The sequence below is a fragment of the Coptis chinensis genome, chromosome 7 (genome assembly GCF_015680905.1).
Source record: "Coptis chinensis isolate HL-2020 chromosome 7, ASM1568090v1, whole genome shotgun sequence".
Classification (NCBI taxonomy): domain Eukaryota; kingdom Viridiplantae; phylum Streptophyta; class Magnoliopsida; order Ranunculales; family Ranunculaceae; genus Coptis; species Coptis chinensis.
This window is the reverse complement of record NC_141462.1, coordinates 4,892,199-5,035,223: the sequence shown is the minus strand read 5'-3', so window position 1 is coordinate 5,035,223 and position 143,025 is coordinate 4,892,199. Positions and strand designations below refer to the sequence as shown.

Here is a 143,025-nt window from a genome sequence, read left to right as displayed (position 1 = left end):
GACAACCTGAGTTGAGGATGACCTGGGCTGATCTGAGGGTGAGCTGGCTTGAGGACGAGCTGTCTTGAGGATGAGCTGATCTTTAGCTAATTGGAGTAAGTTTGTATGTGTTTTGGTATTTTGGCCATAACTTTGGCTACAGTTGTCAGAATCACGTGTGTGAGCCCAATTCGGAAAGATCTCGGCAGCACGCACGCTGTCACTGGATCTAATAGACGACCTGGCTGAGGATGACCTAGAGATGGACGACTTGGCGGAGGATGACTTGGCTGGATACGTTTTGGTATTTTGGCCATAACTTTGGCTACAGTTGTCAGAATCACGCGTGCGACCCCAATTCGGAAAGATCTCAGTGACGTGCACGCTGTCACTGGATCTGATGGATGACCTAAATGAGGACGACCTAGAGGAGGAGGACCTAGCGGAGGGCAACTTGGCTGGATGCATTTTGGTATTTTTGCTATAACTTTGGCTACAGTTGTCAGAATCATGTGTGCGACCCCAATTCAGAAAGACCTCGGCGGCGCACACGCTCTTAGGTGGTACTTGATGGACGACCTGTCAGAGAACGACCTGGAAGAGGACGACCTGGCTAAAAACGACTTGGAAGAGGACGACATGACTGATGACAACCTACTGATGACGACCTGGCTGATGGACGACCTGGCGGAGGTCTTTGCATGAGATCTGGCTGAGGTTTTGATATAACTCTGTGATGAGTTGTGCTGGTTCCTTATTGATATAGGTCCATAGATTAGCGTGCTTTGAAATTTCTGTTTGAGATTGGTTGAACCAACACCTTAGTTGACCTGGTAAGGAGAGACCTGTAAACTGGATTCCTGGATCTGTGTTGTCACTGATTCAAACTAAAGGAAATGAACCAGCCAAATGTCACGTGAATTCATAAGTGAACCATATGTAGTGATCTTGAGCAGAAATAACTCGTCTGAACATTTATTTGATGCAGCTTGTTGGCAACATAATTATTTTGTTGGACCAGAAACAAATGATTTCAAAGTTAGCAGTAATGGAGTTTGGAAATGAGTACTTATCTAATTGGAACGTGGAGACCTGGTTGTTAGATTTAAATTGCCATTCATCGATTCTGCGGATTGTTTCTATCCAATTGTCACTTGCAAATCTATGATTTTGGTAGCTTTTCCCTTTGATTACCACATTTCATGAGCTTGAAAATTTTAGAGAGTTTGATAGAGTTGAGTGGATGAATTTTCAAGTATTTCGATCCACAGACAACGCCAATGTTTAGGTATAGAACAATTTTGAAGCTTGGTTGAGAGCTCGGATTTGCAGAATAATCGTCCGTTGATTACTGTGTGTCTAGAGGCTCGAAATTGTATTGCACGAGCATTCTTTGTTTCTGATGGGGGTTCGCCATATAAGATGAACTTGAGAAATGGGCCTATCCAAGACTGACTGATCTCTTCTGCGAACGAGGGTTGGAAATCAGTGAGGTTGTTGACATTTTCTTTCTGGTAAGCGGGTCTTTCCAGGATGTCAATGTAGACTGTGGTGGGGCAGACCTCTTGTGTCTTTGAAGCTAAGAAACCTAGACTGTCTGCATGTCTGTTATCTTCCCTGGGAATGTGCTCCAATGAGAACGTTTTGAACGATCTGATGAGGTCATTCACGACCTGAGTGTACTTTGCCAGGTTTGCTCAATTTGTGACATATTCTTTGGTGATCTGCTTGACGATTAGCTGGGAGTCGCTATAAGCCTTAAGCTTTGGGACTTGTAGCTACTGTGCCATGCGGAGTCCTGTGATCAATGTTTCGTATTCCGCTTCGTTATTGGACATTGCGAAATCGATCTTAATTGATTTTTGTAGCTGGCTTCCTTCTGGTGAAGTTAACATAGCCCCCAGTCCACTTCCATTGTTGTTGCATGCTCCGTCTACGTAGAGGTGCCATGTGTCTGGGGTGGCTTGTTTATGGAGTGAAGTGACTAGCTCGGGCTCCCAGTTGATATCTTCGACGGGGAAATCTGCCAAGAAATCAGCAACGACCTAACCTTTTCGAGATGTTCTAGGAACGAACTCGATGTGATGCTCTCCGAGTTCTTCAGCCCATTTGGCCATGCAGGCTGTTTTATTGTTGGAACTCAATACCTGTTTGATGGGTGTATCTGTGATGACCTTGATGCTGTGAAATTGGAAGTAAGGTAGGAACTTTCGAGCTGAGTAGAGTAATGAAAGCATTGTTTTCTCCATTAAAGAGTAGTGCTTTTCTGAATCTGCCAGCGTCTTGCTGGTAAAGTAGACCGGCTTTTCGACTCCATTATGTTAACAAAAGAGAACTGAGCTGATTGCGAAGTTGGTAGTTGCAAGGTACATCCCCAGTGTTTCTCCTTCTTTTGGCTTGGCCGGGTGGAGTTGATAAATAAGCTTTCAGGTCGTTGAAGGCTTTATGGCACTCGTCTGTCCAAGTGAAAGTTGCTCCCTTTTTGAGTATTTGCAAAAATGGTCTGCACTTGTCAGATGCTCTTGAGATGAACCTGTTGAGGGCTGAAACCATGCGAGATAACTTGTGGATTTGTTGCTTTGTAGTTGGGTCTGGCATTTCAAGGAGAGCTCGTATCTATTCTGAGTTTGCTTCAATGCGTCTTTGGGAAATAAGGTAACCTAAGAATTTCCCTGATGCTACTCTGAATACGCATTTGGCTGGGTTGAGCTTCATCTTGTTGTGGCGAAGTCGTTCAAAGGCTTCTTGTAGGTGGGAGATGTGATCGCCCACCTTTTCGCTTTTGACCACCATGACGTCTATGTAGACTTCCATTGTGTCTCCTAGCAAGTTTTTGAACATTTGGTGACCAGTCTTTGGTTGGTCGCACCTGCGTTCTTCAAGCCGAATGGTAGGACGTTGTAGCATAATATACATTGTCGGTTATGAAGGATGTCTTTTCCTGATCTTCTTCTGCAAGCGGTATTTGGTTGTACCCATTGTATGCGTCCATAAATGACAAAAACTCGTGGCCGCAAGTTTGATATACCAGTATGTCGATCCTTGGTAGGGGGAAGCTGTCCTTTGGGCTGTGCTTGTTGACGTTAGTGAAGTCTATGCAAAGTCGTACCTTACCGTTCTTCTTTGGAACGGCTACTATGTTGGCTAGCTAGGTTGGGTACTCGACTTCTCTGGTGAATCCAACATTTTTGAGCTTTTCTATCTCTTCATTGATGGCATTTTGAAACTTGAGTACTAATTTCCTAGGTCGTTGTTTGATAGGCTTGATAGTTGGATTTATATTTAACTTGTGGCAAGCGACCTGAGGGTCGATTCCTGGCATATCGATATACGATCAAGCAAAAACATCTTTATTGAGAGATAGAAACTTGACAAGTTGCTCCTTGAGCTTGGGGTCTAAATCAGGCCTTACATAGACAAATTTTGGGTCGTCAGTTGTGCCCAAATTGACTTTTTCTCTTGGTTCTATTTGAGTTTGTTTTCCTTTGAGCTTGTCTGATGCAGTTGCTGGAGGGCTGGATGTTTGAGGATCTTGCCTCTTTGGGACGTCTTTGGCTTCAACGACCTGAGGCATGGGTAAGGTCGATGTGCTGACCTGATTGCATTGGTGAGCTTCAAGTTGGTTGTTTCTGAGCTCCATAATGCCTCTGGGACCGGGAAATCGCAGGACTTGGTGTAGGGTTGATGGAATAACTTGGATCTTGTGAATCCAACGGCGTCCTAGAATGGCGGTGTAGGTCGACCTGACATCAATCACACTGAACCGTGTTGAAGTTTTGACCATGTCTTCCTTCTCTCCAATAGAGACTGGCAGGATGACATCTCCAATGGCGTCTGTGCGATCTCCATTGAACCCGTAGAGCGGTGCGTTTGATTCTATCATCACCGAGTCTGACAGGTGCATGTCCTTGTAAGTTTGATAGAAAAGTATATCGCATCGCGAAATGCCCCGGATTGATGAGGACTCTTTTCGACCGCCCCACCCATTGATTTTACGCACTATCAATGCATCATTGTGGGGTAGGCACACCTTGTCTAGGTCTTCTTCAAAATGAAATTGCTACCGTTGTTTGTGGATTGGTGGGGTTGATCATCTCGACTTTGTGAGAAGTGGTAGATCTCTTGAAGCTCCTACTCTTTCCTCTTCTCCGACCGAGATTTCGTCGTTTGAGGTGTCTGTAATCATGTTGATTACTTTGTCCTCATCGTGGTCGGAGGAGTGCTGTCTCCTATTATGCCTCGACCGACCTGGAGATTTAGATCGTCGGGTTGATCTGCTCCTGCTTCTATTTCTGTTGCTTGTAGGTCGTTCGTTGCTACGGCTCCTACTTCTGTGGTGTTTGGCATCCAGCTTGTGCCTCAGGTCGCTTTCTGGCAGGAACTCTTTTAATTTGCCTTCCTCCACTAAGTCTTGGAGATAGTGCTTCAGGTTCCAACAATCATTGGTGTCGTGGTGGTGGAGTTTGTGGAAATGCCAGTATGGACGTTCTGGTATGGCGATTACCTTGTTGATATTGGGTTTGAAGTATGTTGTTGTATATATCTTCTTCAGGATCTGACTCAGCGTCTTAGAGAAGTTGGAGAATTCCTTCTTCGTGTAAGAAGGCTTGCTGGAGCTGGATCTCTTGCTATTGTTATTGTTGTTGTTGTTGTTGTTGTTGTTGGTTGAATATTGCTTGCTTCCCTTGGGGTCTTGCTCGTTGCTAACTGCGAGGACCTCTTTGCCTTTACGCTAGGCCATCTATTTTTCATACTTGATATACTTGTCAACTCTGTGATACAGGTCGGCTGAGGTTTCTGGTTTGTTGCGCATGAGGGACCCTGCTAGGTCAGAGTCGTCTAATAGGGCGTTTGTTAACGCAGAAATTGCAAAGCCATCACTAAGTCTTGATTCCAGGGAAAGGAGGTCCTTCTTAAAACGTCCTAGGAAGACGCAAATCGTTTCGTCATGAGCTTGCTTGAGTTGGAACAAAGAGTCTAGGTCGGCTCGCTTCTTTCTGTTGTGGACAAATTATTCCGCGAACGTCTCTGCCAGTTTGTCGAAGTTGCTGATCGAATCGGGAGGGAGTGTGTAAAACCAGTCTATTGCTCCGTCCTTCAAACTAGTCGGAAAAAGTTTGCACTTCAGGTAGTCGTAGTCTGGATGGCTGTAGAGTGCAAGGATTTGGTGAAGCGAAGCGAAGCTACGTGCTCGCCTCGGGAGGGTATCTTGTCATATAACGAATTTTTAGGGCCGGATGAACTCTGAAGGAGGCTGCTTGTCTCTGATTTTTGTGGTGAATGGTGATGCCTTGTACGTTTCTAGCATCTTCTGAGCGATCTGGATTGCGCTGGCTCTTTTGTTTGACTTATCTAATTTTTGGGCAAAGTCTTCTAAGCGTTGATTGGTGGTGTTGGTGAGGGCTGCAACGCGTTGTGGCTCCATCGCTTCGCGATGCCGTTGTTGGCGTTGAGGTGGCCCCGGTCACGCGATCGCCCCGATTCTCTTGTTGTAAAGTGACGAAAGCATCTTGTAACGTCTTTATTTGTTCTGCCAACATTTGAAGAGAAGTATCCATGGTGGTTTTTACCAGCTTCGTGGGCTTGAGAAAAGAGTAAGTGTGTTTTTCTTAAGGAAACAAACTGGCAGATGGCGCAAATGTTTAGATATGAAACTATATCTTCAACCTGAGATCGGGTTTGATGGCGAAGTGGCTGCACTCTTCCTTTGGAGAAGAGTTGCCTACGTATCGAGTCTTTTGCTAGACTCGAATTAAGCCAATCGTAATTCCTTAGAGATTGAAGATTGAGCCCCTTGTGGAGAAGATGGAGCTTCCTTTTTATAGGCGTCAAGCTGCTCCCTTTCTAGATGTGTCTGTTATGAAATAAAGACCTGGAGACCGTTACAGAGTAAAGTTTCTTATTAATGCTGTTGTTGACTGTAGCACACAGCGGTTACATTTCTTAAAGCGTAGTGCTTGTATGTCGTGGGCGGACTGTGATTGGAATCTAGACACGTAGTCTGCCACGAGTGGTTGAGAGTGGAAATTTGTCACAGCCCGATTTTCTAAACAATTAAAAATAATGAATATTTGAAATATAAATATCTCAAACATCACTATATTCAATTGTCTAAAAACCCAGGCTATGACGGGGTGGATACTACACATGTCAAAACCTAAAACCCACATCATAAATAATCTTAACAACAAAAAAATCTCCAAAATGTCTCTCTTCCATTCAAAAATCATCAATATAAAAATTCTAAGAATAACAGGTCCTCAACATCGTATTCTCATTCCATATGATTATGAAATTACGCTATTACATACTTCCAAAAGAACAGACCTAATAGAATAAACTCCCAGACTGCTCCAGGCGAGAATCCCAATCACACGCCGCAGTTCCACTGCCTTCCACCTATGTTCCCAAGAACACACCCACGTTGCCAAAACAAAGCAAACATGGGTCAGCAAATTGAATTTGCTGGTATGAGTAGACTAACCACATATAAACATTATCATACTTTAATTATCCAAACAATCACTTTATATTTTCCCATAACTTAATCATTTTACGACTTGGAAGACAAGTAGTTCCGTCATTTCAACCGCATAGCTTCTTCCCAAGCAAGACTTCCATTTATTTTCACTCATTCAAATCACTCGCTTTTAATATCTAAATCATTAAATTAAAACTTACCGATATCCACACAGTATAAGGGTAGGACCGCCCCCTCGCACAAAATGTTATTACGTCCTACCCTCCCCAAAAGAAAAAGTTAGCAATTTTATATACTATATGTAGATATCCTATAGGTATTCCAATGCAAGCCCAAATACACTCGCATAATCAAATCAATTTCTCTTATCAAATAATCATTTACTTTTCTTATACACATATTTCACAACCTATGTACCTTAGGTCATTCCTGCCACATTCAAGGAATACCCAACCCTACATTCCCGTACACTCAAGGAATACAACTAACCCGCAAGGCGAATACCTTAGTTCCTCTCTAGGGTAGTCCAAACAATCTGGTCATTCATAGCACATTCAATGAATACCCGGGTCATTCATGGCACATTCAATGAATACCCCTATATAACGCTAACGGGCCATTTATGACACATTCAATAAATGCCCACCTAACATATGACATCAACAGTCATAAAACTCAATTATAAAATTTTAGGCGTGGAGAGTTCTAAAAGAGGGGTAATTTTGTTTACGCATTATAGAACTTTATTTCGTGTATTATTTTCGAGAACAAAGGAGTATCTTGTTTCCTGTATATTTTATTTACGCGTTATTAATTTCAGGGATGTCTTAGTGTCATAACGTTGCATATCATAAAATACTGCAAAATCACATAGTAGTTAATACACATACACACGTATATATAGAGGTCTTAGCCTAAAGTCAAGTATGCTAATAGTCCTAGACCTATCTTAATAGCCCAAATCATAATCCGGGTTAAAAGTTAAATTGGGTCAAGTGGTCAAAGTCAAAGTCAACTCTGGTCAACAGTCAATCTAACCAAAAACCCAAAGACTAAGGCCCAAAACCCTTGGCCTTTCCCAAGCCCAATCTAAACTTAAACCCATGAGTGAATATCCAAAAATCACTCAAACCCACTTGCCCTGATTCGCCCAAGCCCAATCTAAACTTATTGTTCATAAATTATAACCCCCCATTTGAATTTATAAAACCAACCCACAAAATATTAAACCATGGAACAGGAAAAAATATATACTCCTATAACCCTCAAGTAATTTCATTTATTCTCACATTTAATTATTCAATAGTATTTTATACTACCCGTAGCTATCGGTATATATATCCATCAAATAGTACCAAGTGTATCTAATATCATTAGCAAAAGAAGAGTACCAGCAGCTATAACCCGAACCTTACCAGAAAGCTTAAGCTTAATTATACTTGTCGACATCTCAAAAGCAGGCCACACCAACCCAAAGACCAACAGTTATTTCTACCACACTCACCCATATAAAACAAAAGTATAGTCAACAATCAAATTAATCAAAATAGTGGTCAATGAGTTTATTCCAAACATTCTAATATGATCTGACAACATCAACCGGGCCCCCATCTTGTTTTATTACCTTAACAAGAAACAATAACTTTAGATAGCCACCCGAAACCATTCACCAAAAATAAAAATGAATACCCTCAAGATATTACCCGTAGCTATCTAATGTGTAGTAAGTTCGACACGCCCGGTTTCTAAAGCACTTCTAATGAATGACCAACAGTTAGCATCCACATATATATACCACACGAAATATATAGGTATATAGACAATAAGGATAATTTCGCAATAGCAGTAACACAGTATGATCGATCAAACTAACGATACTTGGTTTCATCTTAACGTTCCAATAAATCAAAGAACTAAAATTACTAGTAGAACACATATATAATTAAATCACATAGTTTTCTTAACAGAAAGAAAGATTAGCCTACTCACCTTAACTAACAGCTCGACGAATTTTTCTAGCCCGAATCGTCGTGCTCCACCTCTCCAGCAAACCAGTTTCTTTCTCTGCCTCCATTTTTTATATTTTATTTTTCTCTGAACCCTATTTTCCAGAACAGTGTGTTTATATACTTGGGTCCGAAACCCAAGCCCAACACCGACTCGGGCCCAAAACCAAGCCCACGTATCCCGAGTCCAATCAATCAATTTTAAAATAAACAATTATTTAATTAATTAAATAGAAAAATACGTATAAAAAAACACGGGGTGTTATAATATACACACCTTAAAAGGATCTCGTCCCGAGATTCAAGGTAGAGTGTAGATTAACCAAACAAACAGTACGTCAACCAATAAATCTTTACAGAGTATACAGTTAACAACTTATATCCCAACAACTAAACTTTAAGTAATAAGGTATAACATATCAACAGGGAGATTAAATTTAACACATCATTTACAGCTTGCACCCAATAATCATAGTACACCCAATAAAATGAGACATACGTGTATACGCAAGTATACACACCTTAAAAGGAATACACATATACAATATCATATAGATAGGCATACTACTATGCAAATCACATACTTTAAAAGCGTGTCTATAGGTATAGAACCCAAGAAATATGTTTATACGCTAGCATACACAACTCAAACGAATAAACGTAATTAGTTTTCTTCAATTGCCAACACTTAATTAAAATCATTATTTCTCAATTTAGCAAAACCCATATTCTTCAAGTTAAATCATACTAAGAAGGCAATGTAGTTCCTTTCACACCGAGGCAGTTAGTTCCACTCTTAGTATTTCCCAACTAATCCAAGGCGTTTAAAAATAAATATATATATATAATAATTTTCTTTTCAACGATCTTCCTTGTCAAAACTTTTCGTTTAAAAACTCATAGGTTTCATCCACCATCTTGGTGTTTACACATATATCAACATTTCTCTCAGTGTCTCACAAACACCACATGTTCGAAAATAAAAAATAAAAGCGATAGACTGATTCATATTATCAACGGCCTACACTATGTCCACCATCACATAGGATCAAACACCTACAATGTGATGCATGCATACTGGCTCACACACCAACGATATGCAAGTATACACTGGTTCACACACCAACGATGCATACTAACTCTCTACCATCACATAGGATCAAACACCAACGATGTGTGGTATGCATACTGGCTCACACACCAACGATATGCAAGTATACACTGGTTCACACACCAACGATGCATACTAAGAGATGTTATGTATATTGGATCACACACCAACGATATATACATAACTTGGACAATATCAAATATTTCAAATCCAACCTTTATCAAAAGGGTTTCCTTATTCCTTGATAATTCCAATTTACTCAAATATGAAATTTTAAAATACCAATTTCTTATTTAACCAATACTTACTTAAAATCGAAACTCATTATGAAAACAACACTATAACATCTTTGAACAATTTCAATTATAAATTTCATAAGAAACTAACTATTAAAACAACCAAAGATTTTATTTTCATAATCATACGATACTTGCTTATATGCTAAGTACCAATAAAGGAAACTAGCAAACAACAAATTCAAACATACCTAACATTAACCGGTCTTAGTTCTTCCCATAGTGTCCCAACCGTCCCACATTTATAACACTTGCCTACTAGTTCATTTGGTTTAGAACATCTTGAATAGTATGTCCAACCTCCCGCTAGCTCAAACAATTACCATCAAATCTCTTTTAGCGAAGCACTCAAGGTCCTTATCCACATGCTTACTTGTTTGCCTATTATATGGGTGATGCTGACTTTTTCTCTGCCCTTGACGTGGCTGACTAGAAATAAGGTGTAAGCTGGCTTGTTTTGGGGCATTCTCTTTAATCTTCTCATTTCCGGGTCTATTGTCCAATTGTTCATATCTTAATGCCAAATCTAACACACGATCGAAAGTTTCTGAATCAAAGGGTATCAAATAACTCGATAGATATGGCTCTAGTCCACGGATGAACTTCTGGTTCTTCTTTACTTGGGTATCCACTAGATAGGGAGCATACCTCGATAGTTCATTGAACTTAGTCACATACTGAATGCTTTTCCTCCTTGGGTCGATGAAAGAATTCCTCAATTAATTGCTCTTTAATAGCATTAGGAACAAACCTTCCCTCAAATCTTACTTGGAAATCCTCCCAAGTCATATTTCTCGCGACATCCACATTATCCTTGATAGACCTCCACCAAAATAAAGTCAACCCTCCAACCGGTGAGAAGCCAACTCCCCTTACGCACCTCAGTGAGTTGCATCTTAGCAAACACGGACTCACACATAGTAACCCATTTCTCAGCATCAATGGCCCCTTTCTCTCCCTTGAACTTCTGGCCTCCTAAAGTAACAAAATCCTTGTTTCTCCTAGCAAAAGGATCTCCTAGATTAGCATGTTGACCCCTCTGAATAGTTTGCACCAACTGAGTTAATATTGATCCCAAATTAGCAGATATGGTATTACTTCCAGTACCAGTAACGTCATTGTCATCTCCAGCCATCACCTAACAAAACTAACTTCTATTAGTACTTCAAACATCTTAAACTCAAACACACCCAATCACCACATTCCGAGGATCACCTAGACCTTCCAAATCTAGGCTAACCTAAGCTCTGATACCAAAATGTCACAGCCCGATTTTCTAAACAATTAAAAATAATGAATATTTGAAATATAAATATCTCAAACATCACTATATTCAATTGTCTAAAAACCCAGGCTATGACGGGGTGGATACTACACATGTCAAAACCTAAAACCCACATCATAAATAATCTTAACAACAAAAAAATCTCCAAAATGTCTCTCTTCCATTCAAAAATCACCAATATAAAAATTCTAAGAATAACAGGTCCTCAACATCGTATTCTCATTCCATATGATTATGAAATTACGCTATTACATACTTCCAAAAGAACAGACCTAATAGAATAAACTCCCAGACTGCTCCAGGCGAGAATCCCAATCACACGCCGCAGTTCCACTGCCTTCCACCTATGTTCCCAAGAACACACCCACGTTGCCAAAACAAAGCAAACATGGTTCAGCAAATTGAATTTGCTGGTATGAGTAGACTAACCACATATAAACATTATCATACTTTAATTATCCAAACAATCACTTTATATTTTCCCATAACTTAATCATTTACAGCTTGGAAGACAAGTAGTTCCGTCATTTCAACCGGCATAGCTTCTTCCCAAGCAAGACTTCCATTTATTTTCACTCATTCAAATCACTCGTTTTAATATCTAAATCATTAAATTAAAACTTACCGATATCCACTGCTGTATAAGGGTAGGACCGCGTCCCTGCACAAAATGTTATTACGTCCTACCCTCCTGCAAAAGAAAGTTAGCAATTTTATATACTATATGTAGATATCCTATAGGTATTCCAATGCAAGCCCAAATACACTCGCATAATCAAATCAATTTCTCTTATCAAATAATCATTTACTTTTCTTATACACATATTTCACAACCTATGTACCTTAGGTCATTCCTGCCACATTCAAGGAATACCCAACCCTACATTCCCGTACACTCAAGGAATACAACTAACCCGCAAGGCGAATACCTTAGTTCCTCTCTAGGGTAGTCCAAACAATCTGGTCATTCATAGCACATTCAATGAATACCCGGGTCATTCATGGCACATTCAATGAATACCCCTATATAACGCTAACGGGCCATTTATGACACATTCAATAAATGCCCACCTAACATATGGCATCAACAGTCATAAAACTCAATTATAAAATTTTAGGCGTGGAGAGTTCTAAAAGAGGGGTAATTTTGTTTACGCATTATAGAACTTTATTTCGTGTATTATTTTCGAGAACAAAGGAGTATCTTGTTTCCTGTATATTTTATTTACGCGTTATTAATTTCAGGGATGTCTTAGTGTCATAACGTTGCATATCATAAAATACTGCAAAATCACATAGTAGTTAATACACATACACACGTATATATAGAGGTCTTAGCCTAAAGTCAAGTATGCTAATAGTCCTAGACCTATCTTAATAGCCCAAATCATAATCCGGGTTAAAAGTTAAATTGGGTCAAGTGGTCAAAGTCAAAGTCAACTCTGGTCAACAAATCATCTAACCAAAACCCAAAGACTAAGGCCCAAAACCCTTGGCCTTCCCAAGCCCAATCTAAACTTAAACCCCATGAGTGAATATCCAAAAATCACTCAAACCCACTTGCCCTGATTCGCCACAAGCCCAATCTAAACTTATTGTTCATAAATTATAACCTGACCCATTTGAATTTATAAAACCAACCCACAAAATATTAAACCATGGAACAGGAAAAAATATATACTCCTATAACCCTCAAGTAATTTCATTTATTCTCACATTTAATTATTCGAATAGTATTTTATACTACCCGTAGCTATCGGTATATATATCCATCAAATAGTACCAAGTGTATCTAATATCATTAGCAAAAGAAGAGTACCCGCAGCTATAACCCGAACCTTACCAGGAAAAGCTTAAGCTTAATTATCTTGTCGACATCTCAAAAGCAGGCCACACCAACCCAAAGACCAACGGTTATTTCTACCACACTCACCCATATAAAACAAAGTATAGTCAACAATCAAATTAATCAAAATAGTGGTCAAAAGTTTATTCCAAACATTCTAATATGATCTGACAACATCAACCGGGCCCCCCATCTTGTTTTATTACCTTAACAGTAAACAATAACTTTAGATAGCCACCCGGAAACCATTCACCAAAAATAAAAATGAATACCCGAAGATATTACCCGTAGCTATCTAATGTGTAGTAAGTTCGACCGTCACGGGTTTCTAAAGCACTTCTAATGAATGACCAACAGTTAGCATCCACATATATATACCACACGAAATATATAGGTATATAGACAATAAGGATAATTTCGCAATAGCAGTAACACAGTATGATCGATCAAACTAACGATACTTGGTTTCATCTTAACGTTCCAATAAATCAAAGAACTAAAATTACTAGTAGAACACATATATAATTAAATCACATAGTTTTCTTAACAGAAAGAAAGATTAGCCTACTCACCTTAACTAACAGCTCGACGAATTTTTCTAGCCCGAATCGTCGTGCTCCACCTCTCCAGCAAACCAGTTTCTTTCTCTGCCTCCATTTTTATATTTTTATTTTTCTCACGAACCCTATTTTCCGTAGCGATTATTGTGTTTATATACTTGGGTCCGAAACCCAAGCCCAACACCGACTCGGGCCCAAAACCAAGCCCACGTATCCCGAGTCCAATCTGACGAATTTTTAAAATAAACAATTATTTAATTAATTAAATAGAAAAATACGAAAAAAACACGGGTGTTATAATATACACACCTTAAAAGGATCTCGTCCCAGATTCAAGGTAGAGTGTAGATTAACCAAACAAACAGCGATCGTCAACCAATAAATCTTTACAGAGTATCTGAGTTAACAACTTATATCCCAACAACTAAACTTTAAGTAATAAGGTATAACATATCAACGGGGAGATTAAATTTAACACATCATTTACAGCTTGCACCCAATAATCATAGTACACCCAATAAAATGAGACATAATGTGTATACGCAAAGTATACACACCTTAAAAAGGAATACACATATACAATATCATATAGATAGGCATACTACTATGCAAATCACATACTTTAAAAAGCGTGTCTATAGGTATAGAACCCAAGAAATATGTTTATCGCTTAGCATACACAACTCAAACGAATAAACGTAATTAGTTTTCTTCAATTGCCAACACTTAATTAAAATCATTATTTCTCAATTTAGCAAAACCCATATTCTTCAAGTTAAATCATACTAAGAAGGCAATGTAGTTCCTTTCACACCGAGGGCAGTTAGTTCCACTCTTAGTATTTCCTAACTAATCCAAGGCGTTTAAAATAAATATATATATATAATAATTTTTCTTTTCAACGATCTTCCTTGTCAAAACTTTTAGTTTAAAAACTCATAGGTTTCATCCACCATCTTGGTGTTTACACATATATCAACATTTCTCTCGTGTCTCACAAACACCACATGTTCAAAATAAAAAAAAATAAAGCGTTATAGGTGATTCATATTATCAACGGCCTACACTATGTCCACCATCACATAGGATCAAACACCTACAATGTGATGCATGCATACTGGCTCACACACCAACGATATGCAAGTATACACTGGTTCACACACCAACGATGCATACTAACTCTCTACCATCACATAGGATCAAACACCAACGATGTGTGTATGCATCTTGGCTCACACACCAACGATATGCAAGTATACACCGGTTCACACACCAACGATGCATACTAAGAGATGTTATGTATATTGGATCACACACCAACGATATACATAACTTGGACAATATCAAATATTTCAAATCCAACCTTTATCAAAAGGGTTTCCTTATTCCTTGGATAATTCCAATTTACTCAAATATGAAATTTTAAAATACCAATTTCTTATTTAACCAATACTTACTTAAAATCGAAACTCTGTTATGAAAACAACACTATAACATCTTTGAACAATTTCAATTATAAATTTCATAAGAAACTAACTATTAAAACAACCAAAGATTTTATTTTCATAATCATACGATACTTGCTTATATGCTAAGTACCCAATAAAGGAAACTAGCAAACAACAAATTCAAACATACCTAACATTAACCGGTCGCGGTTCTTCCCATAGTGTCCCAACCGTCCCACATTTATAACACTTGCCTACTAGTTCATTTGGTTTAGAACATCTTGAATAGTATGTCCAACCTCCCCGCCAGCTCAAACAATTACCATCAAATCTCTTTAGCGAAGCACTCGCCCTTATCCACATGCTTACTTGTTTGCCTATTATATGGGTGATCTTGACTTTTTCTGCCCTTTGCGTGGTGACTAGAAATAAGGTGTAAGTTCGGCTTGTTTTGGGGCATTCTCTTTAATCTTCTCATTTCCGGGTCTATTGTCCAATTGTTCATATCTTAATGCCAAATCTAACACACGATCGAAAGTTTCTGAATCAAAGGGTATCAAATAACTCGATAGATATGGCTCTAGTCCACGGATGAACTTCTGGTTCTTCTTTACTTGGGTATCCACTAGATAGGGAGCATACCTCGATAGTTCATTGAACTTAGTCACATACTCTGTAACAGTTTTCCCTCCTTGGGTCAGATGAAAGAATTCCTCAATTAATTGCTCTTTAATAGCATTAGGAACAAACCTTCCCTCAAATCTTACTTGGAAATCCTCCCAAGTCATATTTCTCATCCATCCACATTATCCTTGATAGACCTCCACCAAAATAAAGTGAACCCTCCAACCGGTGAGAAGCCAACTCCTCATACTCAGACACCTCGGTGAGTTGCATCTTAGCAAACACGGACTCACACATAGTAACCCATTTCTCAAAGATCAATGGCCCCTTTCTCTCCCTTGAACTTCTGGCCTCCTAAAGTAACAAAAAATCCTTGTTTCTCCTAGCAAAGGATCTCCTAGATTAGCATGTTGACCCTCCGAATAGTTTGCACCAAACCGAAGTTAATATTGATCCCAAATTAGCGATATGGTATTACTTCCAATTACCGATGCGTCATTGTCATCTCCACCATCACCTAACAAAACTAACTTCTATTAGTACTTCAAACATCTTAAACTCAAACACACCCAATCACCACATTCAGGATCACCTAGACCTTCCAAATCTAGGCTAACCTAAGCTCGATACCAAAATGTCATACCGATTTTTCTAAACAATTAAAATAATGAATATTTGAAATATAAATATCTCAAACATCACTATATTCAATTGTCTAAAAACCCAAAGCTATGGCCGAGGGTGGATACTACACATGTCAAAACCTAAAACCCACATCATAAATAATCTTAACAACAAAAAAATCTCCAAAATGTCTCTCTTCCATTCAAAAATCACCAATATAAAAATTCTAAGAATAACAGGTCCTCAACATCGTATTCTCATTCCATATGATTATGAAATTACGCTATTACATACTTCCAAAAGAACAGACCTAATAGAATAAACTCCCCGGACGCTCGGTGAGTGAGAATCCCAATCACACGCCAAGCGGTTCCACAGCTTTCCACCTATGTTCCCAAGAACACACCCACGTTGCCAAAACAAAGCAAACATGGTTCAGCAAATTGAATTTGCTGGTATGAGTAGACTAACCACATATAAACATTATCATACTTTAATTATCCAAACAATCACTTTATATTTTCCCATAACTTAATCATTTACAGCTTGGAAGACAAGTAGTTCCGTCATTTCAACCGGCATAGCTTCTTCCCAAGCAAGACTTCCATTTATTTTCACTCATTCAAATCACTCGTTTTAATATCTAAATCATTAAATTAAAACTTACCGATATCCATCTTTGTATAAAGGGTAGGACCGGCGTCCACAAGACAAAATGTTATTACGTCCTACCCTCCTGCAAAAGAAAGTTAGCAATTTTATATACTATATGTAGATATCCTATAGGTATTCCAATGCAAGCCCAAATACACTCGCATAATCAAATCAATTTCTCTTATCAAATAATCATTTACTTTTCTTATACACATATTTCACAACCTATGTACCTTAGGTCATTCCTGCCACATTCAAGGAATACCCAACCCTACATTCCCGTACACTCAAGGAATACAACTAACCCCAAGGGCTTAATACCTTAGTTCCTCTCTAGGGTAGTCCAAACAATCACGGTCATTCATAGCACATTCAATGAATACCCGGGTCATTCATGGCACATTCAATGAATACCCCTATATAACGCTAACGGGCCATTTATGACACATTCAATAAATGCCCACCTAACATATGGCATCAACAGTCATAAAACTCAATTATAAAATTTTAGGCGTGGAGAGTTCTAAAAGAGGGGTAATTTTGTTTTTGCGTTATAGAACTTTATTTAGGTGTATTATTTTTCGAGAACAAAGGAGTATCTTGTTTCCTGTATATTTTATTTACGCGTTATTAATTTCAGGGATGTCTTAGTGTCATAACGTTGCATATCATAAAATACTGCAAAATCACATAGTAGTTAATACACATACACACGTATATATAGAGGTCTTAGCCTAAAGTCAAGTATGCTAATAGTCCTAGACCTATCTTAATAGCCCAAATCATAATCCGGGTTAAAAGTTAAATTGGGTCAAGTGGTCAAAGTCAAAGTCAACTCTGGTCAACAGTCAATCTAACCAAAAACCCAAAGACTAAGGCCCAAAACCCTTGGCCTTTCCCAAGCCCAATCTAAACTTAAACCCATGAGTGAATATCCAAAATCACTCAAACCCACTTGCCTCGATTCGCCCAAGCCCAATCTAAACTTATTGTTCATAAATTATAACCCCAACCCATTTGAATTTATAAAACCAACCCACAAAATATTAAACCATGGAACAGGAAAAATATATACTCCTATAACCCTCAAGTAATTTCATTTATTCTCACATTTAATTATTCAATAGTATTTTATACTACCCGTAGCTATCGGTATATATATCCATCAAATAGTACCAAGTGTATCTAATATCATTAGCAAAAGAAGAGTACCAAAGAGCTATAACCTAACCTTACCAGAAAAAGCTTAAGCTTAATTATCTTGTCGACATCTCAAAAGCAGGCCACACCAACCCAAAGACCAACAGTTATTTCTACCACACTCACCCATATAAAACAAAGTATAGTCAACAATCAAATTAATCAAAATAGTGGTCAGCGAGTTTATTCCAAACATTCTAATATGATCGACAACATCAACCGGGCCCCATCTTGTTTTATTACCTTAACAAGAAACAATAACTTTAGATAGCCACCCGAAACCATTCACCAAAAATAAAAATGAATACCGAAGATATTACCCGTAGCTATCTAATGTGTAGTAAGTTCTCGACACGCGTCACGGGTTTCTAAAGCACTTCTAATGAATGACCAACAGTTAGCATCCACATATATATACCACCACCTAAATATATAGGTATATAGACAATAAGGATAATTTCAAAAATAGCAAGTAACACAAAGATGATCGATCAAACTAACGATACTTGGTTTCATCTTAACGTTCCAATAAATCAAAGAACTAAAATTACTAGTAGAACACATATATAATTAAATCACATAGTTTTCTTAACAGAAAGAAAGATTAGCCTACTCACCTTAACTAACAGCTCGACGAATTTTTCTAGCCCGAATCGTCGTGCTCCACCTCTCCAGCAAACCAGTTTCTTTCTCTGCCTCCATTTTTTATATTTTATTTTTCTCTGAACCCTATTTTCCAGAACAGTGTGTTTATATACTTGGGTCCGAAACCCAAGCCCAACACCGACTCGGGCCCAAAACCAAGCCCACGTATCCCGAGTCCAATCTGACGAATTTTTAAAATAAACAATTATTTAATTAATTAAATAGAAAAATACGTATAAAAAAACACGGGGTGTTATAATATACACACCTTAAAAGGATCTCGTCCCGAGATTCAAGGTAGAGTGTAGATTAACCAAACAAACAGTACGTCAACCAATAAATCTTTACAGAGTATACAGTTAACAACTTATATCCCAACAACTAAACTTTAAGTAATAAGGTATAACATATCAACAGGGAGATTAAATTTAACACATCATTTACAGCTTGCACCCAATAATCATAGTACACCCAATAAAATGAGACATATGCGTATATGCTAAGTATACACACCTTTAAAAGGAATACACATATACAATATCATATAGATAGGCATACTACTATGCAAATCACATACTTTAAAAGCGTGTCTATAGGTATAGAACCCAAGAAATATGTTTATACGCTAGCATACACAACTCAAACGAATAAACGTAATTAGTTTTCTTCAATTGCCAACACTTAATTAAAATCATTATTTCTCAATTTAGCAAAACCCATATTCTTCAAGTTAAATCATACTAAGAAGGCAATGTAGTTCCTTTCACACCGAGGCAGTTAGTTCCACTCTTAGTATTTCCCAACTAATCCAAGGCGTTTAAAAATAAATATATATATAATAATTTTCTTTTCAACGATCTTCCTTGTCAAAACTTTTCGTTTAAAAACTCATAGGTTTCATCCACCATCTTGGTGTTTACACATATATCAACATTTCTCTCAGTGTCTCACAAACACCACATGTTCGAAAATAAAAAAATAAAACGTATAGACTGATTCATATTATCAACGGCCTACACTATGTCCACCATCACATAGGATCAAACACCTACAATGTGATGCATGCATACTGGCTCACACACCAACGATATGCAAGTATACACTGGTTCACACACCAACGATGCATACTAACTCTCTACCATCACATAGGATCAAACACCAACGATGTGTGGTATGCATACTGGCTCACACACCAACGATATGCAAGTATACACTGGTTCACACACCAACGATGCATACTAAGAGATGTTATGTATATTGGATCACACACCAACGATATACATAACTTGGACAATATCAAATATTTCAAATCCAACCTTTATCAAAAGGGTTTCCTTATTCCTTGGATAATTCCAATTTACTCAAATATGAAATTTTAAAATACCAATTTCTTATTTAACCAATACTTACTTAAAATCAAAACTCTGTTATGAAAACAACACTATAACATCTTTGAACAATTTCAATTATAAATTTCATAAGAAACTAACTATTAAAACAACCAAAGATTTTATTTTCATAATCATACGATACTTGCTTATATGCTAAGTACCAATAAAGGAAACTAGCAAACAACAAATTCAAACATACCTAACATTAACCCGGTCTGGTGCTTCTTCCCATAGTGTCCCAAACCGGCCCACATTTATAACACTTGCCTACTAGTTCATTTGGTTTTAGAACATCTTCGAATAGTATGTCCAACCTCCCCAAGCAGTTCAAACAATTACCATCAAATCTCTTTTTTAGTAAGCACTTTCAGCGTCCTTATCCACATGCTTACTTGTTTGCCTATTATATGGGTGATGTTTGACTTTTTTCTCCGCCCTTTGACGTGGTGACTAGAAATAAGGTGTAAAAGGGCTTGTTTTGGGGCATTCTCTTTAATCTTCTCATTTCGGGTCTATTGTCCAATTGTTCATATCTTAATGCCAAATCTAACACACGATCGAAAGTTTCTCAATCAAAGGGTATCAAATAACTTCGATAGATATGGCTCTAGTCCACGGATGAACTTCGGTTCTTCTTTACTTGGGTATCCACTAGATAGGAGCATACCTCGATAGTTCATTGAACTTAGTCACATACTCTAATGCTTTTTTTCCTCCTTGGGTCGATGAAAAGAATTCCTCAATTAATTGCTCTTTAATAGCATTAGGAACAAACCTTCCCTCAAATCTTACTTGGAAATCCTCCCAAGTCATATTTCTCGCACATCCACATTATCCTTGATAGACCTCCACCAAAATAAAGTCGACCCTCCAACCGGTGAGAAGCCAACTCCTCGCTTCACCTCGGTGAGTTGCATCTTAGCAAACACGGACTCACACATAGTAACCCATTTCTCAAAGATCAATGGCCCCTTTCTCTCCCCTTGAACTTCGGCCTCCTAAAGTAACAAAATCCTTGTTTCTCCTAGCAAAAGGATCTCCTAGATTAGCATGTTGACCCCCTCTCAATAGTTTGCACCAACCGAAAGTTAATATTGATCCCAAATTAGCGGATATGGTATTACTTCCAAGCATCCGAACGCGCCATTGTCATCTCCGGCCATCACCTAACAAAACTAACTTCTATTAGTACTTCAAACATCTTAAACTCAAACACACCCAATCACCACATTCCGGATCACCTAGACCTTCCAAATCTAGGCTAACCTAAGCTCGATATCCCACGTACCGATTTTTCTAAACAATTAAAATAATGAATATTTGAAATATAAATATCTCAAACATCACTATATTCAATTGTCTAAAACCCAAAGCTATGACGCCAAATGGATACTACACATGTCAAAACCTAAAACCCACATCATAAATAATCTTAACAACAAAAAATCTCCAAAATGTCTCTCTTCCATTCAAAAATCACCAATATAAAAATTCTAAGAATAACAGTCCCTCAACATCGTTATTCTCATTCCATATGATTATGAAATTACGCTTATTACATACTTCCAAAAGAACGGACCTAATAGAATAAACTCCCCGGACCGCTCCAAAGAGAATCCCATCACACGCCCTTCGTTCCACCGCCTTTCCACCTATGTTCCCAAGAACAACACACCCACGCTACCAAAACAAAGCAAACATGGTTCAAAGAATTGAATTTGCTGGTATGAGTAGACTAACCACATATAAACATTATCATACTTTAATTATCCAAACAATCACTTTATATTTTCCCATAACTTAATCATTTACAGCTTGAAGACAAGTAGTTCCGTCATTTCAACCGGCATAGCTTCTTCCCCAAGCAAGACTTCCATTTATTTTCACTCATTCAAATCACTTTCGTTTTAATATCTAAATCATTAAATTAAAACTTACCGATATCCATCATCCAGATAAGGGTAGGACCGCCCCTCACAAAATGTTATTACGCCCTACCCTCCCCAAAAAGAAAGTTAGCAATTTTATATACTATATGTAGATATCCTATAGGTATTCCAATGCAAGCCCAAATACACTCGCATAATCAAATCAATTTCTCTTATCAAATAATCATTTACTTTTCTTATACACATATTTCACAACCTATGTACCTTAGGTCATTCCTCGCCACATTCAAGGAATACCCAACCCTACATTCCCCGCATACACTCAAGGAATACAACTAACCCATGCTAGGCTTAATACCTTAGTTCCTCTCTGGGTAGTCCAAACAATCTGGTCATTCATAGCACATTCAATGAATACCCGGGTCATTCATGGCACATTCAATGAATACCCCTATATAACGCTAACGGGCCATTTATGACACATTCAATAAATGCCCACCTAACATATGGCATCAACAGTCATAAAACTCAATTATAAAATTTTAGGCGTGGAGAGTTCTAAAAGAGGGGTAATTTTGTTTACGCATTATAGAACTTTATTTCGTGTATTATTTTCGAGAACAAAGGAGTATCTTGTTTCCTGTATATTTTATTTACGCGTTATTAATTTCAGGGATGTCTTAGTGTCATAACGTTGCATATCATAAAATACTGCAAAATCACATAGTAGTTAATACACATACACACGTATATATAGAGGTCTTAGCCTAAAGTCAAGTATGCTAATAGTCCTAGACCTATCTTAATAGCCCAAATCATAATCCGGGTTAAAAGTTAAATTGGGTCAAGTGGTCAAAGTCAAAGTCAACTCTGGTCAACAGTCAATCTAACCAAAAACCCAAAGACTAAGGCCCAAAACCCTTGGCCTTTCCCAAGCCCAATCTAAACTTAAACCCATGAGTGAATATCCAAAAATCACTCAAACCCACTTGCCTGATTCGGCCCAAGCCCAATCTAAACTTATTGTTCATAAATTATAACCTGACCCATTTGAATTTATAAAACCAACCCACAAAATATTAAACCATGGAACAGGAAAAAATATATACTCCTATAACCCTCAAGTAATTTCATTTATTCTCACATTTAATTATTCGAATAGTATTTTATACTACCCGTAGCTATCAGGTATATATATCCATCAAATAGTACCAAGTGTATCTAATATCATTAGCAAAAGAAGAGTACCAGCAGCTATAACCGAACCTTACCAGGAAAAGCTTAAGCTTAATTATACTGTCTGACATCTCAAAAGCAGGCCACACCAACCCAAAGACCAACAGTTATTTCTACCACACTCACCCATATAAAACAAAGTATAGTCAACAATCAAATTAATCAAAATAGTGGTCAGCGAGTTTATTCCAAACATTCTAATATGATCTGACAACATCAACCGGGCCCCCCATCTTGTTTTATTACCTTAACAGTAAACAATAACTTTAGATAGCCACCCGGAAACCATTCACCAAAAATAAAAATGAATACCCGAAGATATTACCCGTAGCTATCTAATGTGTAGTAAGTTCTGACACGTCTGGGTTTCTAAAGCACTTCTAATGAATGACCAACAGTTAGCATCCACATATATATACCACACGAAATATATAGGTATATAGACAATAAGGATAATTTCGCAATAGCAGTAACACAGTATGATCGATCAAACTAACGATACTTGGTTTCATCTTAACGTTCCAATAAATCAAAGAACTAAAATTACTAGTAGAACACATATATAATTAAATCACATAGTTTTCTTAACAGAAAGAAAGATTAGCCTACTCACCTTAACTAATTTCGGACGAATTTTTCTAGCCCGAATCGGTCGTTCTACCTCTCAAGAAACCGGTTTAACTTCTCATTTTTATTTTTTATATTTTATTTTTCTCGAACAACCCTATTTTCCGAATCGGTGTGTTTATATACTTGGTCCCAAACCCAAGCCCAACAACACCGACGGCCAAAACCAAGCCCTCCATCGTATCCCGAAATTCAATCCGGCCAATTTTTAAAATAAACAATTATTTAATTAATTAAATAGAAAAATACGTATAAAAAAACACGGGGTGTTATAAAATTACTGTCATAGAATGAGAGTGGAAGGTAATGTCAGAGAACAAGGAAAAGAGAAAAAGTAAAAAAGAGAAAAGTGAAGCCAGAAAAGCGAAGAAGAGAGAGAAAATAATAATTAAAGCGTTTCTTGCTACTTTACTTCCTTTTTTATTTTATTTTCCGTACGATTTTTTTTTGCAGCCAATATCCTAAGTTCCTAACATAGCATCCGTTTATAAAAGAGCTCTCTCGGCAAATATGTGTATCTCATCAAGCAAACAACTAATAAGCTCTTCCTTTCCAAACATCTTCCATTTCATCATTTTGTAGTTTTTAATCACACCAGATAACTACAATGGAGGCCGGCAGTGCCGTTGCTGGAGGAGTAACCGCGCCTGTTATTACTCATGGTGAACGTGAGCTTAATTATATTATCCGTTTCGAAAGAAATATCAAAAACCTCGGTGACAATATTGATACACTAGAAGCAAATAGAAGAGATGTTCGGTCCTGGGTCGATGCAGCTCGGAATAATAACCATTTAATAAGGAAGACTGTCGAGACATGGCTGCGACAGGCAGATCGATTATTTGAAGAAGCAACACAGCTAAAAAGCGAAGCAGGAGATATTAATAGCTGGTGGAAAGGGTGGGTTACTTGCTCTCGTTTCAGTCTTGGTAGAAAAGCAGCAAAGAAAAATGTTGATATACAGAAACACTTGGGAGAGGGGTCTAAGTTTGACGAAAATAATGTGTCCGACCCTATGCCTGCTCAAAGCTATGGACCCGAGCCTATTGTTGGTTTTGAAAATTTTGCATCAAGGGAGGCGACTAAATCGAAAGTCATTGAGGCATTGAAAAATGATAAAATCAGTTTAGTTGGGATATTCGGGATGGCGGGAGTTGGCAAGACCATGTTGATGCAAGCAATAATGGCACAAGTGAAAAAGGAGAAACTCTTTGATGAGTTTGCGAGTGTTGTCGTGTCTCAGACGCCCGACTTGGAAAAGATTCAAGATGCTATTGCAGAGAAATTGGACCTGAAATTTACAGGAAATCTCAGGTCTACAAGAGCAGCACAACTGTGGCAGAGACTTAATCAAGGAAGAAAGACTCTTTTGTGCTTAGATGATGTATGGGAGCCGATGGATTTAGTTAAAGTAGGCATTCCTTATAAAAATGCGGGAAATCGCTGCAAGGTCATTTTCACAACAAGGATCCAACAAGTGTGTGAAAGTATGGAAATGGACGAAAAGATTGAAGTTGAAGTCTTATCGGAAGTAGACTCATGGAATCTATTTCGAAGTAAAGCTGGTGGTGTTGTCGATCTTTTCAAAACGGTTGCTGGAAACATTGTAAAGGAATGTAGAGGTTTGCCCTTGGCAATCGTTACCTTGGGTTTGGCTTTGAGAAACAAGGACAAAATTGCTGTTTGGGATGATACACTAGCACGACTAAAGAAGTCAATCTCTGAAAAGATGAAGCCTGTCAATGCTTCCATAAGATTGAGCTATAACTTTATGCAAGATGAGACCACCAAAATGTGCTTCTTATTTTGTTGCATGTTTCGAGAAGACTTTGAGATCGCAACTGATGTGCTGTTTGATTACATGATGGGAGAAAAGCTGATTAGAGATGTAGACACTTTCGAGGAGGCAAGGAACAGATTGCATGCTACAATTGAGAAGCTTACATCTGCAGGTTTGTTGTTGAAAAACTACTATGGACGCATTATGATGCATGATGTCGTCCGCGATGTGGCAGTATCAATTGCATGTGAAGAAAGAAATGAATTCATTGTTAAAGCTAAAATGAGTTTTGACGAGTGGCCAGATATGGAGTTGGAAAAATGCAAGCGATTGTCATTGATGGATACAAAAATTAGGTATCATCCTTTCCCCTCTCAGATTAAAGCTCCAAACCTCTTAACCTTATCTTTTAATTGCTTCAATGATTTAGATGAAATTCCTTCCAATTTTTTTCAAGAAATGACAAACCTTTTGACTCTAGATCTAAGTAACACCAATATTAGATCACTTCCAGCATCACTCTCAAGCCTTACAAACCTCCGTACGCTTCGTATGAATTGGTGTTATAAGCTGACGAATATATCCCCAGTTGTAGAACTTAACCGCCTTGAAATACTTTATCTTAATGAATCTGGAATTGAAAATTTTCCAGAAGAGATGGGTAGGCTAACTAGTCTGAAGTCGTTGAACTTTTTAAGAACAACCACGCCTTATACAACCATCTCACCGAAAGTTATATCAAGGTTGTTTCGGTTACAAGAATTCTCTGGAAATTATATAGAAAATCTCCAATTCTCTTCAGAAAACGATGCTAGTCCATTTAAAATTTCGCTGGGAAAACACGATATTTCATACTTCAGGTACCACATGGAAAGGACGGAATTCCGGAGAAATTTGTTCCTTACACTCTCATCAATTTCAATTTCACATTTGATCCAGGTGTTGTTACCGAAAACAATCTTCTTGTATTTACAATGTGAGGGGATTGAGAATGTGCTACAGCTTGATAAAATTGAGGTATCATTCCCTAATTTAAGGGTGTTAGCCGTAGAAAAGTGCGGCAAATTAGTCACTCTTATACCTTGTCGTGATTTTGTACCGGAAAGTGTCGATCAATATGAGGGAGATGGCGTGGAGCAGGGGTCGTCTTCGACCCGACTCTGTTACTTGCCACCTTCTCCAATTTTCCATAATTTAACACATTTGACTATTGGAAATTGCATGAAGTTGAAGCACCTCTTCCCATTGAGAGTATTTCAACATCTTTCCAAATTGGAAAGGATGTATGTGGAAAGTTGCTCCGCTTTGGAGATACTGTTTCCAGATGACAGTGATATGGAGAGTGGAGATGTAGAGAAAGACAAGGCCAGTCACCCTCTTCTGAATTATTTCGGTCTTTTAGATTTACCAAAACTGTTAAGTTTCAGTGGAAGCGATTCACTTGTTGTTGATTGGCCCTCCGCAAAATATATACATGTGGGTCACTGCTCGAATTTGAAGAGACTACCCCTGGGTACTCACAGTGTACCCAAACTTGAAGAATTTACTATTACGGACCAAGAGTGGTTCAATAAGCTGGAGTGGGACGACCAAAGAATCAAGGCCGAATTGCAAACCCTTTTGAAGGTGAAGTGCTAAACCTTGTTCCACTTTCTTTATTTATGTTTCATCCACCTCAATTTTATTTTTGGCACAAAATATTCTTCTTTTCAACTCATACAAGATGACTTTATATAGGTAATGGAAGATTCCGATGAAGCAGCAGATGCAAAAATAATGGAGGCAATCTCTCGTGCAGATGAAGATTCCGATGAAGATTCCACCTGACCTCAAGAAATTTAATCATCTACTTCATGCAAGTTTGATTTACTTTTTTTGGACTTATGGGAAATGTTTGCCCAACTCAAACTTGAAATATTGTCCTGGTCGTGTTCTGCCTATGGCCAAATGGCAAAGAATTTACAGAACAACTTAATGAAAAGAAGAGGATGATGTCTTGGTCACTTGGTGGAATAATTATAATCTTCTTTATTTCAGATAATTTATCCGAACGTCCGGAGGTCTCTTGGGGCGGGGGAAAAAAATTTCTGACTTGGTTTTCCACTGAAATAAATTCAAATCTTCCTCTTCTCAGCTAAAATCTTCATATTACGAACTCCAATTTCATCTTCCCATTCAAATTTCATCTTCTCTGTCCTTCCTTCTTCCAGGTTTTGGCTGCTTCGGGTCTTCTTTCTCAGCATTCCCGTCGCTAGCAGTATGCCAGTATTCTAGTAGTACTGATTGGAGTGGCTCAAAAGTTTGTCTAAGGTGAATAATTGGATATATATTCTTCTGTATTGTTTCGGTCAATAAAACAAAATGGTAATTGGGTTTGTTTGTGATTCTATTCTATTTAATGAAATTCATTGTAGTAATACTAGTAATAAGTGTTATGTCCATAGCATTTACAATTCAAATATTTTTGGTCGACACCATAGCAAACAAAAAGTGGCTTTAAAATATTTTTGAGAAATGAAAAGAACAAGAAACCAAAGAAAGGTTTGCTGGCGATGCTTTTCTAAGGGTAAATTTGATATCCAAGTAGTAGATTCTTGCATTCTGATTTTCTTAGTCAAGAATAGCTGAGCATGAAGCATGACGTTACCAAAATTCAAGTTTGTTTTTTTTGGTGAACAAGTTAACAACCTGAAATTTAAGTTCGATAACTCAAGTTTGAATAAAACATTTTGGTGGTTCTGCTACTACTTGAGATTTAAGTATTAATTACTTTTAATTACAGTCTCAAATAAGTGATTTTTCTTTTCTTTTTTAAATAATGACTTTGTGATTTGCTCTTACCGCAAGTGTTAACAACAGGGCCAGATCTTAGATGATTTGGTACTGCTAATACTCTGAAATGTTCAGAGCATTGCAGTAAAACAAGAAAAGAAACAGTCTGGTGAAGGCACTTTGAACTTTTGAAGGCAATGTATTTGGGATAATTATAATGAAAACACAATATTCCCTAACACTAATATAACATTCCTAATATAACATCTATAATAATATTATAACATCTATAATAATATAACACAATAATATAACGTCATGTACCACTGCTGGTACATGACTTTGAGATGTCCCAACTTTTACCTTAAAAGCGCATTAGAGTATAGATTTCAGACGAGTTTCTTTAGTTCGTAGCTATCCTATTTCAGCTTTTAAAAGAAAAAATCACAGTAATAATCTAAGGCAAATGGCAATATATGTGTGAAATATATCCTACATATAACAGTGTATCCATTAATTCAACACAGGTCCAACATAAATTCCAAAGTAACATAACATTTTTTTTTTCCGATAATGGAAGTAACATAGCATATTGGTACGAAAAAAAGTAATATTATTGCTTATCATAATGTCTCTTCCATGAGAATCAGAACATATTCACTGATACATCATACATCCGTTTCATCAAGGGCTCTGAATCCAAACTCAACTTATTGCATTATTTGTGTAGTTGTGTACATATATCAAGCATCAATGTGCGATCCAAATTAAAAAATCACCGCCAAATTTTTGGCTTTTGGAGTCTTCTTTGGCAGGAACCAGATTTACATTAAGTTATATTTTAGAGGCATCTGATGTGATTCTGCTTAAAGCAACGGCTGCCTTTGAGCCAGATGCACGTCCCAAATGCTTGCAGATGAATTCCCCAGCCGTCATGAGCTTGCCAAGGTCTACATTGGTTTTCACGCCAAGCCCATTGAGCATGTACACCACATCCTCTGTCGCAACATTCCCAGAAGGACCTTTAGCATACGGGCAACCTCCAAGGCCCGCAACAGATGAATCGACAATACTGATTCCCATCTGTGAAGAAAAAAAACTTTTAGCAGTAAGGAACAGTTCAATGTATGAATTTTCCAATACACTGAAGCTACAATCGAGCCGTAAGGAACTGTTTCACAAAAAATTTAGGAACATAAGCTTTCTGATGCATAGGAGGACCATGTCCTACCAACTGAAACAGTGTTCCGTCTTAATAACCAAATTGCATAGACATTTTGAGTATGTACAGATTTCCCAATCCATTGATTACCATTTACCAATTCTACTTCAGAATCATTCATGATTTAGCATGCACTTTGATTCATTTGCCGAATATAGATGATATAGAGTGGGGGTTGCCCTCAAGTCCTCAACAGCCTCATTCCTGTTTTCTCTCTTCTCATCCATCTTTTACACAAATCTTAAAATGTTTCCACTGGTCCAACCACTTTACCTGAGACTTTACTGAGTTCGTTATATTTTTGTGAAATTTAGTAAACCCTCGTGCTTTAGTCAATAGGGGTGCAAATTAGAAGACATAGCATGCGAGCTTGTGGAGGAGAAACTTTTTATTTGAACCTTCTAAGGTTTCTTTTTAACCTCTATTTCTATTTTGGCAATCAAAGGAGTGAGAAATTATACCCCTATTAGAAAGAGGGTGAACTAGTGTTACCCCCTACTTGATGAGCCAATTAGGATTTCCCCTCATTGGGAAATTAGGGTCTCCCTCCAAATACACAAAAAAAAAATTCGGTTAATCCAGTTTGACTTTTTTTTTTGTGTATTTAAGGAGAGACCCTAATTTCCCATTTAGTGGGGGGAAAATCTTAATTGACTCATCTAGTGGGGGGTAATATTGGTTAATCCTTAGAAAGATACAATCAACTTAACAAAACAGCTCGGTTTCCTAACTCGCAGCTGAGATTCAATCTAAGGGTGGATAAGTCAAGGGTTGGGACGGCGTGGGTAGGATTGGCATATTAATCGGAAAAACTGACGAAACCTTCGTTATACATTTGTTCTCTCTCCCCCGACCTTTCGGAAATTAAAAAATTAATTGGGACTTAATGGTGAAAACCTCTTGGGTTCTCTTTCCCTCCAGCGTGAATTTTTTTTATCTATCCAGCTTTGGGTTCAATCTAATTTTACAGGTATTAAATCCTATGTCTTCTTCTTATTCCAAATAACAAGAGTCTATTTTTTTTTTTTTAGTTAATAACTATTTAGTACGACGAACTTTCAGTTTGTTTCAATTTAGTACGTCAAGATATTTTCCATCCAATTTCACTAACGGCGTTAGCACTATTCACATGAACAATGTTTTTTCACTATTCACGTGAACAATATTTTTTCATTATTCATGTGAACAGTGTGTTTTTTTTTTTTTTTTTGTAATAATCTTTAATCAATCTTAAAAATTAATTCTTTAATAAAAAAATAAAAAAACACTGTTTATGTGAATAGTTTTTTTAATAAATAATTAATTTTTAAGATTGATTAAAGATTATTACAAAAAAAAACACACACACACATGCGCGCGGACATGAACAATGTTTTTTCACTATTCATGTGAACAATGTTTTTTTGTAATAATTTTAAAATTAATTCTTTAATAAAAAATAAAAAATATTGTTCACATGAATAGTATTTTTTAATAAAGAATTAATTTTTAAGATTGATTAAAGATTATTACAAAAAAAACACACACACACACATACACACACTAACACGAACAATGTTTTTTCACTATTCACGTGAACAATGTTTTCCTGTAATAATTTTAAAATTAATTATTTAATAAAAAAATAAAAACACTGTTCACACGAATAGTGTTTTTTAATAAAGAATTATTTTTTAAGATTGATTAAAGATTATTAAAAAAAAAAGTTAACGTAAATAGTGAAAAAACACTGTTCACGTTAATAGTTTTTTTGTTTTTTAAGATTGATTTAAAAAACACTGTTCACATGAATAGTGAAAAACAATGTTAACATGAATAGCGCTAACGTGAATAGTGCTAAACGCTGTTAGTGAAATCGGACGAAATTGGATGGAAAATGTCTTGAGGTACTAAATTGAAACAAATTGAAAGTTCATTGTACGAATATGCGAGAAACAAAGTTCAGGTACCATTTAGAAAAAAAAAAATGAAAGTACATGGTACTAAATATTCATAAACTAATTTTTTTTTTCCCACCGCTACATCCACTCCTCTCTGGGTTTTACACCAATCTTCTTCCACTTCGATTTTGTTTAATCCACCTATTTATTATTAATAACCTTAATAGATTACTAACATTCAAAAGATTGAAAAAAAGTTAAAAGATTTCTTACATTTTACTGATCAATGGATGGAGTGCAATCAAGGTAATGTACTTTATTTTCATTGTTTAAGAAATGGGGTTGTATCAAACTTTGATTTTTATTCGTCTTTTGTGTAGTTGGTTTGAAGACGAAAGAATGTGTTGTGCTGGCTGTCGAAAAACGCATTACTTCGTCATTACTGGTAGAGGTAAGTTTACTACTGGTAAATTCATAGTAGAAATGGTGTACACATGCAGTTATGTAAAATGTCAAATTTTGAGAGTCTTTCGTTGATGAGTTGAACAATTTGTTTTTCATGGTATATATATTGAGTTGCATTCAATATATATTGAAAGTGGTGTTAAGAAAGTTGTGTTTTAGGCTTAATTTGGGCTCGCTTAAACGCATCCCTTGAATTCCTTAAATTTTACATTGTATCCACTACTTAAGTCGTACTACTTAATGGAGATGTTTGTCCTTGAGCGCATTTTTTTTTACACGTTACTTTAGTAGTCTTTTGAACACCACTGCATTAGTATGATTAGATTGCTCCAAAACTTCCTTGGAAATTATTTCACTTAGCAATCCTCGAGGACTTCTTTTTTATGGTATTATATTTTCTTGGGGTTGATCCAAAAACTTTATTTCTTTTGGTAGGGTATCATAATTTGTCAATGAATGATTTGGTGACCCTTAAGATAATATATTGGTAGGGTATCATATTGATTTATAGTCTTCTTCAGATCATTGGTGTTGAATATATTGTGTTTTATCCCAAGCGTTGGCATAAGTTGATTTATATTCTTCTTTATATCATTGGTATTGAATATATTGTACGTGTTGATTATATTGAGTTTTATCCCAAGTGATTTATGTCATTGAATGTTTTCTTTTCTACCTTTTCAGTGAGCTTCAGAGTGATGTATTGAGAGAATGTGTCACCCAGATCATGACTGCCTCAAAGGAAAAAAAGAAATAAAATTTGTGGAAACAGTTGAACTTCAGATTAGGCTGAAGAACTATGACCCACAGAAAGACAAGCGTTTCAGTGGTTTTGTAAGCTTCCCCATATCCCTTGGCCTAAAAAGAAGGTTTGTATGTTTGGTGATGCTCAACATGTTGAAGAAGTAAGTATTGGTGTACTTTAACATATAATTTTTGATACAGAAGTAAATTTCTCATGTGTGTGTTATGACTTATGACAAATTATTTGAGATGCGGTTCCATTAATTATATGTTCAAGACAAATTTTATTTTTTTTCCTTTTTTTTTTGAAGGACAACTGCTCTAAGGTGAAATTTTTGTGTACCACTAGAATTGTGCCAATATATGTTCTATGGATATATGCTCTGCACACATTTCTATTATATAAATCACCTTTGTTGTAGTTTTGGTTTGGGAATGACAGTACTGGATTAGGTATGTTAAAGAGGATGTGAAGTCTCCTTTTATTTTTGTGATTGAGGTTAAACTAAATAAGTCGTGTGAGGCTCACATGTAGTATGCAGAAAATTTAGAATTTTGTTCAAGTTATTTGACTTGGGGCCACATATACTTTTGATTCACAAAATGGGTTGGATACCAAGTTGGAGAAGTCAGGAACACAATTGAAGGAGAGGAAGAATAGGGCTAAGAAGATCCGTGGAGTTACTGTAATTTCAAATATGTGGTTGTACAAGACTCCCTGTTTCACCTTTGGCATAATTCTTATGTCTTTTCCTGTTTTGCAGACCAAGGCCGGGGATGATGCCAAGGCTGGAAAGAAGAAGTTAAGTGGATGATCAAGATGTGTCTATGGCTCCTGTTTTTGTTGCATTTGGTTTCATTTTCTTTATGAGTAGGAAAGACATGAAATTATTGTTTTGGTAGTAGAGCCCATCTGTTAATTCTTAATTTTAAGGTCTTGCGTAACCATACCATCTCCACTAGTTTTTGAACCCGTCCTACGAACGGGTATCATTTAATAATATTATTTTAGAATATAAATTAGAAGTCTTTCATCCTTTAAGATTAATTTGAACTACTACACACGACAGTGCACATTTACAATTTTTGCATACTTATGGCGCATTAATCCTGCTTATTGTCATAATCGTCTATCTATTAGTACTTTCAGACTTTTTAGAGAGAGAGAGTGAGTGAGTTTGGATTATTTGTTCTCTTGAGTAAGTAAAACTATCTATGTTGGACTTTTGGTAATGAATCCCGTTTGAAATTCCATCTTCATATTTTTTTAGAGACATCTGCCATTAGAAGAAAGTCATGATACAATTGGAATTTGTGCTAGTTATAATTAGCACCTCATGGGTGTACAATTCAAACAATAATGTTCTTCAAGAAACATGGTAAAATCATGAGAAAACAAATGCATTAGTGGTTTAGTTTGCTCCAAAACTTCAAATGAACAATGTGTATGAAAAAGACTTGATATTTTGTTGCATTGGGCCTTCTTGGTTGGTTGGATAGAATAAGCTCGAACCTTAGACATTGTAAATACTATTCAAGCTTCTGATTTTCTCGTCTGGTTGGTGCTTTGGGATTGATCCAATTTTTCCGTCTCGTGAGTGTTTTGCATCAAGCTTCTGATTTCCCGTCTCATGGTTATTTGAAATTGATCCAATTCTTTTTCATCAAACTTCTGATTTCCCGTCTTGTGTGTGTTTTGAAATTGATTCAATTCTTTAACATCAAGCTTCTACTTTCCCGTTGATTAATCAAGCTCCTGATTTCCCGTTGATTAATCAAGGTGATCTATAATAGCCAACTGTGTACATAGATCCTCCCGCAGTGTCTCTGCAAAAAATAGCAATAAAAATCAAATTCACAAATGCTTCTATTAGTTATCAAATTATAATATTATAGTTATATATGATTTTAACTATTTGGGATTATCGAAAACTTATAAAAATACCTTGAAATGACATGTGATGAGTCATTTTAATAGTCTGATCTGATCCACTAAAACCATCACATAAACCAAAAAAAAACTTCTAATCACCAACAAAATAAAACTATAGATAGGCAACTGTGCTAGATGTCCTAATAGTCGTTAGTCCACTTTGATTATCACTAATACGCACCAGTCCACCAATTCCAGATTTATCCACACTGTAAAACTGGTCTGTGTCTAAATTTGAGATCGAGTGTTTTGAGAGAAGCTAGTAGACCGGTGTCTTAATTCATGGGTGGTTGAAAAAACTTACACAGGATACTGGATATAACCATCAGCATGTTAAATATCCTTTCTTATCTAATAAACCCCTAATGATACAGATAAATCAATCAATGAAACTTATAATGTCAAATTGACAATTTAATCTAATATTATAACACGCAAAGCTCAATCAAAATAGATGTAGAAAACATGTCATTTATCATAGCAATGGTGCACTTATATTTACCTCAAGCAAAAGAAAATGTTTTAGCTAATCCCAAACACTCCAATACTCTTTTGATCTCCAATGCTTCAACAAAACCATCATTGTCTTTATAAAAAAAAAAATAGCAAAACGGTTTGTAGCAACTTGGCGCGCCTCATTTCCTCAGAATTACCAAGAAACTCCAAGCCATTTTTTCATCGTTGCCACCAATTCTATGATTTATAAATACTTGAAGTTAGAAATTGCAACAAATAGTTTAAATAAAAAAAATAAAAAACTTCAAAGTTATTTATTGTACAACGTGTTATGCAAAATTGATATAATCTCATTATGTAAAATCTGCAGCTTTGAGACATTCTAAGAGTATTTACTTAAGTTTCAATATTTTATATATTTTTCTGTCCAAATTTAAGAAGTTAGAATATTCCATATCATTGGTCATAAATTGTATGGAAAATTGATATATATCATTCTTTGGCAGAGAAAGCTAGCTACCCAAAGAATAAAGTTAGGTTAGGTAGGCCCAATTGAATTAAATGAAATCTTTTAAGCATAATCCTATAATCTAACTATCTACAATGCAAAATCATAAAAGTTGAAAATGCAACACCATACCAAGAACGTACTTGAGATTAACATTGTATAAATTTTTTGGATAAGATAACTTTGTGATAACGGTTAATATTCTATAAGATTTAAAGTTTAAAGCGTATTTCACAGGGAACAATATACACGTGATGAACCAACAATACACGTTATCATGTCCAAAGACTTACTTGCTGTGGTGCTTGGTTTAGGACTTCTTCACCACTTCATCCTCTTAGACTTCTTATAAGCACAATCATTATTCTAACGCAGAACCTTACAAAAAACTTCCACTGAAAAAATATCATCCAAAGAAACAAAAAAATTATATTAATAAACAACAATGATTATAAATATCCGCATTAGATCAAAATTATTTTGATATTGAGGTTTTATTATACATTAATTTTCGGTAATATCGTAACAGTCATAAAATTGTAGACCCACCAACCAAATCATAAGCCTTCTGGCCAATGCAATAGTACAGTAATTCAAATCGCTAAAGTACAATCATAGTTGGCAGAATAGTTAACGCCATTTGTTGTTGGCTTAAAGACTATCAGAGCTTATCTCTAATTTGCCAAGCCCGTATGTCAAGTGGAACCCAAACTTTGATAGATGACTGTCACACCCCGAATTTCGACAGAATTCGGAAAAACATTATTTGTTCCCGACTCTTCGATCTCTGAGGTGTGACGCACTCTCCACTTCCAAAAACCCATAAACAGTTTAAATGTGCGGATAATTAAAAACCAATAAGAATTTTAAACTTAAACAAAAGTCCTCTTCATTACAAAAATTTACAAATGAAAAATGCAAATAAATTTATCTCAACTGAAAATCTATATCACCTCAAAGGAAAACAAAACCTATCTCGAAATGCGACGCTAACGCAAACCACGAGCAGCAACCAATCTTCTTCAACACTAAACCTGTCAAGACTTATCAACTGTGTTCATTTAATGAACACACCCGATAAGCAAACATGCAAATCGGGTCAGCATTATAAAAATGCTGGTGTGAGTAGCTCTAAAATATAACATATAATTATACATATATATACACCATCCATACGGTAGTTAGTTCCTCTACCGAGGCGCCTTAACTTTCAACGACTAATACGACATTCTTAACTACAATAAATAAGGCAGGTAGTTCCTCCACGATGCGCCTTAACTTTCAACGACTAATACGACATACCATACGCATAATAAAAAGGCATTTAGTTCCTCCACGAGGCGCCTTAGGTTCTAACTAAACTACTAACCAGCCAAAACATATACAATCATCTATCTAAAGAAATATCATTTACCAACATATTACCATAATTATATTAATTAAGGCTTTCTTTGTGTGTCCCTAAAATCACGTTGTATCTATGTCTTACCTAGTTTCCCTGGCTACCACAATCGCTACCCAACGTCGAACATGTACATCCACATGCCTCCCCTTACATAATGTACCACTCCGTGCGTAACTACCCTGAGCGGGATGCCGCACACCAGGTAATTAACCCTCACACGGAAGCCATTATATGTAAAGTCGCCCACTATTCGCATAAAATATCGCTAGCGTCTCTTCTATTTTGCGAACGGAATAATCAAGCCACTATTCGGCTATGCCGTAAGGGCCATTCAGATTCAATCAAACGCCCGGAAGGGCCAATCACATTACTACGCCCGAAGGCCATTCAGATTCAATCAAAACGCCCGGAAGGCCAAATCACATGAGTTGTGGTAGCTAGGTTCTAGGATTTTCGTTACGTAATTTATTCAAGTGTCATCTATTTATATCTCAGAATAATTCTCATTCTATCACATGCCAGTATACTTAATCGTACTGAAGCTCAACATTTCTCGTTATAATACAATCCACATTATCACTATATCACGTGCATGTCAAATACATTATTGCACTAAGCCAAATATATGTAGAATTATTTCAATACATCTCATAATAGCTTTCATTCTTTCACGTGCCAATATATTATTGCACTACGCCACACTCCCATGGGAAAATATTCATCAATACTATACTACCTCATAGTAGCATCTCACATATATAATAATAGAGTGTTTATATAAATCTATGACTCCAAAACTATTGCATTCAATATATATATCCCACATATTACATAGTGTCACAATTGCTTCAAACGTATCGCATACATTTTTATAGCATTTTAGGAATATTATATCTCCTAAAATTTCTATCTCGTCACGTGTCAAAATATACACAGCATCAACGTCAAATCTTTCCTAGATACTGACAACCAAATTTATACAAGCTTCCACAGCATTTTAGCATTTGATTTGTCCATAAAATTTACAACATAAAATGCAGCACAATTAAACAGTCCACAGTTCACAATCAAAGCCCAATATATATATGTTTTACACACTACTCACGTCAAATCTTAATTAGATAAAGACAAACAAAATTACATAATATTCGACAATATTTTATTACTATATTTGTCCATATTCTTAAATATGAGAAAAACTGGAAAAAGTCAACATTCCACAGTCAACGTTCAAAGTCAACGGTCAAAGTCAACGCATCATGGTCGAAGTCAAACTGTCGTTCCTATATTCAACAGGTGCGTGGTCATAGCCATGGTTCATGGCTAAGGGCAATGTGCATGGCTCATGGGCTCATGACCAAGGTAATGGTTTGGACCCAACTGGCCAAGCCCAAAACTTAGAACCCAAAAGTCTAAAACCAACTCATTTATTCCACCTGACCCAAATGGGGACATAACACATAAGGACCAGCCCACATAAATTAGAAACCGGCCCAAAGAAAACTAATTAAACTGGTCCAAAACACAAATGGGTTCAGCCCAACGAATTGAACTGAAACCGACCCAATCAAAACAAAATAGAATCGGGCCCAACAACAAATGAAACTGGCCCATAGACTAAGGCAAATTGGTATGGCCCAAACAAAACAAGCTAGGGCCCAAGAACTGAAACCGACCCAGGCCCAAGCCCAACCCGTCATCTTCTCCAACTGCCACCACCGGATCGACCACCGTCGACCTCTACTCGACCACCCATTCCAAGCCCACGGTTTTGATCCCCACGACAACCCCTACCACTTTACTAAAAGCTAAAACCCCAACTCTTAAACCCACCATCTTCTCCAAAACTAGATCTGGAAATCTTTGGCCGCCATTAATGGCTTCTCCAAGCTCCCAACCACACCCCCGACAGCACTCCAACCCCCAACAACCAACATTCAACGATCAATTTTTAATATAACCAAAACAACTACCCTATAAATTTGATCGACCCTTCCTCCACAGCGCTGCCATTAGCACCTGTCGAAGCTTCAAGCTTCGACAGAACCCGTTCGCTAGCACCAAATCATCCCCAGTACAAATAACCGTTCAACCTATCAACACCACCACCGTACAGTATCGCAGGGTCGTCCCTGGATCCGACCGCCATTCTCGCGTCCTTGAAGTTTCAATCAACGCCCAAACTCCCCACTACCACCGACAATTCAACCACCCATCGAAAACACCACTAACCAATCCCACAATACACAATAACAGCTTCAACAAAAAGTAATGACACCCCCCACAGTATCACAGTATTACAGAGGAGAAGGTTCGCGCCTCCATTAACGCTCCTCGAAGCTACGACAGTTCAAATAAAAATAGCCCCCACCACAGTATTACATATCGACAGTTCCATTTAAATATCTGATCTTCACTAGAGTTTTAACAACCCGACGAACACGACGCCGAATAAAACAAGATAAAGAGCAGTATAAAAAAAACATAAACCTATACACCAATATACGAAAATTATAAATTCGGTGAAATAGCAAAAATAGCTACTCACCTGTATAAAAAGCACCACGAATCTCTCGTAGTCCGAACCATCGCGCTCCCCCCTCCAGCAAATGAGTTTCTAGCTCTGCCTCCATTTTTACTATTTTTTTATTCTCTAAAAACCTTATTCTCTAGAACAATGTGATTATATACTTGGGTCTGAAACCCAAGCCCAACATAGACTCGGGCCCAGAAACCAGGCCCACATATCTCAAATCCAATCCAACGAATTTTAAATAAATAAATAAATAAATAATTAATTAATTAATAAATATGTATTTTAAATACGGGTGTTACAATAACCATCCATTAGAGAAGCATATAGCACAAAGGTAAGAACCCAGTATTAGCCTATCAAGTGTATACTAATCCAGTTATGCCCCTAAAGAAGAAAAGTTGAACAGCTTAAAAAAGCCATAGTGCCATATTTTTTTTCGTTTTTTGTGCATGAGGTGCCTTTAACTATTAGGGCCTGAGGCAGCCTTGTCTAGTCTAAAGTGACTTGAAGAACAACACATACGTCTACATGAGATAAGACACACAGAGTATTAAAGAGACGAAGATGCTTCCATTAATTTTGCAATCACAAAGAAAATGAGTGTGTATAGATTGATGTCAAGCACTTAATAATAATAGAAAAATACCTCGAGATGTTGAAAGGTTTCCGTGGTTAAACCAACAAATGCAGCAAACTAGCCCTGTTAAATCCTCCTCAGAAATAAAATAAGGAGGTGGAGAGTAATATATTACTCATCCAAATTACGATAGAGAAAACCTTAATAGTTGGAATTCAAAGAGAGAAAACATAGCAAAGAGAGAGAACCACAAATCAAATTAGATTAATCTTCACGGAGGGGAAGGAAGGGAAAATGACAGGTCTTGGAAAGAGGTAATGATGGTTTATTAGATAGTGTTTTGTTTTATGTAAATTAGTAATATTCCTTTTTTTCTCATGATTTTTCACAAAAATGGGAATCTTTTTTTCTCCTACATTGTCATGAGTAAAATTTGACGGGACCTTCGAGAGCTCAAAAGGGGCTTGCTATTATATGTATATATATTAAAAAGACTACATGTTTTAGGTTCAAGAGATAGGCGCCTATTTGAAAACGAATTACACATAAAAAAGATATCGCAATTAAGTTGCCCAAACTATTACAAACCTAAACAATATTTATCATCCCGAAATAATGGTCAGGAGGACGTTTCTTGTTTTGTGAACAAAACATCAAAATGCAAAAACTAAAATGACATTTTCTCATAGAGTTATGGTTAATTTCCTCAGTCTTAACAACCCAACCATTAACAAAGAAGCTAGGTCAACAACAACAAAAAATTTAATAAGAAAAACTTGTAACCAGAGAAAGTAGAAAATTTTCTTGTGCACACTATTGAGCTAAGACACCCTTGTCAGTGTATATGAACCTTATAATTAAAATTGATAAAAGTCTTCAATCTACAATACACACTTTAAGATACCCATTTCAGTTTATTAAGTAAAATAATAATGAAATTTACAATAAATGAACCTACATATTGTACAAAAAAAAAAGTAAATTATGTGATATCCAATAAAAAATAATCAAAATAATATTATCTCATTCAATTGAAAACAATAGCAGGCAAAGTAACTAACTCTATGAGAAAATTAAATATAGCATGTCTTGCAAATGCAACGCTTATAAAACTCAAAACAACAAACCTGTTGTTCTTCTTTAGAGTAGTCTTAACTCATAAAGCTTTAAGCACTAAAGAGTAGTGGTAACTCACCTGGATGTGCAAAAAAACAACAAAGCAAGAAATATATGGAGATTAATCAAACTCATCTTGGATTTTCTGGAATTAATTATTCCAATAGGATATTGAGGAAGAAGAGAACAGAAGATGTGCTACACATAGTGTCAGCAAGAGTATGAGATATAGAAATCATTCATATGTTAAAGTTTCGATCAACATTCTAAAGAAGAGTTCAAATTTTAGATGTGGGAATAATTGATTTTTCAGTTTTCAGCCGCGAGTTTTTTGTTGGCAGTTTAGAGAAAGCAGAAAGAACTGGTTTTTTGTTGGGGACTCAGGGTTTAGCGTTTCTCATAATATTTCTTTTCCTTTTTTTTGGCCTGATTTATCGGCTCATTAGTCAAAATGCACATTTTTTTTTTCTCCTGATTAATTACTATATGCATTTATATACATACTTACATACATACACAAATATATTTGAATATAAATTTAAGAAACTTATTGAAGGTTACCACGAAAGCATAGTCTTTACAATGAAAGAGTTTGGAGAGAGTTTGACTTATATCCAATGGTCATCTTTAGTCTTAACTTCCAACCCCTGAACTTGATTATGAGACAGTATTGTCATTAAGTTTATGTCCGTGTGAGCCTTCACGCCAACCTTAGTTTCATTAGGATGACCAGGTACAAAGTACTTCTGAACACGGAACCGGTAGTTGCCAGATTCAATGTGGCCATCATAGTACTTTTCAACACCCAAACTCTCAAAGACCATCCTCCTCAACATTTTATCCAACTCTACTACTTATTTTGCATAAGAATGTATTGCTTTGCTGATCAACAAAAAGAAACATATTAGAGTACTGGAAAATTAAATTAGGCTACAATAATGGCCGCCCTACACCCCAATGGAAGTTGGCGCTTACTTTGGACTGTTTCTGATCATCATCTGGCGAATTAATCTTCACGGGATGAAATGGGATTGGAAGGGAGAGGAAGATTAAGTGTTGTTTGGGTTTTGGAAAGAGGTGTGGTGGGTTTTAGATAATATTTTGTTTCCCATGAATTCTCTGTAGATTACTGTCGGAAAAAACAAAGGATTCTCTGTTAGATTTTGTTTCTCTGCAGTAGTGATTATAACAATTTAAGCAATAAACACAGGCTTACCAATAATAAAAAAAAAACATTGAAGCCTATTGCAATGCTGCAATCACAGTTTACATGGCTAACGTTTTCAAATTTCATGAGTTTACCTAACTACCCAAGTAATAAATGCAACCCTATAACACATGCAGTGAATATTTCTCATTGTAATTACATGAGCAAAATAAGCAAGTACATCCATTTGATAAATTAAAAAGTCGCCGCAAAGGATACCCCATGTTCAATCATTAACATTTTATATAAACCATTGCAAGGATGGTGGTTCAGATATGAAAGTTGTGTCACCTGCATCAACGGAACTAAAGACATCACCTATCAATCTAAAATAAAATTCTCTAATTATTGAGCTAAATCGTAGCTTTCACAATTCCAAACTCTTCAGAGACATTCAAAAAGATTAAGAAAGAATAGGCATCACGATATCAATGAAGTTGAACAAGATTTGCTCCAAGAAGAATAAATTCAGCTGCGTCGCTACCAATCTCCACTCCACTCCACTCCACCAATACCAGAAAGATAATAATGCTTGTCGTCACATTCAGATTTCATCATTTGTGCAATGTTCATCACTTTTGCAAGTGCAATAGGATGGACAGCCTTGCAGGAATAGCCTCCAGGTGTGGAGTAGCTGTACACAATAGCAGCAAAACTTTAGAAACTTGGTAATTGGTTTACGCCGAGAATTGGATCTATAATTTCTTCATGATATTGGGTCTTAAGGATTAAATTTTCTAGCACTAAAAATTGTTTAGTTGAACTAACATTAAAGTAGAATTTTTCGACATTGATGAAAAACACTATAAATGGCAGCAAAGAAGGAAAAATTGTTAAGAAGTAAGCAACCCAATCTGATCTTAAAGGCTACTGCCTTGATGCTTATTAAATAATCAAATGGTGAAAAGTAACCAAGGAACAAACTAAACCTTTTATTGTCTGAGTTTTCTCAAATGGTGAACTGAGGACCAAAAGAAGGAGAAGAAGATGGTGATATTTAGATCCGTCCCTATCATACACATTTGTCTTCTATCTCCACTATTCACCAATCTCGTCCTGGCAAAAGCTTTAATTACTAATAAACCCAAACTTTGGTCCGCATCTCCATTAACCAAGCATTACCGGTTACTTATTTTTGGCATGTAGGCAGACAAACTGGGGTTTCAATTTGAGGTCAGCAACTCTCTTTGCGAATCCAAACCTAACAATTGGAGCTCTAGTCATTGCATCTCTCAACAACACGCCGTTGCTCCACCGGACACATGAATCGCTTTTACACCCCCGCTTTGTCTTTGGCCACCAAACAGCCTTCTGTGGTAGCCATTGGGACGTAATACTCGCTCCATCGAAAGCAACAAAGGCCCAAAGAATCCCTACCGAATTTGAACATAACCAACAGGTATTTCATAGCACTGCCCCAAAATGGATTCGTAATCGAACCCATCTAATGGCAATCCAAGAAGAGATTTCCCGATCCACGACTCTTTCTCAGAGCTACCCCATCCTACTCGCTTATGGTCCCGAGCTTTGATTCAAGCGAAAGTAAGACGGGTAGTGCCTGAAACCACTGAATCAATAATTCCCTCGACGGGCGAGCATTCTCGGATGAATGAGTGAATGTTTTGGAGGAGGAATCAACGATGGGTGATAGATAGAGTATAGGCTCACAGAGTTTGCACTTTGCGGTGTGTATGAAGCGATGCTTAGTGTCTTGCCATTGAGTTTCCTAATGATTTATCCTTTTTGATTTCAAGTATTGACTTCTACCTTCTCGTTGGGACACGCTGAAAGTAAGAATATTGTATCGTGGGAGGGAACTCTGCTCCCCTTTACACTTCTTGACGCCATATTGCTCCAAATTTTCACCTTTTTGTTTCATTAGTCTACAGATGGAGTAATTATATTGTAGAATGGTGCTAAAGAATTAAGGCCCTAAGGAGGAGTGAAACAACGTCCGTAGGGATTATGAAGGCAAAGTATCTGTGTTCTTTTATTGAAGAAGGGAAAAGATAGAAGCATAATAGGGAAGACACAACCTCCAGTAAAATCCTGAATCCTTCCCTCTGTAATTTTACCCACTAAGAAATAGTATTGAGGTATTCCTAGTATGATTAAAAACATATGAATTTTGTCAAGCCTAGTTGTTGAACTTGTATAGATACGATTCGGACTCTTCTTGATGGGGTATATTGCTGCCTTAGCAATCCCACATAGACCATACTTAGTGTCAGCCACATTACGTTCCATCCTGATGTATCCATCTTCTCCCCAATCAGCTCCCATGAATTTTTCACAATCCAATATTTTATACCATTATCTACTCCATACCCAACAATAGTCATAGAATGGATTGAGTCCGATCCACATGGTCTAGTGAAAATACCTGATTTATAGAACGTAAGAGCACCACGTTTGATGTAAATGCTAAGAGCAACAGGTTGTTTTGCCACCACGGCCTGCAATGCCTTTTCATCGTCAATACTTTCGTAGTCATCAATGGTCACAACTTCTTCAAGCGAGTACTGTCTTCTTCTTCTTATTCGATGGGGCAAAGAGGGATTAAGGACTGGACGAAATCGATGCCGAAGAAGCCGAGGAGATAGATGAAGGAAGCGATGAGAGAAAAGATGGCGGTGATTTCAGAGAAAGTGAGGACGTGGAGAGGAGTTGAAGTACATATCTTGAATGAGTGAGCTGAGAAGAAAGAGGGTACGTATGGGGTTTTCGTTTTAATTTGGTGCGATGTCGCGACTCTTCTTAGTTTTCGCAAATTTTTCCTCCTAATTTATCGTAATTAGTATGGACACGTGGACACTCTAGCTACACTTCCTCAATTTAGAAGGGGAGAGCTATAATATATATATAAATTTATCGTAATTAGTATGGACACGTGGACACTCTAGCTACGCTTCCTCAATTTAGAAGAGGAGAGCTATAATATATATATAAAGATATTTCCATGTAAGTTTACTCTTCGAAATTCCATTTTGAATCACATTATTTTTTAACTTCAATAAAAATTCAATTATATTTGTTTCAATTCACATGGTTTGATTGATTAAAATTTGTACCTAATTGATTGGAGATGAGGTTTTGTTTGAATGTGTAGTAGAGATCGTGTACAATGAATACAAGTAAGTGAAATGCTCATGGAAGCTTCATTTGAAAACCCCATTACATATTAGTATATTACTTTAATGTTTCCAATTGTTGTCAGGTTTGAAACTGAATTGAGGTGTCAGTTTCCTTTTGTTGTCAGGTTTCATCTTATTGCAACTCTTGAGTTATCGTCTAATCTCTATTAGTAAAGTACATCATAATTAACCTGGCCTTTTAAATTAGACCAGCCTTTTTACTACCACCAAATACCCCTAATGAAATATAAATAAAAATTATTCAATGTCTTTAAAAAGGACTATTTCGTCATTTACATTTTTATTTCTATTTATACCCTTCAGTTACAACACACTCACAAAGGAGTTTTATGTAAATTCAGGTCGAAAACCAAATCCACGCCTATATTGCTATATTGAATTGTACGCGGGTTGTCTTACCATTAATACCCACTTAAATGCCATTAATACCGGGTCTTAAAAACAATCCAAAAAATTTTGTTCTTTCAACTTCCCCTCCTTTCTTCATGAACTCATTCAAAGTATCTCTGTAATGTAACTGGACGTGGAAATTGCGCACAACTCTTTAAGCAACCTAACCAACTCTTCTTCCAATGTTTGGTTTTTCAGATCTTGAGAAAGACTCATTTGTATGTACAAAGATGACACAGTAAGGTACCATTTTTTTTCCCACTCCTCATTTCTCGACCCCAAACACTCTTCTCTCAAATTCCCACAACGAATCACTCTCCTCAAAACTTCATTTCACATCAACACACCAACTCATTAATTACTCACCTTTAACTTTTCTCCTCTCACTCTCCACGACACATTTGAAAGGAAAAGAAACATTCTTTTCATGGAACCAAGCACCAGTAACAGTCAATAATGGAAATGTAGCTGTTTTTAAGGAAAAGAGGAGTGTATTGGCGGTGGTGATGTTGGGTTGGTTAGGAGAGCGATCAAAAAGTCATATGAAGTCGTGAATAGCTTGATCGATTTTTTGTTTTATGCTTCCAATTCTGTTAGATCGAAACGTAACTAAATAACGACTTCACAAATCTCGCCAAGCATGCGTCTTTGGTTTCTAAGCGTGGTCGCCGACATGGGAGGAAGGAACCCATCAAAACTATATAGGAGCTGAACCAGTAATTGGAGTCGTTGCCACTTTGTACCACCCCCAGGTTTGGTTCCATTATTGTTTTTTCGGACTTTTTGTCTTTGAATTATATAATGAAATATTTTTCAAGTTTTCTATTTGATTTGGCCATTCACTTCTTATTTCTTACTTGTAAATTATTTTTTCTGGCGATGGAATATGATTGTTGTTGTCTGTGTTCTTGATTTTTGCCCCATACATGCAAAGTCAATTGCTAATCTGCAATGATTATGCTCGCTAAGCAAGAGGTGTTTTGGTCCTAGCCTCTAGACATTAGGCCGGTTCCAAAGACCCGGTTCGCCACCTTCGTAGCATTGCGGGTGCAAGCAAAAAATCATGTTGCGCCTATGCCCTATCCAACTCCTCCATAAACAATTAGTTGAAGTCTTTATTGTTGTACAAAGATGACACAGTAAGGTATGCTGATAAATTTCCAGTACTGATTTTTGTTTTATGCTTCCAATTCCTTTTAGATCGAACAGAACTAAAGAACGACTTCTGTCAAATTTCGCCGTTATTATGATCGCCCATCTTGCGGCTAGATATGATAAATTAATATTAAATTATGTTTGAGCGTCATACCTTCTTTTAGTCATTAGTCATTCACTAATTCACTTTCTTTTGGTTGCTAGGTGTTGTTTAACAATGCAAGTCTTATAATTCAGAGCGGAGAGAAAATCACTATCATTGGCCCAAATGGATGTGGAAAAAGTACTTTACTTAAACTGATTATGGGTTTAGAGAAGCCTAGAGGAGGTGAAGTGTTGATTGGGGAGCACAATGTTCTCCCAACTATTTTTGAACGAGCTAGGTTTGCTACTACTTGAGGTGTTCTTACATTTCTTTGAGGTTGCCCTCGTTTGTCTTAGCTATGTAGTACGCCATCGATATTATCATGTGCTTAGGTATCCGGGGTTTTGTTGGCCCTGAATAATAAAAAGTCCTGCTTCAATTCTTAGGTTGGTGCCCATTGTTTTGGTGAAGAAATGTCCAAAAAATGACGCTGCCTATAAGTTGCCCCGGGTCTATGTTTACGTTTCTATTATTTATTTGATAAAGTTGTCTTCATCCATAAGAAGAATTTGCCACCGGGTTCTCGCATGTAAACTCATTATTAATGAGATCAATCTGGTTATGTTTCAAAGGAGGCCCTTGATTTAGATAAATTTGTACTTGAGACACTTTTGTGCTCATGTATTAACTATATCCAACTGTACTGGATTCAAGACTAATTCATCTTCCTATCTTATGTCAGAGAAATGCACAAATATGCAGGTGCAAGCTGGGATATCGTTGTGGATGAAGCAACATACTATGAGTAAGATCACTTCCTACTTAATATTTGTGGATTCTGCGAATACAGAGTTCATGTATAACATATGTATGTAAGCCAACAAGGCTATCCGATAAGATATCTAAGTGAACTCGGGGCATTAATCTAAGTGCCTCTATCTTTATCAAATTAATCTACTTAACAAGTAGAGTCTCGTTAAGTGGGTTATATATAACGGCTATTTGGTAAATTTGATTATGGGAGCTTAGTGAATTTGATTTCGGAAAGAAACTCTCCAACTCAGTATTTTTTATTTTTTTTTCCAGTTTATCAATCAAGGTGTGCTTCAATTGGGTGGGAAACTAAATTGGATGGTTTACTAAACGAATGGCCGGTGTCAGCATATTGGTATCGTGGTTGTAGAGAACGATTGCTTTGTAATTTTGATAGTGGAAACTTGGTGAGTTTAATTGCGGTAAGAAATTCTCCAACTCAGAGATTCTTTTTTCGATAATTTCCTTCATTTACTTTCTTGGATCCCTATTGTTTCAGCAAGATTTGCCAAAACACACCAGTTGAGGGTTGTGAGATGAGACTGGACTTCGGTTTTGAAGTTGCCTACGTACCCAAAGATATTGCTTGGGATCAAGTCTCGATTAAGTGGAGTTCGAAAAAATGACGAAGGTTGGATTTTATAGGTAGCATTGGTGATAGTTACTTCCTCGTTCTCCAATATTCCAATCGTGGGAAGAAGTTGTAGAACTGGCGGAAGAACTGTCCAATCATGGGATGAAGTTGGAGAGCTGGCGGGCAACCGTCACTCGATGGATGAAGTTGAGAACCGGCGGGACATATGTCACCGTGAAATGAAGTTGGAGAACTGGCGGAGAATTGTCACCGTGGGATGAAGTTGGAGAGAACCGGGACATCCGTCACCGTGGGATGAAGTTGAGAACTGGCGGAGAACTGCCCAATCATGGGATGAAGTTGGAGAGGCGGGGCAACCGTCACCGTGGGATGAAGTTGAGATCTTGGCGACATATGTCACCGTGGAATGAAGTTGAGAACCGGGGGAGAATCGGGCATTTCGTGGGATGAAGTTGGAGAAATGGCGGGAGAACTGTCAGCGTGGGATGAAGTTGGAGAACTGGCGGGACATCTGTCAACTCGTGGAATGTAGGCTTTCAGCATGGGCTTTTTCATAGATAAGCTCTGAGCATGGGCTCTGAGCGTGGGCTTGTTTATAGTTGGGCTCTGAGTGTGGGCTTGTTTATAGTTAAGCTCTGAGCATGGGCTCTGAGCGTGGGCTTCTTTATAGTTGGGCTCTGAGCATGGGCTCTGAGCGTGGGCTTGTTTATAGTTGGGCTCTGAGCATGGGCTCTGAGCGTGGGCTTGTTTATAGTTGGGCTCTGAGCGTGGGCTTGTTTATAATTGGGCTCTGAGCATGGGCTTGTATTGAATTGGGCTTTTATTGGGCCACATTTGTGGGGGCCGGAACATCGCCCTCTCTTTGTTACATGGGCAAGGCCTGTGTGGCAAAGAAGTAATAATTTTTAATGGTACCTAGTAGGTTAGTAAATCGGTAAAAATAAAAATGATGGGAGTTGAAAGCAAATAGAAATTTCTTTCTTGATATAATTTATATAGAGTTCGGTATAAATTTGGATTTTGATATTGTTGAATTTATTGTATAATGGTGAAAATATGTAATGGCAGTTTGGTAAATATACTTAAAATGGTTAAAGATGAAAGGTTATAGACTTATAGCCCATGGGCTTTTTGATAGGTGTTATGGGGATCAAGCTTAAACTAGATATGGGTTGATTTTGAAGGGGTTGATAGAATGGGCTTTATCTAGGCTTTTAGAAAGAAGGGGTTGTTCTGTATGTCGTAGGCTTGGAACCTTAAATATACTAAGGAAGAAATATGTCTTGTATGCAGCCCAAAAGAATATAACTGTCATGATTGCCCGGTAACTTCCAAGAACTATAGCAGTTGCAAAAATCTCCTCAAGCTTCCAGCTGTCTGGGAGAGGGGACGACTTCACTCGATCTTTCGAAATTGTCATTATAGTACCATCATTTAGGATGGGCACCATAAATGGTAGAAAGTCAAATTTCCATATAAGAGTTAGCATCATGAAACCAAGCAGCGACAATTCAATTCAATGACAAATCAAGCAGCGGCAAACTTTCTTCCTAAATATCATTTGGATCAGCGGCATTCCAGAAAACACACATCATTTTGGCGTAAAACATAATAAGAGAATAATAAGAGAAGGATTGGTATTTATGGGATCAGCAATGCGAGCGGCATTATAGGATCGGCAATGCAAGTGGATTTTTGGGATTGGCAATGCGAGCAGCATTTTTGGATTGGCAATGCGAGCGGCATTTATGGGCTCGGCAATGCGAGCGGCATTTTTGGGATTGGCAATGCGAGCGGCATTTATGGGCTCGACAATGTGAGCGGCATTTATAGGCTCGGCAATGCGAGCGATTCGGGACAAAGACATTAAATTTTTTGTCTTTGAACTTGTATTCTTAACAGTGCCCAGAATCCAGATTTTGTTAGGCTGAGAACATTCTATGCTTTTGGGTTGATGAAGGCTTTAAAGCACTCCTTGCTGCTACCACCTTGCTGACTAACAACCTCCACTTTGTCTTGTCCTTTTTGCTTTGCTGTTGCATTTTATCTTTGAAATGCCTACTCAATGGAACTATGCAAGTAGCGGCTCATTGCACATCCTGGAATGTAGCTTAAGAAGTTGCCACATGTGCTTGCAGTGAGAGCATCCTTCTGGGACTCGAACCTTGCAAATGGAGAAGTGACGAACCAGTGTTTCAAAACCTTTGCAATACCCTCAACCTTTGCAAGCAGGGAAGCTGCATGTGATTTGACTACCATTTCATAATTATAGTCAACTCCCATAGAAACTCTTGAACTGGTCTTAATGAAGCAGGCGGGCTTAGTTAGTATGAGTGCTTCAAGCCTCAGTGGATATGTCGTCGGGTTCAAGCATAAGGTGTCAAGCGCCGGTGTTCATACTCGAGTTGTTAAAATAGAATATATAATAAAGTAGGAGTCGATTTCGAGGCCGAGCTAGAGAAAGCATCTTACTCTTCACCGAGTAGAGCTCAACAACTCGAGTGGAATGAATAGGTTCAGGCGTCAGGACTCAAGTGGGGAAGCTCCATTTCTTTATGCCTATCCTTCCTTGAAAAGTCTGTCCCATGCATCCTTGAAATCTCTTGAAACATAACTGGTAACCAAGAACCTCTTGTGATAATTAGATCTGGAACTGATTTTAGGTGGAAGAGGAGTTTGCTTGGGCCTGTTGTCGTTGCACCCCAGAAAAGTCGAAACTCCCAGTACAGGTCTAACATCGGCATGATTGGGTTCACCCATCCGTAGGTTAGAGCATTCCTCGATGACTCTGCATTCCTTAATTCGACAAATATGATAAGAGAACGGCATTTAACAGATCGGCAACTCATTCAAATGGGCATAGAGCGGTATTCTCAAAGGATCGGCAACCTCAAGCAAAAACCAAAAGGTTTCTACCTATCAACTTTATCGGCACTTCTTCGAGCAGCTATAAATTGATTGACTAACCCATTTTTTTATCAATCGGGTGACTTGGTAATTTGGATAAGGTTGAAAACGATTCCCCGATCACTTAAGAACCGGCCGCCATAAATGTAGTAGGAGGATAAACTGTCGACCCATATGAATTCACCAACGGCAAACACCACACTTGTTGCATTTGATTCTGCCAGAGGCTTCAGAAAAATATCCACCATCGTGGTGTTGGGAACCGTTATTTCATCAAAGATACCAACTCAATCTGCGAATGTTGTTTTGAGCATAGAGACCGGGTTTGAAGTTTAAAACTAGCCACCGCCTCGCGTGAGCTTGAATCAACGACTTGAGCCTCCGGATCTGATCTATGTTTATACCTTGAGGAAAGCGGCGGCAACAAGAATATAGCGAGAGAACAACACACGCTAGTCCAAACATCAAAACAAGTATACATCTAAACCAAAGAAATTTTGAACAACAAATAGAAATACCATTCTCGACTTGAGTTTGAAAACCGTGATAGTATTTAGTAATGATGAGTAGTGGATTTGAAGAGTTGTTGAATGGAGTTCATATTTTGGAGTAACCATCGAAACTATAATTCAAATTGAAGAAGGATCGACATATCCTTTGAGCGGCAAGATTGTATTATAGACCGACCCAATAAATTTTTTGTTTGTGAAACAAACCTATTGGTTTACGCTTTTTATGAGTCCTTGGATATAAAAAACGCAAGTCAAGTCTCATCACCATAAAACTAATAGAAAAAAAAAAAAAAAAAAAAAAAAAAAAACAAAGTTCTTATATTATAGTTATTTCTCGCTCGCAATTCATGTTTACTATAGCCACCGCAAATTCAACAAGCGGCAAAATCAAGCAAAGATCAATTCATTTAGCTCAAACCGTATGATGGGAGGTCGGGATGAAGACCGGTAACTTGATAGATCGGCAAATTGGATTTCGAATTGATAATTGATTATCGGACTTTTGTAGAGAAACTAGTGTTGACGGACTAAACTTTAGGAGATCGCCCAAGTTTCAAGTTTCGAAGGTGATCGGTTAAGGATTGCTTGGTTTTTTTTTGTAGTTTTTTTTGAATTAAGGGAAGGAAAATCTATGAACCCCTTTTATTTTGTAGCTCGAAATGGTTTCTTGTTCTTTTATTGTATGAATAGGGTCGGCAAAATATTAGTGGGTTACTAATGGGCTAATTATATATCAGGGCTTTCTTTCACCGATAGGATCGGCAAAATAAAAAAGAATGTCCCATGGGCGGCAAAACATAGATCGGCAAGGAGTGCTTGGCTAGATCAGTTCATTCAATTGCTATATAGTAGGTCGGCAAACAAGTTACTTGGTTTACCAAAATATTTAGAAATTGGGTATTAGACAATAGTGATTGAGCGGCAAATAATTGGATTGGCAAAGGATAGAGATCGTCAAGTTCAAAAGGATAATTGCTTGCCCTTGACTGATCAATTTGGGACGAAATTTGGGGTGGTAAACAATTTGACTGATCAAGTTCAAAATTTGGGGTGTCGCAGCCCCCAGTGTAATGATAATGTAAAGAAATGTGGGGTGTCGCCGCCCCCAGTGTAATGATAACGTAAAGAAATGTGGGGTGTCGCCGCCCCCAGTGTAATGATAACGTAATAAAATTTGGGGTGTCGCCGCTCCCATAGTGTAATGAAAACATAATGAAATTTGGGGTATTGTCGCCCCCAAAGTGTAATGATAACGTAATGAAATTTGGGGTGTCGCCGCCCCCATAGTTTAATGATAACATAATGAAAATTGGGGTGTCGACGCCCCCATAGTGCAATGATAACGTAATGAAATTTTGGGGGTAGCCGCCCCCAAGATAATGTAATGAAATTTGGGGTAGCCGCCCCCAAGATAATGTAATGAAATTTGGGGGGTAGCCGCCCCCAAGATAATGTAATGAAATTTGGGGTATCGCCGCCCCTATAGTGTAATGATAACGTAATGAAATTTGGAGGGTCGCCGCCCCCAAGATAACGTAATGAAATTTGGGGTGTCGCCACTCCCATAGTGTAATGATAACGTAATGAAATCTGAGGTGTCGCCGCCCCCATAGTGTAATGATAACGTAATGAAATCTGGAGTGTCGCCGCCCCCATAGTTTAATGATAACATAATAAAATTTGGGGTGTCGACGCCCCCATAGTGCAATGATAACGTAATGAAATTTTGGGGGTAGCCGCCCCAAGATAATGTAATGAAATTTAGGGTATCGCCGCCCCTATAGTGTAATGATAACGTAATGAAATTTGGAGGGTCGCCGCCCCCAAGATAACGTAATGAAATTTGGGGTGTTGCTACACCCATATAGTGTAATGATAACGTAATGAAATTTGGGGTGTTGTTACACCCATATAGTGTAATGATAACGTAATGAAATCTGGAGTGTCGCCGCCCTATAGTGTAATGATAACGTAATGAAATCTGGGGTGTCGACGCCCCCATAGTGCAATGATAACGTAATGAAATTTTGGGGGTAGCCGCCCCCAAGATAATGTAATGAAATTTGGGGGGTAGCCGCCCCCAAGATAATGTAATGAAATTTGGGGTATCGCCGCCCCTATAGTGTAATGATAACGTAATGAAATTTGGAGGGTCGCCGCCCCCAAGATAACGTAATAAAATTTGAGGTGTTGCTACACTCATATAGTGTAATGATAACGTAATGAAATCTGGGGTGTCGCCGCCCCCATAGTGTAATGATAACGTAATGAAATCTGGAGTGTCGCCGCCCCCATAGTTTAATGATAACATAATGAAATTTGGAGTGTCGACGCCCCCATAGTGCAATGATAACGTAATGAAATTTTGGGGATAGCCGCCCCCAAGATAATGTAATGAAATTTGGGGGGTAGCCGCCCCCAAGATAATGTAATGAAATTTGGGGTATCGCCACCCCTATAGTGTAATGATAACGTAATGAAATTTGGAGGGTCGCCGCCCCCAAGATAACGTAATGAAATTTGGGGTGTTGTTACACCCATATAGTGTAATGATAACGTAATGAAATCTGGGGTGTCGCCGCCCCCATAGTGTAATGATAACGTAATGAAATCTGGAGTGTCGCCGCCCCTATAGTGTAATGATAACGTAATGAAATTTGGAGTATTGCTGCCCCCAAAGTGTAATGATAACGTAATGAAATTTGGGGTATCGCCGCCCCCAAAGTGTAATGATAATATAATGATTTAATTTAATGGTTAAAATGTATGAATATAATGAAATGTTATGAATGCTAATTTAAATGTATGCATGTATGTATGAATGACAAATGAATTATAAATGTAAAAGATATTTAAGACGCCCCATGTATGAATGGAAGGTCTTTTATTTGATGACAAAGTGATACTTGTTATTGCAAGATTTTTTTTTTTTTTTTTTTTTTATTTTTTTTTTTTATTTTTATTGGTAGTGAATCAATATGACTTTGAGGCAGAATGATTGTAAGTATCAGCAATTGGTAAAGCGATTCTTGTCGTATGGTTGATCCATTCTTCAGGGAGACCACAAATAGAAAGTTATCGACATCATCATATGGACATATCAGCATGTCGATGAGCCCTAAGGTTTGGGCTACTATCAACTTTGTGAGTTCCATTATAAGGTCAAACACTCTTTGTTATATGTCGATCCCTTCTTTAGTGAGGCAACAAATAGAAAGTTATCGACATCATCATATGGACATATCAGCATGTCGATCAGTCCTGTGCGAGTTCCATTATGAGGTCAAACACTCCTTGTTATATGTTGATCCCTTCTTTAGTGAGGCAACAAATAGAAAGTTATCGACATTATCATATGGACATATCAACATGTCGATCAGCCCTAAGGTTTGGGCTACTATCGACTGTGCGAGTTCCATGACAAGTCAACCACTCCTTGTTATATGTCGATCCATTCTTCAGTGAGGCAACAACTAGAAGGATTATCGACCATCATATGGACAGCACTACACCATTTGGGTGAATTTGCAACAATTGGGTTTTTTCATTAGTAACACTTATACAGCCGTTAGGAAATTAGTCACATATATTATCCGTTGGCAATGCAATCAACCGTTGCTTAAATAGTTGAATTATTTTGTAACATTTTTTTAGATATTTAGCAACGTTTACTCATCCGTTAGAAACTAAGAAAAAAAAAACAAGAAAAAGAATATTACATCGGAAAAAAAAAAGAAGATAAACTGAAGCGGGAGTATTTCACTTCTGGCGCTCATCGAAAAAAAACAATAGAAGAAAAAAAAGGAACGCCTTCTTCACTAAAGCTTCGACGAAAGTGGTGCTTTGCCACTCGCTGCCGTGAAACGCCTTCTTCACTTTCGGTGAGTTGCTCTATCCTCGTCTTCCTTCTCGCTCGTCTTCTCTTCTTCCTCGCCCTACAAATTATTTAAGGTTTTGGTTTTGTATGTCTAGGGTTTCGAGATTTTCATTTTTTCGATCTCATCAAGAAAAGATTCTCATTAACCGAGGTGAGTAGTTGATGTTTAGGGTTTTTTATTATTTGTCTGAACATATTTAATTTGATGTTTAGGATTTTCATTTTCATTTGTTGATTGTTGTTTATTATGTTGATTTTCAATGGATCAAGACAAGATTGTTTTTAATATGTAAAAGAGTGGATTTTGATGGTTCTAATTTAGATATCAAGTTTAGCTAAAGAATGATTTATGAGTTTTCTAATTAACAAGTTTATCTCTATTTCTAATGGTTCTAATTCAGATATCAATCAAACCGAGAGCTTTATGATTTCTCTGCTCATAAAGTATTGATTACCTTTTTTGGTCAAGTATTTTATGATTTTTTAATAGTTTGGTTTGAACCAATGGTTTACTTTTAATCTCTTCTACAATGAGTAGTCAGTATAAATTAAACTTGACCTAATCAGGTTTGTAAGCTAACGCTACCAAAGCACCAAGCCCTAGTTCTATGTTCAACATTTCAACTATTATATATATAGCAATGATAAACAATACATACCGCTCCGATATGATGCTTAGTTGGAGATGAGCCACCAGTTTCCTCAAGCCCAAGCCAAGCTATCGGATCAATCTCCAAATACCTAAAAACCAATAAATCCTAAAACTCAGATATTTCGATATCAACAAAATTTGTGTGTGTGTGAAAGAGAGAGGACCTAAAAACGGGGCGAAGCAAGCCAGAAGATTCATGAACCCAAAGCTGAGGATCTTCTGAAACTGAGAGAAGAAACAAAATTGAAACCAAACATATAAAAAATTCCACTTTGGCAAATAAAAAATTTGTTTTTTAATTAAAGGATCAATTTTTTTTTGTTTTCGTTAATGTAATGATCAAACTCTCACCTTTAAAGCTCCTCCTTTGTTTTTGTTTCTACGAGAGATTTACTTTATTTCTTTTTTGTTATTATTATATATACCTTCGTTGGTTGTTTCATACGTGTTCCAACTTAACGTCCCGGTCTTCCCACGTGTAAAAAAAGGATTGCGTTTGTAGGATTTATCGACAAATAATTCTGAAAAAAACGCAATTGAACTGGGAACCATTTAGTAAAAATGATAGCCAAAGACTTACAAACGCAATCTTATTTTTTTTGTATAGCGTTTTTTTACATAAGCGCGCTATTAAACAAAAGCTATCTATGTGCATTTTTCTAGTAGTGATGGTAGTTGATAGTACATATGAGTGTTTAAGTGTTACCTGTACGTTTGCATATAATCGGAAGATTGGAACTTATTTGCTTATTTTGTCTTAAATTCCTTAACTATATATAAACATGTTTTATTGTAGAATGAGTGAGCAAATTCAGAAAGTTTGGATGGATGAAAAAAACAAGAGGTCCATACTTTATGAAGACGGGGTTAGGGATTTTGTTTCATTTGCCAAAAAAAAAAGTTGGTCCTGCTTGTCCTTGCCCATGTAAAAACTGTAGGAATAGGTTCCGACTAGAATATGATGTGGTCGAAGATCATTTGAACCTAAACGGTATAGATCTTTCATACCGTGTATGGGTTTTACATGGTGAAAGACGCTTTGCAAACTTCGATGGAGCATCCGTGGTGGTGGGAAACATGGAAGAAATAAACACCGAGGAAGAAGGGGCTTGGAATAGGGAACTTTGTTGATGCTTATATGGGCCATGGTATTGAAATAGGAGGTAATGAACCACCGTTTGTTCCCCGAACCAGACTTGGGTAAGAGGTATCTTGACTACAAAAAAAAGCAAAAAGAAAAATTGTATCCTTCTTGTGAGGGACCCGAGACAACACTTTCAAAGAATTGTTGAACTTCACAATTTGAAGAAACAGATTTGGGTGGTCCAGGGAATAGTGTGACAAAGATTGTTGTCCATGTTGAGGAGATGGTTACCCAAAGAGAACACATTGCCAGTGAAATATCCTATAATGAAGCAAATGTTGAAAGACCTAGGGATGAAAGCCAAGTGCATTCATGTGTGCGAAAATAATTGTATGCTATACTGGAAACTTGACGAAAATTTGGAGGAATGTCGTCATTGTAAAAAACCTAGATATAAAGTCATAGCGGGCAAAGGAGGGAAGGTTTCAAAAGAGCCTAACAAAGTGTTGAGACACTTTCCTCTCATTCCGAGACTCAAGAGGTTGTATACAATACCATGGATAGCACGTGACATGACTTGGCATGCTAGATCAAAATCTTCATGGGATTATATGAGGCATCCAGCTGATTCTGGCCAATGGAAAGTATGTAAAGAGAAGTATGAAGAATTTGCAGAGGAGGAGCGCAATGTTTGGCTTGCTATTGCAACGGATGGATTTAATCCACGTGGAGTTCAGTCTACTGGTTACAGTTGTTGGCCTGTCATCACGGTGCCTTATAATCTCCCACCATCCTTGTGTATGAAAGCAGAATTCCAAATGTTGTCTCTGTTAATTCCTGGGCCGAAGGCACCGAGTCAAGACATTGATGTTTTTCTCGAGCCACTGTATGAAGAGTTGAAGCAGTTGTGGGATCATGGAGTGCCCGCTTATGACATGTATAAAAAGGAATATTTCACGTTGAGAGCTATGTTGATGTGGGGGATTCACGACTTCCCGGCTTTTGGGAACTTATCCGGTTGTGTAACCCATGGATATAAAGCTTGTCCAAGGTGTGGTGACAATACTCCATCTCTTCATCTACCTATTAGCAAGAAAATTGTTTACACAAACTATAGGCAGTTTCTTAGTAGTGATCACCCTTTTAGAGATGGGAAGTACTTGGGGCTCAAGACAGTGGAAGATAGTCTACCTCCAGAACCACTAAGAGGGGAAGAACTTCTAAAACATCTAGATCGTATCGACTTTGTAACTTGGAAAGATAGCGAGGGCAAGCGAAAAAGAGCCGAGGTAAATGTTGATGATAATGATGATGGTGGTGAACTTACTGGGGCATGGTATAAGAAGTCAATCTTTTTTGGTATGGAGTACTGGATAGACCATGAAGTCCGCCATGTTGTTGATGTGATGCATACCGAGAAGAATGTTGCAGAACATTTACTAAACACGATCCTTTGCTTGAGTAAAACAAAAGATACTGTAAATGCACGAGAGGATATGAGGCTTCTTGGCATACACAGTGGGCAGTGGATGCAAATTGATTCAAACACGGGGAAAACAGTTAAGCCACATGCTTCTTTTGTTTTGGATAAGAATGAGAAAATGGATTTCTTAAAAACTTTGAAGTACTTAAAGCTCCCTTCAGGTTTTTCTTCTAACTTGAGCAACATTGTTAGTCTCAATCCACCTGGTTTGCTAACAATGAAGTCGCATGACTATCATGTCATCATGGAGTACTTATTGCCCTGTTTTACTTCAACATGCCTTTCGAAACATCGGACTTACGGAAAGCTATTCACCGATAAGCTTATTCTTTAATTTATTGTGTTCGAAGGTCTTGATCAGAAAAGACATTCAAGAAGCCAAGTTGATGGTTGTTGAGGCATTGTGTGTGTTAGAGAAACACTTTCCGCCATCCTTTTTTGATATAAGCATCCACCTTGTAGTGCATTTGGCGATGATGAGGCTTTTATGCGTGTGGACCTACCCAAGATCGGTGGATGTATCCGTTCGAACGGTAATTCACTTTTATTTCAATTGTTTGACTTCATTTGACGTGTTTTTGAACTTAAAATTTACATATGTAAGTTTGGAATATTTGATTCCAATAGGTCGATGAAAGAGTGTAAAGATATTCCTAGCAACAAACGATATGTTGAAGGTTCTATTGCAGAATCCTATCTTGTTCTTTGAATCACGTTAGGTATGCCATGGAGTACATGTCTAATCCACGAGCCGGTAATCACAAATATAGTCAAGAAGTCTTTTTAGATGAAAATGGTGAGTACAGTGATGAAGGGCCTATCCTAGATGGTAAGGATGTGTTATTATCCCCTCATCAATTTGTACAGATACGTCGATGGGTGCTGTTTCGACTTGAAGTCGAAGAGCGTGATACATTCTACAGGTCTAAATTCTTTAATCCTTCACTATGTAGGCCTGGAACATGTTTTGTTATTATGTAGATAGTTCTATTAAAGCATGAATGAATAAAATGCAGTGAGTATTGTGAGTCATTGCAATCCGGTTCACGCATAAAGGAAAAGGGATTGCAAAAACAGAGGTAGAGATACAGACAAATTTCATTGACTGGTTATATAAGAAGGTATTAATTCTTACAAAAACAATATAATTTAAAAATACTAAGATAGTTCTCTTACTAGTCATGTTTTTAAATTGTTTTCTTGTGTATTGTTATAGTTGTTGGAGGACGATGCCACGAAATTCTATGTTGTGGCGCTTAGTCAAAGGGCCAACTAAAGCTAAGACATACAAGAAGTACCGCGTCAATGGTTTTGTCTTCTCTCCCAAGTCTCATGATGATACTGTTACCACCCAAGATAGTGGTGTTTTCATGAGGGCTGTTACTTCTTTTACTGCAAGTAGGAAAGACAAGAATCCCATTGATGCGACAACGATGTGGTATGGGGTCATTAAACAGATAATCGAGGTAGACTATACCGACTTTCAAGAGGTGGTCTTTTATTGTGATTGGGTGAGGGTGGAAGACAAGACTAATGGCTGTAAAATCTGTCCAGACTCAAGCTTGGTGATGGTCAACCTCAACAAACTGAAAAGTTCAAGTAACTTTTTGGATGAGCCAGCCATTCTTGCTAGAGAGGCATATCAAGTGTTTTATTCACAAGATTTGAAACATCCTGATTGGTCAGTGGTTATACATTCTCCAAAGCGGTTGACTTGTCGAGTGGATGAGCTAGATGTACCAACTGACTTCCAATCTACTCTTGAAGACCAGCCCAATTTGAGACCCTTGCTAGAAAGACGACGTTAATTAATTGTCTAATATGTTAATATAACTTTTTGCTATCGATGTATCCATTTGTGTTTAGTTTTATATTGGGTGAGTCATGATTTTGTGCTGCAAGTTTGATGATTGTACACTGAAATTTATTTGATGGTTGTGCCTCAAAGTTGAATGTGATTTATTTTACGTTTTGAAGTGTAGTGATTTCACTTAAAGATTAACATATGCAGTACCCAATATATGCATCCATTATAATTGTCACTATTTGCAGGATATTTTAATGGAATCAAGTGGTCAATCATCAGGTCCTAGTGCCTTGCAGCCACCCCCATCAGGTCAAGCAACACCCCCAGCAAGTCAAGCAACACCCCCAGTAACATCTGAATCATCTGGAGCACCTTCATCAGTTAAGGCTAAGATGCTTGTCTTGGTGTCTAGTAAGGGCACTGCTGTTGGTCCTTATGGGGCAAAATGGGCAACCCGCTTGGGGCATTTTATTCGAGTAACCATCCCATTGAATTACAAGGATTGGAGGCTTGTGAAACAATCCTTTAAGGATGCAGTGTGGGAAGCTTTGGCGGTAACATTCAATTCTTGTTAATAATGTTATCATTTTAACTTCACCAAAAATGAATTTCTAACTATTAAAATTCTTGATAGGGTGAGTTTGAATATGATGTGCCCATGGCTTTGGCTTACAAACAACTTCAGAGGGAGTTTTCCTCTAAATTGAGGGACTGCAAAAAGCAACTATCGAAAAGAGATCATAAAGAAAGCCTTAAGCAAGGAAGCTGCTATTGCCGCTTGTCCGGATGGTATGAATCCAACAATTTGGGCCGAGTTTGTGACCCGTGAATTCAGACCTGAAGTCGTACAAAGGAATGCAAAGAATGCATCAAATAGGAAAATGAACACTATTGGTCATACTCTTAAAAAAATATGCCCAAATACGTTACAAGAAGGTACCGTCCTATCTCAATGTCTTTATTATTAGAAGTGGTATGTAGTATCATTTTATATATTTTTGTGTAGAAACAAAAGAACCCTAATGTCAAAGTACGTCGAGAGGACGATTGGCTAACCGGTCACGAACGTCGTGATGGATCTGTTTTGGAGAGTGCTCGTGTAGCATATGTAAGTATTTATCTTTTCTACATTTAAATGTGTTGAGCTTGTTGTTATGTAAGTATATATACATGAGTGTCCTTATTTGGTTGTGCTTGTTGTTTCAGGAACAAGTGAAGTCTGTTAAAGAAAGGAAAGCTATTGAAGCAAGTGCTAGGGGAGAGGAAGATACTGACGAGGTCATAGACCTTGAAGGTGATGTACTAGTTGAAGTCTTTGGGAAGGACAAAAAAGGGCGTACTCGTGGTGTTGGCTCTCAAATCTCACCTGCACAAGTTGAACATGCTGCGGTTGGTGAGTACTTACTTGAAAAAGCATTGTCATCATCTGCTAGTGCTAGTCCCAACGTCGAGAAAGAGTTGGCTGAGGTTAAAGCTTCCATTACCAGTTTGACTAACTTATTGTTGGTGAGTTTGTAACTTCCACAATTAGGCATACATATAACTTGTATTTTTTCCTTACATGTGTTTTCTATTATCACAGGCTCACATTGCACCGGGAATTGTCCCCCCACAGTCTGCGATGAATACACCTCATGGTTCAAACTCACCGCATCATCCATCTCCAATGTCTCCTCAAAATTTAGCTTCTCATTTTGATTCGACAAGTGCTCGTGTAGGATTGTCTGACCAGCCTAGAGTTACCCTATTGGATAGAGAAGGCAATGAAGTAGCTAAGGGGTTAGTGGTGACCGATCCCATGCACAAAGATGTTTGTCATGGCAGAAGAGTGCTTAGAGGTGAAAAAAAGATCAATATTGAGGAAGTGTTTATGGGTGATGCGTTACTCTATGATGGTCCCCAAGATGGAAATAAAACCCTTCATGGTTATGTTGCTGGAGGGTGGTTGATTTGGGCTGATGGGCGGTTGAAATATGATTAAGAATGGTTGATTAGTGCTAATCTTTTTGGACATATTGTTTAGCAAATCTTTTTGGACATATGGGCTGACAAAAACATTAAGTATGGTTAATGTTCTAGTTATAATTTAACAATCCTTTTGGACATATGGGCTGACAAAAGAATTTAGTATGGTTAATGTTCTAGTTGTAATTATGTAATCTTTTTGGACATATTGGATAAGGGTTCTAGTTGCAACTTGTTGAGCCTTTTTTGGATATATGTATATAATTTTCATTATTGTTGATTGTATTATATGTATGCTTGTTTGTTTTGCAGGTTTGTGAGTTTTCTAACCCCTTTTTAACTCCGCCAATGCAAACTTATGAAATTAAGTTTTTGCATTGCCGGTTCCCAGCCCGAATAAAGGAGGAGGAAGAAAGGGGTATCTTGGAAGTCTAGGGTTGGTGATCCATTTCAAAGGTAAACATGTCGTCTGGTTTTATTGGTATTTGTTCAGTATATAGACTGATCTTATATGGGAGATGACAATGTGTTCAGTTCTGATCTTAGTGATGACCAACTGAGAACAAGACTTGGGCACATGTCAAGCACGCCTTGTCAGGTATGTGAATTTGCACGTTCTCCTCTTCCTTGTGTTTGTGCCTGTGTATTCGTGTTATGAGAATGCAATTTGGCTCTAATTAAGTTTATTTCCTTCATTTTTGCTGGGTGAATAATTCTAAACTCTACTATTGTGTGCTAACTGCAGGTTATATTTTCCATGGCTGATGAGTATGTGCCTGAATACGTTGATAAGAAAGCCTAAGTTGAAAGGTAGGGACGCTTTTAGCTGATCATGTTTATCCAAACAGAAGAGCTAGAAAATTTAGTTTATGTACTATACTCGATGTCTCCACCAAATGTTATCCGGACCTCAGTAGACACTAGACTGTGAATACACGCACAGGAAAACAACAAAAGTATTTTTAGTCATAACTGCAAATTCATGATGCTTGTATGTCCTCTCCTCCATGTGTATCTCGACAAGTAATGATTAGTTTGATTGTTGGTCATTTGTAGATTGTGTAGAGCTCTGGGAGGAGCAGAGAAAGTTGAGATCGAGTGGGGAAATCATTCTCTATCTAATAGAGTTGAAGAAGCAGTGAAGGTCATAGTAAACTTCATTAAAACTGAGGGACCAAAAGGTTGGGATGATCCCTGGAGCTAACTCGATGTGCCGTTTTATTCTTTTGTCATGTGTAGGGTTTAAAGGTTTTTGATACTTCTGTGGAAAACATTGCATCAGGAGCATGGAAAGCATTAGGCAATGCCTGGAAAGGGGGCTCAAACTGCAGGAGCTTAAACCCTCAACACTTCTTTAATTTTCTTTGTTTCATATAGTGATAACCTTGCTTCAAACTGCAGGAGCTTAAAGGTAGCATTCGCGTCTTCTGCAGAGTGCGACCCATGTTGCGTGATGATGGTGCTAGTGTAGAAGCCTCAGTTATTTGTTATCCTACATCAACAGAGTCTTTGGGTCGGGGCATAGACTTGTTACAAAATGGTAATTTAGGTATAGACAAATCTGGTCTTACTGCAGTTCAACTACACTGTATGTTTATTGAATGGGGTCTTATTGTGATTGAAACTTTGTATGAACATGTCATATTTTATTGTCTGCAGGGCAAAAACACCAGTTTACTTTTGATAAAGTCTTTACACACGAGTCTTCACAGCAAGATGTTTTTGTAGAAATCTCACAGCTTGTTCAGAGTGCCCTGGATGGTTATAAGGCGAGTACATGCTTTGTTACTTGGTCTTATCTATGTTAACAATGATTACTTTACGTACGCTTTACACCTTGTTTGGATTCATTCTTTGATGTCAAAGAGTGTTCTGAGCTTATATAAATGCTCATTTTGAGGTGATTAACATTTGTCTAATTTTTTTTCAGATATTTCAATGTAGTCAATCTCTTGAATCCTAGGGTTGGAAGTATAAAATGCAGGTTACATTTCCACTCTTCAAGTTTAAAGTCTTACTGTGTATTACTCTTTTAACTAATCTAAATGTCTTGCCTAAATTTTCTTAGGCCTCAATGTTGGAAATATATAATGAAACAATTCGTGATTTGTTATCAACAAATCGAGCTGGTAGTGTGGACAATAGCACAGCCGGTAGGCAATATACAATCAAACGTGACGTGAATTGAAATACACGTGTCTTATCTGACCGTGGTAGATGTCTGCAGTTTGAAAGAGGTTTCCTCTCTTCTCCACCAAGCTGCACAAAGCAGGTATTTTCTTGCATTTTATGATAGATGAAAATTTCTTTCCTCTCAACCTCCTCCTTCACACAAAACGCTTTTCTTCTTCTTTCTTTCTTTCGATCCAGCCACCACAACCATGTCCTCAAATCAATCATCCGACGTGGATTCCATCGCTGATGATCCCATGGACGCGGTTCCAACAAAGGGTTTGACTGAAACCTGCTCACCAACTTTACTCACAACAGGTAATCCATGTCTCGATTTCTTTTTCCATATACTTCCTGATACACCATCACAAGATTTAATCCAACGTCTAGAATTAGCATGGACTCATAATCCTTTAACAGCATTAAAACTCGTTTCCCACTTATGTGGCGTTAGAGGTACTGGTAAGTCAGATAAACAAGGGTTTTATGCAGCTGCATTGTGGTTACATGAACACCACCCTAAGACACTAGCTCTTAATGTTAGATGGTTTGCTGAATCCGGGTATTTGAAAGGTTTGCTTGAGATTTTGTATAGGATACTTGAAAGGTTAGATGTTCGAAAGGTGGCGAAAGAGTAGAGGAAAGATCATGTGGTGTATTGGAAGAGAGGGAAAAGGATTGAGAGAACAGAGGAAGTTACTATTTGGAAGAAAGGTGAAAGAGTTAAGGTGAATAAGAAAATTTGTAAGAATAGAAGTTTGAGTGGTACTATAAAGAAAGGTTCAGAACCATTGTTGAAAGATTGGGTTAATGAGAATATGAAGAATCTTACTATTGAAGAGAAGAAGTAGAAAGGTGATAAGGATCGGGAGAAGTTGACTCCGAAAGTGCTTAGAAAGAAAAAGACTACTGCTATGGCGGAAAAAGCTCTTGCAAGGTATACTAATGATCCCAATTATCAGTTCTTGCATGATCAGATTTCTGCTCTGTTTGCTGAGTTGTTGAGTTCGGATATTAAGTGTTTGAAATCTGAAAAGTATGGTAAGGTTAGTTTGGCTGCGAAATGGTGTCCATCTCTTGATTCTTCCTATGATCAGTCGACTCTTATATGTGAGAGCATTGCGAAAAAAGTTTTTCCAAGAGACTCTGATCCGGAGTATGAAGGGATTGTAGAAAGTCACTATGCTTTTAAAGTCCGTGTCGTCTGAGAAAACAAGTTCTCGTCCCTCTTAAGTCAAGCTCTAGAACTTCCTGAGATTTACATGGCTGCAAACAAGTGGAACTGTCTTCCTTACAAAAGGGTGGCCTCTGTTGTTATGAAAATTTACAAGGGACTCTTCATGGAACATGACGAATCGCGATTCACTGAGTACCTTGAAGATGTGAAGAAGGGAAAAGCGAAAAAAACAAATTTTGGCATACATTGCTTAGAATTCTAATTTTATACAATGCTAAGAATTCTATAAGTTGGTACTTTACTAATTTTGTATATTTTGTATAGGTGCTGGAATTGCTCATAGCTGGAAGGAAGAGTGCACACATATGCTTGTTGATGAGTCCATGCCCGTTAAAGAAGATTTGTTTGATGCTATTGTGGCCCAAAACCTGTTGTTCTTAAAAGCTGGCTAAAGGTATCTAACACACACACACACACATACACGTATCTGATAGCTTAGTTTTATTTTCGCGACTTAGTAACCCCTCAAAGTTGAGGGTACTACCTTTCTATAAACTCAGGTGATTGCAGAGAAACAAATTCGGACTGAAATTCCAGGCTGTGACATGTAAAGCTTACTTGTATACCCCTCTGTTGCTTTACAACTATTCAGGTTTATGAAAAATTGATAACTGAGGTATGTTTCCACAGCTATGTTCCAACCTTGATACTGGAAGGATTACCAGTCAAAATTGTGGACCCCAAATTACGGGGAAAGCTGTGTTGCTGGTTACACGTTTGTATTGGGATCTTTGGAGTTGGTAGAACTTCTTCACTCTTCAGTTTCTTGACGTTTTTTTATCTATCGTTTTACCTAATCACTGGGCATCCAGAATTAACATTTCTGGTTCCAGATAATATATGGGATATGAATGTTTGAGTAAAGCCATTATTTATTGCTGTGGTCTGTTGCAACCTGGCAAATTAATTTTTGTCAGCTATGCGCCTATGACCTATCTTATTTTATGGTCCGTCATTGTTTGTCTTGATGTTGTGGGATTTAATTTTGAGGTTCTAATATCAGTCTTCATCAAATGAAGTATAAATTTAGGGATAAGTTGCAGCAATTATTGAGTATTGGTGGCGCAAAGGTTCTCTCCGTCAGCGAATCTTCTTCTAGTGAAGTAAGTTATTCATTCTACATTTCTACTGCTTTATACAATAGGCTCTAGTGTGACGAAATATTTGAACAGCCTTGCTTTGGGTCAACTTACAAGATAACTCTTTAGGAATATTATTTCCCGTTGCATCGATACTAGCTGAGGGGTATCCTTTGCAGTACTTAATTACTATATCTTGTGCAGTCAGGAGTGATGGTTTTGATGTATTACTGCAGAAATATCATCACTTAAACACTGCAGTTTGGAACTCGTTAATTGTTGATCCTAGTTTAGTGATAGAGAATGCACAGTTTTGTTGCAAGTGCAGAAAACTTTTTCTTAAATAACATGTTGCAGGAGGTCTAGGGTGATCATTTTTTTTGTTGGAACTGTGTACATCCTGGTTTGTGTAACTACTAAAGTTTCAGTCTCAATATTCACTTTAGATTTCAAAAGATGGAGCAAATAATCGTGTGGTATTAGTCAACCCTCCAGGATCAGCGAATCATATATGCATCGTTCTGATTTTTTTCTTATGTTGGTTTGAACTGTTGATTTTTGTTCCATGACCAGGAGTCAGCACTCAGTAAGACCCACTTGAACTTGGGTTCTACCTTTTGTTACCACCTAGTGTTGTTTGGGGAAACCTCGTGCTCTTCCCCTGGCAGACCTTTGGAAATCATGCAACGTTAACTCATGATTCTTCCAGCAAAAAAGAAAACTCGTGATTCTTGTTCTGATAAAACTGGATTTGCCTAAAAACCTTTCAGAGAATACTAATGCTCTTGGTGATCGTCGTCGGTGTACTTGACTATTTAACCATTGTTTTTTTAACTTCACGTTTGTCTTTTGCTAGCTAGCTTACAGGTTTTTCTCCCCCTCCCCCCCCCGCCCTGCCCCATTTACTAAAAAAGTCAGACACCCTTAATGTTATTGCTTTAAATTTCTAGAGCTAATTATGCAGTTTCCAACATAATCGATATAGTCATTGAGTACTCATAGTTATTCTTGCCCAAATGAAGAAGTATAATAAAGGATTTTTTTTATTAATGACATAACAGTTGAAAATTTCATATTTTTTTTCAATCTTATGTGATAGATTAAGATTAAGCGTTACGAAAAAATAAGTATAAAAGGTTTTAAAATTTGGATCCAGTATTCCAGTATGGATTTCGTTTTTAATGCTTTGTGTATTTTGCTTTATTGCATTGACTTTTGTCATTTTCTTCGAGATATTTATGTGGCAACAAAAAGCATGCTTTTTTTTTGTTGGACTCATTTGAATTCGTAGGAGACACATAAGCTTACGTACCCCAGATTTTGTCATCATAAAGCCAAAAGTCCAAACCCACTTGGCGACAGTTTAGAAACATGAGACTGGGAGAATTACCATGAGATCCATTAATGGTCTTTGTAGTGCATGCACAAGCATTTAGTAAACTGTTTGAAAATGTTGTGCACGCCACTAGCATCTACTGATTCTCACATAACGCATGCGTCTCGTATTCGGTATTTCCAGCTGCTAAATGACCTGAATGGATTATTTTAATTAATTTCTTAATCTTATTAGGTGTTAAGTTGTCTGAAAGTGCGAACAACAACGATGAGAATTCCACTTGTACTGTGCGTGAGCAGGATCGTTTCTTGCCAATAGCCAATGTGATCCGAATCATGCGAAGGATCCTCCCCTCTCATGCAAAGATCTCTGATGATGCCAAGGAAACTATCCAGGAATGTGTATCTGAGTACATCAGTTTCATAACGAGTGAGGCAAATGAACGATGCCAATGTGAGCAGCGCAAGACCATCACTGCCGAGGATGTACTTTGGGCCATGGGCAAGCTTGGTTTCGATGAGTACATTGCACCTCTGACTCTGTTTCTCCATCGCTATCGTGAATTTGAAGGTGACCGTGGTTCGATAAGGGGTGACCCTTTGGCGAAGAGAACTATGGAGATGGCCCCTTGGTTGCTGCAGCATATGGACCACCTTTTCATGTGGCTCCTCACCAGGGAATTTTAACACCACCAATGGCCAATGGGTTTGTCAAGGATGGGGTTAATATGAACTCAGCTCATCAGCCTTCAATGGCTTGCTTTGATCCTTATGGTTTTAGATAAATGTCCTTCTATCCTAGCAAAGGACATATAGACTCAGTTTCTGGAGAGATGGGTTTACATGGTTGATAGGTGATGAGTATTGTAAGTGAAGAATGAAGAAGACATGGATGGTTGTGTGTTTTGTTAGTGTTTATCTTGGTTTAGTTTTCACTCTGTCTATTCTACTTATCAGTGGTTCTCAGTCTTCTAGTGTATCAGTGTATTCCTTTCTGCCGCAGTGGGCATGTGAGGAAACTATTCTCTGGTGAATGAAAGGAGTAAAGCGTTTGTTTGCTTGTTCTATATACCATAGTTTCCGATAAACATAATTAGCCTTCGCACCTTAAATGGTTTTGAAGAATACTTCAATACTACATACTAACTATCGGCATCATCTGTTTATCGTTTTTAATGCTTTGTGTATTTTGCTTTATTGCATTGACTTTTGTCATTTTCTTCACAAATAATCATATGGGTATCGAATGGAGTTGTTGGCTCTCCAAATACGTTTGCAGCGTTTGATCAAGGTACTATTACTTTGTTATACACGGAGAATTAGTTTTCGACTTGGCCAATTATTAAGATCAATGCACACTCACGGCTTAACCATACCAATGTTATAACTTTCAGAAGATGTTGGTCCCACATATAGGTAACACAAATTCTCTAAATTCCAATTCAGGATGTGGAGAGATACCATTTAAGGGGAGATTCATTGATAGTGAACAATGGCCTTTATATGCATGGATAATGCCGGGGAGGTGTATAGCTAGGACCATCACTCACGGGTTATGATAAATCTTATCTTCATTATGTTTTTCCGCCAAGAGCCTCCACGAGTCCTAGATACTTTAGCCAACATCGGTCTTTTCTTGTTTCTCTTCCTAGTCGGCATAGAATTAGACCCAAAGTCCTTACGTCAAACCGGAAAGAAAGCCCTTGCCATTGCTATTGCGGGGATCGGTGCATTCATTTGCTTTAGGAATTGCGATTCTTTTTGCTCTCCATAAAATTATTTCCAATGGTGTGGACCATGCTTCATTTCTACCGTCTTCATTGGCGTAGCTCTTTATATTCTGACCTTCCTGTTTTAGCTCGTATACCAACAACAAAGTGCTCTTTTCATTGGATACCATATTGCGGTTTCATCTCATATACTACACTCTCATCACTTAATGAAAATTTTGACAAAAGCCATGAACTCATTGAACCCATGCGGTAGCGCCATTTCCCAAGGACTTGGATTCGACTTCCGGACTTGGTGTTGCAAACTGTGATGGAGTTGGGTGTTATGTTGTGTGATGGAGTTGGGTGTTCTGTTGTGTGAAATGATGGAGCTTGGTGTTGCGGACTTGCATAAACAAATTGGTATACATTGATAAGGTGTTGGGTAGGGGGGGAGGATATATATCAAGTCGTTAGAGGTTAGTTTGAGGTTTATTTGCTTGGCTAAAGTGTTGGACTGTTTGGTTGTCTTTTAATCGATGTTGACAACTTCCTATGCTAATGAATTTTTATAGTAGCTACCATACAATACTTTGTTTTGGTGTTGTTACTTACGTATATGTTTGGACGCGATGAAATAACTCTTTTTGTAAAGGTGGCTCATATATAAAAGGGCCGAGAAACCAATTTTTTTTTTATACAATGAAAATTAGTTAGTAACGGATAACCAACCGTTAGCAATAAATTTTTTTATACAAAGAAAATTAATTAGTAACGGATAGTAAACCGTTAGCAATAAATTTTTTATACAAAGAAAATTCATTAGTAACGGATAAAGCGCATCGTTAGAAACAAAAATAAAGTGTCATTTATATCCGTTCTTGACAAAGAATAAACAAATTTGGTAACCGTTACTAATAATTTCTAACGGATAGGTATCCGTTACTGAAATTAATTTTAGTGACACTTTATAACCGTTAGTAAATTTTGTAACGGATAATAAAAGCGTTCTGGAGATATCCGTTAGTAATATTTGTCACGCTTTTGTGTCAACGCAATATAACCGTTACTAATAATATTTTTTGTAACGGATGAGTATCCGTTACAAATAGGCTATTATGGTGTAGTGCAGATCAGCATGTTGATAAGCCCTAAGGTTTGGGCTACTATCAACTGTGCGAGTTCCATGACAAGTCAACCAATCCATTCTTCAGTGAGGCAACAAATAGAAGGGTTATTGACCATCATATGGATGGTCGGCATGTTGATGAGCCCCTAAGGTTTGGGCTACTATCAACTGTCTTGAGTTCCATGACAAGTGAACCAATCCATTCTTCAGTGAGGCAACAAATAGAAGGGTTATTGACCATCATATGGACGGTCGACATGTTGATGAGCCCTAAGGTTTGGGCTACTATCAATTGTGCGAGTTCCATGACAAGTCAACCACTCCTTGTTATATGCCGATCCATTCTTTAGTGAGGCTACAATTAGAATGCTATTGACATCATCATATGGAACAGGTCGACCACGCCGATGAGCCCTAAGGTTTGGGCTACTATCAACTGTCGCGAAGTTCCATGACGAGGTCAACTACATCCTTGTTGTATACCAATTTCTCGTAGTTATATCTTGATGATCGAGCTAAATATGAATTGATGGCAAAACGTCGAATTGTTGAACTAGTGTCTCGGGTCATCAAATTGAATCTTTTTGCTTGATGCCCAAATTGAAAGAGCTTTTAGAAATAAAATTCTTGGAGCGCCAAAATTGAAAAAAAAAATGATAGATTTTTTTTTTTTTTTTTTTTTTTTTTTCTTTCTTCTTACCGATCATTTGGATCAGCAAAATATTCTCTGAAACATTTGGTCGGCAAGTTTTTTTTTTTTTTTTTTTTTATTTTTTTAAGGTAGGTAAAATTAGATATTGCAAATTGGCAATGGAAAAGACCGAGCCAATTATGAAGATTGGTTCTTTCTTCGCCTAGGGTGAACATTTGGAGTATATGGACGGAAGGTTGGGATCCAATCACTCTTTTTGTAGTCCTCTGTAAGTGAGTCACCATCTATAGAACTACTACCGTCAACCCATGTATGTAATGTGAAACATGCATCGTTGGTCGACAATGAACCGTGAAACATGCATTGGTCGATAATGAGCTCGAGGGTTGGGACCACGACTTGGAGAGGGACCTTTCAAAGAGGTTGGACTACTAAAGCATGGTAAGTGATACATACGAGATAATTTCTTCTAGGAAAGAGTAGATCTCTTATAGCGCTTTTGCTAGGATTGGCTACACTAACATTTTTTTTTTTCATATCTTCGATTAGTTGTCTACCCCTCCATGAGTGGTCGACATTAAAGTTAGCGAAAGAGTTTTTGAACTTCACTCATCACGCATCACACTTTGAAACTATCGTCTTCATATTGTAGTTTTGTTTGCTTCCTTTAATCGCATACGATTCTTTTTGGTGCATGAGGAAGTGCTTTGATCTGTGGTTACTTCACCGAACAACTATACATGTATATGTTTCTTGATTTTGGAGGCGACGGTTAGACTTGAGTTATTAGATGCGCAATATGAATACTTTTTCTCCCGCGGATGGTGAGAACCATCGGACTTGGAAGAATTCTCATTCGAAGTTAAGTGTTGAACTTATAATATGCATATCTCATAGCTCTACATAAAACATGTGGATAACGGTTACACAACCTAACCGAGAAGACAAAGAACCATCCACATAAAAAAAAAAAAAAATTAAGTAAAACCAATATAATATGTATACCTCATAGCTCTACAACTCCACATAGTTAGTATAATTTTCATAATAATTTAATATAACGGCACCTCGCTCATAGAACGGGTTCAAGAGATGCCCATAAATTAACCCCCATGGCCTTTGTCCAAAGTTCATATATACAAATGATTCCATCCTTCGAAAATTCTTAAAAATCAAAGAATGCATCAAACAAATAGACTCATAATAAACCCAAAATGAAATTCAAAAATCACCAATGAATTATCTAAATTGGTAAAGATAGATTGAACAAAACCAATAGTATTAAAATTAATAGAACAAAGAAAGACAACTCAAGTTAGACTTTGATAGGCCTTCAAAATCAAATAAATGGAAAAATGTATACACCGAATGCTCATTAAAGGACCGAACACGGTGGATTTTGTTCAACCCAAAACCAACAATATGTATCTAAAACCCAAACTCATCAAAATGCCTTAAAATTAAACAGAAAAATATCCAAAGAAAACCGATTAAAATAAATGATTATTATAAAGATGCAATAAAACCTCATAACACCGACCTCGATAAAACCATTTAAAACGCAGACCAGTAATAATTCTAGACACCGAAAATCCCAAAACACATCTACTTACCACTTGTACAATGGATATATATAGGGCCAATGTAACTCATGTGAACTTTGATTCGCTATCTTAGTCATGTTTCTCTCCTACCTTTCTAGGAACTCAATGTGGCAATGTTATTATTCTCTAAGTTATTAGGGTGAAGCGGTTAAAAAGGTTTCTAAACTAACCCATTCGATATTTAGACGACTTTTGATAACAATATGCAACTATTTTCACAAAACATTGCCGCCTTTGCAGCACAGGGCTTTTACCGCCTTGGACAACCTTTAAAAACATAGTCTATCCTAGCGAAAGGTTTCCCAAAATCCCTCCAATCTCCAAAGGATCTCTTTGTGGGGAAAAAAGCGAGATAACCAAAAAATTCCATCCCGCTTACCTTCACTTTGTCGCTATTTTATCTTCTCCTAAAACTATTTTTCTTCTAAACCAGCCCCTATATTTGGTCCCCATCTGAACCAATGTATTTAAAACTTGGATTATCAAAGTTGCTTCATCTACTTTGAATTCCACCAAAAAATTCCATGGTCTTCCTTTCTTGACTATTCCAAAGGATGTAGTATTTAGAGTTGTCTAAAACTCAAATCTAAAGAAAAATTATATAACGATTTCATACCAGCTCCCATTTCTCCTGGAGAACTTAACTATTGTTAATCCCTCTCACACACACAAACACATAATACATGGTAGACATTTAAGATCAAAAAAATGTATGCCTCTAGATATCTCCTGCTTTAAGGCCCATAGAATCACGCAATCATATTTGAACACCAAATGAAAGTTTGTAATATAAATATTTGCAAAACCAAAAGGGTCGGCTTGGAGATATATTTGCAAAAACCAAAAGGGTTGGCTTGGAGATATTTACCATGGGAAGCCCATATCCACTCCTTAAGATCCTTCTCCTCCAAACCTTCAATTTAGCCATGTCAATCTGTAAAAAGTAACAACAACAAAATTTATATTCTGAGGAACACACCTAGAACAATGAAAACCCACCCACATGCATTTCATAATTATACATACAAAATATTTCCAAAAAATATGTCCTCAAATAGAGCTTCAACGGTAGAATAACACATTCAAATAGTAGAATAACACAACATAGGCACTTGTAAAAATATTGGATTATGGCGTGTATAACACCCTCGTTTTATTCTTTATTTTTCCTAATAATAATAATAATGGATAATAGATAAAATAAAATAGGATAAGTGTTAGTGGAAATAGGAGACGTGGGTTTATGGGATAAACCTTCTTCCCTATTTCGGGGGTTTTTTTTAAAACAGAAAAGAAACAAAATTGGGTTGGTCAAAAAGAGAGAGTTTTACACAGAAAAAATAAGAGACGGAAGGGAGAGTAACACCCGTTAGTGGATTGCTGTTGGATAGTAAAAAGAAAAGGGTTTTTTCATACGGTCGACTTCCGCTTTCGGTTTTTCGCTTTCGGAAAGCTGTTCGGTTTATAAACTGTGAGTAGTCGGACGAGGTTTTTAAAATTTTGTTTTCTCCTAATCATATCCGTAATACTATTTTTTTTTTATTACCTTGTAAACTCTGTTAATGGTGTCGGCTGTTAGATACCATTTTGAACTACTACTGATAAATAAAAAACTATGACGAATGTGAGCATTGAACTATCGGCCTTGACACCGTTGTTAATGGCGTATGCCATCAACACCAAATCGCCCTATTATTTGTTCCTCGCTTTGAATTATGTGTTTTATTTGATTTTTGTGGTGATGTTAAACTGTTAGGGTTATAATTGGTGATATTTGGTTGTTGTGGTGAAGTGTTGGGTTTTGAAGTGGTGTTTGGTTTGATTGGGTGTTGGAGAGTGTGAGGGGAAGCTTTTATAGAGCATTAATGGCGTAGGTTCGAAGTTTTTTCAAAGATAATGGAATCACGCGATTGGTTGGTATAGGTATGTAGGGGTTTTCTTAAGGAACCCAACCGCTGGGTTCAATGGTGGTGGCGAGTGATGGCCGGTGGTGGCTGTGGTGGTGGAGGCGCTGTGAGGGGAAAAAGATGACCACGATTTCTTTTTTCGTTGGGCTTTAAATGAACCATTCCTATTGTGGTTTAGGTAGAACCAACTCATCTTGTTGAATGGCCGGTGGTGGAGGAGAGGTGCTTTGAAGAAGAAAGGTGAACAAAGGAACGTGGGTGGGCTTATGTGTTTTAAATTTTAGATTTTTTTTTTTTTTTTTTGGTTTAAGTTTTAGGATCGGGCCTTTGACTTTGGGCTTTTTGGGTTGAGGAGTTTGGGGATGGTTGATGTTGTTGACTGGCCGGTTAACTGCGTCGTTAACTTTTGGCAAGTTGACTTTGACTATTGACCAAGGTTGACTTTGACCAATTGACCCAATTTGACTTTTAACTCGGATTATGATTCAGTCTATTAGGATAGGTCTAGAGCTATTAGCATGCTTGGCTTTAGGCTAAGACCTTTCTATATATAATATTAATGCGCTGTATTAACTACTATGTGATATTGCAAAGATTTTATGACATGCAATGTTATGTTATTACACTTAGACATTCATATAATTAATAACGCGTAAACCAAAAATACATGAAACAAGATACTCTACGCTCTCTCAAATAATTTATGCAATAAAGTTCAATAATCGTAAAACAAATTTACGCGACCCTTTTTAGATCTCTCCACGCCTCAAGTTTTGGAAAGGAGTCTTATGACCAAGATGTCATGTGATAGGTGGGCATTTATTGAACGCGGCCATAAATGGCCCAAGAAAGCGTTATAATTGGGTATTCATTGATATTACCATGAATGACCCGGGATATTCATTGAACGTGTCATGAATAAACTGCATTGTTTAAAACTGCCCTAGAGAGGAACTAAGGTATTAAGCCTTTGGGTTAGTTGTATTGATTTGATTGTGCGAGTGGGCTTGGACTTGCATTTGAATACCTATAGGATATCTACATATGTTATATAAAATTTCTAACTTTCTTTTGCAGGAGGGTAGGACTTAATAATATTTTGTGCAGGAACGCGGTCCTACCCTTATATAGCAATGGATATCGGTAAGTTTTAATTCAATTACTTAGTTATTAAAACAAGTTATTATAACGAGTTAATAAGATGAGAATCTTGCTTGGGAAGAAACTATGCCGATTGAAATGACGGAACTACTTGTCTTCCAAGCTGAGAATGATTAAATTATGATATATTTAAAGTGTTAGTTGGATAAGTAAATATTGGAAAAGGTTTATATGTGGTTAGTCTACTCATACCAAAGAAATTCCATTTTGTCAACCCATGTTTGTTTTGTTTTGGCAACGTGGGTGTGTTCTTGGGAACATATGTGGAAGGCAAAGGAACCAAGGGCGTGATTTGGATTCTTGCCCGAGCATCCGTTAGTTCTTTTATTAGGTCTGATTCTTATTGAAAGAATGTAATAACGTAGTTTAAATTTTTAGCATGACATGAGAATAAGATATTGAAGACTTTTATTCTTAGAATGTTATATTGATGATTTTTGGGATGGAAGTTAGTCTTTAATAAAGTGATGGTTGAGAAAGTTTGGAAATTATTGTTGTTAAGTTGATTCTTTATGATGTGGTATTTTCGGTTTTGGCTTGTGTTGTATCAACCCCGTCATAGCCTGGGTTTTTAGACAATTGAACATAGTGATGTTTGAGATATTTATATTTCAAATATTTACTTTGTAATTGTTTAGAAATTCGGGCTGTGACAGGAGGGAAAAGTAAACCACACTATAAGCAAACATCCAGTAGAAGCATTAAGATAGATGCTCACTTTCTGTCATTTACAAATTGTAATCCATGTTAATCACAATTGCATATTGTTGCAACTAAAGAAAGGGCTAATGTGGACTACAAATAAGAATCGGTCGGATGGGGAGACAACCAAAAGAAAACCTAAGAAATGACCAAAATAAAACGTACCTGAGATCATGATGAAGAAGATGATGATCGATCAAAATGGAGAGGGAGAGTGTTTGGTGTTCTATGGATTCTAGAAGGTGAAAAGGAAGTGAGGTGGAATAAGAGAGAGAGTCTTATATGGAAGTTCGAGGGGTTTTATTAATGAAAATGAAACCGAAAAATTTATAGTCCCACATCGTCTGCTAGCGCTGATTTGCTCATTGGGCTTTCCTATATTGATACCAATTCCTCAAAGCTTTTAGGCTCAAAAACTTTTAAGCCTTTGCACAACCAATAGTTTCTCCTCGAGCCTTAAGCAACGAGAATATGAAGGTTAAAAGGGAGATAATTGTTCACGGGCTAAGCAGTCTAATAGGAATTACCGAGCGACATTTGGAGATTCCACCCCAAGGATTGACCGCACTGTCCATGATGCAACTGTCACCCATACCTGGGTTTAAAGAGTTATATTAAATTTTCTACATGCATCATATTGCTTTATAATAATTCTAACAGCTGGGTTTGTTGGTCATGGAGAGTCTTAGGATTAAGCCCACTTTTAAAGTTCAACTATTTAAAACAGAAATTAATATAGGGGGGCCATTAATGCGGTTGGGATCGTTTTGAATGAATTAAATGTTATAGATTAAATGGTTTCTTTATTTTCACACTTAATGATTTGAGAGGTTTCATTTGAGACAATTACATTTTATTATTATTATTATGAGGCATTTTTTTTTTCTTTGTGCAAAAAAATGTGTAAACATTTATGGCGTTTTGAAACCTCAAAGTTTTTTCTCAAGTTTATGTTTATGTGGGCTTGGGATTTGGATAAGTTTAGAAATGAAAGGACCCATCCTAGAGTCATGCTAAGTGCTAACTGTTAGTGAAGATTAATAAGTAGTATGTCTGGTTTAAAGTATTAAACCTTCTAAAACATCCTTTAATTCACAATTGAAAGGAAAGAAACGTCTTTCACTTCCCACAACTCCTCTCTCCCAAATCCCATTTTTTTTTTTCCGATAATATCCTAAATCCCAATTTCTAATTTCACCATTAACAACATGGAGTACTCTCTCTCTCCAATTTCCAATTTCACCATTAACAACATGGAGTACTCTCTCTCTCTCTCTCTCTCTCTCTCTCTCTCTCTCTCTCTCTCTCTCTCTCTCTCTCTCTCTATCTCTCTCTGAATTCTCTCTCTTTCTCTCTCTCTTCATTTTTTCTCTCTCTCTCTCTCTCAGAAATTACTCGATTTCTGAAGGAAGAGGGAGACTCCATCTTCTTCCGTTATGTCTTCCGCTTTTATTTAGGGTTCTAAGAATATTGTATAGTTACTAATCTCTTAAATACTCCATAAGAATACTCCCTCATGATATATTTTCTCCTCAAATTTGCTTCACGGACAATTCTTCTTTGGATTTGCATCGTTGCCAATTGGTTCAAAAAATTCAGGTTACCTACACTGTTATAAGCTCTCTTACATTTCCATTACATTGAAAATCTTATACGATTAATAAGAAATTATGTGTGATCAAACATTGAACTGAATTAGATGGTTGGTATTATAGTTTCTAATACAATTTTTTTTTTCTCAAGAGGTTTTTTTTATGTTATGTTATTTAAACGGATGGTAATCCTGTGAAGAGCTCTTTCTTTGAATGATAAGAAAAAAGGCTTATTCTTTGCATTTGAGAATCCGACAATTTCAGGAGTGTTATGGTATATATAGTTTTTCAATTTAAAATAGTTTTTTTTTTTTTTTTTTTTTGTTATTCATAGTGGAATCTTACTTTTGGATCAAGTAGTTTCATATTCCATTAGATTTTTCTAGCATTATTATGTAGATTTAATATTGTTTCCCCCTTTTAATGGATTTTTGGTGGTCTTTGGTGTTTGTCCAAGTTCAATCAGTGTTTGCACCTTCGATGGGCATGGCAATTGCTTTGCTTGATAAGCGTCATTTGATTTATATATTTAATAATTTTTGTTTTTGGGTGTTCTATCTTTTCACGGACAAAACCATGTTAGGAATTATTTTCTATTTTTCTAGCATTATTATGTAGATTTAATATTGTTTCCCCCTTTTAATGGATTTTTGGTGGTTTTTGGTGCTATCCAAGTCCGTCAGTGTTTGCCGCCTTCCAGTGGCATGGCACTGCCTTTGCGTGATAGCGTCATTTGATTTATATATTTAATAATTTTGTTTTTGGGTTTTCTATCTTTTCACGGACAAAACCATGTTAGGGATTCTTTTCTATTTTGATTCTTGTTAGATAATTTCTTTCGTAAGTATTCTATAATAGCTATTGTTTCTTGCATCGAGATGATTGGTCGAGTATTGGGGTTCTTATAAATTTCAAGGTACAAAGTTATCAATTTAAGCATCAAGTTTCAGGTACGAATTTGAAACCCCTCATTTATCAATCATGAATTTATTTTTTCTATTAATTCTATATTTGAAATATCATATGGATGAGAATTTAAGCTATTATTGGAATGTGGTTGTGTCCCTTTTGGATATTGGATTGTATGTAAATCTTGAAATTTTGTTGGTTATACACATTAATTAAACAAATGTTGGTGTTATTAAGTGCCTTAAGTATGATCAGAATAAGGGATTGTAATATTTTTATTTACTATTTTGGGTTGTAATAAGCATTGTATATATTATTGGCTTAACATGGCAAGCTGCAATATCTTATTGTCGATTATGGTTAGAGAATGGGTGGCTAAACTTTCAGCAAGATATTGAATTTTTCAGTGGAACTTTTTAAAATGGTTGTTGTTGGAAATTTATAGAGAATGGCTACTATTGTCAATGTCAGTTTGAGCTCCAGTAAGGTTTTAAACTTTTTGAGTTTAATAGACTGACATAAAAGTATAAAACCTCTTTGAAAACCATTTCCTGATATGGCAATGACATCATCTAGCTTTTAACTTTAGAATGCCATCTCATGCCTTGGTTGGGATATCACCAAATTGACAACATCAACTGACCAATGATTGTGTTGCTAGGCTATGCTAAATCTCCCTCACTTCTATTTTATTTTTCCTTTATATATTCTGTGAAGAGTTTGCCAAGGATAGATTTGTTTACTGCAAATGTGTGTCACTATTAGACGTACTAATTTATATGAAATACGACACGAAGATTTCTTTTCAGGGAATAGTTTCTAATCAAATTGGATTTTGAGGCTTTCAACCTCCGCGAAGCATGTCTTAATTATTACAACCTTTGAATTCTAGCGGTGATAGATAATTAAACTCTATTAGTAGTCGAGTGTCTTCTTAATTCAACTATTTTTTTTTTCTTTGTGCTTTTGGTGTTTGAACTTTTCGATATACAAGGTCACGATGTATCAAGGAAATTGCCTTTTGTAGTTTCATGTTTTCATTTATTCTTTAGAAGCCTATTAAGTCTTACCTAACTATCAAATCCTTTTTTTTTTAATCTCTTATCATTCATATTGAGACGTGATATTTGCTTTGACCGATTCAAAGTAGTATTTGATTACATTCAAACACATGAAAGCGGCGTCGCGGCATTGATCTTGGCATGAAAAGGTGGCTGATAATAAATATATTCATCTCGAGGTGGTTCTTGGTTGTAGAAATGGGTTGTAAAGATCTTTGGCCGGGGGACCCGACTTTATGAATGAACATGAAAGAAGAGGCACTAATACATTGTGAGGGGATAACACAAACATGAAACATTTTAGGTAGTTACAATTATTTCTAGAATGGTATCACTTTGAAATGCATAAATCAAACAAAGTGTTAGAAGGCAAGAAACTGGAGGCAAGTTTTTTCTCTTGAAAAGGATTATTTATTTATTTTTTTTTAGAAGGAGCAAAAGGAATTCAAAAAAGTAAGTGAATATATAATTTTTTTTGCTAGCTCTCAAGGGTTGTATGTTTAACATTGTAGTTGACACTATGACATTAAGAAGTGGGGTTGTTGGACATGGTCTTTGAAGTCGAGGTCAAGGAGATTAAATGGGAACTACGACCAATCCATGTAAACAAGGGTCATCAAATGACATTCTAGCATAGCAGGTTTTGGGGTGATATATACTGATTGTGAGACTGCCATACTTCAGCTATGCATGAATATTAGTATTAACACAAGCTTTGTTGTTGAGTGTTTGGCGATTTTGAAGTATATCGAGGAGGAAGTCATCAAAGGGTTGAGGAGACTATGGATGGAATAAGACTATATGGCTCTTTGTGAGGGCATATGGATCTTTGGAGCTACTTGTAGTTAGGGAAGCCCTAAATGGTTAAAGTGTTGAAGATGGTTAAAGTGTTGAAGATGGCTAGAATTCTCTTTTTACATCAAGTACTTGGCCTAAAACAAACTTTTCACGGCTATCACACTTGGCCAACAAAATCATGAGATTCTGTTAGGTAAACCCACTTGGCTTACTAGGTGGGAAAGGCCATATACAACATACTTGAAATTTGTAAAAGCAATTAGAGAGGGTATACAACTCTCTAATTAAAACTTTGTAATTAATTTTTGTACTTATTTAAAAACAATGCATAGTGTTTGTATTTTAAGTACTCTTGGTGTAATTGTTTGATTAGTCTTTTTTTTTTTCTTTAACTTATACTTTTTTTTTAATAAGAGAAAAAAAAATACCCATCTTAAATTCTCTGCATCTCTCCTCTTCACTCTTTATTTCTGTATTCTTCACCATTTTTTTTTTTAGAATTTCGATTCCTCAAACCAAACATAGCCTAAAGTAATTTGAATAAATTCATCTGGACTTTTATTGTTTGATAATGACTTGAGATTTGCTACAATATTTTCAATGTTTATTCCCATTTTATGAAGCGGTCGAGTTAATGGAATACAAGACTTGCAAATATATTCCATGTCGAAGATTGTATAATATTTTGCTTCAGATTTTGTGATAGTGGTGCAACTAGTGGTTATTGGACAGTGCTTTAATTTGAGAATAAAATTATTAGACAATGCTTTAATTTAGGAATAAAATTACTATCTGAAATTAGAATGACAACAGAATCGTGTGTAAAATTGAACATTAATACAGTCTGGAGTCTGGATTGATATTTGTCTCCTATATATTATTTAAAAGTTGTTCTTCTTTCTTGAGAGTAAACTTGCATGCTAAAGTATTTGAATAAAAATGTGCCAACCACAAGAACTTAGAGTAATATAATTAAAAATTATTCAATTACAAAAGAAACTGCATACTAAAATTGATGTGTCTTACAAATATATATTTTTTCCATAAACACTAAACAAATGATATTGAGTGAATTCTTGAATTATATTAACTTTATTTTTCTCGACCATAATGTGCATCAAGAAAAATCTAAAGACAATCGTCTTCGAGGCACGGGTTATACCTAGTGTATATATATAAAGCCGCGAAATGTTGTTTTTTTTTTTATACCAAGCATTTTTTTTTATATCAATTTTTTTTTTCTTCGATAATAGCATTTCATTTCCATTAAGTTTCAAAATAGAAAAGATTACATCTTAAGAACAATGGTGGAGGCTCGATCTATACCATTAAAAGTAGATGCCCATTTGGCTAATGCATGAACCTCCCCATTACCAGTTCTGTTAATCCAACAATGTTTTACGAGAAAAAAGGAAGTTATTACAAATACTTATAATATTTCCTAAGATAGAATTACTAATCTATTATTGAGAATTTGAACCGGTCTTCTTGAGGAGAGTTGATAAGCCCGACTAGTTGTCTCCCAAAGTAATATTGTATGTCATGGAGATTTTTTCGCATTAGTTTGCAAGCCATTTCTGCTGCAAGGAAAAGCAGGAAATGTTTTAGAAATGTTTATGTTATATATTATTGTCTCTTTTTGCGGGCTTTTATTTTTCGAAATGAGGCCTAAACTCAAGTGCACCAAGCCCACAATTTCGAAAAAATTTTTGCAATGTTTGAAAATATTTCCCGAAAAATGTTCAGAAGCACCCTCGAGCATTGTTGCCAAATTTATTCGGGTTTAAAATCGTTTAAAATCCGAGATATTGCCAAAGGTTCATTCATTTTCCAGTTTTTTAAACCCGGTTTTCAACAAAATAACGTTTTTAACGTTTTAAACCCTTTTTAATCTGTTTAAAACCGATGATATGAAAAAACTCCCATTTAAAACTTTTTTTTTTCAAAAGCCAAATTCAATAGAAAGAATTTATGTTTGGAGTTTACCTTTTGAAGAGTGGAAGTTAGATTGACATTATTTAGACCGTTCTATTTTGCTTTAGACTATTAATAATTAATTGAAAATTTTAAAGTTATTAACTTATTTGTAGTATGCAATTATTGCATTATGGTTGGTAATTAGTAGTATCTTATTTTGAATAGTGTTTTGGCTTGTTTGAATCTAAAATGAGTATTTGGATGAAACAATGATAATTTGATACTTGGTGCATTGGTGTTTTGAAGTTTTCTCTTTCATTTGTATTATAAATATTTTTTTGATTTTATGTTCCTATTTTTTATTCCCACTTTTATAGAAAATCAAACTCCTTATCTATTATATTAAAAATCATCGGTTTTACTAGCATATTAGATTATACGTTTAAAACCCGTTTTATATATTCCCACACTATTTCGCTTTTTGTTTTTTTCCGAGGCGTTCGTCCGTTAAAACCCACAGTAAAAGAAAGTTTTTTTTGCAATATACCGTTTTCCCGTAATGTTCAGAAGACAATGCCCTCGAGACATCATTGGACTAACACAGACCGACTCCGAGTTATATAAATATGCGATGGAGTTGAGCCTTTTCATAATAATTGTGTTTAGAGTTGTTTTCGATCTGCAAGAGAAGAAAGAAGAAGAAGAAGGGCAATGGTTCATCTCTGGAGACATGTTCCTGCGGCAACAAAGGGTGATGGAGTTTCCAGTAGGGCAAGAACATTACGAGCTATACGAAGAAATAGGAAAGGGTGGTGCTGCAACAGTGTACCGTGCGTTGTGCAAACCTTTGAAGGAGACGGTTGCCATAAAGATTCTTGATTTTGATCATGAAGACCCCGACAAGGTTGCAAAAGAAGTTCGCCTTATGAAACTTGTCGACCACGTTAATGTTTTAAAAGCACACTGTGCTTTTGTTATCGGCAATGATTTATGGGTTGTGATGCCGTTTATGGAAGCAGGATCGTTTCAACACATACTTAAGACAGCTTATAAAGACGGGTTGCGAGACGAGGCGGTTATTCGTACTGTTCTATATGAGGCGTTGAAGGGTTTGGAGTATCTTCACGGGCAAGGGTGTATACATCGAGATGTCAAGGCTGGAAACATCTTAGTCGACTCGCATGGAGCAATTAAGCTCGGTGATCTTGGTGTGTCTGCTTCTCTTTTTTGATTCTGGTGATAGGCGACCCAAAAAAAGAAATACAATAACAGGGACACCTTGCTGGATGGCGCCAGAGATCCTGGATATGGAAGAAGGGCATGGATACGACTTTAAAGCAGATATATGGTCCTTCGGCATCACAGCCATAGAGCTTGCCCACGGTCATGCTCCTTTCTCAGAGTATCCTCCTGTGAAACTGTTTCTTACAATCCTGACAGAAGATCCACCGCGTTTAGATGATATAAAAGACCAGAAGTTCTCAAAGCAATTTAAACAGATGATTGCTAAGTGCTTAGTAAAAGATCCATCAAAAAGACCTTCAGCAACAGCGCTTTTGAGGGATCGATTCTTTAAGAATCACAAGTCTAGTTGCGTACGAGCACTTGTGGAGAAGATTCCTTCTATTGTTGGGAAGATCCCAAAAACAGTGAAGGTGAACGTAGAACATATGCAAGCACCTAGTAATATTCAGGATGTGCAAAAGGAGGAGATATCGCATAATCAGTACGAAAGGGGAGTAAGCAATTGGAATTTTGATATAGAAGAACTGAAGGCACAGGCAGCCCTTATTGAGGACGAGGAGGAAAAAATTTCTGCTGAAGCATTTTCAGAAAATGGCGACCAGGGAGACAAAGATATTAATGGCCGAAATCTCCAGCAAAATGGGCGATCGATCAACGTAATATCAAAAAACGCTGACTTAGACAAGCTACTCGGTTTTCATACCTGGTGTAGCAAAGGAGTTGCAGTGATGAGCTGCTAGAGGAAGCGACCACAAATCAGGATTTCAGAGCCTATTCTCTCATACTAGAAGTGAATCCTCTTGCTTGTAATTGAAAAAAGAACTACGTGTTAGCTTGATCCTGTCAGTGGGGTAAGGCTTTATGTCCCCCTCCATGGTACGTAGGCAGCCCAGAAGTAACTTGGGTTCAGCAGCAAATATAAAATAAAAATAAAAAGTTCAATTCTGTGCAAATTTGTGAACATGTATAATTTCAGATCCTTTTTACCCTTCTCTTTTTTACACTAACATATACAAATATTTTTTGTGTGTGGACTGCAAGTGATTCACATGAAGGTGTTCCTTGACAGAAAGGGTTTGTAATGTGAATTAGTATAAATATAAAAAACACTATTGATAATCATAACTGAGAAACTGACGTTGGGACCTTTGGATGAAAATCTTAAGAAACAGTACCTCATTACAACTAAACAAGAACTTTTCAAACTAAGCTGCAAATACTTTTGGCTACATGCCTACATTCTCACAAGTCTGAGGATCTTTAGAACAACACACTGCAACAGGTAACATAAACAAAAACAAAGGCCATCCTCAAGCAGTGCAACCCTATAACAGTTTTGTCCATTTCAGATATTCATCATCCTTCCGTCCATTTTTATGGCATCTGAAGCCAGGATCAAGAAATGTGCATTCTTCCGTGTATGAGTGATGAAGATTACTCTCGTCTCGAACCCATCTTCCTTTGGTATAATCACAAGTCCTTTAAGACGAAGTTGGATTGTTTTGTCGAAAATCTGATAAGATACTAGATGGAATCCTGTTACTCAATAAAATTTTTTTGTGGCAACTACTACCTGTGGTCTGTGGAAACTGCTACACCGCATGTGGGTAACAACAATGAAATCTCATCTTCAATTCTCTTCTCTTATGTGTTTGAATATCCTTCCAAGTTCAGACTTATAGGTGCACTTCTATTTAGATGTTGGCAGGCTTCAAGACTAGGCCTGCCTTGTTTCTCTGTGTATCAGGTATGGTGAAACGAATTTAAATGGCATCTCAAACGAATAATCAATGCTGTTTTTACATATCTATTAGGAAAGTCCACGCTACAAGCCTTACCAAATGGAATTGGATGTATGACATGATCTACTAGTGGTTTTTAGTGTATACTACGGTTTTTCTGGACTTTTCCTATTACTGGGAGAGCTCAAGTTCTAAAAGAGCTGAGCATGTATCCCTCTAGCCCAAACTGAAGCAGAAAAGTTCTTCAAAGATGATAACATCTGTGACAAATTCAATCGAATACACATATCTTTACCCCAAAAAAAAAATCCAATACACGGAAAATGTAATACTGTATAATGGTAAATCCTGATGCATAAATTTATACAGGAGAAGTTATAGCTCTCGCCAAAAATTGGTAATACTGTATAAGGTACATATAGAAAATGTCACAAAGTTAACCTTTACAAGCTAGCTACCTTCTACATATGTTCACGGATGTAAGAAGACCCATGAGAGTTCAATCACCAATAACGGCAATAAGTATGCTAAGAACGCCCTCTGCTCCTTTCCGAGATGGTGTAGACATAGGCGCGAAACAACTGCTCCCAAAATCATTCTAAATCCAACTTGACATTCTGCCCATCCAGATAGATTTTCTTGGTAAATTGCCACCCGTTTGCATTTATACTGTTTGGATCATTAAGTATAGGGTCATCATTATTATACTTGTTGTATAAAGAACTCTCCTTCGGAAGGATTTTGTATCCAATGTACTTGAGCCCAAACTTCCTCGAGGGCACACCGTAGTAAGTTTCTGCAGCCCAGTCTGTGCCAAGGGGTATAATTTGGATTAAAACAGAACTGGGTCTCATGAAGAGGAAATGCGTCATGGCTGCACCATGGACTCCAACCATGGCATCAGTAGAATTGAGAACCTGATATATCTTGGCCAGCTCAGTTGTTCTATCTGGCTTCAACACCTTCACTTTGAATCCAATTTTCTCTGCTAAATGCACTAACAAATGTTGATCAATTATTGCTCTTGATCCACCTCGGGATAAGATGACCAGTTTCGGCTTCTTATTCTCTTTGTATTTTGCTAGTTCAGTTTCTTCATCTTCTTCCAGTGCAGATAATGTTGGTGATGAAGACAATAGCACCTTTTTTTTTCTCCTTTCGAATCCATCCTTGTATTCTATGCCAATATGCTTTGTCTAGAACGTTGTGGAAATCACTAATACTCTTGTTTCCTTGAACTAACGAAGAATCAATGGCAAGCTCGTCAATCGTCATGGATTTTGAGACCAACAATTACCTCAGGGAAGCAATGTGTTCTTTTGTCATTACTGAAGTCGATCACATGGTAATTGGATAGGCGGGATAAGACATCACCGTACCTACTCATCCACCATTGATGGTACTCGAGTACTACAAACACCACATTCTTCTTCATATGTTCGGAAGTGATGTACAGTGGTATAAGCCCATCATTAAAGTCATGGTAAACATTGCCAGTATAGCCTCCGGTTGAAAACACAATAGCTGGAACAGAGTGTTTAACTTCACACAGATGGCAAACCTTAGAACCTTTTTTTTTCACAACAAGGTCTAACTCCATAATGGTATCCATGATGCCAGTCTCCCATTTCCTCGTATAGGGTCTAATCTTTTCATGTGCTAAATCTTCAAGCAATTCCTTCAAGGTGGAACCACTGGAGCCATTTGTTCAAAAACTCAGTGCAAGTTGAATGGAACATGGAGAGAACACAAAAATCTTGTCTTTAGCCATTTGACGACATGCAATTCTCTCACGATGAGGAAATCTCGTCGTCTCCTCTAACAGGTTCTCATCTCTTCTTGTATATAATTTTCTAATAATAATTAAAAGTAAGAGTGGGGTTATGTGTTTCATCAAATTTCATTGTGTCACAACTCACTTGGAAGTTTAACATCACCCCATTTCAAAATTTGATATGTTTAGGGTTAGGGATTATCCAATTTGTTGACTTTTTAGTTTGTTTGGAGAGGTGAATTTGTCTCAGTTTGGAATTGACCCAAGTAAATGTAAGTAACGAGCAATCTTTGGTCTTTCGAGTCAGGAGTATTGACTGCAATTAGATTTTATTGTGGATATCAGTTATTTTTCATTTCGCAATTCTTTTGTCGGGTCTGTTTCTTGCACAGTTTTGGACCAAATTTTCAAGTTTTTTTTTTTTTTTTTTTTTTTTTTTTTCCTGTTAGAACCAATTTTTAAATGTTTTCGATAGCTCTGACACCTGCATTGCCTTGGGTCTTTTGAACTGTTTATTAAGCGCGATGCTGATATAACTTTTTTATTTGGCTGCAGACAAGCTAAGTGTACTATCCTTCCTTGAGGCTCTAGACGATTCTGTTGCAAAAGTATCTGATTCTGACGATACGGAGCTGCCATCTCAAATGCCTAGTGGTAGTGATGCTATGGAAGCTGGGGGGAAAGGTAAAACATATTTGGCTAATGATTCTGTTTTTCATTTGTTAATAGATTAGTGAAAAATTAAATCTAATATACTTGTATACTGATTAAAATGATTTGTGAGCTCGTCATATTAAATCATATTGTGAATGTTAGTTCATAGTTCATAGTTATTTGATTATGGACGGTGATCTCTGTTTCCTTTAAATATTGCAAAATGAGTTTTGAAATGCACTAGTGTTTACTAGTACACTTTGTTGATCGATTCATGATTGTATTCAGCTCATTGTTTGGTTATTTAGTTTTGTTGAATGCTACGTTGAAAGAGATAAGTTATTGGGTTGTTGATCGAGTTCACTGTTCTTTGAGTGTAAAATGAATTATACATACAGATCTAAAATGAATTCTAAATTGCACAAATATTTGCTTGGACACTGCATAAAGTGATTATTGTTGTGAGGATTTTTGGAACACTAGCAATATTACTTATGTATAAACTCAGCAGTTGTCACATGTTCTGTTTCTTAGCGGATTGCTTGAATGACTCTTTGTTCTGTTTAGTTTCTCGATTTATATATATTTGTTTGATTCTTCTGAGAATCCTTTCAAGGGAATCTTGACCAGTTTTCCCAAAAGTGGAGGTAGTGAGTTCGGAAAGTACTACAGTCTACCAATTAAGCAACAAATAATTTGTATACTTTCTTTAAAAATCATCCCTTACCAAGGTGCAAGGTGCATATAAGTATAGAATGGATGAGAGGTGTTGTTTCAGGGCTTTGGGCATTCATCTGGAGGAGCCACGCTGGTATAGCAGGTTGGTTATATAAGGATAGAATGGATGAGAGGTGTTGTTTCAGGGCTTTGGGCATTCATCTGGAGGAGCCACGCTGGTATAGCAGGTTGGTTGATGTGTATGTTTCTTGTGGATATTCTTCTTGATTATAAGAGAGAGAAGAGAATTGTAAGGTCTTCAATTATTATTTGATAAAAAGAATATTTAAAAGGGCCACGCTGCTTCAATTCTACCCTTTTTGTATAGAAAAGTGGACATACTAAATTTCTAATATTTAAAAAGTTTTTTTTTTGCAATTTAAGCAGTATGTTTTTTTCTTGTATTTATTGTACATTCATTTATTCACCGTACCCACAAGTATCCAATACTCCCTTGCTGCAGGAATTTATGTTGATGATGATAAAGTTGTCCATTTCACCAGAGGAAGAGGCCAAGAAGTGGGCACTGGTACAGTGTTGGATGTTCTTCTTGTCAGCTCAGGACTCAGGACCTGCTCAATCTCTAGTTCCTTGCACTGTCTACACATAGCTAGAAGAAGGTAATGGCGTTGTGTCATCTTGCCTTAATTGCTTCCTTTCTGGTGGAATTCTGTACCGTTTTGAGTATGAAGTCGGCCCTGCTCTCTTTCTAGCAAAAGCACGAGGTGGAACCTGCACTCTAGCAGTGTCAGACCCAGATAACGTTGTATGTTCACCGAGCCACCTATTTACTTACAAATGGATTTGGGTGCTACAATGTATTCACAAAAAATTGTGAGGACTTTGCTATCTACTGCAAGACGGGTCTGCTTGTTGTTGAACAAGGAATATTAGGCCAGAGCGGGCAGGTGGTGTCGATTGTAGGTGGACCTCTTGCAGCTGTTTTATCGACGCCATTACGCCTTGTTACCGCTAATGTGTATGGGATGGTGGCAATGGGTGTAGGGGTCTACAGCCTACTGTGCTAGTTGATATGCTGCTGACATTGGCAAGAGGAACGATGTGGTTAAAGTTGAGGCAGAGGATCTGGTAACAAGGCTGGCAACAGGTAGGCTCCAAGTTGCTGAGACAATGGCCATTGTGCCTGCGGTTCAAGTACGGTAGTGATCCGGAACATGTGTATACTTGATGTGAGAGGGTTAATAATCTGTTGGAAGTTGCATGTTGGTGATTTGGTTTGTGAACTGTGTCATCATTATTTGGTGTAGCTGTTGTTCTTTGGGTATGTCGTTTGGGCTTTCTGTCCTTGGTGTAGTTGTTTTTCTTTTATTTGCTAGCCTGTAATCATGTATTATGGTGCCTGTCTCAGACGATTCTGTGTCGAAAGCCCTTGGTGTAGTTGGTTTTCTTTTATTTGTTTGCCTGTAATATCCAGACTACTATCTTGGGCCTTATATTACTGGTTCTGCAATTTCTGCACAATAAGATAGTTGGCAACATCCAAAGTATAAGTGAAGTACTGTTGATTTAAATTTTTGTTTAAGTATTCATTTAGATTTTATATGATCGGATTCTGAGTGTTGGAAATTACAGAGACAGTAAGCAACATTTTCCTTGCTTCAGAATAAATGATGAAATTTGTATAAAGATTGGAGTTTTCTCTTGTCTGTTTATAGTTGAAACAAGACTGAGGTTGATCTGAATGGCCTCCTTGTTTTTTAAATGGTTAAGATAGTAGTTATGTTACGGCATTTGTTTAGTCTATTTCATATTAACTCCTCAGTCCTCACTGTTGAGTACGTTTTAGTTCTCAGGCATCATAGTTTGGGCGAGGTGGAATGTTACCTAACCTTCTTGAATTTCACTAGGAAATGTCTTGAATTTCTGGTTCAAGAAAATTGTTAAGAACGATTTTGATTGAGAGAGAGAGAGACTCTACCAGAATTGAGAGAGGGAGAGAGTGTTGAGGCGGGCTAACCTTGAGAGAGAGAGAGAGAGTGAGAGAGAGAATCGAATGATCAAAACTAGGGTTAAAATTGATCAGAAAATTGCGAAATTGCCAAAAATTGTTATTTGCTGAATTTGCCGGCAAAAAATTGTGTTATCAAGCACCACCAAATGACATTTGCCACATTTGCCTGTTGACAAAACAAACAACGGCAAAACTCTATTTTCCCTGCTAGGTAGTTTGCCGACAAATTTTTAAGTGGGAAAATGTTTTCCCATTACATATTTGCCTCTTAAGTGGGAATATTTATAAAAGCACACCCCACCGCTGATAAATTTTCCCACTTTGTCGGCAAATAAATAATGAAAAAATAATTTCCCACTTAAAATTTGCCGGAAATAAATACTAGTGGGAAAATTTTGTTTTTCCGTTGCTTGTTTACACAATTTGCATCAACTGGCAAATGCTGGCAAATGTCATTTGCCAATTTTGCCGGTGCTTGATAACACAAAATTTTCCACTGGAAAATAAATTTTAAAATTTATTATTTTGTATTTTGTATTTAAAATGGTTCATACATTTTAAAAAGATAAAACACATAACAACTTTTCATACAATTTTCCCTGAATATTTTTACATTGACTTGTGATATCATGAAGGAAAATTACATTTCTTACTTTGCACCCATATTTGTTTTGTTGATTAAAAAGATAGATAAAAACACTTCACAGTGTTGGGTCCAAGAGTGCAGCTAATACAAAATACAAGCATGAACAAAACAAAGTCACCTAGTTGCAGTTTATACTCGAACAATTTCTCAGGAGCTTTGTGAAACTTTTTACATTTCTCAGGAGCACCACTCACTCACTACCTGCAACACCTTAGCACCACCCACCAACACCTGCACCACTCACCAGCACCTGGCAGCATAGCAGCAGCATCATTTGTCAGCAGCAGCAACAACACTTGTCAGCAGCAGCACCCACACACCTGCACAACACACACACTCCACTCCACCTGCAAAATTTAACTTGGAACATAACAACACAACTAAAAGCACTCTCACACAGTTACACTACAACTAAACAATCTATTCATTTCCAAACAAGTCTCCAAACCTTCAACATCACCATTTCCAACACACAAAACCAACAAGGCACCACGACTTGCACTGGGGGGGGGGGAATGGAGAACCGAAAAGATACAAATAATCAGCAGACTACAAGTGTGAGGAATTAATCGGTGTCACAGACCAGTTTTGGTTAACACCTTCTCCAAAAACCAATAAAGAGTCTAAAAAGGATGTAGTTCCCCAAGAAGAATAAGTACCAGAACGATAAGTACGAAGGTAGTCCAAAGCTTGGAAGCTACCTACTAAAACAATAATTTAATAGATAAAACAAGGTAACATGTTACATACCTTTAATCGTGTTTGTCCAGCTATGCTGTTGACTACTCCAAGAGGAAGACCAAGTGATTCCAGTACAGGGCCTTGTTCAATGTGAACCTTTGGAAAAAGAGACAAAAATCAAAAAGACTTTGAGAACGATATGAATATACATATATTTGGTGATAGGCAGTGAGAGTGCCAGCATACGCAGTAATATAACCCCAGACTGATCCTTCCTTGTACTTGAGTTGAAGAAGACTTTCCTCAGTACTCTCAAATGAGTTCTCTTTGAGAGCATGTTGGACTGTTGCACCACTGAATGAGGTTTTATCCATCAAACTCAAGGTGAAAAAGAGAAGCATTATTCCATGTATAAATTGAGTGAGTCGGTTAAACCTCTTATCGGATATTAGCAATGCTGAGACTGGCAAGCTGTCTGAAATCTAACACCCTCTTCATCACTAAATGCAATCACCTGCAAGTTTCGAGCAGTGAAGCAACAATAAGCCAGGTTATAGTAAACAATTGTGATGCATCAACTCTTCATTATGTCAGGGAACAATCAAATTGAAGATGGATAGCTATAAACCCAGACATGCACGTTAGCTCAACAAAATGTGAACCTGTATGCGATAACTGGGGAAAGATCAGATTATCTAACAACCAAGTATCATGCCTATATCTTCCGTTCTTGTGATCCAGTTCTTAAGTACTTTGGACAGTAAGTTTGTTCTAGCTCTACAAATAGGAAGTTAAACAACACTCAGCAGGAAGTCAAGGTCCAATTTGTCAAATGGTAGTCTAGTTTCCCTATATGTATTCAATCACTGCCGGATCTGAACATAACCACGATTCAGTGCTCAAAGTGAAACCTATTTATAACGGGTGTTAGTATATATTTCTTTAACAAGCAGGACTCACTTTTGAATTATGATTCATAAACTACGTAAGGTACCCCAAAAGCATTCACATGTAATATATCAACATAGTGCACCGCTGGCATAGTCATCACAGCAAAGCAAAAACACGAAGTGGCATCATATTTCACTGACCTCTATCGGTCTTCTTATATTTTCTAACTTTCCTTCGATCTTCAAAACCTAAACTGCAGACACTGCACAAACTATACCTAATGAGCCATCGAACATTCCAGCATCAATGACAGTGTCTTGTACAAGATAAATGCTAATCATCAACTAATCACACTGCCAGAATATAATAAAAGTATCGGTGTGTTCTAGTCTATAGAAACCACCCTCATGCAGACTTTACTCAACATGAAATTAGTTGTAAATACTTTCGATATTACCTTCCCTATCTCCTGAAGCCTGGATACTGCTTCTTCTTTCAAAATTTTCGAGAACAAACCACTTCTAATGATGTTCGTATCGTTTGTCTCCACACCTGGTCAAAATAAAACCTTCATAAAGATAAACTCAACACAATTTCACCATAATGTAGTATTTCTCTCAATTTAAAGAATTGGGCATGCATTTGTTTTCCTTTCTGAACAATCAATATTGAATCTTTCATCTTAAAACTCACTATATCAATAAACTTTATCCCAAAATCTGAATTGAAATTGAAATAACAGTTAACCAATTAAAATTGATTTTTTTTTAATAAAATCAAATGAGAGAGAGAGAGAGGGAGAGAAGCAAATGGGTTTGTCGCAGACTAGGGTGGTTGATCGAAGCAAGAAAATGGAGTGGGAAAATTTTGGTCAATTTTCTGCTGCCAAAATATATCCGTCTCCCATATGGATAAAATTTTCCTGCTTCGGGTGGGAAAAGATGGTCACGTGAGTGTTTTGCCGGCAAATTGGTTTTATTTTTGCCAGACCCATATATCGCAACAAGCAGCGGCAAATATGTGTTTAAGTGGAAAAATATCGATTTGCCAGCAGGAAAATGGATTATCAAGCAAGCCCTAAACTCTCGCTCCAGATTTCCGGCGTCAGCTTCCCTAAATCTTATTGTCACGAGTGAGTCAAAGGATTGGGTATAACAGACTTGATGCATGAGTCAATTTGTCGCCTCTTCCGCCCATTTGTTCACTTCCTTAGTTATCTCGATTGCCTTCATCCACATTATTCCACAATATCAAATTAATTAATCCAACTAATTACTACATATCTTTCCGAATAAAATTAAATTTCTATAATTACATATTCTGGCTACTGTTTTCTTCTAATACTTCAACATGTTTTAGGATAAACATAAATTTCCATAATTTTCGTTCAACTTAATGCATTTTGCTGAATAAAGCTGGTTAGTACTATAATATTTCAAAACTATTTTTGAGCTATTAAATTTTTTTAGCAGTATAGACCAATTTAAAAACATTGTTCTAAGAAAAATTTAAGATCAAATTAAAAGAAAAATGGCTCACCTTGTTTTGGAAATCTACGCTTTCAGCCTTGCCTTTGTATATCTCTTCAGCAACAGTCACGAAGGTTGGTTTCAGAGTGCAAGACTGGTCAACCCAAACACCACCAACAAAAGATAAGATAGGTCCACCATCAGTGGATCCAGTGAGTATCTCAATAAATTTCATAGCAACAGAGTTGAGATCATCCAAGTTTTTAGCATCTAGAAACTCAAGCAATTCCTTCAAGGTGGAACCACTGGAACCATTTGTTAAAAAAAGTCAGTGCAAGTTGAATGGAACATGGAGAGAACACAAAATTCTTGTCTTTGGCTTTACCTAGTGCGAGATCCTTAGCCATTCGACGACATGCAAAGGGTATGCTCATCAGGGCACCAGGTCGACCTCCAGCAATACCAAATCTTGGGTTTCCACCCCCATTCCATCCACGCACACAGGGGCGGATCTATGAGTTGGCTGACCCGGGCTGTAGCCCCCTTTAACTTTGCTCAAAAATCATAAATACATTGGTAACTGCTGCGCAAAAAAAATAGTGAGGATTAGTGCTAGTAGCCCCCTATTGTTGAATCCTGCAAAGCCCTGCACGCACAGCATGACTCGTGTTATATTCAGGACTATTTGGGCTATCAAAAAGATTGCTTAAGCCGGGGGCGCCGTCCATGCACAGTGCCGTCAATCGTTGGGCTATATGCGCTGGAATCTCCAAATGTGTAATTCCTTTTAGACTGCTTATAACGATTGACCTCCACTTGTTTTCCGTCTAACTCATGGAATGTCTGGTGCATAACCTTTTCCACGGCTGCTTCAGTATCAAAAGAAATAACTCCAAATCCAAAAGACGACGCCTAGTATATTCTACACAGGTAACATGACCATATGTCCATATGTAGCAAAATATTGGCGTAATTGCTCTACTGTGAATGTGAGAGGCAGGCCGTGAACAATTCTCTCTCTTTTAACATCCATATTCCCGCGAAAAATTTGTTGGGCCTGAGGAGGGGTATCAATATAAGAAAGCCCAATTAGCAAATCAGCGCTAGCAGACGATATGGGACTATAGGCCACATTCAAATTTTGGGTCCTGCCCACGCAATTTAAAAAGCCGAAGTAATTTTTTTTTTACTATCCCCTACCGATGATCAAACGGTGGGGAAACGCATATATAGGAGAAAAAGAAGAAAGTAGATAATAACTTATACGAACTTGCCCATGATTGAGTTGGTCTCGTCTTATATGTGTAGTATAGAAAAGTTATAATGTCGGTAGCACAACTGGTCAGTTTGATTCCTCTCAAGGCCACTCACGAGATAGTACCTGGTCGAATTTCCAACTAGGGCCTCGAGATTAGTCAAGGTGCATGTTAGCTGGCCCGAACACATGGTTAGCATATATACATGGTTAGCATATATATATATATATATATATATATATATATATATATATATATATATATATATATATATATATATACTAGAGTTTGCCCGTGTCGTCGACCTTTGAACAACTTCATGCGCTTCTTTAGATTACACGCTACCTAGTACCTCTACATGCCCGTGAACATTCTATAAACAGCCCTAAAACTGGAATTTTCTAAAGAAATAACTTCAACATTTAGTAGAGGACAACTTCAACAATCAACCACATATTTCCATGTACATATTTACACCAAAACATCACCTGGTAACTTGATTATCGGAATAAAAAGAAGAATAAGCAGAGGCAACTTGAGTGATCAATTCCAAACAGATAAGATGCAATTGTATTTGTACCATTGATGCAAACATTAATGTGCATGCAAATTGGTGAACCTTAATGAGAACTTTTACTCCATAAAAGCGGGAATAATGTTATCCTATTTTACTCCATAAACAAAATCGTGCACATGACTATAAACTACCAAAACTCTCTAGGACCCCAACGAAGACCTCTTGTAACTTTTGACGCTATACAAGTTTACAAATGACAAAACTCACTACAAAAGAAAATGATGGTCATCAGCAAACAACTCAATCATCTAAGTCACTCTAGGAAGTACAAATAGTACAAGACCAAACAGAAAATAAATGCTCATACTTCACAATGTATAACCAAAATTCAGAATATAATATAAACTATTACAAAAGCAAAAGGTTTAGAAAGACAAAGACAATGTACTCCATCCTATAAACATGTCTTAGGAAGCCAAGCTTGATGTTGCATGGAGGATTTTGTTTCGGTCTGCATAAACAATGAATCCTCACATCCCTAAGCAATTACTTCAGAACATATTATGGAGAGACCTTGGATGTTCTTGAGAAATCAAACATCTTCTTAAGCGCACTAACATAAGCTCGGATGCTGGAGACAACAATATCCATTCCTGCCCCAGTCCCACTGTCGAGAACAAACAATTATATAAATAGAGAGAAGGCTATTAACATACGACAAAAAAGCGAGAAAATACATCAACTTTCCACACCTGAACGTCCGATTGACTGTTTGCAGTTTGTACAATAACAACATGATCGAGTTCATGGAGTACTCAAGAAGTGTCACCTGTACCTACAATGGTAACAACATGTATTCGATTGCTAAATTACGAAAAGCTAAAAAAAAAAATAACAAGAAGGCTGAGCAAACCTACAAAAACTGAATTTTTTTTCCAACATCCCTAACTTAATTAACCCCATGAAAATGCTCCATCAAATTAGTTTTTATTTATTTATTTATTTATTTATTTATTTATTTAAATATGACCCTTAAGTATCTTCACAAAGGTGATAGGAATTTCATCAAAACGGCCTCTAGCAAACCTAACCAACCTAACCCTAAATATATTCGAGTAGGCTTTAGATCAACTATTTGTGATCTTTTTTGTAATGTAATAGCCTTCTATACTATTATAAGATTGTTACTCAAATCCAAATTGACTATACAATGAACCATAAAACATCCTACCGAATTACATAACCCATGAAACAGGGAAACAATCACAGTTGTTATATATAAAAGATCAGTTGTTACCTGTTTCACTTTACCTGAGAATAAGCAGAGATCACTAAGTTATAGTGATTGGCCAAGGTCCCATCGCCACGTTCATGGATGATAAAAATAAACAACGCCAGCTAGTTTTGTCCATTATGTGAGTGTGAGAGGAATAAAAGCGAGGAAGGAAAAACGAAAAAATGAAAAGAAACATACCTGAGAATCAACAAAGATCACTAAGTTTTGAAGATATGAGAATCAAAGTTTCTTCGTTCAGCTAAAGACCATATAAACAGACGTCACCATTCAATAGGAATTGAAATAGATTTGTACAGAACTATAAATTCAGTTGCTATAAGATCAAAAAGAAGAAATTAGGGAAAAAAATCACTAACCAAGGTGTTCAAACAGTTCTTCAACGCAATACTGACAAAATGTAAATACACTCCAACTCACAAAACCTACATAATTTAAACGAAGCAAATTAACCAAGTAAGAGCAAATACAAATGTATCAATTTGATTAATTACTATAAATTCAATTAGAAACTACTCAACACGTGACTATAAATGAAAAGAACTTACGGAATATAGTAAGACTTATGGGTAAACAAAGTTTGGGGTGCGACTTTACGAATTTGGATGAGGCCGGAGAATACTGATTATGTCTGAAAAAGTGCACCTTGATAGTGTGACATATAATTGACCGTGGCTAAGCTTCAGTGCGAAGGTCAATCCCCACATACTTCACCGATTGTTCTTGTGACTTATTTATAGGTAATTGATATATATATGTGTGTGTGTGTGTGTGTAGGCAAGTTTATGATTCTAGATGTCTTTTAAGAAAATAGGAAGTTGCAATTTCCTAAAACACCAAAGGGCGATTTCAGCCCTTTCTGAAAGGGTCTTTCAAAATTATATGGGTTTGCAAGTTGCAATCTAGCTTGAGCACTAGGACCTGCTCAACCCCATAGCAAAATATGCATGTGCTTAGGGCCTCGTAGCCCAAGCCCCCCAATATAATTCAACCCACAACACCACTGCTTTTCAGCCCCTATTTTAACGGTTAGATAACGTTTTTATATTAGAAAGTAGAAAATTACATTAGTTCTAACAGAGAACAAGCCCATAGATGGTGCCGACTAGCAAAGTCGGTAAAATCTTTGAGTGATGATACCAAAGGTCTGGGGCTCGAACCCCGCCAGCATCAAAGAGTTACTGATCTCATTTAAAACAGGCTTACAAAAAAAAAAGGCCCATAGGATCGGACAGAATTGGAGATTAATTTAGCTTCTAGTTTGGGTCGGCAGATAATTATGGCTTAAGGACAAACCGGATTGATCACTGCTTAAAGACGATATTACCCTCATTTAAGTTTTTATCAGTTAAATCAAAATCCCACGTGATTTTTCAATTTTGTTTTTGACCCTCAGCACACTCACACTTTATGTTAGGACTAACATATATGAGAAATTTCATTTATTTCATAGTGTACACATGCATAGTAGTGTTTGCATGTTTGTTGGACACATGCATACTGGTGTGTGCATGTGTGGTAGTAGTGTTTCCATGTTTGATGCACACATGCATAATGGTGTGTATGTGTAGTATACACATATGCATAGTAGTGTTTGCATGTGTGTTATACACATGCATAATGGTGTTTCTATACACATACATAATAGTGTTTGCATGTGTTCTATACACATGCATAATGCTATGATGTGTGCATGTGTGGTAGTAGTGTTTGCATGTTTGTTGCACACATACACAATGGTGTGTGCGTGTGTGGTATATACTTACATAGTAGTGTTTGCATGTGTGTTATGCACATGTATACACATGCATAATGATATTTGCATGTGTGTTATACACATATATGCAGTGCATATCATACATGCATAGTGGTGTTTGCATGTATATCAGAAAAGGTTATAATTTGTATTAATAAAAAATAATTTGCTGACGCCCGAAAATGTCCTTATAACGAAATTATTAATGATAGATGCTGATGTCAGCCCGTTTTTGTTCTAAAACTGTAATTATTGGTCAACCATGCCTAAAACCGAAATTATTGGTCAATTTAAGTGTTTGGGCCTAAATCTATGTAGTTCTAAACAGACCCTATATTTGCCCTTGTCCTTCTCCAACCAAAAAGAATCACATCTTTTGGCATTCAAATTTTGCTCAAGACCCCAATTGTCTTGAGCAGTCCCTGTTGAGCACTAGCTCGGTGCCTATTATAGAGCAAGAAAAACACAAAAATTTTATTTTCTTGACTCTATTTTCTTTTAGGTATTTATTCAAACCATCAAAGATTTTGCCCTCATTAAATTCAATCAATCTATACGCAAGGAGGTACCACTTAAAGAGCTCGAGGTGCACAGAACTTACTAGCAAAATAAAAGAAACGTTTATAGGCATTGAAGAGAAGGGGTGAGAATGAGGAAATCTGGTCGATCTATCGTATCACAGTCTCACACTAACATTATTCGGTTATTCCATTCCAATTGAGCCATGAAACAAATTATTCAAAACAAAATACACCGTTCATCGAATCGTCAAACCTACCGTTCACATGATAACAAACCATCAACTAATAAAACTAACAACCGAGGAAAAAAAATAAAAAAAATAAAAACACTAAAGAGGCTCGAGATCCTTTGTTCTATGATATCTTTTCTTGCTTACTCCGGGGTTTGTTCTATGATATCTTTTCTTGCTTACTCCGGGGTTAAGGACATGCCCCATGAACAATACCATCCCGCTTTCATTCTCTCTCACCATGAACATGAACGGATGATCTGCCACAAAGTCAACACACGGACGTGGAGGCGGTGGACCAGCACTACTCCCAATATAAGTAGCAACAGTACCAGCAGCAGCAGCTTTAGTTCCTTCCTCATTAACTTCTATATGTGACTTTTGATGAACGTTTGAAACACGAAGTCCGCCACCAAGTACCATCTCATCAAGTTCTGATTTCCCGGAGAAAGGCAACTTTAGTCCAACACCTTGAAGAATCTCAGATGCTTCAACGTAAAATGTCATCTTGAACTTTGGTATCATGAATTCTCTCACGTCAACTACACTTGGATACAAACTTACATACTTTTCCAAGAACAATGGATCAGAACCCACCTGCTCAATAATAGGCCACAAACCATCTACCTTGTTAGGAAGTATGATATACATGGAAAAAGTTGCTTTGTTATCCTTACTGCTCTTATATGGTAGTCCAAGAACTTTAAAATCTTCGAAAGTATCAATCCGCTGGTTATCGTGGCTAGTCACGAAAGGAACTTCCACAGAATTTCCATCAAGAAGGTTAAATTTGGAGTCCTTAGTGGCAGACTTACGAAAGGGTTTCATCCATCTTCCTTTGAAATAGAGTGCATTTGCGAGCACGAGTACCGTATCTGGATCTAAAGGATGAGGTATAACAGACTTGATGAGACCATTTGTCGCCTCTTCCGCCCATTTGTTCACTTCCTCAGTTATCTCGATTGCCTTCATCCACAATATCATTGTTTCATAAGAAATTAAAATGAAATAATATAATTTTCAACGGCACAAAAATGAAATAATTCTAGTTCCTGCATACATATTTTCCAATAAACATAAATTTTCTACTTAGACAATGAAGCCACTGTTTTCTTCAAATGATCAAATCTTTCAATTCTTGTTCAGCTTAGTGATTTGTTTATAACTTTATATAATAATAAATGCATGGTTATTAGTATAGTATCAGTTCTTTAATATATCAAAACAGTTTTCAAGCTATAAATAAACTTTGGCAGTATAGCCAGTTTCAGAATTTTGTTCTGAAAAAAAAAATGGACTGATGATCACCTTGTTTCGGAAGTCTACGCTTTCAGCCTTGGCTTTGTATATCCTTTCAGCAAGAGTAATGAAGGTTGGTTTCAGAGTGCGAGACTGGTCAACCCAAGCACCACCAACAAAAGATAAAATAGGTCCACCATCAGTGGATCCAGTGAGTGTCTCAATAAATTTCCAAGCAACTGAGTTGAGATCATCCAAGTTTTGAGCCTCTAGAAACGTGAGCAATTCCTTTAAGGTGGAACCACTGGAACCATTTGTTAAAAAACTCAGTGCAAGTTGAATGGAACATGGAGAGAACACAAAATTCTTGTCTTTGGCTACACCGAGAGCGAGGTCCTTAGCTATTTGTCGACATGCAAATGGTATACTGGGATCACTTACATAGGCATTATATGGGCTCCTCAGGGCATCAGGTCGACCTCGAGCTAATAGTCTCGGGTTTCCAACAACACACCGACCAGACACAGCCCCAGCATTAATCGTGGGGCTATGTACAACAATCGCAGGACTAGTTGGGCTACATCCATGAATTGTGGGATTATATGAAGGGCTGGTAGGACTATACGAAGTACTACTAGTTGGGCTATACCGAGGAATTGTAGGATTATATGGAGGGCTGGTAGGACTATACGCAGTATTACTAGTTGGGCTATATCCAGCCATAGTAGGGTTATATAGAGGGTAACGATTTACCTGCACAGGTACTCCGCTTACCACATGCAAGGTCTCCTGCATAACCTTCTCCACTGCTTCTTCAGTATCGAAAGATATGACAACAACTCCAAGACGACGGGGACAGCGAGGGTAATAACTACTCTCGTTGTACTTAACTTCTATATCAGTTACATGACCATATGTCTCAAAATATTGGCGAAAGTCTTTTTCTGTCCGAGTGGGAGGTACCGGACGAACAGCTATCTTGCTTGTCTCCATATCTCCACCTGTTTCACTTTTCCTGCAAGTATGAAATACCAATTTTTCACGATCATAAATGTTGGACAAAGGTACAATAAAATTTCATATAAAACTAGTAAACTGTGAATCTTATTTATATAAATTTAAGTTTAAAATGACCTCCCTATCTTAATTGAGATTTAAGAGAATAAAAAAGGTGTAGAAGGTAGAGAATTACTTGCCAAATGCCAATTGAGTTGCAGAGCAATTTGGAAAGCAACTTTTAGGAATCCAAAGAGGTTTATATATAAGAGAGGCTAATGGGCAAATAACTTCACGCAAGTAATGTGGGACTATTCCAACAATTGAACTTGGGGATTTCCACTTCCACCGCGCAATTTTAAAGGCCCAAGTAATTTCATTTCACAATTCCTGTTTGATCAAAATAATGGGGATACACAGTAGGATCATCAATCAAGTACGTGGCTCCCTATGTCTTCACCCTTTCAAGGACGCGACGTCATCACAAAAAAAAATGTAAAAGAAAGACCAGCGATGCAAACAAAAGGGCTTAACCGCAATCAAAATAAGGGTGTTTCATTCCCCATTTTCCTGTTAGGGATATCTGGTCCTGATTGACAATTTTTATTAAACCCATACTGCTTAAGGATATTCAATATTTGCCACAGTTCCCTACGACCTGAGACATGATACAACTTGCACTTCTGAAGTTAGGTTGTCTGCAGATGACGGTATGTATGTATGTATTTATGTATGTGTTATATGACTTGTTGGTTTACATTTCAAACAGGAATTGTTATTCTAGAATGCAAGTTGAAACAAGTGTATAATGCTAAAGAAAAGTTGAGAGAATTGAATGTAGATCATTGAACCTCAGGATAAAAAATGCTAGTATAGAGGGAAGTTCCAATTGGAAACATCAAAGAAAGAACGAGGAAAGGAAATCAACACATTGACTGGTTACGTCATTACAATAACGAGAGACCTAAATCCATACAAAAGTACCTATTTTGAAGCACACCAATTCAAGACAATGGAAGCGTTAAACTAACAATGATGTGATTGAAGCATATAACCAAAAATAGCATTGTATGAAATCGACGAACAACCAAATTCCTAACCACGAGAAGAAGCGTTAACCTGGTATGGCAATGCCTACGTCCACCACCAACAATTGATAGTATTTTGGGCAGTGTAACAGAGATGCATTAATACGAAAGTATCTACTTTGGAAACAAGTCCAGACCGTGAGGGTGCTTTCCAAATTATGTTTCCTACTTAATGCATCTATTGCACCTCCCCGAATACCAACAACAATCACAAGACTAAAAAACTGTATAACTTCAATCAGGTAGCAACCGTACACTTACATCGTGTACACAAAAATGTGAACTGAGTAACGAAAGAAATGATTCAAAATAAAACTGGCCATCCAAACACACGATTCATCAGACGAAAGTTGACTTCATGTTGGATATGAGATCTCTTGTTGCTCACTCAAATAAGAGATTAATGACATGTCCCATGAACAATATCATCCCACTTATATCATCTCTCACCATGAACATAAACGGGTGATCTGTCACAAAATCAAGGACGGATAATGTAGGTGGAGAATAACAATCAGCACCCCCTTCTACTCCAATAACAGTGACAGGAGCAGCTTCAGTTCCTTCCTCATTAACTTCTATATGTGACTTGTGATGAACCTTTGAAATATGAAGTCTCTTGCCACCAAGTACCGTCTCATCAAGTTCTGCTTCCTCGCAGAATGGCAACTTTAGTCCGACACCTTGGAGAATCTTAGAAGCTTCAAAGTAATATGTAAGCTTGAACTTTGGTATCCTGAAGTCTCTCACGTGAACTAACTCTGGACGCGAACGTACATAATTCTCCAAGAACATTGGATCAGAACCCATATTCTCAATAAGAGTCCACAAACCATCTCTATCATTGGGAAGTATAACATACATGGAAAGAGCTGCTTCGATATCCTTCCTTTCGGAAGGAGTCTGGACTCTTCTTCTTCGCCTAGGGAAGTATCACTGCACTCTTCTTCTAGGCTAGTCATGAAGGGAACTTCAACAGACCTTCCATAAGGTAGTCTAAGAACTTTGAAATGGTCAAATGTATCAATAAACTGCTCGCTGTGGGTAGTCATGAAGGGAACTTCCACGGAATTTCCATCAATAAGGTGAAATTTGGAGTACTCAGTAGCAGACTTATAAAAGGGTTCGCTCCATCTTCCTTTGAAATAGAGTGCATTCGCAAGCACAATTACTGTCTCTGGACTCAAAGGAATGGGTGAAACAGTCTTGATGAGTCCATTTGTAGCCTCTTCAGCCCATTTGTTGACTTCCTCAGTTATCTCTCTGGCCTTCATCCACATAATCATTGTTTCCATCAGAATTAATTAGAGTCATATCAATTATTATTTCATTAACAATTATAGAAAGGAAATAATTCAAATACTGTTTTCTTCAGATTTTTTACTAATCCGTCAACATCTTTTCGGATAAACATAACAAGTAGCTATATACTTAGACATTTAGTTACTGAAGCTATTGTTATCGTCTAACTTTTAACTAATCTTTCAATTTGTTAAGCTTCCATGTTTTCTGTTCAGTTTATGATTATTCAAAACAAATCATGATATAGATAAAGATAATAATGAAGTCATGATTAGTACCAACTACTTTCATATATTTTAAAACATACTTCCGCCGCTAAAAAAAAAAAAAAAAAAAAGGACTCACCTCATTTTTGAAATCTACGTTTTCTGCCTTGGCTTTGTAAATTCTTTCAGCAATGGTATTTAAGGTTGGTTTCAAATTTAAGGATTTCTCAACCCAAAGACCACCAACAAAGGATAAAATAGGTCCACCTTCAGTGGATCCAGAGAGTGTATCAATCAGTTTTGTAGCAACTGAGTTGAGATCATTCAAATTTTCAGCCTCTAGAAACGCGAGCAGTTCCTTTAAGGTTGAACCAGTGGAACCATTTGTTACGAAACTCAGTGCAAGCTGAATGGAACTTGGAGAGAACACAAAATTCTTATCTTTGGCTTCACCAAGTGCGAGATCCTTAACCATTCCACGACATGCAAAGGGTGCATTGGAATTATAGGCAGCAGAGGCTGCAGAGCCATATCCAGGAGTATTGACTACTTCACCTAGCCTGCAACTGCAAGGCTGCAAGTATGGAACACCAATTTAACATATATAGGATTCAATATATTATACTTTTAATCATGCTTGTTTGCGTGCATAGAAAAGTATGAGAAAGATCTCCTCATAAGATAAATTGGTAAAAAAAATCTTATAAAGGGGAAACTAACCCGTTACTGTGGCTGTAGCCTGTGGCATATAGTTTGTATGCAGGGTACTGAGCTTTGAACAATTGCACATAACGAACGGAGTTTGTTTACACTAAAGTACAAAGTAATTTATCTTAAGATTTTTGCTTGAGATACAAGTATGCCAAGAAACAGATACAATCACGAGAATGAGTAGAATTCAGTATCGTGTTAAAAACACATACATACGAAAATCGACACACTTGCTAAGTCCATAGATTGCATGGCTAATTAGATAGAGACCGGTTCCTCTATAACCGGGTACAGAGATAATCTCTGTACCTCACACACACATCTGTATCTCCGCGCACACATACACATCTCGGAGTACACACACAGATATCGAGGCACATACACACATCTCGGATTCGGATCAACGGCGAGATAACACGGTTACAGAGATGATCTCTGTACCCGGTTGTAGAGATCTCGAGTCCAATTAGATAGACAAAATTTTCGGCTAAAAGGAATTCAAGCTAAACTAAAAGATGGAAGTTGTATCAGTTATGCTTTAGTAGTGGTATATACTGTATAGTTGTTGTTGTGAATAATTAACTGCGGAAACAACGTTACCCACACCAAACGGATCAATCCTACACAAAGATTGATCTTTCTCAATAGACAAGACTTCAACACCCTCCAAGCAATATCCCAACACTTCTCAATATCAAATAACAAGCATATGAAATAAAACAATCAATGTAAAAGAAGAACAAACCACAAGACGAGATATATCGTGGTTCGGCAATTTGCCTACGTCCACACTACGAGGTTCCAAGCTTTACTAGATGTCCCGATAACAGATTACAAGTCTCTCTCAATTCACTCACAAAGAATGAACACTCAACTCACAAAGAATTGTTCTCTTGTAATCACTCTCTTTCTTGGTTTTGGAAAAAGTAGGTTTTCCAAAACTGATTTTGTTTTTTTATACTAAAACAAAAAATCGCGATTCTTGTAAGCGAGGCCCGCAAACAAAAGACTTCGAAAGCGGCGCTCCGCTTTGCGAATGGTCGCGCCAAAATCAACGATAATCGACCGGCGGGTCGGTCGCTCAAACATATCTTGGAGCTGGTCGCGCTTCTTCGAGGCCGCCTCGATCGTGAAAAGCGTAAAAAAATCCCTTTTTCTCTACATTCTCCACCTCGGTGAGGTTTTAACACATAAAGTCAAGCCGAACACATCCAAAGAAGATCACATCCAAAGAGGAACACCTCCGGCCAAGGAAGACTTCGCGATCAATCGCCTCGGCGGGCTATGCCCCCACACCGGGCTCTTTTCAAACATGTAGGATTTGGAGCAAGTCCAAACAGTGTTGGAACTTAACTCCGGTGACAACTGTCGTCAGCATATCAGCAGGATTGTCATGAGTGTCTACTTTCTCAAGTGCTACATCACCATCCTCAACGACATCCCGTTTAAAGTGATAACGGACATCAATATGCTTGGTCCGACCATGATGAACTTGGTTCTTCGCCAAATGAATAGCACTCTGACTATCACAATACAAAGCAACACTGTTCTGCTCAATACCCAAATCATCTAGAAGACCTCGAAGCCATAATGCCTCTTTCACTGCCTCTGCCACTGCCATATACTCTGCCTCGGTAGTAGATAGCAAGCGGTGTAGCTGTAGCATAGACCTCCAACTAACCGGTGCACCATGCATAGTAAACACATAACCAGTAGTCGATCGTCGTCTATCTAGATCACCTGCATAATCAGAATCCACAAACCCACTGACATAACAAGTGCCTCCACCATAAACTAATCCCACATCCAAGGTACCGCTTCAAATACCTTAGTACCCATTTCATCGCCTCCCAATGTTGCTTCCCCGGATTTGCCATATACCCGACAACACTAAATCGCACTCGGAAATGTCCGGGCGATAATGCACACCATAGCATACATCAAACGCCCACAACACTTGCATAAGGAACATTTGCCATATGCTTTTGTTCCTCCAATCAACTAGGAGAGAACTTAGGCGAAAAGCACGAAATGCCCAAATAAAGGTGTAGAAGCCGACTTTGCACTCTCCATACCAAATCGAAAATTACTTTCGAATGTATTTCTTCGAGATACAACTATCCGTCGCTTCTTCCTATCTCTGTCAATCTCCATGCCCGATTATCTTCTTGGCTCCACCTAAGTCTTTCATCTCAAACTTCGAGCTAAGTTGAGATTTCAACTTGTCTATCTCCACCATGCTTTTGGAAGCAATAAGCATGTCATCCACATAAAGCGGGGAGATAGATGAAGTCATTACCACGAAGCCTTCTAAAGTAGACACGCGGATCATACTTACGCCCGGTGTACTCATGTTGCATCATGAATGTGTCAAAGCTTTTGTACCATTGCACGGGCGACCGCTTTAACCCGTCAAATGACCGATTCAATTTGCATACATAATCTTCTTTCAAGAACGACAAACCCTTCGGGTTGTCTCATATAGATCTCTTCTTCCAAGTCCCCATGCAAGAAAGCGGTTTTCACATCAAGTTGCTCTAACTCCCAAATAAGTGAGCAACTAAACTTAATAACACACACGAATGGACGATGTTTGACCACCGGGAAAAATACCTCATTGTAGTCAACTCCTTCCTTCGTGAAAACCCTTTGCTACCACTCTTGCCTTGTACCCGATCTTTCGGTTCGGGAAGGACCTCTTTCTTCTTTCGAACACCCATTTATTGCCGATAGTCCTTTTGCCCTTTGGCAATAAAACTAGGTCCCATGTGTGATTTTTATCAAGAGATTCCATCTCTGCTTGCATAGCTACCAACCAATCTCTAAATGAGCATCTCTAACGCCTTCCTTGAAGCTATCCGCTCATCATCTTTGATATTCGGTGCATATGCCACTAAATCCACCGACCATAGTGTTTCACGGCTTCGTGCCCATACTTGTGCACTTCTTTAACTTGTCTATGTGGCTAGTGGTCAGCCACTACAAGTTCGCGGATGCTCTTTGCTCTTCTTCCCCTGTTCTTTGTGTGGTTTCATGATTTGGTACCTCATCATGATCTAACCAAATATCTGGCGCATCGACAACTCAAGCTCATTAGCTTGAACTTCTATAGACTCACCATTACGCCCGCCTACTTCCGCTTAATCGAAGATAACACCGAAGTCTCATCAAAGGTAACATCTCTGGCGACCCGGAACTTGTGGTCTTCTAGACACCACAATCTGTATCCCTTTACCCCATTTTATGGCTTCTAAGAATATGGCCTTCTTAGCTCTAGGATCTAGCTTGATGTCCCTCACATGGTAGTAAGTCGTCGATCCAAACACTCGCAAGATACTATAATCACCGGGTTACTCCGACCACACCTCATAAGGTGTCCCGCAATCTATAGTCGGTAATCGGTGACCTATTAGACAGGTAACACGCCATGGACACTTTGATCGCGCCTAATACTCTTTTGCCTGGGCGGCATTAGACAATAAACATCTTGCTCTTTCAAGCAAAGTTCTATTCATCCTCTCGCCATTCCATTCTCGTAGGCGTGCCCTCGACCGGTCGGTGTCCGGCAATTCCCTTGCGCCGCAAGAACTCTTGGAAAGGTCCATAGGTATACTCGGTTACCATTGTCGGACCGTAATGTCTTTACCTTCCTATCCTCGTATGATTCTCAACCCTTGCCTTCCACTTCTTAAATGTCTCAAACACTTCATCTTTTCGATTTCATCATATACACCCACACATAGCGAGTATGATCATCAATGAATGAGACATAATAGCGGTTACCTCCCTTGGAAGCCACCACGGAGGGTCCCAAACATCCGTATGCACATAATCAAGGATGCTGTTGTCGTGTGCTTGCTTGACTTGAACTTGACTCGTGATCGCTTCCCATAGACGCCTTGAATGCTCACGCGAACCCCATACTTGGCTTCTTCAAGTTCTTCAAGAACCACGCTTGACAACTCGGACAAACCCTTTTCACTCATATGCCCTAAACGATATGCCACATCTTAGTGCACTTTCGGAATCATTACTACATGCACCCATCGCTACATCGCCTATCACCGTACTACCAATCGTGAGTATACAAGGTTCCATATTTTTGACCCTTCATAACAACTAAAGAGCCATTAACAATATTTAGGACTCCACCTTCGCCCACAAACTTGTGGCCTTTGGAATCCAAGGTACCAAGAGAAATAAGACTTTTCTTTAGCTCAGGAACATGTCTCACATCGGTTAGAGTCCTCACTACACCATCATACATCTTGACCCGTATAGTTCCAATTCCTACCGTCTTACAAGCAACGTCATTACCCATTAAAACAGAACCACCATCAATGCTCTCATAAAAGAAGTAAACCACTTTCTATTCGGGCACATATGATAGGAACATCCGAATCAAGAATCCACCTTTTCGGTCATATAGTCTTGTGTGGACACACGTAGACCCGAACTCATCCTCTTCAGAGCTGAAGCATAATTTGCCTCAAATTTTGCCTTACCTTTCTTCCATCCATCTCTTTGTTCTCTTTCTTGGGTGAGGACAATTACTTGCGTAATGTCCTTTTTCATTGCAATTGTAGAGACCGCATATGTTTTAAAGGCTTCTTTGACTTGGACCTAGAATTATCATTACTTGAATAATTCGCTCATACAATTTCCTCTTACCACTAGCCCCCGACTTGCATCAATGTTATTCTCTACACGTGTCTTCTTCATCAACTCACTCATCGAAAGAAGTGCACTCAACTTCGTCAAGATCGACGACTTCTCTCCGTTCATGAATGTAGTCATTAGATGCTCATAGCTTTCTCAAGGAAGGAGAATATTAAACATGCCGCTTGATCCTCATCATCCATCTTCATACCAACATTCAAATAATCCGCTAGGCGCCGACGGAACTCACTAACGTGCTCTTGCATCGTTGAACCATCCACCATCATGTACCGATAAAGACGCTTCTTAAGGTACATCTTGTTCGTCATGCTCTTGGTCATATACATAGACTCTAGTTTGAGCCAAATACCGGCGGTATTTTCTCCCATCACACTATACATGACCTCATTAGCAAGACATAACCGGATTGATGAACAAGCCCAAGATCGAACTCTTCCCAATCATCATTACTCATACTTGCGCGCTTTAGATTTAATCCCCTTCAAAGCCTTGGCAAACCTTGTTGGATGAGGATGTCCTTTACTTGGACTTGCCAAATCCCAAAGTTATTCTTCCCATTAAACTTCTCTACTTCAAACCTTGCGTTTGACATCTTGGGAGCCATCTTTCAAGTTACACACAATAACCCCAAAAGAAAAGCGGTTTCACCTCGAAATTTAATCGAACACCTTGTTACACAAATTTTGAGTACTAAACTCAAAATCCTAGGTCGTATACCTAAGTCTCCGATACCAATTGTTGTGAATAATTAATCTGCGGAAACAACGCGTTACCCACACCAAACGGATCAATCCTACACAAAGATTGATCTTTCTCAATAGACAAGACTTCAACACCCTCCAAGCAATATCCCAACACTTCTCAATATCAAATAACAAGCATATGAAATAAAACAATCAATGTAAAGAAGAACAAACCACAAGACGAGATATATCGTGGTTCGACGAATTTGCCTACGCTCACAATCGCGAGTTCCAAGCTTTACTAGATGTCCGGAGTAACAGATTACAAGTCTCTCTCAATTCACTCACAAAGAATGAACACTCAACTCACAAAGAATTGTTCTCTTGTAATCACTCTCTTTCTTGGTTTTGGAAAAAGTTAGGTTTTCCAAAAAACTGATTTTGTTTTTATACTAAAAACAAAAAAATCGCGGTTACTGTAGCGAGGCCCGCAAACAAAAGACAAAGAAAACGGTCGCTAAAAATCATCGAGCACCGAAGCGGCGCCCTTTGAGCTGGTCGCGCAAACATATCTTCCGAGCTTTGGGTCGTCGGGTCTTCTTCAAGCGCCGCTACGCGGCGCCTCGATCGATCGAAAAGCAGAAAAAATCCCTTTTTTTCTCTACAGTTGTCTATGTTCAAAAACTCATTTCCCAAAACAGAGATAGACTTCCATGAAGACTGCAACTTAAAGCCACTCAAGGGTTCACAAAAATTTGCATTCAAGTCAAAAGAAAAGTAGGAAACTTCATTAAAAGTAGGTTCAACCTTGGGTATATACAGAGTAATTTGTTAAGCAACTCTAAAAAAAGGGATACAGCTTTGAAACTAAAACATCAACAGAATAAACGGTAAATGGAATCAGGCATGGTATATTAAAAGCCAAATTGGAAACCACATGTGAAACCAGGCCAATGCTTGCCAAATTAGGAATTGAAGTTCTTTACAAATCAGCTGCTATTGTAACATGTTACATGTTCACGGGACCAGGTTACACTGAACGCCGATGGGTCAGGAACTCAAGAGGCGAAGTGGAACTAGCTTATATATATTAAAGAACAAAAATGTCACAACCCGATTTTCTAAACAATTAAAAAAAATGAATAATTGAAATATAAATATCTCAACCATCAGTTGGTTCAATTGTCTAAAAACCCAGGCTATGACGGGGGATACAACACATGTAAAAACCTAAAACCCACCTCACAACAGGATCAACTTAACAACAAAAATCTCCAAATTCCTCAACTATCAATTTATTAAAAACTTTCTTCCATCCCAATACAAACATAAACAACTTTAAGAATAACAATTTCCAACATCGTATTCTCATGTCATATAAAAATGTAACCTACGTTATTACATCCTCACAAAAGATCAGACCTAATAAACTAAACTCCCAGACTGCTCCAGGTGAGAATCCCAATCACACGCCAAGGTTTCATCACCGCTTCCACCTATGTTCCCAAGAACACACCCACGCTAAGCCAAAACAAAGCAAACATGAGTCAAAGAAAATGGAATTTTTTTGGTATGAGTAGACTAACCACATATAACCATTATCATACTTTAATTATTCAAACAATCACTTTATTTTATCCCATAACTCAATCATTCACAGCTTGGAAGACAGGTAGTTCCGTCATTTTAACCGGCATAATTTCTTCCCAAGCAAGACTTCCATTATATAACTCATTATAATACCTCATTTTAATATCTAAACCATTGAATTAAAACTTACCGATATCCACTGCTGTATAAGGGTAGGACCGCGTCCCTGCACAAAATGTTATTAAGTCCTACCCTCCTGCAAAATAAAGTTAGAACTTCTATATATCATATGTATATATTATATTAGGTATTCAAAAGAAAACCCAAACACTCACATAATCAAATTAATACCACTAACCCGCAAGGCGAATACCTTAGTTCCTCTCTAGGGCAGTCCAAACAACCCGGGTATTCATGAACAACTCTGTAATGTGCTAGGAACTAAAAGCCATGGTTTAATTAGATGCAAACTGAAAAAACATTGACAAAGTGAGAGTTAAATCAGATTCACTTCGAACAATGGAAATTACTAAGTGAGACATGAGAGGGAGTCCACTCTATAGTAAACGTACAATTATGTGGGTCTGCCTAAGCCGTAATTGCTTCAAAAAAGATATGCAAATTGGAAGAAGCGTCCAGGAAACAAGTGCTTTGCAACCTTACGAAAAATAACACGTACATGGATACATACATACAATTAGTAAAGCGCATGCATGTACATTAATATGAAACATACCTTGAGGAATGTGGTGGTGTTGATGGTAGAGAAGTTTGTTGCGAGGTGTATTTGCGTTTATAGACACGGTCAGAATCCATGCTTTTTGTGGTGTTGGCTGAGAAGAGAGGATGAATGTTTTTGACGTACTTGTTTTTGGATCACTTCAATTTATAGAAGGCTAAGTCTTATATGCAATTTTGAGATGACCAAAATATGTCAAAGGGTTTAGTAAACTGAAGTGGTCGTGCGATTTTTGTTTACAAATATTGTTATGACAAAAAATTTCATTATGCGTTACCCTGTTAAAATTTTCATAAGAGAACGGAATCACGGATGTCTCTGTTTCCGTGTTTCGTAAGAAGAAGAAGAACAAAAACCAAACAACAACAACGAAGAAGCTCATTCCCACCACGCCATGCAAACACCAGGTTTATCTTGCTCTGTATTTTGAATTTGACATGGTAGAACGTTAGTTGTCACTGACAATGTCACATAAAAAATGAGCAATAACAACTGGATAGGATGATTATTCTTCATTTTGATGATGGCCTTCACTGATGCAGTGACCAAATCTAACCACACCAAGGTGTTATCTTATTTTGTTCGGAATTGATACCAAGATTTATGCCTTTGAATCTCAGTCCTCCTACGAACTTTTTCCTTAGATCGTCAGTGGGGTTGTTGGATCTCGCTGATTGAATTGTTGGACTCTGCTGATAGCCACTCTTGACATTTTTTGCTATATCAGTTACGCCTCTCTGTACCTCCCTATGATATTACCAAGTCGTCATGGTTATCTGTTGCCCTGTGATGCTCCCATAAGCATTTCCTAGTCCCTGGAGCTAATAACACCGCCTTGTGCCTTGTTTTTTCTCCCTCTTACAAATGGCAGGCTCTGCACAGTAATTGCGTAAAATTTGCAAATCCTGTAAGCCGGGAGAAGCTTTTGTTTGCCATATAACGTGCCCAAGACAGGGCCTCATAGAGACAGAGGAGATGTGCACAAATACTATATTAAGTTTGTGCGTCGAATCGTAGCAATTGGTCAACTAAACATGTTTAAGATACGTTAACAAACACTGAGATCAGGCTTACCAACGCTAACCCTGTGTCCAAAACACAAAACTAACCACACCAGCCATATGTATGTTTTAGATTCCTAAAGCCACTTAATGATATTACTTACTATCTTTAGAGTACTTGTTAGTTTAAACCATCACTTTGCAGGGTTGAACCGTTAAAAAGAAAGGGAGTAATAGTGTATCGTCCCAAACAGCAATATCGTCCTTGTTTCTCAAAGCCAAACCCAAGGTAACGATTGCCAAGGGCAAACCTTTACATTCCTTCACAATGTTTCCAGCAACCGTTTTGAGAAGATCGACAACACCACCAGCTTTACTTCGAAATAGATTCCATGACTCTACTTCCGATAAGACTTCAACTTCAATCTTTTCGTCCATTTCCATACTTTCACACACGCCTTGGATCCTTGTTGTGAAAATGACCTTGCAGCAATTTCCGCATTTTTGTAAGGAATGCCTACTTTAACTAAATCCATCGGCTCCCATACATCATCTAAGCACAAAAGAGTCTTTCTTCCTTGATTAAGTCTCTGCCACAGTTGTGCTGCTCTTGTAGACCTGAGATTTCCTGTAAATTTCAGGTCCAATTTCTCTGCAATAGCATCTTGGATCTTTTCCAAGTCGGGCTTCTGAGACACGACAACACTCGTAAACTCATCAAAGAGTTTCTCCTTTTTCACTTGTGCCATTATTGCTTGCATCAACATGGTCTTGCCAACTCCCGGCATCCCAAATATCCCGACTAAGCTGATTTTATCATTTTTCAATGCCGCGATGACTCGAAATTCAGTCTTCGCCCTTGATGCAAAAGTTTTAAAATGCTATGTTACTTTGGAATTTATGTAGGATCCGTGTTGAATTAATGGATACACTGTTATATCTAGGATATATTTCACACATATATTGTCATTTATATCTAGGATATATTTCACACATATATTGTCATTTGCCTTGGATTATTACTGTGATTTTTTCTTTTAAAGGCTGAAATAGGATAACGACGAACTAAAGAAACTCGTCTGAAAGCTACTATAATGCACTTTTAAGGTAAAAGTCTAGACATCTCAAAGTCATGTCCCTGCAGTGGTACATGACGTTAAATTGTGACGGGGAATATTATTATAGATGTTATATTAGAGCATCTTTAGGAGAGCTACAAAAAAAAACACCAAAATTTTGAACCAAAAAAACACCAAGCAACTTTAGGAGCAACATCAAATTTTCACCAAGCAACTACGCGGTTTTGGTAAAACCGCCATAATATAAATTTCACGCGGTTTTCCCAAAACTGCACCACTAAAGCCCAACTGACAGGCCCAAGCCCACGCGGTTTTCCAGAAACCGCGTGCTATATCCATTTAACCCTCTTGGTCATGTGATGTTCTCTTCATTTTTCATGTTCACTCCTATCTAAACTCATCTCCTTGAACAAAAAAAAAAACACTACCAAAACTCTTGACAATTTTTCAATGGATCATTCATCTTCTTCTGATTCTTCATCGAGCTCGAGCTCTTCAAATGATAACACTTCAGTTAAAACTCATAAATTAGTGGTTATTGCTCTACCTTTGGTTCGACATCGTCTGAGTTTATTGCGTCAGCAAGAAGCGGAGTCTTCTTATAGACCGCATGGTGGTTCGAAGAAAGGAAGAAAATGTAAGAATCGTCAGTACGAGGCAACACTGGCTCGTGTAAATGCTAACTACTTCGGCGCAAATCCTATATTTCGTGACCACGACTTTTGACGCCAATTTCGTATGGGTCAGTCATTATTTACTCGTATTTTCAATCATCTTAATCATAATGTACCATATTTTCAACAAAAAGTTAATTGTGCATGTAAGTTTGGGATTAACCCAAAAATAAAAGTAATTGTTGCTATACAAATGCTTGCTTATTGGACTGCAGCTGATCTAGTAGATGATATGTTACATGTTGCTGAGCCAACTGTTCATGAATGCATGCGCTATTTCTGTGATGGAATTATTAGAATTTCTGGAGGTGAATACTTGCGCAAACCAAATGCTGCAGATATTCAACGTTTGCTTAAAGAGTCTGAGGAACGCGGATGGCCTGGAATGCTATGAAGTATTGATTGCATGCACTGGCAATGGAAGAATTGCCTATCCGCGTGGCAAGGGTCTCACACTGGCCATAAGCATAAACCAACAGTGATTTTGGAGGTAGTTGCTGATTGTGACGCCTGGATTTGGCATGCTTTTTTTGGAATGGCGGGTTCTCACAATGATCTTAATGTGTTTGACCGCTCACCAATATTTGATGATATAGTCAATGATGAAGTTATTCCTTGTAACTACACTGTGAACGCCCATCATTATGATATAGGCTATTATTTGGCTGACGGTATTTATCCTAATTATGCCACCTTGATTCAAACGATTGCTAAACCGACTATTGCACAAAACAAACATTTTGAAAAGAAGCAAGAAGCTGCTAGAAAAGACATAGAGCGGGCGTTTGGTATATTACAATCGCGTTGGGCTATTTTAGCGAATCCGTGCAGGTTATGGTATTTGGAGAACATAGCTACTGTTATGAGGGCTTGCATCATTTTACACAATATGATTGTGGAAGATGAACACGAAACGGATATCCCGCAGTATATTCCTGATTTGGAAATACCAAATAGAGAAGGTGCATCTGAAGATCAACGCCACTTTGTTCTATCTCGTTGGGCATCTGGCGTTGAGAGGGTTCGTTCAAAAGTTGTTCATGATAGATTGAAGAATGACTTGGTCGAGCATTTGTGGAGTAGGCATGGGCGGCGTGGTCAGACTTGATTTCTATTTCTATTTGCACTTCATTTGGACTTAATGTTTATTTATCGTTTCAATTTTTATGTATTTGTGTTCCAAGTTTATTTCTATGTATTTGTGGTTTTATGAAAGGATTTGTGTATATGAGAATTTTGAAAATACAAAGTAGACTCTGCCGAATTTTTTTTAGAATGATCAAAAGTATCAACTTTAAATTAAAAGAAAATATTCAATTAAAGTACATTCTAATTAAAATCAAAATACAAACTCAAATTAAAAGACATACAAACTCAAATTTAGACTATGCACTACTTTGACTACTACCAGTGATATTGCCAAGTCGATTCTTCATTTTTTGTAAAATTTCTGCCCTTTTGAGTTGCCAAATTTCGTGCTCGTCTTCGGGTAATCCTTCTAATTTCATTCCTAGTATTTTCGCATCATTTTCATCTTCTCGAACTCGGAGCGCATCTTCTTCAATTGAAGTTTTTCTTTTTGGATTTGGAGCTTCCAATCCATCAAACTTTTCTTCAATTGAAGTTTTTTGAATTCTATTTCATCTTTTTTTAACTGTCTTTGAGCTTCCAATTCATAGCCTTCTTTGGTGGTTTTAGAAAGTTCCACCAGAAAATCATCAAGTTTCTTAACGGATTTCTCCACTTTATAATCACCTTCTTCTTTCTCTTTTTGCATTCTTTTATTGTCTTCTTTCTTTCCAAGTGGCCTATCCTCAAGCCCATGAACTTGGTGTGGATCATAATCCATTGGTTGAGTTGTCGCAGTTGATATTGGAATTGATGAACCTCCTTCCCCACTATTTGACTTCGACTTTTTGGTGGGATGCAAATCATTTCTCAACTGTAGCCTCTTCCATTTGGGTGAGTCTTTCACCATATTATAGCATTGCATCCACTTCCAAACCCCATTATGCATCACATATGCACTTATTGTTCCTCAACCTACCAATTAAGCAAAAACTAAATTAGAATTGAAAAATGTATTTGTAAATCAAAATAACAAATAAAAAGTAAATACTTACAATCATATTGTCATTATAGCCACTTGGAGGAGATGCTTGAATCTTAGAAAGAATAGCATGAAACTTGTTGATATTAGCTTGAATGAGAGTCCAACGGTGTTTCATACCCATCAAGTTGCGTTCGGTCATTCTTCCTAAATTTGCATGAAATGCATTTAGAATTCTAATCCAAAAATCGTTCGACTTTTGCTAATTTCCTACTACACCATCTTGACTAACTTGTAGCCAACTATTGGTGAGAGCAATATCTTCTTCTTGTATCCATGAAACCCCTCTAGATTTTGATTTTGGTTCTTGACTCATTGTTGTTTTAAGAGTAGAGAGTAAAGAGTAGAGAGTAGAGAGTAGAGAAAAGAAGTGAGTGTAAAACTATGGGGTGAGTGTTTCAATTTATAGGGTTAGAAAGATATAGCCGTTTTTTTCCCGTTTTTTGCTCGTTGTTGTAATTTAGCGCACACGGTTTTAGAAAAACCGCGCGGATTTGCCAACACCGCGCCCATAGAAGCCCAAGCCCACGCGGTTTTGCCAAAACCGCGCCATAGAAGCCCATTTAACAGCTCAAGCCCACGCGGTGTTGGGAAAACCGCGCGGTTTTGATTTGATATAGCATCAAACCTGGAACCAAATATTAGCTGGTTTGGTGTTTGGTTTGGTGTTTTTTTGGTGTTTTCATCAACATGTAGCTCTCCTGAAGTTGAAAAAACACCCAATTGTTGGAAATTTGGTGTTTGGTGCTAGGTTGATATCACTCCTAAAGATGCTCTTAGTGTTAGGGAATATTGTGTTTTCATTATAATTATCCCAAATACATTGCCTTCACCAGACTTTCTTTTCTTGTTTTACACTTTTAATGCAATGCTCTGAACATTTCATAGTATTAGCAGTACCATATCATCTTAAGATCTGGCCCTGTTGTTAACACTTGCGGTAAGAGCAAATCACAAAGTCATTATTAAAAAAAAAAAAAAAAAATCACTTATTTGAGACTGTAATTAACCCGTAATTAATACTTAAATCTCGAGTAGTAGCAGAACCACCAAAATGTTTTATTCAAACTTGAGTTATCGAACTTAAATTTCGGGTTGTTAACTTGTTCACCAAAAAAAAAAAAACTTGAATTTTGGTCCCAACTTGGTCTAGGCTTCCAAACCAACACACTCCAAATTGTGCCTTGGGTAGCAATCATAGCCTAAGCGGGCAACCGCCTTGGGGCATGAGTGGCAACTGAGTCAGACGTTACACAGGTACAAATCACACACCTTAGACACGTTAATGGTTGCTCAACTTTTTAAAAGTATTAACAGTAATTTGGAGAATTGGAGTCCTGGTTTATTGGGTCCTCTCAAATTGTTTTAGTAATTCGAAGTTCAATCACAATGTCTTCCCATCAACAGATTAGAGGTAATATAGGCCAAGACCATGACCATCATGTTCGCGATCATGGTGAGAAAAGCACATCACAATCTCCCTCTCTCTCTTCCAACCAGTTTGGTGGCTCAATTGGCGTGAAATCTGATCAGATGGAAGACAACAAGCCATATGTTGAAGATGGGTCTGGGAATACCAAGGAAGGATGTCCAAGCTACACAGGCCGTGCCCAGCAAGCTGACCACTTCAGGTGTATGGACTAGATCAGAGATCATGCAGACCGAGGTAATAACAAATTCATAAATAGCACATTTTTTTTTGGTAATGTCATGCAACAATGTGCTTCATGCTTGAGCATCTGGCTCAATTCATCGTGTAGCAAAGGCTTATGCACCTATTCTTGACTCAGAAAATCATAATGTAAGAATCTACTGCTTGGATATCAAATTTACCCTTAGAAAAGCATCGCCAGCAAACTTTTCTTTGGTTTCTTGTTCTTTTCATTTCTCAAAAATATTTTAAAGCCACTTTTTGTTTCCTATGGTGTCGACCAAAAATATTTGAATTGTAAATGCTATGGACATAACACTTATTACTAGTATTACTACAATGAATTTCATTAAATAGAATAGAATCACAAACAACCCAATTACCATTTTGTTTTATTGACAGAAACAATACAGAAGAATATATATCCAATTATTCACCTTAGACAAGCTTTTGAGCCACTCCAATCAGTACAACTAGAATACTGGCATACTGCTAGCGACGGGAATGCCGAGAAAGAAGACCAGAAGCAGCTAAAATCTGGAAGAAGGAAGGACATAGAGAAGATGAAATTTGAATGGGAAAGATGAAATTGGAGTTGGTAATATGAAGGTTTTAGCTGAGAAGAGGATTAGAGGATGATTGGAAAACCAAGTCAGAAAACCCACCCCCGCCTCAAAAGACCTCCGGACGATCGGATAAAATCTATATCCTATATAAAGTCATCTTGTATGAGTTGAAAAGAAGAATATTTTGTGCCAAAAATAAAATTGAGGTGGATGAAACATAAATAAAGAAAGAGGAACAAGGTTTAGCACTTCACCTCCAAAAGCGTTTGCATTTCGGCCTTCATTCTTTGGTAGTCCCACTCCAGCTTATTGAACCACTCCTCGTCCGTAATCTCAAATCCTTCAAGTTTGGGTGCACTGTGGGGTAGTCTCTTCAAATTCGGGCATTTACTCACATATAGAGATTTTGCGGAGGGCCAATCAACAACAAGTGAATCGCTTCCACTGAAACTTGACAGTTTTGGTAAATAGAAAAGACCGAAATAATTCAGAAGAGGGTGACTGGCCTTGTCTTTCTCTACATCTCCACTCTCCATATCACTGTCATCTGGAAACAATATCTCCAAAGTGGAGCAGGATGCCACAACCATAATTTCCAACTTGGAAAGATGTTGAAATACTCTCAATGGGAAGAGGTGCTTCAAATTATGGCAATCTCTAATAATCAGTTCTGTTAAATTATGGAAAATTGGAGAAGGTGGCAAGTAAGAGAGTTGGGTCGAAGACAATCCCTGCTCCACCCCATTTCCCACATCGTCTCCCTTATATTGATTGACACTTTCCGACACAAAATTACGACAAGGTATAAGAGTGACTAACTTGCCGCACAATTCTACTCTTAACTCCCTTAAATTAGGGAATGACACCTCAATTTTATCAAGCTGTAGCACGTTCTCAATCCCCTCGCAATTTAAATACAAGTATATTGTTTTCGGTAACAATGCTTGGATCAAATGTGAAATTGAAATTGAAATTGATGAGAGTGTAAGGAACAAACTTCTCTGGAATTCCCTCGTCGTTTTTCCCGCTAATGAAATATCATGTTTTCCCAATGAAATTTTAAATTTTGTCATCTTTTTCCATGGACTAGCATCGTTTTCTGAAGAGAATTTGAGATTTTCTATATAATTTCCAGAGAATTCTTCTAACCGAAACAACCTTAATATAACTTTCGGTGAGATGGTTGTATAAGGCGGGAATGTTCTTAAAAAGTTCAACGACTTCAGACTAGTTAGCCTGCCCATCTCTTCTGGAAAATTTTCAATTCGAGATTCATTAAGACAAAGTATTTCAAGGCGGTTAAGTTGAACAACTGGGGATATATTCTTCAGGTTATAACACTTATTCACGTGAAGCGTACGGAGGTTTGTAAGGCTTGAGAGTGATGCTGGAAGTGATCTAATATTGGTGTTACTTAGATCTAGAGTCAAAAGGTTTGTCAATTCTTGAAAAAAATTGGAAGGAATTTCATGTAAATCATTGAAGCTATTCAAAGATAAGGTTAAGAGGTTTGGAGCTTTAATCTGAGAGGGGAGATGATACCTGATTTTTGTATCCATCAATGACAATCGCTTGCATTTTTCCAACTCCATATCTGGCCAGTCGTCGAAACTCATTTTAGCTTTAACAATGAATTCATTTCTTTGTTCACATGCAATTGAAACTGCCACATCGCGGACGACATCATGCATCATAATGTGTCCAAGGTCGTCTTTCAACAACAAACCTGCAGATGTAAGCTTCTCAACTGTGGCCTGCAATCTATTCCTTGCTTCCTCGAAAGTGTCTACATTTCTAATCAGCTTTTCTCCCATCATGTAACCAAACAGCACATCAGTTGGGATCTCAAAGTCTTCTGGAAACATACACCAAAATAAGAAGCACATTTTGGTTGTCTCATTTTGCAGAAAGTTGTAGCTCAATCTTATGGAAGCATTGACAGGCTCCATCTTTTCAGAGATTGACTTATGTAGTTGTGCTAGTGTATCGTCCCAAACAGTAATATTCTTGTTGTTTCTCAAAGCCAAACTCAAGGTAACGATTGCCAAGGGCAAACCTTTACATTCCTTTACAATATTTCCAGCAACCGTTTCCAAAAGAGACGAGTCGACAACAACACCAGCTTTACTTCGAAATAGATTCCATGAGTCTACTTCCGATAAGACTTTAACTTCAATCTTTTCGTCCATTTCCATACTTTCACACACGCTTTGGATCCTTGTTGTGAAAATGACCTTGCAGCGATTTCCCGCATTTTTGTAAGGAATGCCTATTTTAACTAACTCCATCGGCTCCCATACATCATCTAAGCACAAAAGAGTCTTTCTTTCTTGATTAAGTCTCTCCCGCAGTTCTGCTGCTCTTGTAGAAAGCAATTCTCCTTTCAATTTCAGGTCCAATTTCTCTGCAATAGCATCTTGGATCTTTTCCAAGTCGGGCTTCTGAGACACGACAACACTCGCAAACTCATCAAAGAGTTTCTCCTTTTTCACTTGTGCCATTATTGCTTGCATCAACATGGTCTTGCCAACTCCCGGCATCCCAAATATCCCGACTAAGCTGATTTTATCATTTTTCAATGCCGCGATGACTTGAAATTCAGTCTTCGCCCTTGATGCAAAAGTTTTAAAATCACCAACAGGCTCGGGTTCATAGCTTTGAACAGGCCTAGGATCGGACACATTATTTTCGCCAAACTTGGACCCCTCTCCCAAGTGTTTCTGGATATCAACATTTTTCTTTGCTGCTTTTCTACTAAGACGAAAACGAGAGATAGTAACCCACCCTTTCCACCAGCCATTAATATCTCCTGCTTCACTTTTTAGCTGTGTTGCTTCTCCAAATAATCGATCTGCCTGTTCCAGCCATGTCTCCACAGTCTTCCTTATCAAATGGTTATTATTCCGGGCTGCATCGACCCAGGACAGAACAACTATTATAATTGCTTCTAATGCAGCAATATTGTCACCGAGGTCTACGATATTTCTTTTGAAACGGCAAATATAATTAAGCTCACGTTCACCATGAGTAATAACAGACTTGGTCACTTCTCCAGTAACGCCACTGAAGGCCTCCATTGTAGTTATCTGGTGTGATTAAGAACTACAAAATGATAATATAATTTGGATTGGAATTCAATTGGTGGTTGTTGAAGTGATGATTTTTTTTTTTTTTTTTTTTTGTGATGAACTGGATTTTCTTGTATTAGTGAGAGAAGAGTAGCCACTTGTATGGAATGAACATGAGGTGGAGAATTGGAGATAGTTTGGGCATATCCACCAATTGAAAAGTTCAAGAGAAATAAAATTATATGCCGATATCTGAAATATTCATGACACCCTCTATAATTGTGAACTAATAATTAAGTGTGTTGTGGTAAAAGTTAAAAAAATAATTGGGGCGACATTAGTAGTGGTTTACTGCTTCTTGCTGGTGTGATTAAGAACTACAAAATGATAATATAATTTGGCTTGGAATTCAATTGGTGATTGTTGAAGTGATGCTGTTTTTTGTTTTTTTTTGCTGGTTTATTAGTGTTGGAACTTGGTTGGTGTTGTCGGAATGATTGGAATTATTATGGTGTATTTAATAGTAATGGACGGTTGAGATTTGGATGGATTTAAGGATAGAAGGCTGTGATGAACTGGATTTTCTTATATTATTGAGAGAAGAGTAGCCACTAATGGAATGAACATGAGGTGGAGAATGGCAGGCTCTGCACAGTAATTGCGTAAAATTTGCAAATCCTGTAAGCCGGGAGAAGCTTTTGTTTGCCATATAACGTGCCCAAGACAGGGGCACAGGGCCTTATAAATATTATATTAAGTTTGTGCGTCGAATCGTAGCAATTGGTCAACTAAACATGTTTAAGATACGTTAACAAACAGAGATCAGGCTTACCAACGATAACCCTGTGTCCAAAACACAAAACTAACCACACCAGCCATATGTATGTTTTAGATTCCTAAAGCCACTTAATGATATTACTTACTATCTTTAGAGTAGTAGTTAGTTTAAACCATCACTTTGCAGGGTTGAACCGTTAAAAAGAAAGGGAGTAATATATCAATATAGCATCTCAAAGTCCTTAGACTAAAGACAGAACCAATTGAAGAACGATGACTTTACCAATATTTGATAATACGTGTAAACTACAATGGGCCTAACAAAGTCTTACTGCAGGTGCCAACTAAAAAAGTATTCTTGCTTTCTCTACTTGTATGCAAAAAAATACAATGGGCCTAACAAATCTTTAGGTATATGTAAACGAAAGATTCAAAACAAATAGGTGGTTTCGTCGTACCAGCTGTTTACTTGGTAAGCAAGAAGTCAACCAATACAATTAACTCCATCTAACTTGAAAGATCTTTTGTCGGATATGCCTATATGAGTCCTTCTGTTGCTCTCACTCCAACAAGGGATTGATGACATGTCCCATGAACAATAGCATCCCACTTTTGTCATCTCTCACTACGAACATAAACGGATGTTCTGCCACAAAATCAACAGGGATCGACCGAACAAGTCCGCTACCACAACAAAGCTCAATACGAACCTCAGTAGCAGCGGCACCTTCAGTTCCTTCCTCGTTAACTTCTATGTGTGACTTGTGGTTAACCACTGAAACCCTACCGCCACCTACTACCATCTCACCGAGTTCTGCTTCGTGAGAGTGTCGGGGAAAAAACTGATCTACCCAGACACTCTTAAAACAAAAATTGACCTTCTGAATATCACCACCTTCTGCAAAACAATTTCAGAACTCGCGCACCTTATTGAACTTGTTGCATAAGAAAAAATGTTTTAGTTGTTGAGACTGAACCACTTTTTTAGTTCAATTGGTTGCCTACATACCCTGAGAGGGATCAAGTCTCTCCGAAAAATCTCTGGAGTTTTTCAATCTAGTTCTGTTGCTGAACACTCCTCATTATGTAACAGTCTGAAAAACTAGAGAATCCCTAGATATGGATCCTTATCCTAGTTTTCAGTTACATTGGATAGAGAATCTCTGGATATAGATCCTTATCCTTAATTTTCAGTTATATTGGATAGAGTCCAATCTCCAGATTCTGCCAGGTCTGGCTGGGCCTTGTTTTCATCTGATTACGGGCTTATAGTGAGGCTTGGCCCACATGTCATGTTGGGCCCTGGCTACGAACCAGGGCTAGGCCTGCAGATATGTAGGGTCCAGTATGGGTGTCATGTTCAGAGATCATGCCCAACTGGTCCATAGCGGTATTGTGATACTGAGCATTCCGTCGAGTTGGATGTCTCCTTGCACAAGTCGATCCAACAAGGCCACAAAAGAAGAGGATCAGGTAATGCCATGTGAACCATTTATGAGGGTCCACACATCGCCCCATCTATGTCACGCGGAGCAGCCATGTGGCAGAGAAGAGAAAGAGAATCCGATAACGCTTCTTTCGAACAAGCATTCCGATGCTGATATACTCGTAAAATACCCGTAATATACCCGATAAGTTTTTGCCCGATGGATAAAGGTCAAAACTCAAAATATATCCCTATCATAACTAAGAATAGTCATAAAGCATATTTCTATTCTTAGAAGATGGGAATGATATCCATCTAATAGAATTGTCCAGTGGTTACTTGGAGTGAAGACTTTCACTTAACAAAAACCAAAGTCAAAAAAGAATTCTCATAAACTTAGAGAATACATGGTGTTTGCTTGATGCTGGGAACATGTTCACTCTAACCGATGACATGTTTGCTTGTAGGGCTTCGTCCATCGATATCGATTCTGATGATAACGGTGAGGATGATGCTGAAGCTAAAACTAAGCGAGCCACTGTTGGCAACGTTATGCCTATGCTCAGGTGGACTGCTGGAAGCAATTTACCACTCAACCGGGGTCCTTAACTGTTCCATCCTGAACGCCTTTACAAGAGTTTTGGTATACCCAATAGTGTTGTTATACATAAGCATGATGACTTGGCACTCCCGGTTGCCGAAAATGAAATAGTCGTTTCTTATGCTCGCATTCTGATGCGGGTGCGAGTCTTCCTCGGGAAGGTGATGTCTAGATTGCTGAATTGGTGGGGGCTTGCACCTGGGCAGATGATGATCCTGTTTTACTTGGTAATGAGCCGAGTCCGCTACATCCGTCAATCTTATGGTATCAGACTTGGAACAACAGAGATGTATCTTATGCTCAGGCTTAAGAAAAAGATTTTGAAGGACATTCCTTTCTTCACCGTCGACTTTGTTTCTTCGGATAGGAAGTTTACCCATCCCCCTACTCATTACTTAACATGGCAAACACCAGCCTACAGAGTTCAGGGCTAGGCAGGCCATGGAATGGATGTTCCAAATAATTTCTCAGGTGAGCTCCTTAAGAAATTATCTTCTTCGTCCACAGTTTTCTTTGTTCTGCAGCTCAATTTAGTTCTTTCTCTAACAGATACCTAGATTTCTGATGTTGTGGTGAGTGAAGTTGATGAGAATGTTGTTCAGCATAACCTTCAGACCTTGTTTGGTCTCCCAGAGATTATTAGGGACTTGAGTTACCCTGATACAATCGTTGCATGGGCTGCCACATACCTCGTTCATCCTCTTCACCAGTGATGCCCCATTAATCAGCTTTCGAAAAGGGAAATGAAGTACGTGTTAAACCTATGACATCGAGGAGGCTTCCACGTATTGCTCCTTCAGATATTATCCTCCCTGGCTCATTGGGTGATGGCGCTCAGAATTCTGACATAGGTGATAGGGTAGAGAATCCTATACGGCGTTGGTGTTACATCTATTATTCTTTTGATGAAGATGATGTTCCACCGACTATCACGAGGCATCCTGATTCTAGCTTGAGATCCCGCAGCTCGGGTTTGCATTCTCCACGAGCCACCATTTCCAAGTCTACTTCTATTCCACCTTCTCCAGTTGTTATGCGAGGCTCTAGAGAACATCCACATGTTGAGGGTGTTGTTGAGGTCACCGCCTCTGGTGTCGTCGCTGAGCAAAACCATGTTAGTACCAATGTGAATGGTGGGGGTACTCGTTATGTTATTCCTGATACTACGGATGATGTACAGTCGCCTCACTTTGTCCATGTCTCTAGTCACTCCGGGAACCACAGAGTGAGAGACAATTCTGCAGATAATTGCTCTGCTAAAAGAGTTAGAAAATACCCTTGTTCCAGTTCGGTACCATTTTCACTATCTTTTTCAAAGATCTTGGGAGGTCTTGATTAAGTCCTCCACCCTTTTTCGTGAGGCTTGTGCCGAGGCTGAGCTAGAATCTCAACGTTCACGAGACCATGTTACCACTTTGTTAGAGGAATGTCGTCGACTTAGAGAAACACTGTCTGCTCGTGATGAGATGATTGCGCTAAAGACTTAGAACTGATTACTTTAGTGGCTAAGCTCAGGGAGTCCCAGAATGTTGTACGAGCTATGGAAAGTGATCGTCATCTGAGTGAGGAGAATACCGGTCGTGTGGTGCAGGAAAACTGGCATCATCTAGTTGAGGAGTTGCGCCTGCTCAAGAATCGTGTTACAGACTAGCCAGCTTGACATTTTGCTTTTCTTATTATGTATCTTCCGTTTGTAGTTCGGATATTTTGAAGGCTCCTCTATTTAGTTATCTTGAATTATCGTGATGTGGCCTATAAGGATATTTATAAGGCTCCTGCACTTTAGTAATCTTGAATTACCATGATGTGTCCTGTAAGGATATTTTGAAGCCATGGACTTTTCTGAAATGAAAGATCTTCAACAGTGGCTTGGCAATAAAATATAACTTGAAAAGTATTGGCCTGAATAATAGCAAAGCTATATACTACCGCCCCCCCAACACTACATGTGGATACGATTCATGTGTAGTGTTGAATAAGAAAGTTACTGTGTATACTTGTAAAATTGGATATTTTTACCAGCATAATGTAAAAGGAAATAGAATTGATAATGAATTGATGTTTGGCGATTCACCAATAGAATTCCATTGTAGAATAACCCAGTTGAATGGATACAACCGGGCTGAGCATGTCGCCATACTCAGAATATATTTCGAACGATAGTGAGCTGCATCTATAGAATGACCCGATTGAAGCGTAATCGGACTGAGCAATTTTGTAGTAATGCTCAGATATAAATAAGTCCATATAGTTGAACCTTTGAAGGTGTTATCTTGGACCGTTTCAGAAAAGATTATCCTAGTTAGCTTGAAGCGTAGCTGGGCTAAGCTTTTTGCTATGAAGCTCAGAGATGACGTAATGCACAGAGTCTGATTCTATGCATATTGTTTTCGGTTGAGAGGATCAATGTCATGCAACCGTACCAAGCGATGTTCTCTATCCAAACTTGGCGGCGCCTCCAAGGGATAGATTGCAACCAGCACCTGGGTTTTTAAAGTCCTAAAAGTTCAGAGTTACCCAGTTCACAAATAGGACCGAGCCAGAGGGTCGACGCCATTTACTCGGACCAACACACAGTGCGCTTCTGTATATTGGTTTTTTGAACTTCGGGGATTTGTGTTTCACCGCGAAGCCGCAAAGAGGGTCGGCCATATACTTGGACCCGATACTTTAGTAAATGCGGGACATTTTTTCAAGCCCGGGCGACTTTCGCAAAGACTTGCCTTATCACTGGCCTCAGTCAATTATAATGATTTGAACAGGCGAGAGGGACACTCTGGTCTGTACCAAGCTAGACAATTGATGCCATTCAGCTGGGCTTCAGAGTGTGCATTTAGTATTCTATGCACTTCCAAGTGCAAAAATGTTGGAGCTTGGAATATTTGCAAGCAAAAATGAGGCTTTTTCACTTGACCAGGCATGCTGAGCATTTGAACAGGTTTTGTAAAGCTGATAGAGATTCGATCACAAAGTCGTCTATACCAGCTAGGTTCTCTTAGGATTGAACCTACAGTGTGTCTTGTTGGAGGGGTTAACCACCAGTCCAAACTTGACCAGGCGCTGTGCGCTTGAACCTGGATTTCTGTAGTGTAGCTATGCTAAAAAATTCATAGTACTGTTAATAAGAGTATTAACTTTCAATGAGGCAAATAATGAATGACAACAAATGATCATTGGACTTAGAAGTTATTCAATGAATCTGTACATGATATAAAGAAAAACTTGCTAAGATGAGAAGCCATGCTTTACTCTTGACATTGCCAGCGAAAGATTTTCACGACATTATTAAATGATTTCAGTGCATCATTTATTTAAAAAACTTCTTAAGATGAGAAGCATTCCATACTTTACTCATGACATCACCGGCTAAATATTTTAAGTAATAAGAACCTTTAGATGCCAACCTATCCACAATGAATGGCCCCTCCCAATTTTTAGAAAACTTACCCGCGCTCGGGTTATCAAAATTCTTTGCTTTTCTGAGGACCTAGTCACCAGGTTTGAAGACACGTTCTCTGAGTTTTCTATCATGACTGTGTTTCATGTTTTCTTGATATTTGACTAAATGTTGAAGAGCTGTATCTTGGCGTTCATCAATAAGAGCTTTGTCATAAGCTAAGACTTCATTTTCAACTCCGGATTTTACTGCTTAAGTTCTGGCTGTTGGCGCCATGATTTCTGTTGGGAGTACTGCTTCTTCACCATATGCTTAAGAGTATGGTGAAAAACCTGTGGACCTTCTAGGAGTAGTCCTATATGCCCATAGGACAGCAGGCAGCTGATGAACCCAGTTGCCTTTAGCTCCAGTAAGCATTTTCTTAAGGGTATCTAGAATTACCCTATTAGTAGCCTCTGCTTGGCCGTTTGCTTCAGGATGGTAAGGAGCAGAAAAATTGTGCTTTATGTTCATAGACCCACAGAATTGTTGCATCTCTGTGGAGCCAAATTGGGAACCGTTATCTGATGCTAATTCTGAAGGTACTCCGAGCCTGCAGATAACATCACGCCACAGAAATCGCTTTACATCAGCAGTAGTTATTGAAGCCAAAGCTGTGGCTTCGACCCACTTTGTAAAGTAGTTGGTAGCCACCAACAAAAAACGAACTCTTCCAGGTGCCCTAGGCAAAGGTCCCACGATGTCAAGCCCCCATTTTGAGAAAGGCCAAGGGCTGAGAATTGGGTGCAATTCTGTGGCCGGTAGTTTTCCAACTTTAGCATGTTTCTGGCACGGCACACAAATTTGAGTGATTCGTTTTGCGTCTCTTTGCATGTATGGCCACCAATAACCCTGCGTTAAAGCCTTGTGGGCAAGATCTTGACCTCCTCGAAAGATTCCCACAAACACCGCATGAATTTCTTTAAGTATCATTTCGCCTTGCTCTGGGGTGAGACATCTTAACTGTGGCCCGAACCCCATTGGTCTTTTGTAAAGTCGAGCGACTCTTTCTTTAGTGAACAATACTGTGAATTTCCATGCCTCTCGCTTAACCTTCTGAGATAAAGCTTTCTCTATGGGGAGATTCCCCGAGTTCAGATACTCGATGAAGGGCAGCCTCCAATAAGATTTTTCTAGTGCCAAGATTTCTAAGTCCCTTATCTCCAAATCATCAAGAGTTTCCTCTTCAGATTCTGCTTCTGATTCAGACTTTTCGCTTTCAGTGGGGATGATGTCGCCCCCAGTATCTTCATGGTCGCCCCCAATACTACCAAGGTTACCAGTGTTCATTCCTTGATTTGAATCATTGACTGTGGGATGCTTTCTTTTGAGTTGTTTGCGTAAGGATGCCAAAGTCTGGCGATCCTCAGCATCAATTGGATTTATAGATTCTGAAGATGCACGATCCGCCTGTTCTCTTTTTCTTCGTCAAGTGTTAACAACATAGACTTGCATTGCGTTACACTCTATAACATATGCCTCATGAAGTCTCACTGGTTTTAAATTGATGCTCGGCTCTTGTTAGAAATCAATCTGGATTTCTCTTGGTTCATCTAGCTGGACAGTTGCAGAGAGATAAGCTAGTGCATCAGCGTGCCTGATTTCATTCCTTGGCCTTTGATTGATGGAGATTTTGTCAAATTGGACAACCAATTGGTGAATGACTGTCAAATACTCTACCATCATTTCATCTTTTGCTTGGAAAGTACTAGCAAATTGATTAGCCACCAAGCAAGAATCTGTTAGCATTTGAATGTTCTTTGCTCCCAGCTTAAGTGCGGCATTCATACCATAGATAACAGCTTCATATTCGGCTTCATTATTAGAGGTCGAAAAGCCTAGTCTGACTGATCTTTCAATTTTCTGTCCTTCCGGGCTGATAAGTACAGAACCTAGACCAGATCCGGATGCATTTTTTGAACCGTCGGTGAAGATGGTCCAGAGAGCTTGATTACTGTCAAGAATGCGCTCGCCCCCAGAATCGGATACTGGGTGAGAATTCTTCAGTTTGTGTAAGGAACTGATCAGAATGATCAGGAAGTTGTTCTATTTCTGCTAATTCTGCACTCAGTTGGATGTCATCCACAGGAAAATCTGCCATCAGAGAGGCTAGAGCATGCCCCTTTTCTGCAGTCCTTGGCTCATAAACAATATCATATGCGCTGAGGTAACTCGACCATTCAATCAGCCTATTTGATTCCTCCTGTTTGCCGAGGGTCTTTCGTAAAGGATACTCAGTATAAACTCTCACCGTTCTCCCCTGAAAATACGGCTTCAACCACCGGGCTGCATGTACTAAGGCCAACGCGACTTTCTCAATTTTGGAGTAACGACTTTCTACTGCGGTTAGTGTTAAGTTTTGCTAACAAAATGAACCGGCTTCTCTTCAAAATCATCAACAAAATGACTGCACTGGCTGCAGAGTCAGTTGCAGCAAGATAAATTCCTACAGGTTCTCCAGCCTTTGGACTAACCAAAATTGGGGGAGAGGTAAGGCAGGCTTTGACTTCAGAGAAAGCCTTTTCACAATCTTCATTCCAGGTGGATGCACCTTTCAGAATCTGAAAGAACGGCCTACATTTATCAGAGTATCGTGATATGAAACGACCGAGAGCCGCAAGACGACCTAAGAGCCTCTGTACTTCCTTTCTGCATGTAGGGGGTAAAATAGCTCGAATTTGCTCCAGGTTAGCTTCAATTCCCCTGTGGGTTATCATGAACCCTAAGAATTTGCCTGAAGATAGGCCAAATGAACATTTGGCAGGGTTAAGCCTCATTTTGTATTTCTTTAGTCGATCAAATACTTTTTGCAGGTCAGCAAGATGATTGCATTCTTCGCTGGACTTCACCACCATGTCGTCAATATAAACCTCCATAATAACCCCAATAAGATCAGCAAAGATAGTATTAACAAGCTTTTGGAATGTTGCCCCAGCATTCTTTAGGCCGAATGGCATAACAACATAGCAATATAGGTCTCTGTATGTGATGAATGTTGTATACTCTTGGTCGTCATAGTGTAGTACAATCTGATAATATCCTGAGCTTGCATCCATAAAAGACAGTTTATTGAAGCCATATGTCGCATCCACCATATTTGAAATTCTGGGTATAGGATAAGGATGCAGTGAGCAAGCTTCATTCATGTCTGTGAAGTCGACACAAATTCTGAGCTTCCCATTCTTCTTTGGTATTGCTACAATGTTGGAAACCCAAGTTGGGTATTCAACTGGTCGAATAAATCCAGCCTCCAATAACTTGTCAATCTCCTTGTTCACTAAGAGTTTCCTGTCTGGGGCCATTCTCCGTGGTTTTTGCCTTACCGGTTTGACTTTGGGTTGATGTCTAATCTGTGACAAGCGACGCTGGGGTCAATTCCATTCCAAGCAAAGATAACTTTGTTACTTTTCAATAAGGTCACCAAAGCTTCTTTCTTTGTTTTAGAAAGTTCTTTAGAGATGAAGGTGGTCTGACTTTCTTCTTCTCCTATCTGCACTTCTTTCAGCTTATCAACTGTTGGAGGTCCCTTGGTTGGTGCGTCCCGAGGTGCTTTGGCTGCCCTCCTTGGTGCTCTGGTCCAGCCCTGCTGTAATTGATATTTCTGCTAAGTATTAAGAATGGTATGTCCTCTGACCTCAGACTTTTTATAATTATCCATTGCATGCTCATGGCATTTCAGGGATGCAATCTGGTCACTTCGGATCTTACAAGTTCCCTCTGCTGTTGGAAACTTAACATCTTGGTGATAAGTGGTCACCACTGCATGCATTGCATGAAGCCAATCTCTGCCTAGAATGACATTATATATGGATGGGCAGTCTACCAGGACAAAGTCAACTCCTACAACCTTAGGACCTACTGTGACTGGCAAATTAATTTTACCAACCTTATTAGCTGGAGCACCATTAAAGTTGATAATTGGAGTATCATCTTCTTGAATAAGATCATCATCGAGATTCATGACAGAATAGCATCCATATAATAGGATACAGGCAGAGCTGCTAGTGTCTATCAGAATTCTTTGGACTCTGCGGATGCCAACCCATGCTGTAATCACCACAGCATCATTGTGAGGATAGTAGACTCCTCGCTCATCTTCTCCAGTAAAAGTTAGTCCTCCTTCTACAATAGTCTCAACATAGAACCCGTTTAAAGTTGATCTTGTTTTGCGTGATTCCAACTACCAATTTTTTTAATCTTGCGCTTCATGCTCCATTTTCTTTCACGGTTGGATGAGTATACAGCCGCCTGAGCATGACATACAGCTATCACATCATGCTCGATCAGATTCACATGCGCCAGCTTTTGACTACCCTTTAGATACTCCTTCAGCTGTCCCCCATCTGCCATTCTGGAGATCTCCTTCTTGAATGCATAACAGTCATTCAAAGTATGGCCGAAATCATTGTGATACTTGCATTTCTTTGACTTATCTCTCCTTCCCTCAGTATCAAGTTTCATAGGGAACAGCTTGGAGATTTTTCCTTTGAGCTTGTCATACAATTCTGAGAGACTGACGCTGAGCTCTGGAAGAGTGAGATCTTTGCTCAGGCGGCCATCTTGCTTCTGACTTTGTGAGACGCCAGTTTTGGCATCTTTGTTATGTTTCTTTCTGTCTTTGTCACGCTATTGTTGTTCCTGCTTTCCTCTATCACTTGAAAAATCCCCTTGCTGCTTGTACTATGAATCTTCCTGAACAGTAGCATACCTTTCTGTTCGCACCAGCAAATCCTGAACTGTGTCTGGAGGTTTCAGAGTTAGTGAGTTGTATAGACTAAACTTATCAAAAGGAAGAGCATTTTTGAAAGCTTGCGTAACAACGTCATCTGGGACATTGCTGACCTCCTTGAGCAACACCCTGAGTTTTCTGACAAGGTCTCGAATACTTTCTCCTTTCTCCATGTGGAGGTTGAAAAAAGTTCCAGAACCTTTTATGGTTTTCCTGTTGTAGCGATAATGTTTTGAGAACTTGTCGGCGAGCTGCGGAAATGTATGGATTGAACGCGGATGGAGCTCGTTAAACCATGTCAAAGCTTCTTCGCTAAGGGTAGCTTGGAACATTATGCACATCAACGCATCATTGTTATTAAAAAGAGCCATAGATGATCTGTACTTCATCAAGTGCTCATCTGGACAACCATCTACATCATCGTAGGTTGGGACCGAAGGTTGTTTGAAAGAACCGGGAAATATAATCTCGATTTCATCTATAAAGGAGATTCTTCAGTCCTTTGATTGCCAGTTTATGTCGTTTATCTTCCCGAGTAGCTTTGGAATCCATGGCAGTTCTAATGAGTTCTTGGACTCGCTGCTCATTCAAGTTGTCACTATTTTCTTGCAGAGCGACATTGTTCGTCTGCGACTCGTGGATGCGGTTTCTCCTTTGAGCTCCGTACCGCTCAACGAGAGTCTTGCCTATGTTGCCTGAAATTTGCTTCAACCCTACGTGGGTTTAGCTCTCTGGTTCAAGCGTAACCACCCACAGAATTGTGGAGGGCTCTGGTTCTGTGGCTTCTGGCCCACTGTTGGCTACTGCTTCTATCTCCAACCATCTGATAACCTCCATTAGTCTTCCGGTGAGTGTTCCTCGAACCATTGTATCCGGATTCTGAGGAATTTGAACCTCCAGGACTACGATCAAATCTTCGCTACCTCGAAATGGGTGCGTATTGTCCTCTTTTGTAGTACCGGACTGCGAGAGCGTTGCATGTCACGCTCTAGATCGATTTGAGCCACAGAGGAATATCTGGGAACTGACAGTGATTGTTCCTTGGGGTACTGGGAACGTCTTGACACTGATTTGCCCGATGACGCCAGAAGCTCTGAACCCGCCCTAGTACAAATATAGTACCACCTAAACGCTCCACAATTGGAGTTCTGTGGTTTTGGGTGCTGGAGGCGTGGCTCCTTGGATGATGCCTCCTCTTTTGAGACCTACTCTCCCTTGGTATGGAAGATTCATGTTGAGAGTTCCCTAGGCCTTTTGTCATCATTTCTCTTAAGTTGATTGTTTTCTCTGGTCAGCTTAAGCAACATAGACATTAGAGTTTCTTCATCAGATGGGTGAGCATTGTGGCTTAGATCCTGAGGGCCCGATCCAGGCCCAAGGCGGCCTTGCAAATGCCTAGGCAATATGGATGGTCCAGATTGGGTGGAAATAGCACCCGACCTAGGCCCAAGGCGTTGCTGCAGACGCTGAGGCAACATTGATGGTCTTGCCCCAACAGATGCAATTCCGTCTCTGTGTGTGACGACTTGAGTATTCCTAGTTGCATCTTGTTCCCCTGTTGGAACAGTAATTCGCAGGGTCTCCACCAAATCTTCTTCTTCATGCTGGGCGTCCAGATTTTGTGAGGGAATCTAGCGCGTATACTTCTTCTTCTGAGCATGAACCTCGTCAGCAACTATGTGTTGTGCTGTCTCAGCATTAGGAGGCAGATTTTGTGCAATTTCTGGAGCTTGACTAGTGTCAGCCACCTTTTGATTTCTTTTGGGCCTACCAGCAGCCATTGATCGTGATATTCAATATAATAAAAGAGAAGAACGTGGTCGTGGGTTGATTCCCCACAGACGGCGCCAAAAGATGTCGGGGCAAAAACTGATCTACCCAGACACTCTTAAAACAAAAACTGACCTTCTGAATATCACCACCTTCTACAAAACAATTTCAGAACTTGCGCACCTTGTTGAACTTGTTGCATAAGAAAAAATGTTTTAGTTGTTGAGACTGAACCACTTTTTAGTTAAGTAGCTGCCTACATACTCCAAAGGGATCAAATCTCTCTGAAAAATCTCCGGAGTGTGGAGTTTTTCAATCTAGTTCTGTTGCTGAAAACTCCTCATTATGTAACAGACCGGAAAACTAGAGAATCCCTGGATATGGATCATTATCCTAGTTTTCAGTTACATTGGATAGAAAATCTCTGGATATAGATCTTTATCCTTAATTTTCAGTTATATTGGATAGAGTCCACTCTCCAGATTCTGCCAGGTCTGGCTGGGCCTTGTTTTTATCTGATTATGGGTTTATAGTGAGGTTTGGCCCACATGCCATGTTGGGCCCTGGCTACGAACCAGGGTTAGGCCTGCAGATATGTAGGGTCCAGTCTAGGTGTCATGTCTAGAGATTATGCCCAACTGGTCCATAGCGGCATTATGATGCTGAGCATTCCGTCAAGTTGGATGTCTCCTTGCACAAATCGATCCAACGAGGCCACAAAAAAAGAGGATCAGATACTGCCATGTGAACCATTTATAAGGGTCCACACACACATAGAAAGGTAACTTTAACCCCACCATATAACTTTAGAAGCTTCAAAGCCATATGTGATCTTGAACTTTGGTATCCGGAACTCCTGAAGTGTCCCACGTGAACCAGCTTTGGACGCGAATTTACATATTTTCTCATAAACAATGGATCAGAACCCACCTTCTCAAGAAGAGGCCACAAACCATCTGTCTCATTGGGAAGTATGACATACATTGAAAAACCTGCTTTGTTATCCGTACTCTCTTTGTAAGGTAGTCGAAGAATTTTAAAATCTTCGAAAGTATCAATAAACTGCCTTCTGTGGCTAGTCATAAAAGGAACTTCCACTGAATTTCCATCTGGCAGGAAAAATTTGAAGCCTCTGGTAAATAATTTATCGAAGGTCTGACTCCATCTTCCTTTGAAGTAGAGTGCATTTGCAAGCACAAGTATTGTATATGGATCGAAAGGCTCTGGTATAAAAGACTTTATGTATGAGTCCATTAGTTGCCTCTTCAGCCCATTTGTTCACTTTCTCAGTTACCTCCTTTGCCTGCATTCACATTATCAAAGTTCCATCAGAATTAGAATCATATAACTTTTAAGTTTTAACAACAACAAAACAACAATTGTTCAAATTACAGTCTTCTTCAGATTTTAACTATTAAACATATATTTTTCAAATTAACCATGCAAGCTACTGTTTTCCGCGGCCCCTCTCTAATTCTCAAGTAGTCCTTCAATATGATTCAATAAATTTCTGTGATATTTTGTACTGTTCTGCTTAAATGAATATTGAAATCTTTTCAAAATATAGATACATAATGCAATAAATGCATATATAATTTTCAAATATTTTAAGAGTACTCATATTTAAATTTTAATTTCTATAATAAAAGAAAAATAAAAAATAACTCACCTTGTTGCGGAAGTCTACACTTTCGGCCTTGGCTTTGTAAATTCTTTCACCAATAGCCACAAAGGTTGGTTTTAGATTACAAGACACCCATAAACCACCAACAAAAGATAAAATAGGTCCATCTTTAGTGGATTCAGTGAGTATATCAATCAGTTCTGTAGCAACTGAGTTGAGATCATTCAAGTTTTCAGCCTCTAGAAACGTGAGCAACTCCTTTAAGGTGGAACCACTGGAACCATTTGTTAAAAAACTCAGTGCAAGTTGAATAGAACATGGTGAGAACACAAAATTCTTGTCTATGGCTTGACCCCGTCCCAGATCCTTAGTGTAGGATTTTATCGATATCTCATGCATGATTCCTATGATATATACAATTACGTTATACCACATGCATAAAATAAGCGCGTGAAAAAAGTAAGATCGTGCCTTTGGTCACGACTTTCAATTTGAAGTTCCAAGCTTTGATCTACGAGGAGAAGATGTTCTTGACACACTCAAGATCTTCTTCTTCTTAACTTTGCTTTGAGTCAAGTTCCAACCACGAACGGAAGCAACCTTTTTTCACGAACCAAGAACCAAGAACCGACAATGGCTGGGAGGATACCACCTATGGAATCTCCACAAATTCGGGCTTCTACTTTAGAAAATGTTGGAGGTCGCCATTAAAGGAGAGAGAGCTTTTCTTGTTGTTCGGATGATTTATATGTGAGAGGTGGGGGAGTCTATTTATAGAGGTTCCCACCTCCTCAATATTGGATAGGATAGAGTCCTATACTCATCTAATATCGATAGGATAGAGTTATATACTTTCATCTAATATCGATAGGATAGAGTCCTATACTTCATCTAATATCGATAGGATAGAGTTATATACTCATCTAATATCCGATAGGATAGAGTCCTATACTCATCTAATATCGATAGGATAGAGTCATATACTCATCTAATATCGATAGGATAGAATCCTATACTCATCTAATATCTGATAGGATAGAGTCCTATACTCATCTAATATCAGATAGGATAGAGTCCTATACTCAGTGGTTTATCCTTATCTTGGTGGGCGTCTATCCAACCTTTATTTCCAACACTTAGCGATTTGAGGAAATGCAAAGGGTACTCTGGGATCTCCATGCCTAACGAAGATTTTACTTACAGTTACATCCATTGCAGCTTCTTGCCTGGCGAGAAAGAAAGTCTTATCAGCTGTGAATACAATGCCAAATTTATATTACAGCTATATGGAATGACCGATACAGTTGCTACTTAATGCAGATTTGAAACGTACCTGGCGGACTGGGGTGGTGGTGATGGCAGAGAACTGAGAGAAATTTGTGACGAGGTGCGGCGGCGTTTGCGGACACCACCAGAACTTTTTCGCAAGGTGCGCCGGCGTTTGTCAGAATCCATGGCTGTAGTAGATGAATGCTTAAGGAGAAGAAGTAGTGGTGTTAAATAAAGGTTTTGGCGAAATAAAGGAAGTGTTAAAAAAAGAAGTGTTTGATACGTACTTGTTCTGTTGAATTTATAGACACGAATATATATAAGGAAGTGTTTGTTTGTCGGCGCAATCTCTACTGTATATAGATAGTAGTAAATGCGAGTCTCTGAACTCTTTTTTTTTTAGCACACAAGTAGTAGGGATTTTATTAGAATAGAACCAGAAAAGAGTTACATAGAGGTGAGTTTGTTACATGCCATTAAAATTAGGAGTTCTGTTCCAAGCAGTGTTCTAAAAAACACTAGGCCGTAGTTGGGTGGTGGGAGAGGGCCTAGTGTCTAGCTAGGCAGTGCCTACACGGGCTATGCGCTAGGCGGTTTTTTTCCCTTAAATATCTTATAATATATATAGTAATATACACCCATACTATAAAAAATGAAAAAAATTATTTACCATAACTCAACACATAAACACAAATATAGATACTTATTACAAAAATACATAATAGTTGAAGAATATTGACTTCATATAAAAACATACTCTTTTTTATAGTGGCATATAATTTACATTAGACTTTAGTCTTTTAAACTCATTCAAATCTTAAGCCTACAGGGGTCTTTAATTTCGATATTTAATTATCCAAAAAAAAAAACTTGATTGGACTGCCTAGAGGTCGATTAGTCCGCCTAATCGGTCCACCGATTTTTTAAACGACTTGGGCCTAGGCAAGTCGGTTGGGCACTGCCTAGCGCCTAGAGACCGCCTACGCGGCCACCTAGACCGATTTTAGAACACTAGTTACAAGTAAGACTAATCAAATCTGTAGTAGGTTCTCAAAGGAGTCTCTAGAGAGGTGACAAAGCTTGGTCTGGTAGTGCTCTGTAAAGAACCTCTGCTAATTAGTGAAGACCCTTCTTGTTTACTGCTCCAAAATTTGCTTAAGATGTGTATAATACACCAAAAGTCAAGCTTGTTTACTGCTCTCAGCCATCTTGCTTTCAGCATCCAAAGCACCTGGTTCTGCCCAAAAGATTGGACAGCTGCCTTTGAGTCGCCTTCAATCCAAAGCTTCTTCCAATTGTGCCTTGTGTCAAACGGCGCGGTGTCACTCATTCCCTAGCTCAATAGCAAGTATACTTTGGCATTACCATGCATTAACGTTGTACGCGTGGACCATTTGCTTTTCTCGGAATGCATATCAAAATGGAATGTAAATCTTCCTTGATCCTTTCGTGGTGTTTTGTTAGTTTAACATTGTTACAATTCTATCAATCACACATTCTCTTCCTTCACTTACGCCCAGGAATTTTCAATTCACCAAAATCATTCTCCAATTTAACTTAAAACCGTTGGTATAATTTGAGGTGTTTTCCTTTACCTTCTCAATCTTCCTTTGTTTTATTTCACTGTAAGAATTGGAGCCAACATTCGGTAAGTGTTCTTTTGGCAAGGCTAGATTCTTGAGTACAATAGACATAGTACATCTGTACATGATTGATTTGGTATGGAAATAGTAAGATTTTTATTGGCAAGACCAGAGTGTTGCAGTACATGATAGATTTGTGTGAATTAGGGCTTAAAACAACATAAAGGGTCTCTGAAGTCTGAAGTAGGGAAATCATGAATCTAGAATGAACAATCAAGTACAAATAAGTTTAGGATTCATTCATTAGCGGATTCATTCATTAAACAAATCAAATAACATACAAACCTCCCCAAGAAACAGTCAAGGAACAAATAGTTGAGATGAGGAAACAAGCTAAAGAAAGAGTTGCACTGATAGTCCCCTATATAGCACTAAATTACTAAACAAAAAGAAAGAAAAATCTTTAGCAGGTTATATGACACAGATCAGAAGTGTTTTAGCAACAGATACAAATGGAAATGAATTCGTAAAACATTCATGGAAACAAAACTCTGACGCTTAGTCTTATGGAGTTTTGTATAGAACATTCCAATCTACTATCTATATACTAAAGGAGAGACCTTTAAAGAAGGATTTTCTCTCTCCTATGTGGCACTCTAATATGAGAGTTAGCTTTTTTTTCTATCTTATGTGGCACTCTAATATGAAAGATCTTTGAAGAGTTTGAGTGTATTTCTAATTCTTATATTTGGAGAGTTTGAGTGTATTTCCAATTCTTATATATTTGATCAAATAAAAAAATATTACTAAAAAAATAGGTGATTTGTAGAAATACTAAAAAAAATTACTAAAAAAATAGGTGATTTGGAGAGTTTGAGTGTATTTCTAATTCTTATATTTGGAGAGTTTTAGTGTTCCAATTCTTATATATTTGATCAAATAAAAAAAATTGCTAAAAAATAGGTGATTAGTAAAAACTAATTTATATTTGATCAAATAAAAAAAAATGCTAAAAAATAGGTGATTTGTATAAACTAATTTCCTATTACAAATCATACAATTTTAGTATCTATGATAAAACACCGACTTATTTCGAATATATCCTTAACATGACT

General features: G+C 37.9%; 5 protein-coding genes, 4 long non-coding RNA genes and 3 pseudogenes across 20 annotated transcripts; 5 read left to right on the top strand and 7 right to left on the bottom strand.

Moving 5' to 3' along the window:
• The first annotated feature begins 24,427 nt into the window (after window positions 1–24,427).
• LOC147485447 (disease resistance protein At4g27190-like) lies at window positions 24,428–26,718 on the top strand. The gene is made up of 2 exons (XM_086573522.1): window positions 24,428–26,542; window positions 26,622–26,718. The coding sequence occupies exons 1-2, from the start codon at window positions 24,510–24,512 to the stop codon at window positions 26,716–26,718; spliced, it is 2,130 nt and encodes a 709-aa protein (XP_086429648.1). The 5' UTR covers window positions 24,428–24,509.
• A 251-nt stretch (window positions 26,719–26,969) lies between these two features.
• On the top strand, window positions 26,970–27,685 carry LOC147485446 (uncharacterized). The gene is made up of 2 exons (XR_015202943.1): window positions 26,970–27,308; window positions 27,420–27,685. It is a non-coding gene; the product is annotated as an uncharacterized LOC147485446 (long non-coding RNA).
• A 28,398-nt stretch (window positions 27,686–56,083) lies between these two features.
• LOC147485444 (kinesin-like protein KIN-14D) lies at window positions 56,084–69,603 on the top strand. Of its 5 annotated transcripts, XM_086571829.1 has the most exons (13): window positions 63,332–63,439; window positions 63,518–63,581; window positions 63,729–63,793; window positions 64,040–64,523; window positions 64,643–64,752; window positions 64,914–64,967; window positions 65,052–65,255; window positions 65,354–65,473; window positions 66,657–66,786; window positions 66,893–66,939; window positions 67,023–67,132; window positions 67,412–67,495; window positions 69,042–69,603. In XM_086571829.1, the coding sequence occupies exons 4-6, from the start codon at window positions 64,427–64,429 to the stop codon at window positions 64,944–64,946; spliced, it is 240 nt and encodes a 79-aa protein (XP_086427955.1). In that variant the 5' UTR covers window positions 63,332–63,439; window positions 63,518–63,581; window positions 63,729–63,793; window positions 64,040–64,426; the 3' UTR covers window positions 64,947–64,967; window positions 65,052–65,255; window positions 65,354–65,473; window positions 66,657–66,786; window positions 66,893–66,939; window positions 67,023–67,132; window positions 67,412–67,495; window positions 69,042–69,603. The 5 variants fall into 5 exon arrangements, 1 of the variants encoding a protein (XP_086427955.1); XR_015201640.1 differs by lacking the exon at window positions 63,332–63,439 and having other exon boundaries at window positions 63,448–63,581; window positions 64,040–64,532; XR_015201643.1 differs by lacking the exons at window positions 63,332–63,439; window positions 63,518–63,581; window positions 63,729–63,793 and adding an exon at window positions 56,084–56,143 and having other exon boundaries at window positions 64,385–64,532.
• Window positions 56,582–57,157, bottom strand: LOC147485445 (uncharacterized). The gene is made up of 3 exons (XR_015202956.1): window positions 57,070–57,157; window positions 56,809–56,869; window positions 56,582–56,733 (listed from the first exon to the last, which is right to left on the bottom strand). It is a non-coding gene; the product is annotated as an uncharacterized LOC147485445 (long non-coding RNA).
• Window positions 69,604–84,578: 14,975 nt separating the features above from the next.
• On the top strand, window positions 84,579–91,564 carry LOC147485442 (uncharacterized; annotated as a pseudogene). The gene is made up of 5 exons (XR_015202732.1): window positions 84,579–86,939; window positions 88,607–88,980; window positions 89,264–89,392; window positions 90,141–90,267; window positions 90,543–91,564. The product of XR_015202732.1 is annotated as an uncharacterized LOC147485442 (transcript).
• On the top strand, window positions 86,809–91,564 carry LOC147485441 (protein LEAD-SENSITIVE 1-like; annotated as a pseudogene). The gene is made up of 3 exons (XR_015201835.1): window positions 86,809–86,939; window positions 89,264–89,392; window positions 90,543–91,564. The product of XR_015201835.1 is annotated as a protein LEAD-SENSITIVE 1-like (transcript).
• LOC147485443 (xylan glycosyltransferase MUCI21 pseudogene) lies at window positions 87,262–88,639 on the bottom strand (annotated as a pseudogene).
• A 1,051-nt stretch (window positions 91,565–92,615) lies between the features above and the next one.
• LOC147485440 (uncharacterized) lies at window positions 92,616–95,391 on the bottom strand. 3 transcript variants are annotated; one of them, XR_015202424.1, is made up of 7 exons: window positions 94,963–95,391; window positions 94,727–94,821; window positions 94,470–94,585; window positions 93,814–93,892; window positions 93,625–93,732; window positions 93,448–93,534; window positions 92,616–93,044 (listed from the first exon to the last, which is right to left on the bottom strand). It is a non-coding gene; the product is annotated as an uncharacterized LOC147485440 (long non-coding RNA). The 3 variants fall into 3 exon arrangements; XR_015202423.1 differs by having other exon boundaries at window positions 94,470–94,546; window positions 94,963–95,182; XR_015202425.1 differs by having other exon boundaries at window positions 94,470–94,531; window positions 94,963–95,182.
• Window positions 95,392–101,262: 5,871 nt separating this feature from the next.
• Window positions 101,263–103,828, bottom strand: LOC147485439 (serpin-ZX-like). Its single transcript, XM_086572011.1, has 3 exons — window positions 103,744–103,828; window positions 102,621–103,566; window positions 101,263–102,278 (listed from the first exon to the last, which is right to left on the bottom strand). Exons 2-3 carry the CDS (start codon window positions 103,542–103,544, stop codon window positions 101,412–101,414), a joined length of 1,791 nt encoding a protein of 596 aa, XP_086428137.1. The 5' UTR covers window positions 103,545–103,566; window positions 103,744–103,828; the 3' UTR covers window positions 101,263–101,411.
• Window positions 103,829–104,845: 1,017 nt separating this feature from the next.
• Window positions 104,846–106,397, bottom strand: LOC147485438 (uncharacterized). Its single transcript, XR_015201782.1, has 2 exons — window positions 106,283–106,397; window positions 104,846–105,903 (listed from the first exon to the last, which is right to left on the bottom strand). It is a non-coding gene; the product is annotated as an uncharacterized LOC147485438 (long non-coding RNA).
• A 13,829-nt stretch (window positions 106,398–120,226) lies between these two features.
• Window positions 120,227–124,951, bottom strand: LOC147485437 (disease resistance protein At4g27190-like). Of its 4 annotated transcripts, none has more exons than XM_086572652.1 (2): window positions 123,170–124,940; window positions 120,227–121,035 (listed from the first exon to the last, which is right to left on the bottom strand). In XM_086572652.1, exons 1-2 carry the CDS (start codon window positions 124,702–124,704, stop codon window positions 120,819–120,821), a joined length of 1,752 nt encoding a protein of 583 aa, XP_086428778.1. In that variant the 5' UTR covers window positions 124,705–124,940; the 3' UTR covers window positions 120,227–120,818. The 4 variants fall into 4 exon arrangements, with proteins under 4 accessions (XP_086428778.1, XP_086428776.1, XP_086428777.1 ...); XM_086572650.1 differs by lacking the exon at window positions 120,227–121,035 and adding an exon at window positions 121,391–121,770 and having other exon boundaries at window positions 121,882–124,951; XM_086572651.1 differs by lacking the exon at window positions 120,227–121,035 and adding an exon at window positions 121,391–121,598 and having other exon boundaries at window positions 121,882–124,951.
• A 13,236-nt stretch (window positions 124,952–138,187) lies between these two features.
• On the bottom strand, window positions 138,188–140,513 carry LOC147485436 (serpin-Z10-like). Its single transcript, XM_086573520.1, has 4 exons — window positions 140,392–140,513; window positions 139,104–139,332; window positions 138,632–138,737; window positions 138,188–138,543 (listed from the first exon to the last, which is right to left on the bottom strand). The coding sequence occupies exons 1-4, from the start codon at window positions 140,511–140,513 to the stop codon at window positions 138,188–138,190; spliced, it is 813 nt and encodes a 270-aa protein (XP_086429646.1).
• Window positions 140,514–143,025: the final 2,512 nt, after the last annotated feature.

What these genes read in the sequence shown, in the direction of transcription:
- LOC147485447 (XM_086573522.1), top strand. Translation starts at nt 24,510, where the DNA reads ATGGAGGCCGGCAGTGCCGTTGCTGGAGGAGTAACCGCGCCTGTTATT. An exon ending in CACGATATTTCATACTTCAG is followed by an intron (nt 26,543 to 26,621) that starts GTACCACATGGA and finishes CATTTGATCCAG; the next exon opens with GTGTTGTTACCGAAAACAAT.
- LOC147485444 (XM_086571829.1), top strand. Translation starts at nt 64,427, where the DNA reads ATGTTGCGTGATGATGGTGCTAGTGTAGAAGCCTCAGTTATTTGTTAT. An exon ending in CATAGACTTGTTACAAAATG is followed by an intron (nt 64,524 to 64,642) that starts GTAATTTAGGTA and finishes TATTGTCTGCAG; the next exon opens with GGCAAAAACACCAGTTTACT. An exon ending in GTGCCCTGGATGGTTATAAG is followed by an intron (nt 64,753 to 64,913) that starts GCGAGTACATGC and finishes ATTTTTTTTCAG; the next exon opens with ATATTTCAATGTAGTCAATC.
- LOC147485439 (XM_086572011.1), bottom strand. Translation starts at nt 103,544, where the DNA reads ATGGAGACAAGCAAGATAGCTGTTCGTCCGGTACCTCCCACTCGGACA. An exon ending in GCGTAGACTTCCGAAACAAG is followed by an intron (nt 102,279 to 102,620) that starts GTGATCATCAGT and finishes TTGTGGATGAAG; the next exon opens with GCAATCGAGATAACTGAGGA.
- LOC147485437 (XM_086572650.1), bottom strand. Translation starts at nt 124,704, where the DNA reads ATGGAGGCCTTCAGTGGCGTTACTGGAGAAGTGACCAAGTCTGTTATT. An exon ending in AAATGCAAACGCTTTTGGAG is followed by an intron (nt 121,771 to 121,881) that starts GTGAAGTGCTAA and finishes GACTTTATATAG; the next exon opens with GATATAGATTTTATCCGATC.
- LOC147485436 (XM_086573520.1), bottom strand. Translation starts at nt 140,513, where the DNA reads ATGGATTCTGACAAACGCCGGCGCACCTTGCGAAAAAGTTCTGGTGGT. An exon ending in GTGTAGACTTCCGCAACAAG is followed by an intron (nt 138,738 to 139,103) that starts GTGAGTTATTTT and finishes ATGTGAATGCAG; the next exon opens with GCAAAGGAGGTAACTGAGAA. An exon ending in TCGATCCATATACAATACTT is followed by an intron (nt 138,544 to 138,631) that starts GTGCTTGCAAAT and finishes TTTTCCTGCCAG; the next exon opens with ATGGAAATTCAGTGGAAGTT.